Source organism: Suricata suricatta, chromosome 6, assembly GCF_006229205.1.
Source record: "Suricata suricatta isolate VVHF042 chromosome 6, meerkat_22Aug2017_6uvM2_HiC, whole genome shotgun sequence".
NCBI classification, from domain to species: domain Eukaryota; kingdom Metazoa; phylum Chordata; class Mammalia; order Carnivora; family Herpestidae; genus Suricata; species Suricata suricatta.
In genome coordinates this window covers 82,192,036-82,305,755 of record NC_043705.1, presented here as the reverse complement: position 1 = coordinate 82,305,755, position 113,720 = coordinate 82,192,036, and the positions used below count along the sequence as shown (strand labels likewise).

The window sequence follows — 113,720 nt, the reverse complement described above, 5'->3', positions numbered from 1 at the left end:
TGGAGTATTACATGGCAATGAGAAAGAATGAAATATGGCCATTTGTAGGAAAGTGGATGGACCTCGAGGGTGTCATGCTAAGCGAAATAAGTCAGGCAGAGAAAGACAGATACCATATGTTTGCACTCATAGGTCTAACAGGAAAACAGGAGAAACCTAATGGAGGACCAGGGGGAGGGGAAGAGGGAAAGAGAGTTGGGGAGAGAGAGGGACGCAAAGAGAGACTACTGAATACTGAGAACGAACTGAGGGTTGAAGGGGTGGGGGGAAAAGAGGTGGTGGTGATGGAGGAGGGCATTTGTGGGGAAGAGCACTGGGTGTTGTATGGAAACTAATTTGACAGTAAACTACTTAAAACAATCAAAAATAAATAAAAATAAATAAAAAAATAAAAACCTGATTAAGGCAAAAAAAAAAAAAAAGTTAGTTGTGACCACATTGCCAATTTCTCTTCAAAGCTATGTGAACAGATGTGATTGTGCCACGTCCAGCTCTGAGACTTATGATGTCCAGATCTGTTTCCTCCATATTTCATTTTCTCTCACCCTTGCAACAGGTGGAACCTGTGGCAACCCCACTTCAACCATGCAGATGACCACAAGGCTTTGAGGAATGAAGAAGCAACCCAGGAATCTGGGTCACTGAGAAGCAGAGGTACCCACTAACCTGGAATGCTGATCTCGTACTGATATATGAGAGAGAAATAAAGGTCTGTCATTATTGGGTGTCTTTTTTTTATATATAGCCTCTTAGCCTTATGCTAATACACACATACACATGCATACATGTGCACATGCACACACACTCACAAGTTCACCACTCTTTTTAATGAAATTGAATCTACCCAAGTACCAATGTTAAAAATCTTGGGGTTGGCCTAAACTCCTCCTTCTCTCTTACACCCCAAATGCAATAGATCACTAAATCCTGCTTCCTATACTTCATTAGTTTGTCCCTTTCTCTAAACCCAAAGCTACTACCTCAATCCAGGTTCTCATTTTTTCTGCAAATGTGAATTCATTGCTATATTAGTCTGCTCTGGCTACTACAACAAAATACCACATACTGGGTGGCTTAAACAACAGAACTTTATTTTCTCACAGCTTTTGAGGCTTAAAGTCCCACTTGATCCTTCCCCTCAATTCTTGGTCTAAACTTCTGAAGCTAGAGACCACACAAGTTCATTAGAAACTATGATTTTTAAATCAGAACAACTTCATTCCCTTAAGGAGAGTTTTCTGAATACAGAAGCCATTCCCTGGAGGAAATGCTGATGGAAAGATAATTACTGAATCCTAAAGCATTAGGCTTCCTGTCCTGATTACAACAGAGATTTGTGGGCTTTCCATGAGACAGCCACTCCTAGAAATGGTATTGTAATTGGGATACAAAGCAAAAGGAAAAATAATATTCAGATCAATTCCCTTCAGTTCCCTGCCCTCATACTTTAAATCCATCACATGTCCAGACTATAGTATGCTATTCTAAAACTCAATGTTTCCTTGCTTCTCATATACAAATTTGGAGGCTCTGATCTGGCACACAGAAACAAGAGAAAATCCTCTTACCATGCTTTCGATTGGGTGGAATCATCCCACATAAATATTAAGTAATGTAGCTCCCAAGGGATCAACTGACTTCTCTGATCCTGCATTTTCATCTCCACTGATCATGGAGATCATGGTGGTTATCAAATTATAATTATGGAAAATAATAGACATGATGTGTCATTTGGTCATACTGGTCCAACAGTCTCATTAAATTGCTGACCTCTTATATTTTTTTTTATCTATAAAAATAGGAATTTCATAGGCTTTCATAAAAAAATACTAAAGTCTAACAAATCAAGCAACTTCCCCAAAGTCACCCTATTTAGTTGGAGAGTGGCGGGGCTGTCATTAGAATCTAGTATTCACTCCCCAATCCCTATGATGATGCCTTTTAGACTCCACTTCATCTTACCATTAACCAACATTTTAATGAGATTACATAAAGAGATAAAACTTGGTGCTCAGGATAAGTTTGGAATACTGTGTTCCAGCTTAAATATTTAAGTTCAGAGAACCATTAATTCCATACCTATAAAATATGAATGATAAATCTGGATTTATAAGCAGACTGTGTGTGTGAAGCATCTAGCCTAGAGTAGGTACTACATAAATGTGAATTACATTTACAGAAATCAAAGTTATACGTTTCCTATTTTTCCAATGATGTAACGGCCAACTTTTAATCAAATGTTTTCAAAGTAAAAGATAAGAAGCTTCAAACATTTTGACTTTTCCTTTCTACTCTCTCCTTCCCCAAATGAGCACACACACACACACATGCGTAAACACATCTCTTCCCCTGGAAAAATTTACGAAGTAACTCCACAGTCACTTTTCTGATACAGATAAGATTATTCACGCAGAGCCTATGTGTAGGTGAAGAGGGCTGATGCAGGTGTATTCTTTGGCATTCCAGGAGGCAATGCCCCAAATATACCATTAAGTATCCTTCACCCAACATCCTCTACTTCCTCATCCTTTTAAGCCCTTGTTTGGTTACTATGGGGGAGGCAAAGCATGGTATATTGAGATCTCTTGTTAAAACACCCTTACCTACAAGAGGTGTTGCATTTATCCCTGTATTTAGTTTAGTTTATTGCATCAGCAGGCCATCATCTCACTCAGAACGTTGATCCAATTCTACTGGAGTCTTGAGAAAAAATGAGAGATCTACACACAAATAATGACTATAAACAATTAGTGTCTCAAACTTGAGGGACTTCTAGTCAGGAATCTTCATGTGTTAGGTGATGTCATCACCTACTGGCGAAATGTGATATTGCAACTCAGTCCTTGCATTGGGAGGAGACTTCCACAGAGAACCAATGCAGGGTAAGAATGTCTCCTCTCAGAAGGTAATTGTGACTTATGTGAAGGAAAACATGTTGTTGGTCGTTCCTTTTTTTTCCTGGCCCCAAATACATAGATTCAGCCACCCTCCAAGTAGTCTTGGTTCTTTTAAGTAGACGCTAGTACTAGCAACTAAAATCTGATGCTGGGCCTGAATATGAAAGCTGTGGTGAATCAAACTGTGCCTTAATACACAAAAAAATGCTTATAGGGTATTTACAGAGAAAACTTTAAAATAATCCTGTGGATGAAATTAAAATATCAAAGGTTATAGAACCAGAATATGTTATATAGGAGCACCCCCCCAACCACAGATATTTTTTAACTGAATAATATTTTGGGTATTACTATCAGCCTGTCTGAGGGACATTGTGACAAACACTGAGAGCTGCCTTCTCCACATCCATTCACCGCTTCTTCCTCATTAACAGCATTCCAATTTTGTTCTAAGTAAAATTATCTCAAGTTACAAAACTCAGTGTTTAACACTCCACCCCCTCAGTTACGGTTCTCCCCATGACTCAATTCCCATCAATGGTATGTAAGACTCTGCTTGAAATTTCTGGGGGGATATTTTGCTTTCTGATAAACATACAACCTTTCTTCATCTTTCTGCCAGCAAGCTGAGAACATGTGAAGTAGGCATCTTGTGACCACTGAAACAGACCATAAGCTGAGCCTGAGACAGTGGTGACATCATAGAGCTACTATACCAGTCCTGAAATCCTTTCTTCTAGAATCTTATAGGAAAAAAGGAGGGAAGGGGAGAACATAACTCTGGACTGAATTATGTCTCCCTCCCAAATTCATATGTTGAAGCCCTAATCCCCAGTGTGACAGTATTCGGGAATAAGACCTTTAGGAAATTATGAAGATTAAATGAGGCAATAAGAGTGGGACTCTAACCAGGTAGGATTAGAGGAAAAAAATATCTTTCTCTCTGGGTAGGAAATCAAATTTTAATTGAACTTACAGAGAGAAGATATCTCCTTATCCCCTACATGTGAAGACACAGAAAGAAGGCAGCCATCAATAAGCCAGAAAGAGAACTAGTACCAGAAACCTCACCAACCAGCACCTTAACTTCAGACTTCCCAGGCTCCAGAACAATGAGAAAAAATTTCTGTTGTTTAAACCACCCAGTCTGGTATTTTTGTTATGGCAGCCTGAGCCTACCAATACAAACCCCTACCTGATTAAGGGCAATATAGTAAGATTTCTGCTACTTGCATATGCATTCTTCATTGATGCAAAATGCAGGACCTAGCAGTAGAATATTGCACATAAAAGAAAAAAAATGTGCGTTTTCCAGGGAAAGAAGAGTAGAGAGAGAGAGAGACTACTAGGTCCCTCCCATTTCAAGCTGGAAATTTTATGATCTTTTTTATGTGGAGATTAAACATTTGACTTCATGCCCAGACTTTGAGTTCACTCCAGCTCTAGTACTTGAAGAAGTGATAGGAAAATTAAAAGTGTGTGAGTTATGTATTGATGATTTTTGCAAAGTCCTACCTGAGAAAGATTAATTCAGACAAGAGCTGGTTAGTCTGATAGCAAAGAGAGCAGGTCTCTGCCTGCAGCCTGAACCTAAGTTGTCTGAGAAGCCTGTGACCTGAGTCTTCCAGCTTTGAGAGGCATTACAAATACTGCTTTCTTATCAGAACTGAATCCTTCCTTCCAAAGCTAAAGCAGTGGCCTTACCAAAGGCTGGTACTGGCTTCTCAGTTCTTTTTTCATGTTCTCTACTAGGAAAGGAGGTAAACCTTATAGTAAAAAGGGATAAAAGGTGTTTCCTTTCCTCCAAATTTATAATTTCACATTGATAATGGCAATTAATTTAAAAGAAGAGGAAGATATATGGAAAATAAAGACATCACTAGGAACCAATATTTCTAAGGCCTTAATGTTATAACTCAGAAGAGCTCTGGCAGTGGTTGTTCACATGTAAAATTGAATGGAAGAGGCTGAAAGCCTACTAACTTTTAGAGGGAACTGTATTTATATTCCCAAAAAAGTAGCACACACTGTAGGATTGATTAACTTGGGAAGGGGCTGCTGGAAAGTATTCAATGTATAGGATGAAGGGTATACATAAATGTTACAAAGCCAAAGAGATGGAACATGATAGAAACTTCTAGTTTTCCACCCAGTGAGCTTTTATTTCTTACTAAGAGCATACAGTTTTGTTCAAACCAGCTCTGTGCCTGAGAATTGGGAATGCAGTGACTGATCAGTTTCTCCTTTTCACATTAAATCCATAAGGCTTAGAACCAAGCTTGTGGCTCGGCTTGAACAAGGCAGGCTCTGTGGTGTGTAGTATTTTTAGTCTCATGCAGTATCTCCACCCAAGATTTTCGTTGTTCTTTTTCACCTATTTTCATAAATACTATTTTGCTGTGCTTATCCCATTAAATGGCCTTAATACATCTCTAAAATAAACCATGTAGAAGAAGCAGCAAGGAAGTCAAAATAGAGAGGAAAATAGAAGGAAAAAGAGAGTGAAGAAGATAGAGAAAGAAAGAAAGGAAGGAAAGAAGAAGGGACGGAAAGAAGAAGGGGTGAGGGAGGGAGAAAAAGGGATATGAAACACACAATTAGGTGAAGGAAAAGCTTGCAGATCCAAACCTCCGAAGGGACCATAAATGCCATTACCATCAGTGACTCACTAGAAGAATTAGCAATGTGTTTTATAGGGAAAGATTCATAAAAGACGGGAGAAACTATAAAGGGATATAAACATGAAACTAATTGCCTGAGGTGTATGAAAACAGTTCCAACATTTCGAAATGCCTCAATTCCTGATGTCACAAAGGAAATTACCTTGATGCAATGGCTGCCTGTAAGTACTCTATCAGGCAGGCTATTGTAGGGGTAAGTGCCCGTGGCCACGTGCAGCTTGCCAATTATTCTGATGAAGAGCTATGGTCTTTAATCTGGCAGAGAACAGGTAAGGCCAGAATGCATGTCACTAATGGGTGGCTGATTTAAGATCTCATAAATAGGGAGGGTCTTTTCTACAGGTAGTGTAGTATAAATACTTAGTGTCTACGTGTTCCGTCACTTTCTGTGTCTACACATGTATTCTCTGCTTCCTTAATGTGTGTAACATCCCTATTGGGTTACCAACTTACTTACTTCTTAACAAAGGTAACTGGTTTTAATCCGTTTGTTTTCTTTCTCACTCTCTCTGACAAAATTTGTTATCTTTAAATAAAGAGGAAAACTTGCATCTTTGGCTTAACAATGTTCCTTTCTTCAATCTTACATAAGAGAAGGGAAATGTCAAGCTTTGAATGTAGCTTAATGTATACCAGTAAAATAAGTATATAAGATAACTTTAACTCAAGCCAAGCACACGGGCTGTATAAAATATCTATCTATACCTTAAGGCTGCCTCTCAGACACAAGCACCATACTATCATTCTATTTTCAAAAGAGCAATGTTGAATTTCTTTAGTCATTTCCTTGTAAATCTATACCAACTTTATACATAGTATGCTACTCCAACTTTACCAATTGAATATTCTATGAAAGGTACAAAAAGACCTTGGACAAAATATCATATTATGGAACTATTACAACTCAGTAAATTGCAAAGAGTTATTTAAGACTTTCTTCACTGTTTTGAATCATAATACAATTTCTGATTATAACCCTGCTATCAATTCCTGATACCATAAAAAGAAACAATCAAAGAGCCAAGCTATTTCATCTTTAAATAGATACCAGGATATTGCTGCTCCCTCAGAATCTTTTTCCTAAAAATAATTCTGATTCTCTGAGTTACTAGGAATAGGCGGTTGACAGAACACATTCCATTACAAAATGGCACAAAATGGTTTTGTGTCCTAGTTCCACTTATCTTTAGTCAAAATGACTAGATATACTTTTTAGATCAACAGCTCTATGGCTTCCAGCTATGGCTAAGAGATAGACAAATGTTCTGGTCTATGTTTATGGCATAGAAACTAGGTGTGGTTTCAAGAAGAAACAGAAACTTTCTGGTCCATTTTTGTTAGAAGAGCTAAATATTAATGACTGACAATAAAGCCATAATGTAGGGGCGCCTGGGTGGCTCAGTCAGTTAGGTGCCTCACTTCAGCTCAGGTCATGATCTCAGTTCATGGGTTGGAGCCTTGTGTTGGGCTCTGTGCTGACAGCTTGGAGCCTGGAGCCTGCTTGGGATTCTGTGTCTCCCTCTCTCTGCCCTCCACCCACCCCCCCCCCGCCTGTGTGGGTGCTCTCTCTCTCACTCTCTCTCAAAAATAAATAAACATTAAAAAATTTTAAATAAAGCCATAATTTATATTAGATTCTTCTTAGTATTCATATGGGCCATAAAAGCAGAGCCTAACACCTATATAAACACATGCTATGGTTCAGGCAGTAAATAACTCCATAAAACAGGTCAATCAATTTAACAACCTGAAGGCACATTTTACAACTTATTTATCTAAAAGGTAAAGATTTCTGTCCAAAATCAATCACTATACAGATGCTGCCTTAGTCAATTTGGGCTGCTATAACAGAATACCATAGCTGGGTGGCTTTAATGACAGATAATTAATTTTTCTTAGTTCAGGAAGCGGGGAAGCCCAAGATCAAAGTACTAGTAGATCTGGTATTTGCTGAAGGGGCTCTTCCAGTTTGGCAAATGGCTGTCTTCTTTTATCACCACAAGGTAGAGAGCACAGAAAGAGGAAGAGAGCTCTCATGTCTCTTCTAATAAGGGCTCTAATCTCATCGTGAGGGTTCCATCTTCCAGACCTAATTATCTCCCAAAGACTCCACTTGCTAATACCATCACACTGGGGAATCAGGGTTTCAACATATGAACTTGGGGGAACACAACAGTCCATAAGAGGTGCTGTTAAATATGGATTAGTTTTAGTAAAAATTTTTTGTGGTAGTTAAGGTGTCCAGGTAGTGACAGCTGCCTTCAGTTGGCCACATTCCAACCCAAGGTGTTTCCTTTTAATTTCCGTTCAATGAGTGCTTGTCTTCTAGAATGTGTGGTATCCTTATAAACAACTGCTAAGGAAGAAAAAGTCTCCAGACTTGAAAATATGGCAATAAGATTTCATCCCTTTTGAAAGCCATACTAGATCATTGTCTAAGAAGCTACATTGTCAACAAGAATCATCTGATGATATATAAGAGAAGGTGCTTTGGCATACTATTTACTTTTGATTAAGGCCCCCAATTCTGTTAAGTTGTTTACGTGGAGAAGATTGAAAAGTTGCAACTTTTTTTGTCCTGTAGAGATAGAAGTAATTTCTTTTCAGAAGAAAAGATATCCCAACGTATGAAGTTTATTGTTCTGTAAAACATTAACTAGTTTTACATAACTTATTTAGCAGTCTTTCTTTTACTTTTTTAAAATTTCATATTCTCTTTGAACCAGCTTTACTTTCCTATTAGTTCCACTATGATTGAGTGAATAATGTATCTTTCATATGTGCTTATCATATATTTGTATGAGAGCCAGACTTTCAATTTTTTTAATTATATTTTATCATACCCCACTTTCCCACCCTAATACAAATTAAATTAGGTAAAAGATAAAAGTTTAGGAAAGATAGTACACTTAAAGACCACATATTCAGAATATCTACTTTCTTCACTGGAAAATGACTGGAAAACATGGCTTTAGAGCTGGAGTCAAATGGTCTTGCCAGTACTTTTCTCTTGAATTAAACCCACTTGCTCGCCAATTCCTAGCAAAATTGTTGACTCCACCCCTCTCACTGTCTTCACTCTCTAGAGGCAGGCCACTTTTACCATGAGGCAAACTAGACAATGATAGTCTCTCAAGCAGAGAAATGGAAAAAGGAGCTGAGCTGAGCTTGCAAAATCCCTTCTCCTCATCATCTGAGTCGGTCACCCATCCTTCCCTGGACATTAAAAGCAGGAGGAGAAAGGCCAGGAATGAAGACTAAATGTTAGGTCCCTGCTGCCACAGTTCAGCAGATCTGATTATTCTACACCAAGCTGGACATGGAGTGCCCTTCCAGTCTGAAGAAAAGCACAGCGAGGCTTTTGTCATAATAAATGTAACGATTACTACCAATATGTTTAGTATCTTAAGTATATACCAAGCAATACTTTTATACTGGGAATACTTTTATTTTTTTAAGTTTATTTATTTATTTTGAGAGAGAGAGAGAGAGAGAGCGAGAGAGAGAGAGAGAGAGAGCAAGCATGTAGGGGGGGGTGTGAGGAGGAGCAGGGAGAGAGAGGGAGAGAGAATCCCAAGCAGGCTCTGCACTGTCAGCACAGGGCTAGATCTCATGAACCATGAGATCATGACCTCAGCCAAAGTCAAGAGTCAGATGCTTAACAGACTGAGCCACCCATTCCCCTATACTGGGAATACTTTTATACTGGACCCTTACAAGAGGCCTCAATCAATTTATATAACGTCAAAAGAAGTACATTTTATTCAAAGCTCAGAGGCAGCACTCAAATGTGTGTTAAATGAACAAATGACGGAATGAACACAAGAATTAAGCACAGGATGTAATTTAAACATATTAGGGAAGGAACTTGAAGTTCTTATACAAGCAATGTGGAGAGTTTAATCAGACAGCCTAGCACATCTCTGCACCCAAGGAGCTAATGAAGTAGTTTTTTGGAAGAATGGTGGCTCTATCACATTACAACTAAAAAATAACATCTGGAGTATACTGATTTGGCCCTTCCATTTGCCTCTGAATTTCATCCAAATCATCCCAAATCAATCAGAACAAATATCATTAAGGTCTTTCTTTTTTTTTTTTAATGTTTTATTTATTTTTGATACAGAGAGAGACAGAGCATGGGAGGGGGAGGGGCAGAGAGAGAAGGAGACACAGAATCTGAAGCAGGCTCCAGGCTCTGAGCTAGCTGCCAGCACAGAGCCCAACGTGGGGCTCAAACCCATGAATGTGAGCTCTGACCTGAGCTGAAGTCGGAGGCTTAACCAACTGAGCCACCCAGGCGCCCCTCATTAAGGTCTTTCAATAAAGGAGTTGCCACATGTTCCCTTGGAAAAGAATTCAATGAACCTCAAACCTTACAGTTGAAAACTTTTTGAAGTCTGTTTGAAATCCTCTCTGCTCCAGGACAAACTCATTTCTATTTTCTGTTCAGAAAAGAAATAAATCTTTGTTAAAGAAGCCTCTTCTTTGCAAAATACATGCTCTCCTTTCACAATTTTATGTGAAGTCTACTCTAAATAATCTGAATATTTTTAAAAAGGAAATTTAAACAATCCAAAACTAGAAAAAACCAAAATGTCTATAAGTAGAGAAATAAATTGTAGTGGATTCATACATAGAAATACTAAATTGCAATAAAAAGGAGAAACTACTGATATACACAAAACCATGGATGAATCTCAAGACACTATGTTTCATGAAAAAAAACTAGACACAACGTACACACCATATGGTTCTATGTATATGAAATCCAAGAACACGCAACACTATGGTTATAGAAATCAAGACAGTAGTTGTTTTTGAGGTCTGTGTGTGGAAGAGACAGGAACCAACTGGAAAGGAACAAGAGGTAGAGTTCTGGATGACGGAAATGTTCTTGTTTTGTTTAGTAGTTTCATTAATGTATACAATTGCCAAAATTTATTAAACTGAGCACTTAATATCCATACACTTACATATATGTAAATTAAATTCCAAACAGAAAACTTAGAAAAGAAAGGGCTATCAGACATTACCTACAGCCTTGCTAGCTAGCACTTTCCATAAATTAAAGACCCTTAAGTTTCAATTGCCTTCTTGAAAGCTGAAAAGATTGTTGCTTAACAATCAGTTTCTGGCTGGCTACAATTTTTCTCCTCTGGAAGTAGTGAGGTTTACCAGAAGAGTAGGTGAGTCAGGAAGTCAGTTTCCAAATAATTCTATACTCCTAAGTGTGCTAGGCTCTGAAGGAAATCAAAGACAGTACTGAATGAGACATGTCCTCTACTAGCCAGGTTGTTTTTCTTATGTACTTCTCAAACAGATCTAGAAGGCAATTGGATTTGAACTTTTCACAGCTATTCATCTCTAGGCACCAGATCAGTGAGAAGATTCTCCAGTTGATAAGAAAATTAATAGCTCACCATTTTTTTTAATTTACACAAGTACAGATCTTTCCCCAAGGTGGAGAAAAGGAGCTTTTTAGTAACTAATTAAGCCCAGCCAGAACACCCCAGAATTTATGGCACGTACAAAAATACTCCTGCTCAGCATTAATGACACTGTGCCAGTTTCCTTAAGTAGAACTGGCTTTGGAGACAGAAAGGCTGTATACCAGTTACTAAAGAATGGTCTTGACCAAACTTCTTCAAGTGACTCCACTTCTTGGAGTGAGAGTGTCCTGTCAGGCTCCACAAATAAGAGGTTGTTGGAGGCAGACTGCAAAACTAGGATGTGAAGACCTTTCTTTTGATTCTGGCCAGCAGCACCCCCTGAACTTCTTTGATCCAGATAAGTAATTCATTCCATAAGCAATGTTTGGTTCTTGTTTGCAGATTTTCCAGACTAGCCTCATGGCATTCACTCAGAGGCACCAGCACCAGTTGGCCAATGTTGCCAACTGCTGATCTGAGATGTGGTCCTATTTCAGTGTGGGACCTTCTCCAAGTTGCTGACATACAAGTGCCAGCCAGGCAGCACCACTGAGATCTGAATTCCAGATCTATGGGGCAACAGCAGCATAGAGCAAAATGCCTCTGTTCTTTGCTTCTCAGGTTAGTATTTCTTTCATTTTACTTTAATAATTTCTCCTTGGTTTATATTCATTTAAATAAGTAATGATGAAATGTAAAAGTTTAATATGGAGGCCCACAGGAAAAAAGGAAGAAAATGAAGTGAAGGAGAAGGCTTTGCTTCTGGAGTGAGCCACACACCCTGGTAGGCCTAATGGAAGCTCTGGGGTCCTTGCAGTTTTGTAGTGAGGGGTCTGATTTGGTCTGCTCTGGTTGATCCACTTTTCTCTCTCTTTCATTCAACTCAATTACCTGGAGCAGATACTCACGGAGGAGGTACTCAAGCCATCTTGCCAGTCAACATGGGGATTCACAGATGAGTAACAGCCCAGTTCTGTCTATCCCCAGTGACCTGGCAGGACCTGCCTCTTATACACAAGACTGCAGGAGACAGGATGTGTGCAAGGAACCAACTATGCAGTGTTTTTCCAAATCTGTCACGCACTGGCAAATAGAAAGTGCCAAGATACGTACAGCATACTCATGTATAGTGATGGGTCTGCTTAAAGCTGGAGACAGCCTGTGTTGCTCAGTCAGTTAAGCGTTTCACTCCTGATTTTGGCTCAGGTCATGATCTCACAGTTCAGATGATCGTGCTGACAGCACAGAGCCATCTTTGGATTATCTCTCTCCTTCTCTCTCTGCCCCTCCCCATCTCAAATGTGCTCGCTCGCTCTCTCTTTCTCGCTCTCAAAACAAAATAAATACTTAAAAAGCTGGAGGCAACTTGACTGGGGTTATTCCAGATCTCAACTATGGGTCCTGGTACACACCAACTGAAAAGCTATGCATTAGTTTACATGAAAACACATATTGTGAAGTAGGAAAAATGCCATTTCCAAAAAGATAGGCCAGATTATTTCAGACCTATGATCTCTAGGACACAGATTTATTTTCAACCCCATGAGGGTACTTGAGCAGAACACCATATATGAGAATAGGAGTCAACCCCCTCAGACATACAGCAAAGGGAGGTGCCCAAGAGACACGCAATCCCATATGGATGATGACAACAGGCTTTGCTGTGGATGTGGCATTTTCCAAGAGCCCCAGCGAGAAGTGCATTTTTTTAGCAGTATACTTTTTAAACCCCTATTTCTTTTTTTTAATGTTATTTATATTTGAGGGTGGGGGGAGGATAGAGAGAGAGAGAGGGAGACAGAACCCAAAGCAGGCTCCAGGCTCTGAGCTGTCAGCACAGAGCCTGATGTGGGGTTCAAACTCACAAGCGGTGAAATCATGACCTGAGCTATAGTCAGATGCTTAACTGACTGAGCCACCCAGGCACCCCTTAAGCCCCCATTTCAATGCCGAAAAGACTCCAGAGCTTTCATGAGGCCTGCCAGCAGGTGAGGCTTATTCCAGAAGCAAGGCTTTCTCCTTTTATCCTTGGAGACTGGCAGAGAGGGCATCAAGAACACTAAGCAAAAGCATGGGAATGGAAAGTTATGGACACAGTGGGAAATTTCAAGTAAGCAGTGTAAGTGACTAAAGAATAGCATGTGTTCAGGAAAGGTTGAGTATGGCTGGATTGTGGACTGCAAGGAACAGGCACAGTACTGTGTTGTATTCTGGGCTTGCATAGCAGAACAAGGCAGTAGTCCATCCACTGGCAACCCAGGGACTGGAATGTGGACTGAGTGGAGCCAGAAATTAAGATACACTTAGCTCGAGTGGTGAGGGTGTGCAGCCAAAGCGGTGAGGAGCAGCGCCTCTCAGCATGCTGTCTTTTCTCCAGTCTCTTCCCCCTGCTCTCCTGATATCACATCATCACTTTAGATACAGTTCATAGGACAAATGGTCAAAGAGGTTATAGTTAAGAAGATTAGGTATGAAATGATTTAAAGCCACCATCACTCATTCTTGTAAAGGGCAAAACCTTGGCTTGGGAGCAGATTAAAGCCTTGGGAAAAGTTCAAAACGCAAACTTTTGACAGGGCACTAACTCTAACTGGCTATTTAATTTTCCATAGCCAACAACTTTCTAGTCACTAAAAAAGTGCTAAATGATAATGGCTTTTTAAGAAGGCAGTTTGGTTACTGTTTTTGAAGGAGAGAGAGGTTTTTAAATTGCTGTAGTAAGTTTAATGAGAAAAAACATAAAGCACTCATATTCTATGTTATTTACATTTGATTTCTTCAGGATTCATTTAAAAATGTAGAATTAATTATTCCTGGAAAGTGATATGACATGATTTCTCTACTTAAAATATCAATTCCCCATCACTTTTTTAACGAAAAATAAAATTTATAGGAATCTTTATTTTTAAAAGCAAACATTCTTGGGGCACCTGGGTGGCTCAGTCAGTTAAGTTGATTTTGGTTCAGGTCATGACCTCATGGTTTGTGGGCTCTAGCCCCACATCCGCCTCTGTGCTGACAGTGCAGAAGCTGCTTGAGATTCTCTCTCTCTCCCTCTCTCTCTCTCTGCCCCTCCGCTGTTCAAAATAAAGAAACTTTAAAAAAAGGTAAAAATTCTTTTTTCCAAATGTGGTATATTTTCAATGTAGATGATATCTTGAGATAGTTTTAATTCGATATAACCCCCTCAAAACATTCTAAACCTTCCCTAACATCTTCTTTCTGATATTAGGTCACTTAACATTTTTAAATTTTTTTTAACATTTTAATTTATTTTTAAGAGAGAGAGAGAGCGAGAGAGAGAGAGAGACCACCTGAGCAGGAGAGGATCAGAGAGAGAGGGAGACACAGCATCTGAAGACAGGCTCCAAGCTCTGAGCTAGCAGTCAGCGCACAGCCTGACACAGGGCTTGAACCCACAAACCGCGAGATCATGCCCTGAGCCGAAGCCAGATGTTCAACCGACTGAGCCACCCAGGTGCTGCACATTTTTAAATGAGAGAGAGAGAGATGAAACTATCTCTCTTTGCCACCCATTGATTGAAACGTCCTTTGGATCCTTAACTTTCACAAGGTGTTGATACTGACTAATGAGGTGTTGAAAAGAGGGACCCCATCAGCATGTTGCCCACACATCCTGTACTAGATCTGAGTGAGTTTACTTCCTTGTGCTGAATGAGCATGGGACTCTAGCAATCAGCAGAGGGCACTCCGACCCAGCCATGGTTGTGGCGATGCTATCATGGGTATCACGGCATGCATCCAAACTCATCTAGATATGTATATGTGTGCAATTATACTTCTATAAAGCTTTTTTAAAACTCCAATTATCCAAGTAGCTCCTATGCTCATGCTGACTTAATCAGTTGAATGAGGGCCTGAGGAAAGTAGGTCAGGTGAGAACAATGAGACCTCTGGCACCAGATCTTAAGTTGGAGAAAGCCTACAATTTAGGAGGTTATTAAAAGTTAATTTGGGGGGCGCCTGGGTGGCTCAGTCTGTTAAACCTCCGACGTCGGCTCAGGTCAGATCTCACATTTGTGGGTTCGAGCCCCACATCGGGCTCTGTACTGACAGCTAGCTCAGAGTCTGGAGCCTGCTTCCAGTTCTGTGTCTCCTTCTCTCTCTGTGCCTCCCCCTCTCATGCTCTGTCTCTCTCTGTATCAAAAATAAAATAAAACATTAAAAAAAAATTTTTTTAAGTTAATTGGGGGCACCTGGGTGGCTCAGTTGAGCATCCAGCTCTTGATTTCAGCTCAGATCATGATCCCAGGGTCATGGGATCATGCCCCACGCTGGGCTCTGCACTGAGCATGGAGCCTGCCTGGGATTCTTTCTCCTTCTGTCCCTCTCCCTGGCTCTCTCTCATTCTAAACTTTAAAAATATATATATTTTTTAAAAAAGCAAATTTATATTGGAGAGCAGGGTTACATTTATACAGGAGACTTTGTCACAAATATCACCTATGGCCTTGAATCTTACCTTCTAGATTCTTCTCTAAGAGCCATACTGCTACCAATTTAAGAAGTGTTGTATTCGTCACTTAAAGTTACTCAGAGCCAGGTTCACAAAGTAGAAAAAGCTAGACTACTTGGACCATCTTAATTCTTTAACATCCATGCACTTTCCTTTCATACTAAAATATTTGACCATTGTTAAATTATACACAAAAACATGTTATTTTTGTTTAAAACATGTTTAACCCTAACTCAATAATACAATCTCCAGCAAACAATGAATGGTGTAAGAGGTTTTTTTGGTATTATGACCCAGAAGACAATATCCATTGCCAATGTTATAGCAATGTCTGCCGTTTCTTTCCTTCTAACAGCATCCCAGTTTCATGTTTAGATGGTGCCCATTGCTCTTTTCCCACCCTAGGTGTTAAACCATGTTTGGTCTTAAGTTAATCATTCCTCTTTATCAGTGACTAGCCAAATGATAGCAATGTGAGCCAGGTCTGCCCAGTAATACTTGGCTAGTAGTTGGGTTTATTTTCCAGTTAAAAGAACAGGGCCTCAGATGGAGAAGTAATTTTACCTCTTTCCATTTTTTTCCTGCTCTGGAAGGGTTGATGAGGCCTGATGTCTATAGCTGTTGGTGGCCATCTTGAGACCACAAAATGAAGACAGGAGAAGCTTTCTTTCATTTCATAATTGTTATAAAATCTCATAAAAATCAAACAAGAGGGAGTAGGAGGAAAACCCCATGTCCTTTACAACATTATTGAATAACTGAACCAATGTGAATAATTGCCTACCTTTAGACTTCTTGATGTATAAAAAAATAAGGCCCCCATATGTTAAAATCATGCTTAACTGGGATTTTCTGTTACTTAACTTTTTTAATTTTACTTATTTGAGAGAGACAGAGTGACTAAGGGAGGGGCAGAGAGCAAGAGGGAGAGAAAGAATTCCAAGCAGGCTCCTCATTGTCAGCACAGAGCTCAACTTGGCACTCGAACTCACAAACTGTGAGATCATGACCTGAGCCAAAATCAAGAGTTGGATGTGTTACTGACTGAGCCACCCAGGTGCCCCTAAAATCATTTTTAATTGATAGAGGATTTTTTCCTCTTTTAGGGGAGAGGATAAGTGCTTTTATTTGTATGAAGGTTAGTACTGTATTATTGTTGCTGGGAATGTACAGTATAGAATAAGGGTATGTGTTGGACAGCCAAGCAGACTATGGGAAGACCTACTTTTTGACGCCAAATACCTTGTGAACACTGTCTCTATGTTTGGAGAATTTCCCACTTAAAGTCCCTGCATCCCCAAAATAGAACCCAGAACCTCACTCTCTTGGCTGCCTTTGTAACTTCTTCCTTTGTAACAGTCCAGGTGTGACCCTTGGACTGTTCCCTATTGGAGGTACTCTTGTGACTATATGAATTATAAGCCATTGCTATGAAAGAGGTGCTATATGTAATCTGTTCCTGTGAGGGTGATGGCCAAGACCCCCAGCTTTCAGAGGCACCAGGGACACCCAGCATGGAGGGTCAGTGCTGGCCATATAAGGGTTTAGGATGATTTGGACATTGTTCTCAGCCATAAAAGCCACAAAAATTTGGGAAGATACCTAATGCTCTTTAATAAATTTATCTTCTGCTGAAAATAGCTGAAATTGATTCTAAACACTCAGACTGACACATTTCATTTTATTAACAATTTAGACATTCTTGATTTATTTCATTGTTTTAGTCCAAAGTTAGTCATCTATCTAGTACTAACTGAAATCAACAGACAACTGATCCCAACTAATCTGCAACTGAATAGGATCTTACAACCTGAGAGCCACCTTGGCCCTGCTCATCCTCTCAGAGGATCTGAGAGTAATACTGATCCATATTCCAGATCTTGGAACATCAGGTTTTAAGACATTCTCAGGGAGGAGAAATGAGTGTTGCATAATATATAATATATAATTGGTGAAGTTATGTATTTCTTTTACCAATCAATTGGGGCAGTAATTCTTAATTACTCCAAGACTCAATGTAAATAGGACTCATTCACTCTTAAAAATTACTAAGGAATCTACTGTAAGGACACAGGTCCGATTCAGCCTTCCCCTGTACTTAAAGGGGAAGGCGCCGGCTTCTCCGGGAAAGGGCACACATTAAGGAGGGACAACTCCTGTGGCGCCCAATCGGGAGAGGCCAGCCAATACCTTTGACCTTTCTAGAGGTGGGCCTAGTCACGCTCTATGTGGGGGTCCTGGGCCCACTCTGATTGGTCAATACTCCGGATGTTGTGATTGGCTCCCACAACTGCCAGTATTGATGGGGGGGGGATAGGGATTGGATCACTGTACTCCTGTTGTAATTTCCTGTAACTCCCCTTCCCAAACTTATAAAAGCCCTGCCCTGCCTTTGTTCGGGGCTCACTCCACGTGGCCAGCGGGTCAATGGAGTCTGTGAGCCCGAGCTTAAGCTCGTAATAAAGCCCTTTGCTTTTGCAGGCATGACTCGGTCTCCCTAGTAGTCTCTGGTGCTTGTTTTGGGGTGATATTACAAACTTGGGCCCAACACTACCAAGCTTTGGTTTTATAAATTATACCTATGCATATTTCCTGTATTTGAAATACTGAGATCAAAGAATTGAAAACAAGTCAAATAACTTCTTAGCCTTATTATAGAATGGTTTTTCACAATACACTGCTGACCCTCTGAAAGGATTTCAGGAACACCTAAGGAACACTGATGTACTCAGTGAAAACCATGGAATTTGGTATTTATTGAACACTTGTTGTGTGCCCAACATTGAAATGGACTCTGTCACAAATCTGGAGGTTCATTCAAGGGCATAACCAAAGGCAGATCCATGAGAATATGACTGCCATACTGGCAGAAAAGGAGAAAACCAACCAGGGCTGAGCACATTGAAGATGAGGAAAAACAGTGAGAGATACTTCCCTGTATGATCTAAATTTTACCCCAAGTGCCACTAAGCAGTGTTATTTACCCAAGGGTTTTGGTACATGAGAACTATAAGAAAAAGGGGCTTTTGTTTCAAAAAAATTTTTTAAAGGATTGGTATTTTTTTTTTTTTTAAATAATAAAATTGGTTTTGGGGCACCTGGTGGCTCAAGCAGTTAAGTATCTAACTCTTGATTTCTCCTCAGGTCATGCTGTCTGGGTTGTGAGATAGAGCCTGAGTCAGGCTTTTCACTGAGCATAGACCCCTACTTAAGATTCTCCCTCTCCCTCTCTCCCTCTCTCTCTCTCTCTCTCTCTCTCTCTCTCTCTGCCCCTTCTTTGCTCTCTCTCTTCTTCTTTCTCTAATAAATAAATAAATAAATAAATAGTAAATAAATAAAATTGGTTTCAAGTGATACAAGGTGTGGTATATTTGTTGAGTGATTGTCATTTCCAGGCAGGAAACATACAGTAATTTCCTTCTTTGAGCTCTGGTAAAGGGTAAAGAGATAAGCTAATGTGAGAAAATGTTGCTCTTTGACATTTAGTTCATCTGGAATCAAGAGGATTATTTCTGTTTATTGCTAAAGGAAAGTGAAACTCTCCACCCCAATATTCCTCAGGCTTTCTGGGAAACCCCATGCCATTTAGGTGAGGATCTCTTCTGCCAGCAGCTGCACTTCCCACCACTTCCTGGAGGAGCTCCAGGCTGAGCCCAGCACCAAGTGAGTCAGTGCCACTGCCATGGGTTTCCTAACTCCAGCGCGTGTCAGCCAAGTAAGGAGAGAAGACAGAGCCTGGAGACCATCCGCTCCCCTCAAAAAGCCAATGTCAGGGACTCACATCCACGCATCATCAGGTCAAGTGTTACCTGGAGGTTTGTGGGAACGTCAAACCTTGTTCAGGCAGCAAACACAGTTGTAGCTTCCAGGTGTCACTTTCCAGAAGGAAGTGAAATTCTGGCCAACCATATAGGATATATGTACATAACAGTAAGTATGCATGTATGGATGGATGGTAAGATATCTGTAAATTTTATTTGAAAAATTAAACGAAGAGGGAAAAAATAAATAAAATGGAGTAAAAAAAAAAACCTAAAGAGTACTGAAATGCATATATAACAAAGCCCAGGACCAACAGTTCTTAATCAACCTGTTTTGTCTAAATTTTAAATAATACATATGATATAATGTAGAAAAGTTAGTTTCCTTTGTACTGAGATCAAAGGTCACTGGTTTCCATATATTTCCAAAGGTAATGACCAGCATGCATTTAGCCCCGCCCCGATTTTCCACTGCCTTTTTCCTTTCCCTTTGGTCGCTGAATTTCGTCCCTCTCTGCACCACCGCCCGCCTGCCACTCACCTGTCTTTCAGGATCCGTGGCAGCTGTCCTCTTCCCCAGGGAACCTTCCCGCTCCAGAGGGGCAGACGCCGGGGAGTCTCCGCTCCCGCGTGGTTTACTCCTGGAGCTGGGAGCCTTGTCTCATTTGCATTCGTATCTCCCACATCACGTTGAATTCCACACGGAATTACTGGCTGAACCAGGGAGGAAAAGGAACGAGACAATTTGAGAGATAAGCACACAGTCCCAACATACACTATTTTCTCACCTCTCACAGACGCGGCTTGTGCAGTGCCCTTCACCAAACCTCACCGCCCACGGGGGAGATGCCCTGGGATCCATACGCCGGGTGTATGAAGTAGGGCAAGGCCTAGTCCTCATCTTTGTTTCCCTGAATCTGCCCATCTGGTACCAACCAGTTTCCTCCAGAGAACGGAGAGGTGAGGTCTTCCAAAAGAAGGTAGTGTTGTTTTGCTTTTCTCCCTAATTATTTTATCTCTTCGTATGCATTGTCTTTCAAAGTTACAATCAAATCCTTCGTTAGAATGAAAATGGCAGCAGAAAGCAAGCCTGTCACACTGTAGGCCCCGGCGCCATCATGCGAAGCTACACGAGGCCGGCTGTCCGCACCTCACCCGCGCGCGCATGCGCGCCTCCGTGCACGCATGCGTATTCTGCACTTTGAAACCAACTTTCGGCAACCGGTGTTTAGCAGTGTGCTGGCTTGGAAACAGTTTGCTTTTCATCTTTGCTCAAAAAGAGAGCAAAAGCAAAAGGGCAAGCAAAATAATATTAAACAAATGAGCTAAAATTAAGGACAAGAGTCCTTGTATCTTTTGTTTTCTTTAAGCATTTCAGGAGCATAAAACAGCATCTGAGACAGTAGATGCTAAGTATTTGATGAGACAAAATGAATGAATTAAGAAGGAGTACAGCACCTTGCTGGATGGGAAGGCTGTCACCTTTGGTATAACATGCATCTTAGTGTGAAGCCAGGCCCGGCAACCCACTCACCTGCCACTCATTCGCCCACTGGTCTTGCATAATATTTGTGCTAGGGAGCAGGGTGTGACTAGGAGTGAGGAAACATGGGCCTGAGTTGTAAGATAAAATGCCAGATTTGGAAAGTTCAGATAAGTCCAAAGCGCCAAAATAAATGAGTTGTAAAGATTGGAACTGAGTCAGAGATAGTGGATAAACATTAAATGGTAGCAAAAAACCCCAACCCGCCAAACAAAACAACTCTGGAAGCATTCAATGCTGGCCATAATAGCAAATAAATGAAATTCCTAAAAATTATTTGCCTAGTAGTTATACCACCACTTATTTCTTTTTAGTGAATGTTAAATCATTATATCTACATAATTTGTGGTCCAAATAAATTACTTTTTAGAAACGGAGATTAAAACTATTGTATGTACCTCTTTATAGGCATTTAGTAGAATTCAGCTGGATAACTAGAATTGGCAAATCCAGCATATAGTACAGACGCTGAAAAAAAATCCCTGTAAAATGCATTTTATAGCTGATAAAATATCATCCATAAGCCCTCATACCACTGGAGTTGGAGTAGAGGGTGGGGGTACAAAATTACCAAATAAAAAGTATGTCTATCTCTTTCACATTAGCTTAGGCTTTTCTGAATAGTGAAATTTATGCTCAAATTTTCTATGAAGTCTGTTTCTTTCCTTTTAGTGCTCTAATATATGGAGTTATTTCTAGAGAGTGTATTGTAAGTCCTGGAGAGTGAGTGGGGTAATTGCTGAAACGTCAGCAATGTTCTCATCTCCAGGCTGTCAAACGTGATAGCATTATGAGAACAGAGCCCCATGATCCCCCAAAGGACAGTTAAATACAAAATCCCTTGTAAATTCCTGGCACTCCTTGGAGCTGCACGTACTCCCTGCATGTTTTCACATAACCACCAGAAGATCCTTTGTTTTCTCGTTCTATACTTTGATACTCTTTAATACTGATAACTGATAAAAAAATAAATAAAATAAAAGCTGTGTGCAGTTTGCTGCGACTGCTGTTTTTGCTGGCCGAGACAGCCCTGCACATCAGCTTTAAGTGTCTGAGAACTTTTTCTTCAGAGTGCAGCAACAAGTGGCACCCTAACAGGGACCAGAAGAATCGGCCGCCTCCGGGCTGTGTACCTCATCTCTCAGGCCCCAAAATGGGAAAAGGACATCTGCTCATCCAGGTAGGAAACAGGGAACTTGATGCCTGCGATGAGATGAAAAAAATATCCCTAATCTTTCCTGTTCCAATCAGACGTGAAGATTCCCTTGTCTTCTTTATTCTTTTGCTCTCACTGTACCTCCTTCCTAATAAACTCAGGTTATTCTAACTATATTGGGGGCTTCTCTTTCATTTATTACCTGAGTTAATGATTAAGAGTATTGGAGCCAATTGTCTCTGGTTAGTCTACCTCAAGAAGGAGACTTTAAGGAATATTTTTAAACAGCTGCCAAAACTCCTTCCGTTTTGGAGAACTGCCCATTTCCACACAAAACAAAACAAAAAACAAGCCTGCATCTGCTCTGCTCATCTCTCCTAGCTGATGGGCTTTAGGACTAGCAAACCTTTTTCTCTGTCCATGGGGCTTTTATCCATCTCCAGATTCACGGAAGCACCTCACCTCTTCTACCTTCTCCTTCCCCTCCTCCAGTTTCTGCACCACCTCAGGTGCAGCCTACATCTTCCGTGCCTCTGGCATCATTAGCTCCTCCTCCCTTTGCTGTCAAGGAGCAAAGAACACCCCCTTAGACTTACACTGCTCATTTCAAATCTCCCCACCAATGTCCCAGATAAAAATTGACGATGGTAAATAAATAGCTTAATTTTCAAATGGACCTAAATGGAACATATTTGGTATTTAAAATAATTTAGGTTTATTGTTTCAATTAAGATAGACCTGTCTTTAGAATTATCAACATTAAATATAAACTTTTTCTACCTATATTTACTGAAGAGCAAATAAGCTCCTGTTAACTCTGTTGCAATTTGTTAACAAAAAGACAACTTAAAATGATGGCTAATTCTGTCTCAAAGATTTTCATGAATAATTGTTAAGATACCTTTCAGGGTCTTTGATAACCTAAAACTTTAAAGGTTTGGATAATAAAATTAAATTCATTGAACATTTAAGCCTTTTCCAAATAGGATGGAAGCATTAATTATTAAACATAGGCCTGTATTTTTGACTTATTACAGAAAAACTAAGGATATTTAGGGCTACTAAAAAGCATAAAGCATTAAGCTATATGCTTAAATTATTCATAAATTTGCCATTTAAAGAATTCTAAGGTAATAGTTAATAATTGGTTACTACTTAGTTTTCACTGGAAACTAAGATTTCTACGAGTTAAAATTCTGCTAAATGTAATTAAAACTGGTGAAAATAAAGCAACTCTGTATGTAGACAAGTAGGAGATACATCAAAAAGGTATAAGAAAAGAAATACATTTTTGATGAAGGTAAAAGAAAATAACTTTGTCCTAAACAAGACCAGTTGTTTGAAGAAAAATGGTTTGAGACAAAATCTAAATGCAAAGGAAAGTTATAGGAGGTTCGTGAAGGGAAATCTTTAAAAAGGAATTTTATGTATAGTCAAGACGGACTAAGGTTAAAATGAATGGAATTTTAAAATACACTGATACAGGGGTGCCTGGGTGGCTCAGTGGGTTAAGGGTCCGACTTCAGCTCAGGTCACAATCTCAGGGTCCGTGGGTTCGAGCCCTGTGTCAGGCTCTGTGCTGTCAGATTCTGTGCTTCAGATTCTGTGTCTCCTGCTCTCTGCCCCTCCCCTGTGCACTCTTTGTCTCTGTCTCTCAAAATAAAATAAAGACATTAAAAATTTTTTTAATAAAATATACCGACACAAGATTGAAATTCTTCTTTTCTCTCTGTTCAAAAGACAAGGTTTTCTTTTCTTTTTTTTTTCAGGTTCTTTTTTTCAGTGAATAAAATTTATTGTCAAATTGGCTTACATACAATACCCAGTGCTCATCCCAACAGTGTCATCTTCAATGCCCATCACTCATCTTCCCTCTCCCCCACTCCCTCATCCAGCCTTAGTTTGTTCTCTGTATATTTAAGTCTCTGTGGTTTGCCTCCCTCCCACTCTGTAATTATTTTCCCCATGGTCTTGTGTTCAGTTTCTCAAAATCCATATATGAGTGAAAACATATATCTGTCCTCTGACTGACTTATTTCACTCAGCATAATACCTTCCAGTTCCATCCACATTGCTGCAAATGGCATGATTTCATTCTTTCTCATTGCTAAGTAGTATTCCATTGAATATATAAACCACATCTTCTTTATCCATTCATCAGTTGATGGACATTTAGGCTCTTTCCATAATTTGGCTATGGTTGAAAGTGCTGATATAAACATTGGGGTACACATGCCCCTATGCATCAGAATTCCTGTATCTCTTGGATAAATTCCTAATAGTGCTATTTCTGGGTCATAGGGTAGCACTATTTGTAATTTTTTGAGGAACTTCCATATTGTTTTCCAGAGCAGCAGCACCAGTTTGCATTACCACCAACAGTGCAAGATGGTTCCCATTCTCCACATCCTCACCAGCATCTGTAGTTTCCTGAGTTGTTCATTTTAGCCACTCTGACCAGTGCTATCTCAGTGTGGTTTTGATTTGTATTTCCCTGATGATGAGTGACGCTGAGCATCTTTTCATGTCTGCTGGCCATCTAGATGTCCTCTTTAGTGTCTATTCATGTCTTCTCCCCATTTCTTCACTGGATCATCTGTTTTTCAGGTGTGGAGTTTGGTAAGTTCTTTACAGATTTTAGATACTAGCCCTTTATCTGATGTGTCATTTGTAAATATCTTTTCCCCTTCTGTCAGTTACCTTTTAGTTTTGTCGATTGTTTCCTTTGCAGTGCAGCAGCTTTTTTATCTTCATGAGGTCCCAATAGTTCATTTTTGCTTTTAATTTCCTTGCTTTTGGAGATGTGTCAAGTTAAGAAATTGCTGCAGCTGAGGTCAAAGAGGTTGTTGCCTGCTTTCTCCTCTAGGATTTTGATGGTTTCCTATCTCACATTTAGGTCTTTCATCCATTTTGAGTTTATTTTTGTGTGTGGTGTAAGAAAGTGGTCTAGTCTCATTCTTCTGCATGTTACTGTTCAGTTCTCCCAGCACCATTTGTTAAAGAGACTGACATTTTTCCATTGGAAAAAAATCTTTCCTGCCTTGTCAAATATTGGCCATACATTTGTGGGTCCAATTCTGGATTCTCTATTTCATTGGTGTATGTGAAAAGACAAGGTTTTCTTGGATTGTTGATCTGCTCTTTAGATAAAAAAATGTGAACAAAGGTCTTTTCTCTTTTGTCTGCCAGAAAAACCAAAGCTTTATGTTTTGCCTTTACCAGGTCCTTGACTACTTAGTTAAAACTTCTTAACGTTAAACGAACAAAGCAAGATTTAAATTATAAATGAACTCTTTTGACCAATTGGGCCTTTTTATTTGAAATGTCACCTGGAATATATGCCATTCCACTGGAATTCATTATAGCCTACAAGGTCAAGCCAACAGTGGAACGTGTGAATGGCTTTTTAAAATAGCTTTTAAATAGGGCCAGATTAATAAGAGCCCTATTTACAATAAATTATTTACTATTAGACAGAAATTTTTATTCTTTTATGCTCAGACATTTTCAAATGAAAACCCAAAGTATGGTACAGATTGCCCAACTTGGAAGGGTCCAGTACAATTGTTAACCTGGGGGAGAGGTTATGCTGCTGTACTTTCTCCTCAAGGTCCTGTGTGGGTACCTGGCTCGATTAATCAAATCACATCATGAACTGGGATAAGGGACTCAAGAATCCAATACCAGACTTCAAACTGATAACAATGACCCCTCCCAGGGGGAAGTCAAATCCAAAGAAGAGGAAGATTGATCACTTAGCCAAGGAGGCATCTCCTGGGGTGATGTTAAAAAATTAACCTCACAGGCTGAAGAGGTTCTAATCAACATGGCCATGCCCATGACCCTGAGAATATGTTTCTATCCCTCATTTCTTGCCTTCCTGCCAACTCAGCTAAAGTAATATTCCTGCTAATATGTCTGCATTCTTTACTTTTGATTTTGCTCAGTCACATTCTACTTTTACCTACTGGGCTCATCTTTTTTTTTTTTTTTTAATTGTTTTTAGTTAACATTTATTTATTTATTATTGAGAAACAGACAGAGACACAGATGAGCATGTAAGGGGCAGAGAGAGTGGGAGACACAGTATCTGAAGCAGGGTCCAGGCTCTGAGCTGTCAGCATAGAACCCGATGTGGGTGGGGCTTGAACCCACCAGTAGTGAGATCATGACCCGAGCCGAAGTTGGACACTCAACAGACTGAGCCACCCAGGTGCCCCTACTGGGCTCATCTTATTAGCCTTCCTGTGTTTGATCTAATTTCTTGGGAAGATCCCAAAATTCATATCTTGTCTAATGACGCCTCTATTACCAAAGGACATTAGATTCCCATTCATGCCGATGATTCATCTATCCATCACATAGACTCTCAATAAATTAGTCTTTTTCTCACTTGGGCATCCCTCTATGTTTCTATTATAATCCTAACACTCCTAATACTAGCCAAGGCCTCTGTGTCCCTCTTCACAAGCGATGATATATGAATAGCATACTTAAAACACCGGAAGATGGATCTCGGTAAGTACTATCAACTATAGATATTTTGTTCTCACAGTAGTAATAGGAGGAAACTGAGGGAAAACGAGTACTGAAACCTCCCGTGCCAATATGCACCAGACCTTGGCTAAAGATAGGGTCCTATGATGGCTTCTCATGGGCCCTTTGCCATTCTCATAAACTTACCCAAATATCCCTATTTATCAGTACAATTCTTGAAAATTGGGGGCCCCAAGTACGGATGGTGATAAAGAGTAATAGAACTCAGGAAGGATATATCTGGAATTGGTGACTTCCTTTCCATTGCAATACCTGTAACCCCATATGGAATCCCAGATTTGTGGGTCTGATACTTGGACATAAATATTCCACTAATGCCTAGTCCTGTTAAAACTTCCTCTTGTAGGACTGGCCTATCATATGTTCAGTAAAAAATTAGACAATGTCCTGCTACATTTATGTATGCATGGCAAATTTAACTGGTCCTATACCAAAGAAATTAACAGCATTTTTAATTTTTTTTTTTTTAAGATACAGAGAGTGACAGCGCGAGCAGGGGAGGGTCAGAGAGAGAGAGACAGAATCTGAAGCAGGCTTCAGCCTGGTAGCTAGCTGTCAGCAAAGAGCCTGACATGGGGCTTGAACCCATGAACCGTGAGATCATGACCTGATCCAAAGCTGGACGCTTAACCAACTGAGCCACCCATGCACCCCTCAACAGCATTCTTATATGTACTACAAGATCATATATTTCTTACTTATGTCTGCAACTCCAGATTTAATAGGAAACAAAACATGGGTGACCCCATTTCTCTACTACAAACATATCACATTTACCTGTAACCTTTGTTTACATAGCCAAACAAAAGGCACAACTCTGGTTACTGGTCCAATTAAATAGATGTTGGCAAAGGGGGTTCCCATTGCAACAGCTTGTCTCTGCGTTAAAGGAAAGAAAAAGAGCCAAGAAGTTTCTGGGCATATTATTGATGGCTATTATTATTTATAAAAGGGGAAATGCCACCCCTAGGGCCAGATTAATAACGGTCCTATTTACACTAAATTGTTTACAATTAGAAATTTTCATTCTGCTATGCTCAAGTATTTTCAAATGGAAAAAAAAAAAAACCTTCAAAGACCCAGAGTATGGTACAGATTGCCCAATGAGGGGCCACCTTAGAAAGGTCTAATACAATTGTTCTATACTTTGATACAGCACTTGCTACTGCAAGCACACAGCTACAGCAGCAGCCTCCTTACAAATCACACACCAAATAAATCAATATAGACAGAACACTACATAATACTGCTAGTGATCTTGTTTTTCGTTGCAGTTATCAGAATGATGAGGTCTCTTTGCTCCCCTGATAAGTCACCCAAGGTGTTCTTCACCAATACCCAGACGCTCACCACTTCTATGACAACCCTTGGTCCTACTAATAATAAACAAAAGGGGGGAGATATGGACTTATTTCTAGAAAATGTATTTTAAGTCCTGAAGAGTGAATGGGGTAATTGCTGAAATGTCAGCAATGTTCTAGTCTCAAGGCTGTATGATAGCATTATGAGAACAGAGCCTCATTATCCCCCAAAGAACAGTTAGATTTTTGTAACTACAAATCCCTTGTAAATTCCTGGCACTCCTTGGAGCTACATGTACTTGCTGCATGTTTTCACATAACCACCAGAAGATCCTTTTTCTTGTTCTATATGATACTCTTTAATACTGATATCTGATGAAATAAAATAAAGAGGAAAGGCGAGGAGAGGAAAGAAAAAAAGAAAAGAAAAAGAAAAGAAAAAAGAAAAGAAAAACTGCTATGTGCAGTTTGCTGCTGCTGTTTTCGCTGGCTGAGGCAGTCCAGCACATCAGCGCAGCCTGTGTCTGAGAACTTTTTCTTCAGTACAGAGCAACAATCCACTCCCAAATTCTTTCCAAGGTGGCATGTGAGTAGAGGGAAGGCCATCTGTCCTGCAAAATATCGTCCCCTCCTCTTCCCTCCACCCACCATCTTTATCCTACTTATCCTGTGCCCTGAATCTCAGCCACGCTTCCAACTGGGCCCTGAATTAGGATGGTGCTGCCACACTCTCCTATAGGGTTATAGTTCACGCTGCCAGTGGCTCTAGAGACAGCCTGCTGGCACTATGCTCTCAACTCTGTGCCTCAGTTCCCCTGAAGAAGCAATTGCAAATTTCCAGAGTTCTCCAAATGTCACTCGCATGGAAATGTGTGTGTAAGATTTCACTGGCCTCTCCCTCTGCATAAGTATGTCACTATACAGTCCACCCCTTAACTATGGTTCAAAATTTAAGTAGACTCATATTTCAGGATTTGTTTAAAGATAATCTCTAATTAGTTTATGGGGAAAATATGCCAATTCAGACTTGTATTACCTCAAGTTTTAATCACTTATATTCCTAGCACAGAAAAAAGTTCTAGCATATAGTGGGTCCTCAGAAAGTATCTGATGAGTCAGAGGATGAATAGATTATGACTGTACAATTAGCCAATAATGGCAGCAAAAAGGAGTTCTAGAGGAATTGACGGATTTTTCAGAAATCTGTGGATACAGAAGGTAAAGCCAACATTATCCCTGGACTTTGTATTTGATAGTCATGCATTTGAGTTGGGTTTCTGTCACTTGGAACCAAGCAATTAATTAAAAAAAGCATAACCCTAACATAACTTACACCAATAAATTTCAAACTTTAGATTAAAGTCATTATTTGTAAGGAAAATATAATTTACCAATATTGGCTTGTGAAGAGACAGAAAAACAAGTTAGTTCAGTAAACACAGAAAAAATTAAGTGGCAAAAATCTCAACAAAGACTGTGCAAGGGGCACCTGGGTGGCTAAGTTGGTTAAGCGTCCCGCTTTAGCTCAGGTCATGATCTCACAGTTCCCGAGCCTGAGCCCCACATCAGGCTCTGTGCTGACAGGGCAGAGACTGGAGCCTGCTTTGGATTCTCCATCTCTCTCTGCCCTTCCCCCACTCAGATCTGTCTCTCAATAATAAACATTAAAAAAAAAAAAGGACTTTGTGCAAAATTTTCCCCTTTGATTAAGCAAGTTTAAAAAAAAAAAACTCAAGGATAGGGGCACCTGGCTGGCTCAGTCAGTACAACATGCAACTCTTGATCTTGGGGTCATGAGTTTAAGCTCCACAATGGGTGCAGAGATTACTTAAAAAAAAAAAATCAAAGATAACACTTTGAAACAGGAAAAATACACCAGTTTCTTATAAACAGTTCTATTATCCTAAGGATGAAAACTGACTTATTACTAAAAATCTTTGAAGAAAATTCACTAAATGACACCAATGAAAGATAATGATCCTCTAATATATGTAGAAAAATTACTTATTAAATTTTATATTTACTAGTTTAAAATTTTTAAGTAGAAAATTAACAAAGGATATCTACTAGAAATTTAGAGCACAGATTATCCTTAATGGTGAAACATTAAAAGCTTTTTCACTAAAGTCAAAACCAAGGCTATTATTTATTACACACTTCTAGTAACCAACATTCTGTGCCAGATCCTAGCTAAAGCAATCCTAAGAACAATTAAATATGAATATTTTATAGTAAATAGTCTCACCAATTGGAAAAGATGGGATTCTTCTGGATTTTCTAAGTAAGAATGTTGACAAACTTTTAAAGGAGTTCTGCAGCATCATAATAAATTAGAATATAAGAACCAAATTGCTTTTACCATGACATCAATAATCAATTATAAACTATATTAGAAAAAAGGTCTATTTCACTACAGCAGCAAAAATTAAATACCCAGAAATAAATCTGTCAAAAAATACATGTAAAGAAGTCCTCTTAAACCAAGTGCACAAAAGATCTAGTTTAATGAAGACATATATTGTTCATGAAGAGAAGTACTATTATAAATCTCTCCAAATCCTATTAATTTATCACAAAAACATAACTTCAAGATGTGCTCACCAACAGTCATGACATTTTTGGGAAAAAATTAGGAAGATGTTAACCCCATCAAAACTGAAAAAACACCAAGAAACTAGAATCAAGGCAAATATTATTTATCAAACATCTCAATTAAAGAATTTAGCAAATGTAAAACAGCATTTCCAACCAGTGAGAAAAGAGTGAAATTCAATAAATGGTTTTTGAATAAAAGTAGCTTGTACTTCACAAAAATCAATTGCCAAATCAATGAAAAATTGGCAGAATGCATACATGATAAATGTCTTAAAATATACAGAATGTTTTATATTTTGAAATATGCAATAAAAATTATCAACTTGTATACATAAATATAAAACATCTACTAAAAAAAGTCACCATAAGTAAAGTTAAATACAAGTGACCAATGAAGAACGAACATTGGTAACAGACATAAAAGACTAACATCTACACTATATGAAAAACAAATATAGATAAAGACAAATCATTCAACAGAAAAATGAGCCATGTTGGGAAAATGCAATTCACACAATATACAAATGGTCTAAAATAAACATGAAGAGATGCCCATCCTTACTAGTGTCAGTTTTTAATTAAAACAATAACAAGTTTTTACTCATTAAATAAAAAGTTTAAAAGTTTAGTATCCAATGCCCTAGGAAATGGATACTCATTCACTGCTGTGAAGAAACTGCAAACTTCTGATAACAGCCATTTTGGAAGCCAAATGAAGTATCTCTTGAAATATCTCTTTAAAACTGCCGAACTTTGGTCCAACAATTCAAAGCCTAAGCATATACTACAGAGAAATCCTTTTATGCACACAGAGTGATACAGGATGATGTTCCTTTAGCAGTGTTTTGTAATCTGGGGGAAAAAACACCCTCTTAAGTGTCCATCTTAGGCCAAACAGACTATGGAACAATCGTTTTTCTTTTTTTTTTTTTAACAAAAGTAAAGAAATTAGGTGTGCTTATACTGAAATAAGCCAAGTAGAAAAGTTTTAGCATGATATGCATATATTTACGTAAAAATTGAAACTATATACTTTGTTTCCTGTGCTTACATATAACATGTATATACATTCATAGAAAAAGGTCTAGGTAGAAAGTTAACAACTGTACTTACAAGAAGGGTATTAGGATTGAAGGTGATTGCCAAAAACAGACTTATCTCTGATGTTTCTTACAAGTTGAAAGTAGTCATATAATACATTTGTAATATCAAATGTAAAGAAAAAGCAGTATGCACAAACTGATACATTTTAAGAAAAAATATACACATAAATTTATTCTTTGTATTTCTTTCTCCCTTCCTACTTGATGTGAACATACAGGAAAGGTTCTATAAGATTACTTGCCAAAATGATGTTATTACTATCTAAAGATACCTCCAATAGAAATGATAAACTCAACTCCTATATTCTCAATTGAAAGACAGAGGAAAATTCAGTTAAAGATTTATAAAAGCAATACAGTATCAACTTAAGTACTTATTATTTTGTTTGGTTACTTATAACATTCACATGGTACATGATCAGATATTGAAATTTTGCCATATCTTTAGAATATAGTATTTGGGGCATTGGAAATAGTTTTCAGACTTAAGTCATTAGTTTATAAATGTTTTGATATTTAAAGATCACTGATCAACTTCTTGTGAGGAATGTACTTCTTGAGATTATTATGTAAAACCCTTTCCAATGAGAATAATATTGACATTCAAATACAACCAGATGCATTTTATCAATACTACTACTTTTCAATGTATAGACTAAAAATTGTTTTAGGAGGACTGTGCTTTTAGGAATTGCTTTATTTTTAGTAAGCAGATTAAATTTTACAAATATTACATTATCAATATGGCTTCTAATTCTTAAATAAATTGCCTGTAGTAATATAGTTTTTTTCATATCTCTACAAGGACAAAGAGAACATCAAAGCAGTCATAGCACACTGTATCTTGAAGACTCACCAAGTAAGTGGTAACTGTCCTCTTTTTTTTCATGCTTTTTGGGAAAGTATTTGCATTGATGATTGTCAGCATAATCCCGCTATAAAGTCCGCTATCATTTCATATTGATGGGGCTTCAGTTAATGGATACAAAGACTGAAAAGTTCATTCACTAATTTGTGACCTTAGCTTCATCCTTGAAAGACTTTTTTTGGTAGTAGGGAAAGGGGACACAAACAGGAGGCAAAACAGCTTCCCTGATGACTTCCAGCACCTTTCCGGGTAGAGGAATTGCTTCTTGTCAATTCATGTTTCACTGAAGTCTTAAATCATGAAAAGAAAACAATGACAAGAGGAACATCCAAAGCTGGTTTTGAAATGGTTATGAGAGAAAAATATATAGTCAGTAGTTTCTTCCCAAATAAAAAGATCATCAGTAAGGAAAAAACATTTTGGAAGGATACCTTCAATGGAGTCCAGAATTTCCCTCCCTTATCTTAGTCACCTAATTCAACGGTCTCTTATAGCAATTTGTCTTGTGAAAGTGCTTCCCACTTCCTTATAAAAGAACAACTCCTTTAGAGAGGCTCTATTGGAGGGGGCACCGGGCAGTGTTAAAAATGTGGATCTGTCATTGAGATCCCAAGATGACCTTAGCAGCTTCCTCTTCCACAGTACAAGAAGAATGCACTAATGTCTGAGTCAATGATCTAAGCTCTAAGAGTCAATCAATGATCCATGTTGTCATCAAAGGCCACCAAGGAAGGAAACATGCCTTTTTATTTCAAATTGTGAAGGCACTTTTATACTATATTATATATCAGTTTTGTTTTCAATTCAGCAATATTTTACATGAAATACCTAGCATCTCTTATATTAGATATTTAAAAATTAGGAGCTGATAATGACAATTCAAAAAAGTAATATACACAGTAAGTGATGTGAAGAGACTCAGAAGATAAGTCATTTGAGTAGATTCTATAAGTCTTTAAAACAAATGACAGGTAAAATTTTATTTCAATATTTAGCATTTAAGGTGAAGAATCACTAAGTGGCACTGGCATTTCTTTTCATATAGAAAGTAAGATATGAGTTAAACGGAAACCATTTCATATAAAAGTCTTTGATTTATTTAGTAATTTATATTTTTATAACAAAGCACTTTTTATATAATTTAAAATACATAGGCTTTGATTGAAGAGTGACTGTAAATGGATCCAGTTTTCTTCCACTTGTGATGACAACTTTGTCAATTCTTCTAGAAGTACTGGTTCTGAAGGAAGCAATTTAAGATGTAACTGAAAGAAAAATATTGTAACATTTAAGAAAATTAAAATTTTGCTTATTCTAGATTTAACCTTCTTGCCAAGGAACAGTAGAAGATACTATTCTATGTTTTCCTTAGATGCTTGTTTATCACCAATTCCCGTTTCCGTCTTGTATCGAGTTGTTTAGTGATACTGTCTCTTAGTAGAACTGAAGCTGTCATCACTCCTCCACCTAAGGAAAGCCCTGATACGGCTGCAGAGACAAGGTCCTAGTTCTAACACTAACTTCTGTGCTTCTTTAAGGTTTCTCTTTTCATTGGAGCTTACTGGTAATGAATGATTGGTGACACTCTGCTTTATCTTCTAAAGATTCATGGAAATTTATATTCAGAAACTATACTTGGTAATTTTGGGAAAGGATATAGAAAAAATTAGCAGCATTCTAATTTTTTCATCCTATATTCTAAATATCTACTTTTAATTTTACCATCGAAATATCTACTTTTAATTTTACATAATTGGATCAAGTGAAAATTCATTTTAGATATAAACAGGACAGATGAAGTATCATATCTGTAAACACTACGAGTCAGCATCATCTACTTCCTTCACTACAATATCCTACTGCATTTCTCCATTATGTTAGTCATAAAAACAACTGTTCTTGCCAAATCACTTGAAACTCAATCAGGATAGAAGTATTTTGATTTCAGCAGCAGAAAAAACAAAATCAACACAAAATCTAACTTTCTCTTCATGATCATAGAAAAACTGCCAACATATGATGACTTGAAAGAGTTAATATTTCAGCATATTGAATCAAATGGATGACACAGAAAAGTTAGGGGAATGAGTCAAAATTGTGCTAAGTAAAAGTAAAGACTACAAAGCTGTGCTGTCTAGCTGCCCAACAGTATAGACCACTCTTTTAAACTTAAATTAATTAAATCTCTATAAAATAAGAAATCCAGTTTCTGAGTCACATTAGCCACATTTCAAGTGCTCAATCACCAAATGCTCCAAGTGGCTGCCATGCTGAACAGTGCAGATATAAAACACTGTCATCTTTGCAGAAAATTCTATCAGACAATCCTACCCTAGAGGAAGGTAAGCGGAGTGTTGTCTTACATTAGACTTACCTTTAGAAACAAGGCAAGATATGCCTGGGCTAACTCAAAATCACGCTTCCTGTCCAACATCATCCCGATCATTTTTAAGAAGCTCTGCATCACTTCTATAGACCCACCGCAGTCAGGAGACAAGCCACGCAGCTCTGTTTCAATTCCTGATGGGCCTAATTCTTTCAGAAGGTTAACAGCAGCTTCATCTGCATTAAGTTTTAAAGAGAATCCAGTAACTACCTAAAATTACTTCACTTAGGAAACTATATTTTCATTTCATACTCATGCTACATATATGTAAATTGGACAGGAAATTCTTCCTGTGGCTTTATTTTTTCCTGATAAATAGATTGAACTCCAAATTAAGTAATAATTAGTACAAAGGATGAGAGCGATCAATTTAGTACAATAAAAAGTACTAAAAGCACTAAGATTTTTGCATTCTTAGTAAGTTTGTTTTTCTCTGCTGTTCAAGCTGTTAAGATGGTCTTAAATCAATCAGATGGTCACATATCAATCAAAACAAATCCAAATACAAAAAGGCTTTAAAGTACATACCAAATTATTAACAGTAGTTGCACTGAGAATAGGATGAATTTTTATTGTTATAAAAAATTTTAAAACATCATATTATGATGAAACACTAACAAAACAGAAATATATAAAAGGGGAAAGAATCTACACCTCTTTCTCACCCACTTCAAATCAACACCTCTTCTCTAGATTTAAGCAATCTTGTTTCTTGTTGCTGTTTTTTAAAAATGTTTGTTTGTTTATTTTGATACAGAGAGAGAACACGAGCAGGGAAGGGGCAGAGAAAAAGAGAATGTCAAGCAAGCCCTGCGCTGTCAGACATGGGGTTTGAACTCATAAGCCATGAGATCATGACGTGCACTGAAATAAAAAATTAGGCACTTTAACTGACTGAGCCACCTAGGCTCTCAGCACTGTGTTATACGCATCCTATGAATACACAATCTGTATACTTACAACTATTTTTATAACAAGCATTTGATAATACAATGGCAATGACTATGTTTTTAGCTATTAGAAAGGGAATAACACCAATGACAAAAGTTTAAAAAACTTTATCTTCTATCCTTCAGTAGACAGTGGAATAAAAACAAAAGCATTTGGATCCAAAAGACAAGAGGATAAATCAAACAGGAGAGTGATTGTAAATCTGTTTATTGCTCATAGATCCTTTTTATATTGTAGTTTATTGTTTATCATTATTAGCTACAAACTGTAACTTTCAAACGTTAAATCTATTGGCACAATAAATAATTTTTAAAATTACCTTTGTAATGAAAAATTTGGGAAGATCTAAAAATCACCTGAGACAAAAGTCTCTGCTGTATTACAAACTATATTTGTAAATAAAAACAAAAGCAAGAAACAGCAGGATGAAATCCCACTAATTTTCCGTACGAAAAGTGTGGAAAGTTCTCAAAATGTTATTGTAATATTGATATTCATCTGAGTTCAGTTGTTTACACTTGTTTACAAATATAACAATACAAAAGCTAAAGTTACTTCACATGAAAGTGAAAATTTGATCTCTTTAAGTTTTTACTATTTTCTTTCAGCTACTGAAAAATCTGCTAATATTTCATTCAATTTCTCTTCACACAAAGTAAAACACGCTGATGATTCTTGGTAAAAGATTTCACAACTTACATTTATTATTTACCAGTCCTTCTTCAAGTTTCATGCAGAAATCTGATTTTTGAGCCAAAATTCCAAGATTTACCACTTTAGACTTAAACAAAAACAAATACACATTATTCTAAGAATACAAATGCAACAAAAAAAATTATATCTTATAATTAAAAGCTATTATTACTTTGTATCTGTAAAATTAGGTCTCGATAAAGAGCTACCAAGGCACAACACAAAACACACCCTATATACTTAGAATGCTCCCATTTGGTTTTACCTGCTGGGGATCATTATTTTGCTCAGGTGCAGCATATCTGGGTACAAGGCCAGGAATTGTTGGAATAAAAAATGGCGCTGATTTGGGTACTTTGGGTGGTTCCTTTGGTTTATTCTTTTTCTGATTAAAAGAAAAGGATAAAGGGGAAAAGACTATGAAGTAATTATCGTGACAACAGTTTTTATGTTTAATTCCAAACCAATTTTAAAACAAAATGCAAAACGTAAAATAAAAGAAGAAAACATCTTCAAATTTGAATGCCAAAATAAAATCCCAATTGACCAATATTACAGATATCTTTAAACTGGGTCTCTCAAGGCGGACCTCCAGTACCTTTACTGATAAGGCAGAAGAAAAATGACAGGGTTCAGGAGAAGCTCTATGAACTCTCATTTTCCTCCAACATGATATTTACATGAATATTCAGGTGAAGAAATAATGATCAAATAATTTTGAACTTCTACAACCTTTTTCACAAAATGGGCTAGAAAATCAAACATACCTAAATGGTCAACAGTTTCTCAAATTTTTTTTCTCCAGAAGAAATGTGGAGCCAGAGGTAGACTTTGCCATTAGAAATAATTTGGTAAAATTTTCTTGTGAAGAATAGCCCTGATTCTTCCAGTTTGTTGGAATTTCTATCGATTTTTTCTTACTTTGAATCTTTATAAAGCAAGAGAACACTAGTGCTCATTTATAGAATATTACAAGCATTAGTAAAATTCTATCAGGAAAACCTCCACCGGAATTCCCACTGACAGAACTTAGTTTTGGTGACCACATGCCACACATCACTACCTCAGGAGCACCCGATGAAAGAGCCTTTCTGTGGTAAACTGCCCAATAAAGGAGTCTCACAATTTTACTTTACATCATTCCTCCATTTTCTAGGAGCTATGTGACCCTACCGAGATTCATTTTTTGAAAGAAAACCAAGGATGAAAGCAGGACCAGGACTGCTCACTGCCACATACACACAGCCCTTCTTGGGGATGGTGGGGACTCTAGTAAAAGTCAGTTACCCTTCTAACTCGCTGTTCTTGAGTCGGAAGGGAGAGAGTCACTAAGCTGTAAATAGGAACAAAAAGCCTTTGGAAGTGCTCCACAGGGCTCTGAAATCATCTAATCTCGTAAGGAAAACCAAAAGGAGATAAATTACCGATAGGACAAAATTTTAATCTCTTTCATTCAGTAAAAAATAAAAATATTGGAGATGTTAGCATATTTCTCCCATAAAGATTATTCACTTGGTTTCTAAAACAAAACTATATCTAAGCAAGCAGCAGAGTAGTCTAAATCCTTAGTTCAATTAATTGGACATTATTCTGACTGCTCCCCTCACACTAACCTACTTGTCCTTTTTAATGCACTGCTTTTATTTTTTAAAATTTTAAAATTGTGTTTATTTTTGAGACGGAGAGAAATAGAGCATGAGTGGGGAAGGGGCAGAAAAAGAAGGAGACACAGAATCTGAAACAGGCTCTAGGTTCTGAGCCATAAGCACAGACCCTGATCCGGGGCTTGAACCCACGAACCATGAGATCATGACCTGAGCCAAAGTCAGACACTTATCCGACTGAGCCACCCAGGTGCCTCTTTAATGCACTGCTTTTAAAGCATTCCATAAAGTACTGCCTTCATAGCTGACACACTGGACAACATCACAGATTTCACAACAACATTCCTACATAACATACCTTCCAGTCAGAAAAATTAACACATGAAAACTCTTTCTTACTCAAGACACACGTCTTTTCTGATGCTAAGTAATCAGTTAACAAATATTCTTACCATACCTTGTCATAGTTATCTATGCAAGTGCTCTTACACTTTCTAATGCTCATAAGACATAAGACATTCATAAACAACACTCACCCTTATTATCAAATGATAGCCTTTGAAGTTTTCTATTCTAGTCTATTCCTTTTAATTATTATTGCTATCCACAAATGGGGATCATAAAATATGCTTTGAAAAACAAATTTATGCCATAATATCCATTTTTCATATAAAATTATAAACTTCTCAAGGACAAAGGAGCTAGGTCTTTTGTCACTGCTATTCTCTTTGGGACATTACCCAGTACTTAGTTCATATTGATTTATGTGCCTGTACTAACACAGCAAACTATGAGGGTCTTCTTGGAGTTGACAGAATAAGGTATAGAATGGCAAAGGGAAGCTGAAGCTTAATTAAAAGACCAGAGAGAGTCTTCTAGTACTCAAATGCCTGGCTACAGAAATATCACACATCATGGTAGCAACTTTTTTTTTTTTCCATTTTAGAAGTCAAAAAGTCTTTTATTAAGTTAGATTTAAAACATCTAACTTCTTATGGCCTTGTAGATGCAGGCTGTACTTTTGCTATATCAAAAGGTCTGCTCAGTGCTCTGAAAGTCCATTTCAAGAGAGAAGGAATCTTGTGATAATCACCGGACCCAACAGCATTCAACTAAATGGTATGCTCTACTACCTTAGGCATTAAGAGCTCCTCCTGAAACCCTCCAAGTAGAAGAAGCTCTCTCTACTAAAGAAAAGGCTTCTGGAATGTGTCTTTAGGAACCCATATTAAGTGTTCTACAGCATTACCTTAATAACATCAAGATTAAGAAGGTTTTTCCACCGTGATTCAGGGAGGAGTGACAGAGTCACCAACTGCTCATTCAACTGTTCTGGGGAATCATACTCTATCATTTCATCGCTTGGTTCTATGGTTTCTTCTGAAAATTCCACATCTTAAAACAAATTTCAGGTGAAATATTAATGCAGGATGAAATTTTTATCATATAAAAGCAACTTAATTTATTCCAAATCCATCAGTATTTCATAATGTGTTCACTCAATATAGCCTTAAAAACTCTATTTATTTCCTTCTCTTCTCATATTATCCACAATTCCCATCACCAGACCCAAAACACTTCTCCACTGGTATACTATTCAATATCTTATCAATATCATCTTAATTATATTTTTGCATTAACTCATAAAGTCATTAAAAATATTTCCTATTAGTTGGAAAATACTTTGACTAAACTTTGCCTTCGGTAGTAATATCCCCCATGTTAGGTTTATGATATTACATTTCAAAAATTATTTTACTATTTTGTGATTACCTTGGGTTTGACAAGTACCAGGAAGCATCACTACTGAAGGAACATAATCTGTGGGAAGTGGGCGTAATGAAACAACTGAATACAGTGAAACATTGGACCTGAGAAATAAAAATATAAACAATATTTTAAGACTTATAAAAAGCTTTTCCAGAAAAACTTCAATTACTAGTAATAAATAATCTCTGCAATCTTGAATTCAACTTGATTCCAAGCGCTTATAAGTAAAAAAAATTCTCAGATAGTATTAATTTGAAAATGCCTTGATTCAGGTCATAGATGTCATCACAAGAGAGTTGTGCATAAACATTATTTATTAATGGAGTCTTTATTAATTTTTTACAGTTTTTATTTTGAGAGAGAGAGAGAGAGAGAGAGAGAGAGAGAGAGAGAGAACGAACATGAGGGTGGGATAGAGAGACAGAATCCCAAAAAGGCTCCGCACTATCAGCACAGAGGCTGGTGAAGGGCTTGAGCCCACGAACCATGAGATCATGACCTGAGCTGCAATCAGAAGTCAGATACTCAATCTACTGAGCCACCCCATGGAATCTTTATTTTAATATAGTACAAAACGTATCTGAGAGGTAATGAATACTTTCATAAGATAACATAACCTCCAAACATTTAAATTGGCACCCTTCATTTAGGGAAATCATTTTTTTAGAAAGTTTAAAAAAAATTTTTAAATATTTTATTACTTTTGAGAGACAGAAAGGGACAGAACATGAGCAGGGGAGGAGCAGACAGAGAGAAAGGAAGACACAGAATCCAAAGCAGACTCCAGGCTCTATGCTCACATAGGGCTCAAACCTACGGACTGTGAGATCTTGACCGTGAGCCAAAGTTGGACATTCAATCAACCAAGTCACCCAGGCACCCTTATTTAGGGAAATCATAACTAAAGGGAAGATGGATTCAGAGAGTTAAGCAGAGAGCAAACATGCTGAACAGTCATGGTCTTTCCCTTCTGTAGAATGGTCCTCTAAAGTGGTCATGTTTCTGCTACTTGACCCTGCACCATAGTCTTGAATGACTAATCAAGATGTAGATAATTCTCCCAAAGGGCTAATCAGATTATCTTTCCCATACATTATAAATCTGTAATGTAAAATAATAATTGGGAATATCAGGTCTGAGTTATATTAAGGATGGTAATATATACTCCCATAGGTATTCTACTATTCTCTTGTCTTGATTGTTTTGCTTATTAGATTCCAGGAGATATTCCATTTTGCATATTACAGTGGCCAGAACTTCTATTGTATATTGAATTTATTTTCATATCCTAAAAATCTAATTATAAAATTTTATTATTAGAAAAGGAATCATTTTCTTCCTCTTCCTTAATAGTAAGAATTAGAGGAATTAGACAACTAAACTCAGGAAATAGATGAAAATATTCTAGACTCAGATGATGAACTTTTATTTTGACTCTTACATGTTCACCATAGTAGAGTTGGATGACATTCATAAACACCATTTCATGGTTATGAAGAGTTACGTAACTAGAAGGACTCTTGGAAAGCATTTTACCCGTACTTATGCCTTATTTTCTAGATAAAGTAGGCAGAGTTGAGAAGTTGGCCAAAGTCATAAAGTGGTAGTATGGCTGTGGCAGGAAGGCCTTTTAAATTTTAAAATTCACTTATCCTTCCTGTAAATAAGAGCCAAATATAATAACTAAAAATCAGTCTTGGGGCGCCTGGGTGGCTCAGTCGGTTAAGCATCCGGCTTCGGCTCGGGTCAGATCTCACGATTCGTGGGTTCGAGCCCCGCATCGGGCTCTGTGCTGGCGGCTAGCTCAGAGCCTGGAGCCTGCTTCGGATTCTGTGTCTCCCTCTCTCTCTGACCCTCCCCTGCTCCAGCTGTCTCTCTCTGTCTCTCAAAAATAAATAAAAAGCAATAAAAAAAAGTGAAAAAAAATCAGTCTTGTGGTTTAGAATACACACTGAAGTAAAGCTACCTAAATTATCAAGGAGATGTTAAATAGACTTATGGGGAATTAATGGTTTATGGGAAATTTCCATTTTATAAATTAAAAAAACAAACAAACAAACAAAAAGCCTCTAAATAGCAATATTAGCAACTGATTTTCTGGCAGTACCATTATCCTCCTCTTTACTCAGAATAGAACTGTATAAAAGAACTTACCAAAGATAAATTCCAAGGTGGTCTACGTGGGAAGTAGCCAGAAAGTCTCCAGTTGGGGACATAGTAACATTGAGAGGAGCGGAGTCCAACAAAAAGCTGTCTATAAGGCTATAAAATGAATTACAATGTTAAAGTATTTAACTCTACCAAAAAAGCACCTAACTCACAAAATATATTTTTGCTAAATCAACACCAGAAAGCTATCACTAACAAATAAGTTAATATGTGAAAACAGTATCTCTTAATGAGAAAGACCTAGAAGCCTAAATAGACCAATTAACTAGAGAAAAGGTTTCAACAACAGGGAAAATACTAGAGGGAATACTCTATTTTTCTGTAATACCATTTTGGTAGACTGACTTGGGAACAAATTCTGAGGAGGTAACACATTTAAAATAAGTCTAATTACCAGTACTCTCCTATATTTTTGTCATTTCAGTGAAGTTTTAAAAAGGCTTAGGCAACAAAAGCAAGTAATGAAAGGCTGTAAATAAGATTAAGAAATAGAAATGGAAAAAACTTGTGAGCAACTCTATTTTTCTAATAGGTACCATGCTATATGTGAAACATGAAAATTCAGTCTATAGAGCACAACCACAAAACAGCTTACGGAAACTGGTCTCACTACTTCGAAATGCTAGCAGAGTTGAAAAGTTGGGAGGGAGAGGAAGCAATTACACACAGGCAGGAGACACAGTATAGGATTCTCAGAGAATAAAATGATTGCGAGGAGCCTTACAAATGAATAGGATTTCAATGGATACTATTGGTAGAGAAATATTTCCTGGCTGAGGGAAATGGGGAGGACAAAGTTGAGGGAAAATACAATTGGGTGTAAGTGAGAAGGGGTTTGGTAAATTAGTAGGTACATAAGCATAAGGCTGCATATAGCACCTTGAATACCATACATTTGCGTTTGCTTTTATCTTTTAATCAATGGAAAATCACTAAAGACTTTTGAGCAGATAGTGGTATAATCCTCACTTTCATAAGAAAATCTGCCATCAGAATGTAGAAGATATGTGAACAGGAAGTATAGTGAGATTATGATGGTAGTCATCTAACCAAGCAATAAAGATCTGAACGAGAACGGTGGCGGCAGGAAGTGACAGAGGGGATTAAGCTGAAGAACAGATCCTACTACGCTTGATCTTAGCCAAAAGGCCGAGAAGCGATGTGACACAGGGGATTTAAGGAGTAGAAAGAAAGGTCTAACCCATTGGCCTCTTGTAGTGGAGACTTTTTACACTGGCTGAGTTTGAGCACCTTGTTTACTTTAAGAGAAGCATAGTCATGGTTGTTTTAAAAACTAGTTTATTCTCTGAAGCTGATACATTCATTATCCATGAGAAGGCACAGCAAAATAAATGAAGTTTCAAATCCACATTAAATAAAACAAATTAAAAAATAATAGAAATTAACACTTTTTAGTGGTCCAGGTTAGATCATACTCTGAGCCCGTTAGTCTGCTCAATTTAATCCTCACAACCCTCAAAAGGTAGATATGTCCATACCATACAGATCAGAAAAATGAGGCCCAGTAAGACGTTTTAAAAAAAACCTTTTCTTAATGTTTAACTTATTTTTGATAAAGAAGAGACAGAGCATGAGAGAGGGAGGGGCAGAGAGAAAAGGAGACACAGAACCGAAAGCAGGCTCCAGGCTCTGAGCTAGCCGTCAGCACAGAGCCTGACACGGGGCTCGAACCCACAAAGGTGAGGTCTGACCCGAGCCGAAGTCGGAGGCTTAACTGACTGAGCCACCCAGGCGCCCCCCATTAAGATTTAAAAACCTGCTCATGACAGAAAGCAACTGGGTCAAGGATTGTCACCCAAGCAATCTGAACACTTAATCACTATCAACTCCATAAAACCACTATTGAAATTAAAGATACAATAAACAGCTCAATATACAGACCCAGAGGATGCCTACACTGCTGATTCATGGAATACACTCTAAGCAGCTCAAATGTAAATGAAGACTCTCCAGTGTTGACGTAAGTGACTTTTTCCATGATAAAATCTCTTTCTCAGTTTGCTCAGAGTAATTAAAAATGTAAACTTTAAGTAATGAATGCTAGATAGGAAAACAAAACTAAAGTTAGGAGCACTGAAGACAAACACACACTGAAGTGTGCTCAGGACAATGACTACTGTTTAATTCTTAGTTATTGGGGGAAAAGATGAGTAATAACCTACCTGATTTCTGTTCAAACCTACTTTGGAAGCTCACAAGAATGGCTTTTCTTAGATTAAAGGGACGTGGGGGAAAAGGAAATGTTTGCTAAACACTTACTATATACCAGAGACAGTTACATTAATTTATGCTAATTCGCTTACGCCAACAACCAAGAGCAGAAACATTATCTCAGCATGTACAGATAAAGATTAAACCTAAACACAACAGTTTCAGATCTTACCATTTCTTCTGTCTTGATCAATATTTGCCCATTAAAAGTTATATGAGGGGTGAAACTTCCTAATACATTTAGAATCTGTTAAAAAGAGAATCTAATGGTTGAGCAAATTTATGTTACTTGATACTGTAATTATTTTGTCAAATTCATTGTGCAACTTGACTTCCACAGCTGTTGTGCGTGGGTGGACCGGCTCTCTATTATGTAAAAGCATTAAATTAAAGAAAGGTGGTTTCCACACACACACAGTATTTTACACTGCCACCGTAGTTCATAATGCGTAAGTGTACAGGCTTAACCTCAGACCTAGCTATCACACTGCCTTCTGCTAATCCCACAAGATGAGAAGTCCCAGGTAAACTGTAATTTTTTTGAGCAAACATTAATAAAATTCTAAGGATCAGATTTTCAAGCAGAGACTTGTATATACAGGTTAACAGTAAATAATTTCTGATTATATTCTGAGCAAATGCACACAGCATCTAAATGTTCAATCTCAAAAGGGACAGAATTACCTTACAAAAGAATCTTAAAGAAAAGAAACGAAAGGAACGGTTTTGTCTCAGTGAAAAATGCAAAACAATGCTGTATTACAACTATTTTCATGTAATGCTCCACAGAGAGCAGGAGTCAGAGGGTGAGAAAGAACAAAATGTAAAATTCTACTAACTTTTCACTTTTATATTTTTCTTACCCCAAAGGGGTTCAATCTGAATTTCTAATAGGTTAAAAACAACCAGAAATAAGAAATGGATGCCAGATAATTTCAGGGAAAAAAATTTCAACTCTGCTTCTCTGAGAATTCTACAAACACGGGAAAATTTTCAGCACTTTAAAAACAAAAACATTTTACAGAAAACAGTTCAAAACCCATCCAATTTGTTCTAGATAGGCACTGCAGATGGGTACATGTGTGTTACCACACCCACAGGTGTGCTCATAGTTTCACTTTTCCGACTATAAGAAGTCAATTCACTCTGAAATATTTAACATATTATGTAGATGATGAAACTGCTTACTGAAGAACTAGGAATATCCAAAGGTTGCCCTACTAATTATAGACTTAAAAAAAAAAGGGAGAATCAAAAATCCCAACAGTTACCTAGGCTTGTATGATGAAATACTGATCCTTACTTCCTTATCATCTTCTACAAAATCAATTCATCCTCAGAACATTACACAACCAAGCAAAGTTGGCAAAGTTGATATCACAATTGTTGGGAAATCTGTTTCTTTCTCTTGTGCTTATTACAGCAAATTGTCAGTCACAAACTATGCAACCTTGGGTAATTCACTTCCCTCTGAGCCTCCATTTCCTCATTTGTAAAATGGGACTAATAACAGTAGTAGTAACTACAGCTATTAGGATATGAGGGAAGATGAAAATGTAAGCACATATAAAAGTCAGCTTAGTTGCAATCAGGCAGCAGCAGTTGTCTGATATTGTTTTTCAAGCTTTCTCATGCACTCTGCCTCATAGCCAAACCAAATAAATATTTATGTTTTTCTTTATTGAAATATACTTCAGTCTAATCAGTGTAGAAATTATTAGATTTTCTTTTAACAACCTCTACATGACTGACTCATTTTTTTGCCCATTTGTTTGTCCCAGCTTTCCTTTGTATTCACTTAATATTGTCTCAGGGTTCATCTAAAAATAAGGTATCAGAGTTGAAAACTGGTCAGATTTAAATCTGTTCAACGTTTTACTGAAATAAGAAATTTTTAGCAAAAAACTAAAGATTGAGTCAAAGACTGATGGTTCTGAATGCTGGTTTCAGATCTTAATTCTTACATTCCAAACAAAAGTTTACCACTATTTATTTACTTAATGTTTATTTATTTTTGAGAGAGACAGAGACAGAGCATGAGTTAGGGAGGGACAGAGAGGGAGACACAGAATCTGATGCAGGCTCCAAGCTTTGAGCTGTCAGCACAGAGCCCAAAGCGGAGCTCGAATGTTTACTACTTTTTTTTTTAACTCTGAAAGTGAGAGAGAGAGAGAGAGAGAGAGCAAGAGAGAGAGAGAGAGAGAGAGAGAGAGAGAGAGAGAGAGGAGGGGCAGAGAGTGAGGGAGAGAGAATCCCAAATCCCAAGCAGGATCTGCATTGTCAGCATGGAGCCTGGTGTGGGGCTCAAACTCATGAATTGTGAGACCATGACCTGAGCTGGAATCAAGAGCCAGTCGCTTCATGGTGCCCCCTACCACTGTTAAAAAATATTTTACCAATTTAGTACTACTGAACACTAACCCATCTCCCCCGTCAAATGTGAACTGAAACTAAAAAGGTGTATACCTTGTACAGCTTTCCTACTACAAAGCAATTTAATTATAATGTTCATTTTCAGCAGATAGTCTAAAAAGCAACAGACAACCAGTATTTCTAATCTAGTATTTAAAAAAAAGGAGTTTTTAAAAATTACAGAAGTCCAAACTTTAAGTGAACTTTTTTAAGTCAGAAGACACAGCCAACTAATTAGATTTTGTTTTATTACATTTTAGGTGAAAGAGAGACACACCTATTGGAAAAGATTCCTAGTTCTTAAAGCTGGACCTATTAGACACTCTTGCTATGCATATTCCAAATCTGGTATGTACACTGGTATGTGCCTCATTCCTATACCAAACTTAAAGGGAAATGAGTCTATCAGGGTTTTTCCCTTGTAAAGGTCAAACTGCTTTCAAGTAGAAACTTACCAATTCCTGAGAAAAGGGGAAGTACAATTGGACAGAGTATAATTTAGGAATATTTCAAGGTTTAAAAAAGTATCATATTCCTTCTCATTTTTCCCTTATAGTATGTTCCTGTTAAAATACATACTTCACTGGTTCCATCCCTACTCTCATACTCTAAGCAATTGTTAAGTGATACGATTTTAAATTGTATCTATTCCTACATAATTTTTAACAAAAAGGTTGCTCCCTTGCTATCACTCTGTAGGTCTCCAATGTTCAAATTATTTAACAGAAGTAGGTAATTTTTAACTTTAAGTACTGTTTTTGTAACAAGTTTCAATCTATGAAACGGATTTCTGCACACTGCTCGGTTTTACCCAAATTATAAGAAACACATTTTCATTACTTTAAGGTATCTTAAACAAGAAGTGATAAACAGAAAATACATAATATATAAAAGTCAAGTTAAGGTTTTCAACCTTTTAACTAAATATAATATCAACAACAACGAGATACTAAGAATTTGCAGTCCTAAAATCTGAAATCTATTTTGGAGTATCAAAAACTTCAAATAAGCTTTCTTAAAATGTATGCAACTCACTTCTATATTGCAATTTTGCAGGAAAAGAAAACCTAAGAGGGGTTGCACTTTCCTCACTATTATCTTTTATAGCGCTACTCCCTGCTGTTTATGAGATCTAAAACACTCCAAGGATAAAACAGAGTAAGGTTAGAAAAATCCCAAAATATATTCACATTCAAAAGACACACAAACCATTAACTATAGGTACAAGTTACATATAAAGACAATGATTGAGAAATCTTGTGACAGACACTAGGGGTTTAAAAATAAACTCACCACCCAGATGGAAGGTCCCAAGTTCTAACAGTGCAATCCATTGAAGCACTTATTAGCCAACGACCATCAGGACTGAAAGCCTTCAAATTAAAAGAAAAACTTGAATACATATATGATGTGTGTGTTTGTGTGTGTGTGTGTGTGTGTGTGTGTATTTATGTGTGTATACTCATGCCTGTATATTTAAAGGCTTAATGCAAGAAATGAAAACAAGATGCAGGCTTCATGAAAAAATAAGTCTGAATAAAATTTAGACTGCCGTATCTTATAAAAAAATCATTTCTTATATACCACTGTTTGGATTTAAATAAGAATTATGCTTTTATACGTATTATAAAAAGTTTTAAAAATTAACAGTATCATCCAATTTTCATTTTTTACTACATAACCTCCTACATTTAGAGACAATTAACAAACTGACTACAGACATTTTTAGCATAAAACTGCTATTCTGGAACATTCAATCAAATATTTCATTAGCCTAATTTCAGTTATAAAGTTCTGTGAAAGAAACAAAACCTATATTTCACTAAAGAGTCTATATATTAGACTGGCTTTCTAAGAGTCCAAAATGATTTTTAAGACAAGACTGCAAACTCTCTTAAAATATTAAAATTACTGAAGAACTACTACTTCTATTTACTTGTAGCTTCAACTAAAGATCTCCTTTTATAATGTTTTAATTCCAAAATGTAGTAATTCAAAATGTAATTTAAAACCATAATAATTAGAATTTCAAAATAAAAGTAAATAATAAACTACTTATGCCACCTTAATAAAGCTATATATTTTCTATTGCTGTAAATGGATAAATAGCTCTCACTTTCCTGAAGCACGTAACTGTTATAAGGCTTAGATCAGGTTATATGTGAAAGCAGACCTAAAACAAAAACCTTTAATTATTCATCCAGGAGTCTAAACACACCACAGGGATTATGACCATCCATATTAACAGGTGATATTGGAGTAAGTGGCCTCCAATCTGTTCAGTGAGTTGCAGTGACACAGCAGCAACTCAAACCTTAAGGTACAGTGAGCTCAATGTATAGGATCATGCACAATAAGGCCAGGGAAAATGACTCTGATAGGTAAAAGTATTATATGCTCACAGATTGAACTGAACAGGAATAATGTATTACTGAGCTGGAGAAATTCCAGACATACAAATTCAAAATAAGGTTTGAAAAGGAAAGAAATACAAAGGGCAAGCTGGCACCGACTGGTTTTAAAAATGCATCAAAAAATTTCATCAAAATCATTCCACTCCTGCCATTTATACAGATGATGTCACAACAAATTCTGTTGATCTGCCAATCTCCTGTCTGCAGAACAACACAATTTCCTGACTTTTTCCCCCTATATTTTTATGGGAACAGATAAAATGCTGATTTCTGGTACAAGAATGGATAAATATAGATATTATAATCTCCACTAAATAGCCCAGATTTTATTTTAATTTTTTTCCTGTTTTCAAGTGAATCAAAGTGTCTGTAACTGATGAAAAATAACAATGTATAAACTTAATATAGCCTCAATATATATTTTTCAAATTAGAGTACTTTTTATCATATCTTATATCCCACCATAATAGTAAGCTAAAATACATTTTTAAACTACTGATTTTTAAACTAAATGATTAAACTATTCTAGAGTTAAGAAATCTAAACTAGAAATAACACTAAACTGGAATAAACCAGATACCAGATATTCAAGGTCTCCTACTATTCATTTGTTATGCATGCAGAAAATCAGAAATGAGTTTTCTCAGCCTAATTTAATAAAATGATATACTTATGTTTCAATAGATTATTTATTTTCCAAAGGATATTTTAGCCTTGCTTAGAGCTTAAGAGAAAAAGATGAACTCTGAGATTTATACTTTAATCTCACAGCATTAACTCCCTGTGAAATATTACATTTCTTTGTCTTTTTCTTTAAAACTCTATTCTTTGAAAATTAGTTTCCAAATTATTTATTTTGAATATCTCATATGAAAAACTTAATGCTACTTAAGGATAATAGTTTTAATTATTTGAAATATTTTAACCTAAATAGAAACAGAAGTTAGTCAAGTTTTATTTAAATATCAAGTTCATTTTACCAGGTCATTTATTTGGCCTTGGTGTCCAGAAAACTCTCTGACAATCTTCCTAGTTTCAATATCCAGAACACTAATGGAGAAATCATCCAAGGCAAGTCCCAGAATGCCACTAGCAAGATAAATAGACCAGTTTTAATAAACAAACCAACAAACCTTTCACATTAAGATCTCATAGTCTTTTTAATTTTGTTAATAATCAAGTATACCTGTGGAGAAATTAAACAAAAATTTTTTTATGTTAAATGTATGATTTCACCACTTGGTAAATCATTTAAGACTTTTACCAAAAACATCAAAAAGAAAATCCATCATCATTAAAGGAAAAACTTTACCTGTCTCTATGTAGCAGCATCATATTCGGAGATGAATCAAGGCTCATAGAGTGTATTAAAAGTTTGTTTTTAAAGTTCCAGAACTTGAGTAATCCTTCACTACCAGTTGTAATTGTCAACTGGTTTAAGCCATCCACTGCAACACCTCTAACAGATCCTTTATGAGCTTTAAAGCATATGTTAAAAGGAAAAAAAAGTAAGAAATGGCATTGCTTCTCTGAACACTACACAAAGAATGATTCCTTCACTTAAATATCTAAGCTCCCTCTATTTAGCTTCCTTAGAGTCTTAAAATTAATCTAGATTTCAGGAAATAGGAAGAAAATTATTATATTGCTGTAACTGAAATAATATCCATCAGGTTGATGCCAGAAAGCTTAAGATTTTGTTTAACAAAAGGGGAAGAAAACACAAATTTTAATTTGTATAATATCTACTTTCCCCTGATCTATCAGCAACTTCATTCTCTTTAAGTATTTCAACATGGTGTTTCAAGTAGGGATAATGACAGTAACTGCCAGATAGGGTTGATGATAGCCCATCTAGAACCTTAGCAAAATGCCTGGCACTCAAGAATTTGATAAATGCCAAAGACAGTTAGTTATTAGCCTTGTATCTATCTATATTATTATATTTTTAAATAAGAAAAGGAAATAAATTCAATACCTTGATCCTCGCCAAAACTTCCTCGATGAATACCAGACTGCATATTATATACATCTACAGTTCCTGCTGAGAGACCAATTACGGCAAAGTTTCCACAAGAAGTTATATCTACTGCCTTTGGGGAAAAAAATTTAAACACAAGTGATACAAAAAAAAAATATAACTAACATTTTAACTATACTTTATGGTTTCCAAATATCTTTTCACCTACTAATTACCTCATTAAAAAAAAGAAGCAGGCTAAATGAACTGCTTCATTAATTTTCTTAAATACAATGTCATTGTACTTGGGTGTATAAGAAATATCTGCTTTATTCTATATCCATTCTCTAAGAAGTATACAGAAATTATCCAAGAAAAGAAAACCTAACCAAAGTTAATGCAGTTGAAATTTACAAAGTTAGAAGAATTATATTTCAGGTGGCCTTTAATTTTTAATTTATTCACAACACTCCTAAAGTCAAAGTATTCCATTGCCTAATTTCTTTACCTTACTTTATATGATTGCTTCTACAGCAGATATAAACTGAAAACATATCCTTAGGATGTTCATCATTACTATATTAAGCTTCAACTTTATTGTCTATAAAAGAGGCTAACAACAGGCAACATCAGAGGACAGCTGCAAGGATAATATAAAATAATGCCTCTTAGGGGCACCTGGGTGGCTCAGTCATTTAAGTGTCTGACTCTTGATTTTGGCTCAAGTCATGATCTCATTATCGTGAGACTGAGCCCCGTGTCAGGCTCCACACTGTGCATAGAGTCTGCTTAAGATTCTCCCTCCACCCCAACTTTCTCTGTCCCTCTTCCCCTCATGTGTTCACATATGCATATGTGCTTTCTCTCTCTCTCTCAAAAAAATAAATAAATAATGTGTGTTAGGCACAGAGCCCAGAAGAAAGTAAGCACACAAAAAATGTTAGCTATAATTATCGTTACCACTACTATTACAAAAACTACTCAAAACTGTGCAGGTAAACTTATGAAGCTTAAGATAAAATCTCGATGGTTTAGAAAATAGTATAAAAGCTTAAAACTGAATTTTTGTACTATGGAGAATAGAGCATACATATTTTCAAAATGCTGTGTACAAAACAGAATAAACTATGTAATTACACTTTCAATAAGTTAAAAACAGGCATTCACTAAAAAACAGAATAGATAAGTTCAGCAAGGTTAACTGATAAGTTAGTACACAAAAATTAACTGTATTTCAATACACTTGCAATAAACAATCCAAAACAAAATTAAGGAAAGAACTACATTTATAATAGTATTAGAGAGAATAAGATACCAGGAAACCAAAGAAGTATGAGACATGTAAATAGACAACCACAAAATATTGCTGACAGAAATTAAGGATCTACATGAATGGAAAGATATCCCATGTTCATGGATGAGAAGTAATATTAATATGGTAACACTCCTCAAATTGATTTACAGTATCAACAAAACTCCTCCCAAAATCCTAGCTGCTTTCTTTGCAGATACTTACAAGCAGATCCTAAAATTCACATGGAAATGCAAGAGACTAAAATAGCCAAAACAATCTTAAAAAATAGAGAACCTGTAGGATTCAGTTTTTCTAATTTCAAAACTTAATACAATGGAACCATAGTCAAGACAGTGGTTCTGGCATAAAGACAGACATATAAAACAATGGAATAGAATTGACAATCTAGAAATATTCATATTCATGTCAAATTTATTTCTAGCAAGCACACCAATACTATTCAGTAGGGGGAAAACAGTCTTTTGAATAATGATACTGAGACAAGTAGGTATTCATATGTAAAAGAATGAACTTGGAACCCAACATACACCATACACATAAATTAACTCAGAAAGGATTATAGGCTTAAATGTAACAGCTAAAACTACGAAACTCCTTAGCACAAATCACAGGAGTAAATCTTCATAGCCCTGGGTTAGGCAATGATTTTCCAAAAACCAGAGAAAAAAAGCGGGGGGAGGGGGGCTGGACTTAATTAAATTAAAAACTCCTACACTGAAAATGATATCAACAAAAAACTGAAATGACAGCCCACAAAATGGGGGGGGAAATGTTGCACATCACACATCTGATAAGGGATTTAGAGCCAGAATACATAATCAAGTAATACAACTTAATATAAAAAGACAAATAACTTCAAAGAAGACATACAGTCAATAAACACATGAAAATAGGCTGAACATTGAGTCCCTAGAGAAACACAAATTAAAATCACAATGAGACACTATATCATACCAACCAGGATGGCAATAATCAAAAGAGCAGGCAATCACAGTGTTGGTTAAAATGTACAGAGATTGAAACACTTATACATTGCTAGTGGAAGTATAAAAGGGTGCAGCCACTTTGGAAGACAGGTTGGCAGTTCCTCACAAATGTTAAACAGAGTTGCATTATGACCAACCCTTCTAGTCCTAGGTATAAATTCAGAGAAACAAAAACATATGTTCACGTAAAAACTTATGTGTGCTAGGGTCCCCTCTCTAGGGAATGGAAAACAAAACAAAACAAAACAAAACAAAATAAAACCTCAGGGCAAAATGGCTATATGTACATGTGACAACAACATCCCTCATGACCTTGTAACATGAGACCACTTAATCAGACTGCATGTTTGTGTGTTACCATATATAGTAGACAAAGAAATAGAAAACATACAAGAAATTATGCCACATGGCATTCAGGGCTCAGTTCTTCAGAAACAAACCCAACTGAGAGGTGCTGGCACAAATAAAGTTCTTCCTGGAGAGAAAAGCCTTGGTGTCATGACTCCCTTTGTGAAAATTCTGCTACTGCACTAATGTTAGCGTTATTTATGAGAGTCAAGAAGTAGACAACATTAAAGGCATCAACTAATCAATGGCTAAAATGTGGTTTCTATACAAATGTAGATTATTCACAATAAAATGAGTAAAGTATGTTATAAATGGTATAACATGAATAAACTTTAAAAACATTATGCTAAGTGATGGAGAAACCAATCAGAAAGACCATACATTGTATGACTCCATTTACATTAAATGCCCAGAATAGGAAAATCAAAGAAATAAGATTGTGGTTACCTAGGTTAGGGAGATGGGAGAGGGGAAGTACAAGAAAGGGGTTTCTTCTTGAGTTGATAAGAATATTCTAAAATAATACTGATTAGATTTTAGTGATGATTTCCCAATCCTATGAATATACTAAAAAAATCACCAAACATTTTAAAAGAGAATTTTATGGTTTGTAAATTATATTAATAAAACTGTTTCTTGAAAAGTAGAAGCAGGGCACCTGGGTGACTCAGTCAATTAAGCATCCAACTCCTGATTTTGGCTCAGGTCATAATTTCATGGTCCTAGAATTGAGAGCCTGCGTCAGCTCCGCATTGGGCACGGAGCCTGAGTAAGATTCGTTGTCTCCCTCTTCCTTTGCCCCTCCCCCACCCACACAGATGTGTGCTTTCTCTCTCTCTGTCTCTCTCTCTCTCACTAAAACAACAACAACAACAACAACAACAACACTCCAAAAAGCAGAAACAACAATTCTGCAAACCAAATTTGGCATCGCTTCTTTAGATCTGAAAAATCTGAACACAACAGAAGTGGACTAACAAAAGCAAACAAAAACAAAATTTCTTAAAAGGAGTAAACTTTTACATAAACATGGCATTTAAAAGCTGTATTTAAGGGACACCTGGGTGGCTTGATCGGCTAAGTGTCCGATTCTTGGTTTCGGCTCAGATCATGATCTCACAGTTTGTGAGTTTGAGCCTGGCATCAGGCTCTGCGCCAAGAGTGTGGAGCCTGCTTAGGATTCTCTCTCCCCCTCTCTCTCTCAAAAATAAAATAAATTATATATATATGTATAAAATGAAAGTTGTATTTAAGAAAGGCTTAGAACTCAATTAGAATTTCTCTACAATTTCTCTTCTCAAAAGACAAATATAAGACAATAAAGGCTTTAAATAACTTCTATATCTATAAATCATTAAAGAGTTAGCTAAATCTTACTTCTTTATCAAAAGAAATCAAGAAAGAAACCTTAAGAGTCACATTCATTAATAACAGTTCTGTATACTCAACATAATTAAGGTAAGAACATTCACTGATAAATGCTGAATTCATCCTTCAAAGGGTATTCTGAGTAATCCTACATTAATTAGAAAACTAAAGCAACTAATATACTATATATAATTAAGCAAAACTTAATTTAAACCTAAACTAATTCTCTACAGTTGGAAAATTTAACACTATTAGGGAATAATTTCATTCATTTGTTTGTTTGTTTTATAGTTTATTGTCAAGTTGAGATTAGGGAATAATTTCAAATGTTAAACTATCCTTTAAACCAACAGGATTATTAATAAACATGAGAATAACAAGATTGCCACAGGACATTTTTCCAGGAGAAAATGCTCTTATAACAAGCTCAGGCTCACTTACTGTTGCAGTTATGTCATCTGTCTTTAGCTCTTTTGGCTTGAGAAAGTAAGAGCCTATTGTAGATCTCTGGTAGTTCCAGGTTGAACAAGATAGTTTACCTTGATGGCAAGCAATGATACTATCCCAGTCACTTTCACGAGCTTCCTCTAAAATATAATGAAAAGCATAAGTCAATTTATTTTTCATTCCCTCACTCATTCATCTATCTACTACTTATTAAGCATATAATATTCTATGTTATCATTAGGCACTAGGGACAGGTAATTTTGGATAGCAATGAGCTTCCAATCTAACAAGAAATTCTGGGGGCACCTGGGTAGCTCAGTTGGTTGAGCCGGATTTTGGCTTAGGTCACGATCTCACGGTTCATGGGTTCGAGCCCCACATCAGGCTCTGTGCTGACAGAGAGGAGCGTGCTTGGGACTTTCTCTCTCTCTCTCTCTGTCCCTCCCCTGCTCACACATTCTTTCTCTCTCAAAAATAATCTTAAATATTTTTTTAATTCTGATTAGAAGAAATTATAATAAAGAATGATAGTGTCTTATAAAAGCACTCAGAGTTTACTAAGAGACTTAAGGACAGTAATAAATGGCTCCCTGAAAGAAGCAATAAAACAAACAAATTAATTGGGGGCGGGGGCACAAATAGGTTCAAGAGTAACTTGAACAAAAAGAGGCAAGTAAGTGATGCATTTCCTGAGAAGGATGGAAAGCAGGTAAGGCAACTGGGGCCATATCAGAGTCCTGAAAGCCATGTTCATAAGAGGAGATTACATCCTACAGCCAATAAGGGCCTCTGAAAGATTTTTAAGCAGCTGAGTGACATGATTCAGATGTCTTAGATAACTCAGGCTCTAAGGTAAAAAATGGAAAGCAGGGTGGTCAAAATTAAAGTTTTTTTTTTTAAAAAAGGAAAGAAACCATCACCAGGTTGATATAATAACCTTGAAACGGAAATGGTGCATTATTTCTATGGTAGTTTTCACTCAATAATCCAACCACATTATCTACATTTTTCCTAAAGTCAATTCTTTGAAAAAAACACCATAGAATGATGTAGTATATTAAGACCTCAGTGTATTCCCATTTTGATTAAATTAGAACTTTATGTTCTTCAGCTTTAGCTTTTTATATTAATGACTCACATCATACCAGACATATAAGAGAATAAAAGAAAGGGCTACAAAATGAAATTCTAAATACCGTTTATTAATAGCTCTTATAGAGAAGAGCAAAACCTGAAATTAAAAGATAATTTCAAACTATAAATAACTTCTTTTTCATCTTCACATTAGATTAGTATGCACTTGGAGTTACTTCCGAATGCTTATTAATATCTGCAAATGCTTTGAAATGAAGAAAATTTAAAAACAGTCGGAAAAACAGAAAAGCAGAACTTGGAACACAGTGTCAAGTTACCTACCAGCTGCAAATTTTGTGATGGGTGGAAGTCTTACTGACAAGGTGTTCTGAAGTCCTTTACGTTTGACTCTTTTTTTATTTATTAATCCTGGAGTTGAGGTAGAAAACAACATAGCTATGATTCCTTCTTAATGAAAAATGAACATAAAACAGAAGCTATTCCTTATCACGTAACTATAAAGCTCAGGATATTCTTATTTAAGTCAGGAACCAAATAAAGATGATGTTTTTACCACTATTACTTAATCAGTTTTGAAATTCAGTACATATAATTAGGTAAGAAAATAAACTGAGATATAAATAATTGAAAAACAAAGGTAAAAAACACTTTTTATAGATGAAATGATAGTCACATAGTCATGTAAATCAAGAGAAACAACCAAATAATAATTAGAAGTAATAATCATTTCATTAGACCAAATACAGAATCAATAAAAACAGTGAGTCCCTACAATGCAATATTTAAAATTATAATCATTATTTAGTAATTACATGTTATATATTCTTATATATTACTAAATACTAATAATAACACTATTAGTATTATTATACTATTTTTACAATTGTAATTGTATACTATTATAATAATAGTATAATAATACTAATAGTATAATAGTATAATAATAGTATAATAATAGTACTAATACTATAATACTAATAATACTATTGCAAGTAGAGACAAAATGAACAAAGGTTATAGCTATAGCACTATCAAAAAAATTAGGAAATTATATAAAAATACATACGATATCACTGAATAATCTCAAATATACAAGACGAACAGGAGGAAAACTACAACAACAACAACAACAACAACAACAAAACTTCATTAAGGTACTAAGGAAAATAAAAACTTGCATGAGGATATATTATATTCATAGATGTGAAGATTCTTAAAGATATCGAATCTCTCCAATTTAATGTCTAGAAGTATTACTTGGATACTGATTAAAAACTGATCCTTAAAAAAATAAAAAGATCTTGAAACTCATCTGGAAGTATATACAAGCACGAATAGCCAGGATCGTAGCTAAAAAGAGGAGTAATTATGAATAAAACAGAAAACCTTTTTGAATATATAAAATCTTGCAAAGGCTGGAAACTATGGGAAAAGACACAGAATAAAGCAAGTTGATTCTGCAAAAAGATGGGACACTGCTTACTTTGATGCTTTCTCTAAGGTCCCTTCCATGTTTAAAATCCTACACTCTACACTTAGCTCAAGTTAGATCATCCACGTCTTCTGGGTGGCAGCAGTATATTTTTATCACCCAAGATACCTAATTCTTTTCAATAACATTAAAGCAGCACTCAACCACTTCGACAGCAATACTGATGTTAAGAATCTTTCTATTACTCTTCACACAAGGGTTTTTAACTTTCATCCAAGAAAAGGAAATTTATCAATGAAATCTCCTCTTGTTGTCTCACAGTATTTTGAAATGTTTCTTTTGTGTCAAGCAACCTTTTTTTTCATCTTGCAAATGACCTACCATGTCCCAAACTCTTGTTAAATTTTTCATGTATTGTGGAAAATGACTGAAGAGTTCCATCTTGACCTGTTGATATATAAAGAAAATACCTATCAAACTTCATCAAAACAATGGATCATTTGAATCTTATAGATTCTTAAAACTTGAAGTTACAGTTTGGGATACTTTAAAAAGAGAGCTAAATTGCAACTACTTCATTATAATATTCACCTGTGCATAGAATGCCATTTAGTAAGAACAAAGGATAATATGAGGTGCTAATAACTTTCAGCAAATTATTAGACTTGGCAAGAGCTAATGTTTCAGAATCTGACCACCTGTCTATGAGGATCAGTATGTAAAGTAACACTCCAAATGAAGATAATACCTACAGTGCTTCCTGAAGAATTCAAAAAGAATTTCCTCATTTACCCAGATTTCCAAATCACTCAAAGGGTATTTGAATTAGAAAATTTATTAATATCAAACTTAATAATTCCTAAGCACCCTGCTCTCAATACTTTCTGGAATAAACTAACCACAGGAAGCAGAAACTCACTTGCACTAAGAATCTGCTGTCCGTTTTGTCCATAATATCTGATTTTGGTAAGAGGAGCACTATGTCCCATTCTGAATCTCAGAAGCCGGCCTTCACCTGTGGGACCATCAAATATCCATATCTGCCAAGAAATAAAAAGGTAAGATTCTTTCACAAAGTGTTAAGTGATCTGCAAGCAGTCAGATCATCATCTACACATATCAACTGGCACTGGGTAGTGGTTGCCAGTCTCCTGATGCTGGAGAAGGGGATGGGGAGTGATAAACTGTAACTCTCACTTCATTGCAATCATGTAACCTGCTGTGCTTTTTGTTTCATCTATACCATTATCATATCCATTTTCCTTTTATCTTCTAGGTTTCAGGCGAATACATTAAAACAGGCTTACAATACCCCCAGGGTAAAAGCCAGGAAAATGATAACAACAATAATCATAATACCCTCAGAGCATTGTCGGCACCATTTGTGACAAGAAGTGGCTCCCTATGGAGAAATGTCAGTCCGGCAATTGCTGTAGAATGTGCATTTCTCATTTGATTGATTAACTTCTTGTCTTCTAGATCCCAGAGTCCAATATGGCCACAGGGGCTTCCAGCTGCCATTATTGGATGACCATCTGTTATTAAAAATAAACTACATTAAGAAACACATGCACCATAAAACAACCAAACTTCACAATTCTTCTCTCCATCCCTTTAATTTATAAACAAAGTTGGAAAAAACTATACACCAATAATCTATCCATATCCCTATGGCTATTAGTAATGCAGTATTTCACTTATTTCTATTAAATACATCAACTTGCAAGAAAACATCCACTTGGAAAACGTCTGCAAGGTTCAACGTATATATTTTAAACGTTCTTAACTCTTATCAATAAATAAGTTAAAAGTTACCTGTACGAAACGAAATCGAAGTAATAGGTCCCCAGTCTTGACGAAACTTCATTAATGTTTCATCGAATTTAATGTTGTGAATGATGACCTGACCTGACATAAGACCAACAGCAACAACATCCACAGCTGGTGCCTGAAAATTAAATTACTCAACTTTTTATTTTCTTAATCAAAATAGCTTCAATAATCCTTATGTTACACATCATTACTTATGTAATAGAAATTATGGAATATCTTTCTGAGGATGGCAAAACAAACAAAAAAAGAAACCTACTAAGTATTACTGTTCTAGCATAACTTTGACTGCTATTTCATATGAAAATATTTAGGAATGATTTTTCCCAAGTTAACTTCCCAGCTTCAAATCTGGTAGTCACCATCAATCTCCTCATGCCCAAACACAGCTGACTCAGTAAGAAAACAGCTATAAAAGAAAAGGAATCTGATGTATGAAAACACTACAGATCAACGAGTGGAAAGAAAACAAAAAAGAGATACAACTCTTAGCAATCTTAGAAAACATATAAAGGCTTGCCATATGCATGGCAACATAAAAATCCAACTATAAAGGAAGTGGACAATTCTTTATCCAAGGAAACAAAACCCATAAAACAATTAGTCTGTTCCAGCTCTAATATTTATGAATATAATCTTCATTTTATACAATGGTCTAATATATAGGCTCTATAATAAGTTTCTCTATTTTAGGACAGAAGATCAGTGTCCAATACCATTGCAGAATAGAATCAGGCTAAACATTTTATTAATCTACCATTATGTGACCATTATGCATGAGACCCTGGGGATATTAAAACAAGTATGATTCCTTGCCCTCAAGGGACCAAATCATCTGATACATCTGGGGTCTTATAGGTAGGCGAAAGCAGAGCAAGGTTGACGGTTTTAAGAGAAAATGAAAGAATGAATATAAACTGGGCAGGTATAAGCAACAGACATTTAGAAGGACAAGGGTACACTGGCAGGATAGGTGTCGAATGTAAGATTCTATGCAGACCTACGTTCAATCATCATTCATTCATACATGTTCTGCAGACTCATAAAAACATCCAATTAATGAAATATTAGGATTTGGGCCCCAATTATTCCAAGCTACAACACTCAAAATTCTGACAAATTTCTCTGCATGACCTGTAATCTCCCTTGCTGTACTCAACAACTGTTAACTCATCTCCAACATCTGCACTCTGCACAAGGCACTGGACTGCACACTGACAAAATGGTCAGGAAATACTTCCACAGCAACCACAGATTTAAGAGCCTAACTCCAGGCAAAAAGATTTCCATAAATGCTTACAGGCAAAAGCTTTATTCTTTTTTTTAATGACATTTCCAAAACACTACTTGTTAGGGCAATATTAATAAAAATAAACTAGTTTATTGTCTTTAGGTCTAAAAAATATGGTTGACCCCTGAAACTTAAAGATTATACTACTAACTTCATTTCTTCTTTGACTTAACAGAAAAATACCAACCTGCTGAAGAGCTGTTACTCCAATTTTCCATCCCAGAAATGTATACAGAAGCTTACTACAGGAAGAAAAACAGTTCAAAGCTTTTATTTTTTAGGGAAACAAAATCAACTATATATTAAAAAGTGAAATAATAATGGGTGATATTTAAGTTGTTACTCTGCCCCACACTATTTCAAGTATATATATTAACTATTTAATACTCAAAAAAAAACAATTCCATGAGGTACATATCACCATTATCCAGGTAAGAAAGAAACATAATTATGTGAAACAATTAAGCTAAGGTTATATGGCTAATAATTCATAGAGCCCAGACAGACCAATTCCAGATCCTATCTATGCCCCATGCTGCTAGTAGCTACTATACTATGCCAACGCCTTAAGAAATAGAAAAAAACAAAAAACAAAAAAAAACAAGACTAAAAATCATTTTATATTATAGACTGTAACAAAAAACCATCTTAGAATGTAGGTGGATCTTGTTTTTTCACTGCAATCTATTTCTAGAAGAATATTACCAAAAGGGATATAACTATGATACTTATGTTATAAAACTGTTACAGGAAAATAGTGATGCTGTTCTAAATTATAGACTCAAACCACAAATAATAAATAAGTCCAGGAAGAAACAAAGATTCTGAAATTGTTATAATGATATTCAGTAAATATTAAATCACTTAGTAAATTCAACAAATGGGCACAGATTAGTTTGCTCAATGATTATCCAATGAATATTTAATGTACAATAGTGTGTAAACATCATATAAAGAGCCTCAATATATAATGTAGGAGTAGAGATAATACTTCTGTCATTATCCCCAAGCCTATAAGGGTAGGTAGTCAATATCTGTTAAATTGAATGAAAACACTGATTTAGAACTATAAAAGTTAAACCTTTGATAATCTTACTTTCCCTTTCAAATTTATGAGGGCTTTAGAAAGTACAATTTGGATGGTCAAATATTTTTGTCTTTTTCAGGCTATACAAAGACTTAGCTACCACTTTTTTCTCTAGATAAATGTTCAAATAACAGGTAGAAGTACTCAAAACCATTTATCTAGCCCTCCAGCTATACCAATAATATTATAGTAGATGTTCAACAAGTTTGTGGTTGATCATGAAAGTATTTTTACCCGGAAGATGATTCCTAAATGCCAGAACTAAATTAACAATGATTGACTTTACCTTCTTCTACCTTTTCAGTTTATTGAAAACTGGACGCCGTCCAGTGGCTGACACATAATTATTTTCTTACCTTATGTTACTTTACTAGAATCTTCTCTATAGCTATATGGATTCTTTACAGATTAGGGCCTTTAGTATATACTTTTCAATGGGTATTTATGAAGCTGCCTGCCATGTGCCAGGACCACATGCTACCTTTTGTCTATGTCATACAGTGAGTAACAACTCCAAAGGTAGGTGTATTTATAGAAGGCCCAACAGGTAGACATATAAAGCCAGGGAGAACTGGGAGGCTTAAGTATGCATTAGGGAATGATAGATAAGGATAAGATGGGAACCACCTATGTTATATTCTAAATAAAGTGCTTACTTGGATTTTACATTCCACAACTGTAGGCTTCCTTGTTCACTGCCAAGAAGTATTTTATTCAGGTAGGTACTTGGGTGCAAAATTGCAGAAATTTTAAATACTGATTTATCAAAAGACAGTTGTAGGTATTCCTCTACAAAAGTAAAAGTTATAAACAACATGTAATTATTTTTCATATACACATATATCTAGCCCTTAAAGTAAAACTAAAAATTTATGTTCTAATATAAATCAAAGACTTACATACTAACCTTTATACACTCCTTGAGAAATCAAAACAAATGTGATGAGGAGCAACTTGTAAATGTAATTTAGACTGTCAAAGTTTTAAAAAATTCTGATATCAGTACTATTAAAAATTTTACTCATTGCTGAACTGGTTTATAGGAATAAAAAATAAGGCTTAAAAAAAGGGATCAGCTTTCTAGTTTTATCATTTGATCAACAGGTAGAGTGAATATTCCAAGTGAAATACTTATACTGAGCTCTTCCATGGAGTGAAAGGCCAAGTATCTAGGGAGATTGATGGGTCACTCAAAGATGTAAAAATTAAGAGGCAAACCTTGGTGAAACTAAGAACACTGCTTCTCATACATTTCCACTGAACATAGCTGGGTACGACTGTATTTAGACTATCAAAGTTAAAGAACACTGACTCATCTTCTTAAAAAAAGAATGCATCCTTTCTTTTAGATTACAGGATCTTCAAATTTACTACCATAATCTCCTTTATGGAAAGTTGAAATACAAACCAAGAATTACTCAGGTGTAATCATATACCAAAATGCTCTCTACAGAGAAAATAATTAACATGTTACCAAGCTTGGAGAACTGCAATGGAAAATGCATTCGCTGAGATAAATAGATTAAACAGGTTATAAATACTATAGTTAGCTCAGCTAGCTAACTAAAATTATTTATCCATTTTTTTACTCAGAACCTTTTTTCTCATATATATTAAAGAGTCTAAAATTTTTTCTGATTACATGTGAAACTTCTGACATGGAAGTTGTGTTTAATTTTAGCTACATACATACTATCCCCCAAAATAATGCAATAATTGGCTCATTCTTACCTTCTGAATATATATGCCAAATAATAAGAATGCTGTCAGTATCAACAGAGATAATGTGATCTCCAAAGGGTTGCAACAGATGGATTTCTGCTTTATGACCCTTAAAGGTGTGTACTACCTACAATGTTAAAGTTCAAAAGAATTTCATATTATAATTCATTCAACATTTAATATTATTCATATTAACCAAAAACATGCTAATCTTTAAGATGCTCTCATTCAGAAATGTGATTCAACTTCTGATTATCCAAGGTTTGATTAACAAATGGCAAGGAACCAGGCATTTTCACCTGCTCCCTCAGCCAGTCCAATAATAAAGAAGCAACAACTAGAAACATAGCAATGAGACCTCCGACGCTCAGCTTCACGCCTGAGCTTAGGTAGGCCACATACCACACAGCTGGCTGGTTCACCCAACCCAACCAGCACAATTCCATGCATCCTAAAAACATGTTTATTTTTTAGAAGGCTGACTCTACAAGCTCCATCATCAGCTGGCTTCCAGATGAGACTGGGAGGATGGAGCATTCCTGTTCTGACACACAGAGACCCTTATCCTTACAGTAGTTGCATTTCTCAAGAACTGCAGCCTGTTCTCTGTGGTTTTAGTTCTCACCAGATTCCAGAAATGCTATTTCTTCTCCTTGTCCTTTTGACCCTAGAAGTGGTAACACATTCCTACAATTTCTGATGCCTTGCCACCCTTCTCTCTATATATATCTTCCAGGGAAAACTACAAACTGCAGTATTTTGTAAACAACAACAACAACAACAACAACAACAAAAGACTGGACATTTTTCCTGACTCTAAAAATCCAAACATCCCATTAAAGAACTCCACAGGTAAACTGCCTTCCTCTGCCACAGGCAGTGATGATGGAGGACTCTGGGAACAAATGTCAGTGCAAGTCAGATCTTGACAAGTACTCTGATCTGAATGCTTCATTGCCTAGGCAGCCATACTGCCACTTCCCCCTTCATTCTGGATCACCAGAGCCAGGCCATCTCTCAAGGCCGTTTTTCCAGAACAAACTTAGAAACCAAATGAGAGATTAAGAAAAGACCCTCCCTTACCAGTGTAGAAAACAGAGAATCTAGTTTTCTCTCTATAGAGAACAACCACTTGGTTCTTAGAAAAGGAGTCATGGGCTAAGTTGTTCATAATGAAAAAGTCAATCCACATAAAGCAGTGGCAGAAATAAAATGAAAACATGACAGTCCAAAACCTCAGGGATGCAGCAAAGGCAATATAAGAGAGAAGTATATAGCAATCTAGGCCTTCCTAAAGAAGAAAGAATGGTCTCAAACATACAACCTAACCTGTCACCTAAAAGAGTTAAAAGAGAACAGCAAATGAAGCCTAAAACAGCAGAAGAAGGGTAATGATTTTAGAGCAGAAATCAATGACAGCAAAATAAAAAAAAAAAATAGTAGAAAAGATCAGTGAAACCAGGAACTGGTTCTTTTAAAGAATTAACAAAATTGATAAATACCTAGAAGGACTGATCAAAAAGAAAAGGGAAAGGACCCAAATAAATAAAATCACAAATGAAAGAGGAGAGATAACAACCAACATCATAGAAATACAAACAATAAAGAGAGTATTATGAGCAATTATATGCCAGCAAATTGGGCAATCTGGAATAAATGGACAAATTCCTAGAAACATAGAAGCTACCAAAACTAAAACAGGAAGAAACAGAAAATTTGAACAGACCCATAACAAGTAAAGAAATTGAATCAGTAATAAAAAAATCTCCCACAAAATAACAGTCCAGACCGGATGGCTATCCAGGGGAATTCTACCAAACATTAAAGAAGAGTTAACATCTATTGTTTTTAAGCTGTTCCAAAAAATAGAAATGGAAGAAAAACTTCCAAACTCATTCTATGAGGCCAGCATCACCTTGATTCCAAAACCCCCCAAAAAGGAGAACTACAGACCAATTTCCCTGATGAACACAGGTGCAAAAATTCTCAAGACACTAGCAAACCAAATCCAACAATACATTAAAAGAATTATTCACCAGGATCAAGTGGGATTTATTCTTGGAATGCAGGGCTGATTCAATACCCACAAATCAATCAATGTGATATATCACATTAATAAAAGGATAAGAACCACATGATCTTCTCAATATATGCAGAAAAAGCATTTGACATAATACAGCATCCTTTCTTGATAAAAACCTTCAAGAAAGTACAGATAGAAGGAACATACCTCAAGATCATAAGGCCATATATATGAAAGACCCACAGCTAATATCATCCTAAGGGGGAAATTGAGAGCTTTTACCCTATGGAAAGAAACATGACAAAAATGTCCACTCTAACCACTGTTACTCAATACACTGCTGGAAGTCCTAGCTTCAGCAATCAGAGAACAAAAAGAAATCAAAGGCATCCAAACCAGCAAGAAGAAAGTCAAACTTTCACTCTTCACAGACGACATGATACTCTATGTGGAAAACCCAAAAGATTCAACCAAAAAAAATGCTACAGCTGATACATGAATTCAACAAAGTCATAGGATATAAAATCAATGTACAGAAATTGGTTGTATTTCTATACCAATAATGAAGCAGCAGAAAACTAAATCAAGGAATCTATCCTATTTAGAATTACACCAAAAACCATAAGATACTTAGGAATAAATCTAACCAAACAGGCAAAAGATCTGTACTCTGAAAACTATAGAACAGTAAGAAATGGAAAAACATTCCATGCTCATGGATTAGAAGAACAGATATTGTTAAAATGTCTATTCTATCCAAAGCAATCTACATATTCAATGTAAGACCTATCAAGATAAAAGCAGCAATCTTCACAGAGCTAGAACAAACAGTTCTAAAATTTGCATGGAACCAGAAAAGACCCTGAATAACCAAGGTAATATTGAAAAAGAAAATCAAAGCAGGATGCATGATAATTCTGGACTTCAAGGTGTATTACAAGGCTATAATCATCAAGACAGTATACTACTGGCACAAAAACAGACAAATTGATCAGTTGAACAGAATAGAGAACCCAGAAATGGACCCACAAATGTATGGCCAACTAATCTTTGACAAAGCAGGAAAGAATATCTAAGAAAAAAGGCAGTCTCTTCAGTAAATGGTGTTGGGGAAATTAGACAGAGACATGCAGAAGAATGAACCTGGACCACTTTCTTACACCACAGAAAAAATAAACTCAAAATGGATGAAAGAACTAAATGTAAGATAGGAAGCCATCAAAATCCTAGAGGAGAAGACAAGCAACAACCTCTTTAACCTTGGCAGTAGCAACTTCTAACTTGCCATGTCTCTGGAGGCAAGGAAATAAAAGCAAAAATGCTATTGCGACCTCATCAAGATAAAAAGCTTCAGCACAGGGAAGGAAACAATCAGCAAAACTAAAAGGCAACTGATGGAATAAAAGAAGATATCTGCAAGTGACATATCAGATAAAGAGATAGTATCCAAAATCTATGAACAACTTGCTAAACTCAACACCCAAAAAACAAATAATCCAGTGAAGAAATGGGCAAAAAACATGAATAGACACTTTTCCAATGAAAACATGGCTAACAGACACATGAAAAGATGCTCAACATCATTCATCATCAGAGAAATACAAATCAAATCCACAATGAGATACCACCTCACACAGAATGGTTACTAGTAACAACTCAGGCAACAACAGATGCTGGCACAGATGTGGAGAAAGATGAACCCTTTGCACTACTGGTGGGAATGCAAACTGGTGCAGCCACTCTGGAAACACTACGGAGGTTCCTCAAAAAATTAAAAATAGAATTACATTATGAACCACCAATTACACTAGTAAGTATTTATCCAAAGTATACAAAAATTCTGATTTTAAGGGACATATGCACCCCAGTGTTTATAGCAACACTATCGACAATAGCTAATGTATGGAAAGAACCCAAATGTCCACTGACTGACTAACAGATAAAGAAGATATGGTGTATATATACAATGGAATATTACTCGGCTATCAAAAAGAATGATGTGGATGGAATTAGAGTGTATTATGCTAAGCAAAATAAGTCAGAGAAAGACAAATGATTCACTCATGTGAAATTTAAGAAACAGAAAAGATGAACATAGGGAAGCAAAAATAAGATAAAAACACAGAGGGAGACAAACCATAAGGGACTCTTAAATAGAGAATAAACTGAGGGTTGTTGGCAGGGTGGGGCTTGGGGGGATGGGCTAAATGGTAAATGGGTGATGGACATTAAGGAGGGCACTTGTTGGGATGAGCATATGTTAGTATGAGTCACTAAATTCTATTCCTGAAATCATTATTAGATTGTATGTTCACAACTTGGATTTAAAAAGAGAAAAAGAAAAGCATCTCTTGGGAAAGAATTTTCAAAAGCATTTTCTAAATCCAATCCCATGCAGAAATACAAAGTAGAAAGCTCAGGAGATAGAACCCAACTGGGTGGGAAAATTTTGAAGAAGCTGCCCAAATAATTCCAATGTTCAATCCTGATGAAGAAAACTGAAGTACCAGTTTTAACTAATTTTGAAAATTTGATGAAATCAACTTTCTCTTCCTCCAGAAAACCTGATAAATGTTGAAAATAAACAAGTATATGCCAGAGCATCCCAGCTGAAGAATAGCAACATTAAAGTTCCTTCCACTTTCACAGCAATTAACTACTGATTGCAAAAAACACATTAAAATAGGTCAGTGATACAAACCTCTTTATTACGGGCAAAAGCAGAGAAAACATTCCCATAAGCAGCAAAGACTAGCCTCCCATCAGCTGCCATACAGCAGATATCCTGTGGGACAGAGTTACCTAGGCAAAAGGAAATATAAAAGAAATAAGAAATGGAAAGATCTTGGCACAGATAGAAATCTCAAGTATACATATACCATTTTTCATGGCTATAATTTAAAAATATGTGTATATGTATAGATATATGAATAAAAGCTAATGATCAGTATAAATTTGGCTTCAATGTTATTTTATACTTCTAATAATAACTACCAGACTGAGAATATTAAATCACCTTGATCTTCCCTAAGAGAAGTAATGTCTAATATTTATAGACATAAAAATACAGTCCTAAAAAAATGAAAAGTGGAAAAAATTCACACTTCATGTTAAAAACTGGCAGGCAGTCAGTCATCTGCCCTTCATGTAAATGCCTTCAGGAACATCACATTTACTAATAATTCTAGCAAAAATTTTAAAGTAAATCAAGACCTAACCCTATTTAACTCTATACTTTGGAAAAACCTCAGAAATATTCCATATTTCTACACCCTGAACCTTTAAACGAACAATACGGAATCTACTCCGTCTTCTCTAAGGCAAATATACCTATCGTCTCTAGCCACTTCTCACACAATATGATTTCTTCACTCCTCTCTATCATGGTCACATTGGCCTTTTCTTTTTATTTCTTATTTTAGGGGCAGGAGAGTTGGAAGGTAGATGATTATTTTAAATATTTTTCATGCTGCATATTCTACTTTCAGATTTCATTCCCAGGGCATCTGGGTGGCTCAGTCTGTTAAAACGTCTGACTCTTGATCTTGGCTCAGTTTGTCACCTCAGGGTTCGTGAGCTCAAGCCCCACATCGGGCTCTGTGCTGACAGCGCAGAGCCTGCTTGGGATTCTCTCTCTCCCTCTCTCTCTGCCCCTCCCCAGCACACATGTTCACTTGTTCTCTTTGTCAAAATAAATAAAATAAAACTTAAAAAGAATTTCATTCCCCAAATTCTATTTTCATAGGTTTATCATTCATTTTGTATTCAACTTAAGTTATAGTCCCCTTTTATAATCTTTTTAAAAATTTAAGTTAATCAGACATATACACTGGGTTCCTTATAGCTCTCCTCTGATTCTGTTACAAAGATTACATTTCATGGTTATCCAACAATCTCTCAGCCCTGGCAGGCCCCTTATACTGTAAAACAGTTTCCAAAAAAATAAATACTCCTTCCATTGGAAAAAATATCAAAATATAGGAAAAGAGAAAGCTCTTCCTTACGGCAAAAGGAACGATGGAATCCAAAAATCACTATTTGCTAATCATCATTCTAATAACTGGTTAAGGCAAGAACCATCACTAAATGATAAAATGGTGAGTAAAACTTCCAAGGGTAACAGGATATTTGCATAGTTTCACTGTATGTAACCACAAGATATTTATTAATTACAAAAGGTAAAACTTTAAAATGGAACCTCCTGACAAACATCACCTTAAAAAAATGATCAAAGTTGCCACTGTCAGGAATAGAACTAATAGCATGTGTCTGCTAATATAATTTACTGAGAATTCTGCATTATTTGTTATTCTTGCCATAGTGCATAACTTGAATCTAATCATGAGAAAACAGCAGAAAAGGTCAAGTTGAAGGACATTCTAAAAAAGAACTGGCCTATACTCTTCAAAAATGTCAATGCTGTGAAACACAAAGTCTAATGAACTATTCTAAATTAAAAAAGACTAAAGAGACATGACAACTAAATGCAACATCTGATCCTATCTTGAACTCTTATTTTTTAACTATGTAAGTTTATCAGAAATATACAGTGAATTTCTTATATATTCTGTAAGTCTTAAATTAATGTCAAAAACTTAATATTTTTCAAAGTCACTAAACATGAATAAAGTCAAGATCAAGTTTACACTTACTTACTGCCACCAAACTAAGTTTCTGAACCTGTTTTAAGAAAGAAAAACATGATTAAATAGATTATAATTGCTTTTGTTAATGAAAATTTAACACTTGAAAAATAAAATATAATCTCATATACATAAATTTGCTATGCTATCTTTCCCAAAAAATGTATTTACTGACCCTAATTCTTCATTATTAGGGAGGCTTCTATTTTCAACTATTTCATCAGGAGTTGTGATGGAAGGGGAACATGAACATTTTCATAAAGAGTCATACAGTAAATATTTTAGGGCTTTGCAGACTATCTGGTCTTTGCTGAAACTACACAACTGCTAATAAAACTTGAAAGCAACCACATATAACATATAAACAAATGTGTATAGCTCTATTCCAATAATTTTGATTTATGTATACAGAAATTTGATTTTCATGTACTTTTCACATACCATGATATATTATTTTTATTTTTATTTTTCCCCCCAACCATTTAAAAATGTCAAAACCACCTGTCTCTGAAGCACACAGTGGTATAAGTGGAAATTCAAATCCCAGAGATGCTAGAATCCTAAGACTAAAAGGGCCCTTGGAGATCAAAATATATATCCTGTATTTCTTACATGTAAACACATACAGGTCTCCATGCCATGCCAAGATTTAATTATATTGCGTCCTACTACTGTGCAAAATTTACTTGGAGATCATTATATTAGAATAAACTCATACACGGAAAAATAAATAAAAATGTCACAGGTATACAAAAACAAATGGGGGGGGAAGGACTGGCTTGCAGGCTGTAATCAGCTAATCCCAATCTATGGTTACTGATCCAGCACTAGGACCCTGACAAAATTAATCAACCTCCCTGTTTTCAAATTCCTCCTCATCTGTAAAATAAGAATCAAAATAGGTACCGGGCACCTGTGTGGCTCAGTTGGTTAAGCATCTCACTCTTGATTTTAGTTCAGGTCATGATTTCATTGTTCCTTGGATGGAGTCCCATTTCCTCACTGTCAGTGCAGAGCCCACTTAGGATTCTCTCCCCCTCTCTTTGCCCCCCCTGATAGGATAGTATGCCTGTGCACACGTGCTTTCTCTCTCTTTCTCCCTCCCTCTCTCTCTCAAAATAAATAAACTTAAAAAATAAAATAGGCACCTGCTTTGTGGGGTTGTTAAGAGTATTCAATATATAAAATCTGTCAATGGAGGCAGTCAGAATTAATGTTCAATAAATGTTAGCTGCCATCACCAGCATCATCTCCACTTTGGGGATGGCCCTCACTTTCCTTTTCCACTAACTCAACCAGCTACCAACAACCACCTCTTCTTGCTACTAACCCATTTGCTTTACACGACCCTTCGAAGAATACAACTTTACAGCTCTGTTTCCAGAAAAAGTGCTTAATTAACACTGGCTATTATCATCCCGATCATAAAGAAAAGCTCCCTGCTTTCATAGAGCATACATTCATTTGGAAAGATGAAGGAAAAAAGTAAACAGCAACAAAAGACTATGATGAGAAGTTAAAGGAGAAAACCAACACTAACAAGCAGGAAGGCTGGGACAAATAACTTAATTGCTGAGATTGTTACTTATTATATAAGTTACTTTATTATATAAAGGTGCTGCGGGAAAACGGTTAACGATACGTATCTCGCAAAGAAACTGTTGCAAGGCTTAGATTAAGAAGCACGGCATGAGACCCTCAATGTTGATAGAAAGTAGATACTCAGTTGAAGTTTAAGGAAACTAGTGTGCTATCAAATGTGAATAGTCCTCAAAATCATAATTAATCCGACACCCTCCAAATTCTTCCAATGTAGTCAATCTCTAATCCAGCATGTCAGAAATTGAACAATAAAATGTCTTACAAATTTTTCCCATTAAGAGAGGGCAGAGACTGGTCTTGATCACGTTTACCTCTTCCAGAGAAAATGAGCAGATATTTACTGAACAAATACATTGCTATAGAACTGAAACGTTCTCTGATACTTTTCCCTAGATGGACACCCTCCGAAACTCGCCCCAAGCGGAAGGCAAGGGCTACAACAGCACGTGGATGTAAAGCCGTGATAAAACAGGGCAGGTAGAAGTTACGGAAGAGACAGCAGGAAGGGAAGCCCTTGATCAGTGGGGGAGGAGAGGAGGACTGCCCCTGGAGAGAGCTGGGGGCCGAGGAGGGTGGTTCCCGGGAAGCGGGCAAAGGAAGAAGTTACTCACGTCATAGGTGTGGAAGCTCTTGCCCACGCATGTCGTCACATAGAATCGGCGCTTCAGAGCACTGAACCGCACCACGTGTGGAATGTCGTTGCTAAAAAGCCCCAAAGCCCGGAACCCCGCGAACAGCGCGCTGCTGGTTCGACCTCCCGCCCCACCCTCCATGGTACTGGGGTCCAGGCTCCTCTGAGGTCCAGTCCCGATGAAAACCGCGGATCGGCCAGTCACCGCCTCTCGTGGCACAGCTCTCTGCCCGCTCTACAGACTCACAAGCGCTTCCGGTTTCCTCTGCCAATCGGTTGGCAGACACTGCTCTTAGTGCAATTGAAAAAGAACTCCCACCGGAGCTTGCAGGGGACGCGCAAATTTGGTTCCGCGTCGTTGTCTCCAGGGTTCCAGAAATGCTCCCCAAGCCTGGTGGGATTGGAAAAAAAGCTGGAACAGAACGGTGGAGAACCGGGAGCAGCAAGGGAAGAGGAACTAACTACCCTGACAGTGAAGGGAAACCAGACATAGTCTTGACAAGAGTCAAAAGTGCAGTTATAAAATTGTATTAAACCATGACACTATCAAGAAAATCTTAACACTGGATATTTGTTGATATTAAGAAATTATTGTTAATTTTTACATGTGATATTAGTATTGTGATTATGCTTTTAAAGATTTGTATCTTTTGTAGATAGATAGCGATATATTTATGGATGAAGTGATATATCTGGAGATTTGCTTTAAAAATAACTGGGAATGAGGTGCGATAAGATCAACTAATACATCCTCTATGAAAAAGTTCCCACCTCTCACAGTAGCCCTGTGCATATGACATGTATCCTTGCCCACCGTCACAGCTAGTATCCCACCTCAAACATAAGAAATATGTCTGATAAAAGAGTTACTTTGATAGAGTAAATAATAGATGTTTTGTTGAAGGTTAGCGAACTTGGTAAAAAAAAAAAAACTGAAAATCATTAACTTGTTTTGGCTTCTGTAAATTTCTTTGCAAATGTATCTCTCTGTTCACTGTTCTGACTATGTGGTGACCGCTATGTGGCTCTCTGTTAGAATTATCAGAAGGTGCTAACTTCGTCTGTACATTTGCCTACTTTCTAAACAGACAACTTAGATGGTAAATTTCACTCCCCCCCCCCCCATTTGAAGCTGACCAGACAAAGCATACACGTGTGAAGTCACGTATTCACTATCTCATGGAACCTGGAGTGCCTAACTATAATTGGTCACTTCAAGACCCTCTTAAGACAAAGAACTTTAAAACTGATAGGGTCCCGCCAGAACTACTGTCTGTAAAAATGTGACTGGGTGTCCTGAAATGCTGTAAACTTTCATTGGTAACTAAATGATGATGTTTGATGCCTTGCTAAAGTCAATATAGGCTCACTGCTACCTTTGTTCGGGGCCATTCTCTGCCCCTTAAGCCCAGGGAGATTAGGTTTGGCCTGGCCATAAATAAAAATCTTTTTCCAATTCCAGAGGCTGAGTGAGTTTAATCCCACTGTGGTATAACAGTTTAAACCCTGTTATTTCTAGAATTATAGGACTCAAACCTAATCCTAAGAATTCAAAAATCTTCATGCTACCACATTACACCACATTCTACGGTAAGGTCAGCTAAATAAGCTATCGGGCCCATACCCCGAAAATGTTAGTTTATACCCTTCCTGTACTAATTAAACCTCCTATTCTCATTATCATTATATCAACCGTCATCTCTGGAACTATAATTGTACTAACAAACTCCCACTGATTAATAATTTGAATTGGCTTTGAAATAAATATATTAGCCATTATTCCCATCCTCATAAAAAAAAATTCAACCCATGAGCTGTAGAAGCATCCACAAAATATTTCCTAACACAAGCAATTGCATTTAGATGAAACAGAGATGATAATTGTTTAATCTGGGGATTGGGTATTTGAGAGTTCACACTACTACCCCTATGCTTCTGCATAAAATTATAATTTATAGTAATACAAAGATTTTTTGTTTGCTTTTTACTGAGTTTGTTTACAATAAAAAATTGTAATGTTAATGTATTTTAAATCTCTAATGGAAATGTGTACAAATGATTTTAACTACTAGATAAGCATTTTTAAGTTTTGTAAATTGTAATGCAGATGTTGCTTTTATAACAAAAAAAAAACTAAGATTTCTGCATATATTGACAGTTTGGGAAGAAAATTCTTAAAAGTCTTCAGGCTTTACAGTTCACAAAGCCTTAACACCCATTATTTTTTATATAATCCTTAAAGCTTTGAATTTAGGGCAAATATTATATTATTGTTTTATAAATGAGGAAACTGGTTCACGGGGTTAAGTGACTTGTACAAAGTTCTGAGATTATTCAGCATCCAAATCCAGACTAGTCCTAGGTTTAGAAAAGGATGAGAAGAAGGGGGGGGGCAGGGTGTCACTAAAAGGCAGTTGGATGATAGGAGAAGTATGCATCCAGCAGTCATACTTTCAAGACCAAACCTTCGGTCACACGTGTGGATTCACGTTAGAGAAGGAACCCAAAATTCCCAGAGATTACCTAATTTACTAAGGGTCATTTAATTAATAGTAGTGAGCAATTTGAACTTAGGTCTGTCTGACAATCAAATTTATGTTCTTTAACCTCCATCTTGACAGTGAGTGAGCAAAGTTTAAAAATTAGAGCCATCGCGGGAATTCTAGTAATATAGTAGCAATAGATACACATGCCAGCTGTTGTGCTGTAATCTTCTAAGGGGGGGGGGATGTAGGGGCTGAATGTGAATTTTCCAGTTTAATCATTGGCCAAAGTTTCTTTCTCCCCACAAGTTGCCTCCTTGAGTTGCTTCCTATTCAGCTGCCAACAAAGTGTGTAAATGTATGGTGGGAGAAGAGGAACTAGCTATTACTCTTTTTGCTTAGAGATGTCCCCAAGGATACTAGTCACAAAGAATAAAAGAAAATGTAAATGTAGTAGAACATTGACAGATGATCATTTTCAATTTGATTCAACACACTGAGGCTTCACAAGATTCAGGTAAATTAAACATGCAGCTATGTCATGTAATCATTTCTAACTTTTTAAAAAAGGTTAAATATAACTGTTTCAGTGTAGTTTCTATAATACAGACCATTTCTTTTTGTCAGTGACTTCCTGCGTTGTGATCACCAGCCTCCAAGATGGCCCTCAATAATTTTTTCCTCCTAGTATTCATGGCCTTGTGTAGTTCCCTTCTGCACTAAATAGGGACTTGCATAACTAGGCTAAGTCATAAAAGATGTTGAAGATTTTGACTTGCTCCTTTTGGGTCACTTGCTCTGTAGGAAGCCAACTGCCATGTTGGAAGGATACTCATGCAGTCCTATAGAGTGTTTCACATGGCGAGGAACTGAGAGCCTCCTGCCAACACCAGCATTACCTTACTAGATAGAAGAGTAGAAGCACCTTTAAACCAGATGCTTCAGTCCAAGCCAAGCCTTCACCCTTCAGGTGACAGCAGCTGTGCTGACATCTTGACTGCAATGTCATGATATAAGAAGTATATGCAAATATTTCAAAAATAAGAAACTGATTTTCCTAAGAAAACTCTTGTTTTGCCCCTATATATCATTCACACTCTCCTAATACACTTTATATCTGTATTGGTTAGAAATATTTGGGTCAGGGGGCGCCTGGGTGGCTCAGCCAGTTGAGCCTCTGGCTTCAGCTCAGGTCAGATCTCACACTAGTGGGTTTGAGCCCCACGTCGGGCTCTGTGCTGACAGCTAGCTCAGAGCCTGGAGCCTGCTTCCTGTTCTGTGTCTCCTTCTCTCTCTGCCCCTCCCCCTCTCATGCTCTGTCTCTCTCTGTATCAAAAATAAATAAAACATTAAAAAAATTTAAAAAAAGAAATATTTGGGTCAGAAGTGCAGAAAAACAAGCAAACCTTAAAACAAAATTATTTTGCCTTGGGTAGGGTTAGGAGCTGATAATGCATATAGAAATAAAGGAAAAACTAGAGAACCATGCTTTAGAAAGGACAGGAATTGGACCTGATCCTACTAATCTCTTTTTTTACCCTCCTTGCCCCTGAAGCCTTGAGTCTGCTCCTTTTGGGTCAGGAAAAGGAAAATGTTAAGAAAACATTGTATTTCAAGGATACTCTTTGTAGTAATCTCTTGACTGTCAAATGCCCTCTGTCTCATACATCTTGACCAACTCTTGATCTTTCTCAAGATCCGAGTCATGCAGAGTCCATTCTGACCAGTCCCTTCCCTTAGAGTTCTCCCAGTGAGAGGTGAAACTTATTTTTATGCACATTCATAAGAATGACTATGACGCATCTTCAAAGACAAATTTGAGGATCTTCCAAGTACCATCTTGCATTTCATTTAGGTGGGCCTGGTTTGAGCCTACAAAATTCTGCAACTCCGTAGACTGGGAGTCAATCATCAATCTGATTTGCCTGTACATAATCCTAATCTCTATAATTCATCATTTAGCTTTAGAATTGCAGATATTGGACAACTCAGTTTCCCTCTTTTTGGTGAGGATTGGTGTGAAAAAAACACAGCTCTCCCTACATCTACAAATTATTTTCAAAAAATCCTCTAATTCTATCTAGCATCTCTTACTTTAGTTGTAATCTGGTTGCAGTCGCCAGAACAGTTTGTCCATCTCTTAAGCAAGTCCTAAATGAATGACTTGCAAGGTTTCTTTAGACACAGGAAGACAACCAACCTCTTGTTCTTAGCTTTGAGACTTTCTAAGAAGTTTCATTCTGTAGCAGATTGAGTTTCCCAAAATAATCACAATATTGTCTATTCCTTATGCTCTTTTTTAAAGTTTATTTATTTTGAGACAGAGAGCACAAGTGGGGGAGAGGCAGAAAGAGAGGGAGACAGAGAGAGAGAGAAAGAGAGAGAAAGAGAAAGAGATAGAGAATCCCAAGCAGGCCCAAACCCACGAACAAGATCATGGCCTGAGCCAAAGTTGAGCGCTTAACTGATTGAGCCACCCCATGAACCACTTTCTCATGCTTCTAATATAAGGTAATCTTGACACTATGACTATCCAGTCTTGGGATCTTTATCTCCTTCCCTCAGCCTGAATGGCTCTTTTTGACTGTTTCAAATAAAGTATGGTGAGCATGTGACTTTCAAGACTAGATCAGAAAAATCCTGGGCATTCCACCTTGCTGTCTTGCAAAACCCACTTTTGGAGATAGCCTCCATGCAGAGAGAAAGCCCAACGTAGCTCACCTGGAGAGACAGCCATGTGGAGAGGCCACGTGGAGAGGCCGTGTATAGGTATTACAACCTGCAGCCCGCCTGTGGTCTCAGCTCACAGGCATTAACCACCAAGCAGGAGACTGTGTAGATGCCTCCAGAATATTTCAGCCTGTAGGTATCGAGTCACTCCCAGATTTCAGTTCTCTCAACTGACACTCCATTTCTGCTGTACTCCTTCCAAATTTCTGAACCACAGAATCAATAACATAATACAATATTTGTTTTGCAGTGGTTTGTAATGCAGCCACAGTAACTTGAACACATTAAATATCTTGTAACAATAGTTATGCCATTGCTTAATCTCTTTTCTCTGCACAGAGTCCTCATACCTTCCTTCTGGGTAACAGCTCTCTTTTATTCTAAACCCAGTTCAACTTCTACCTCCTGCACAAAAGTCTTCTATGACTTTTTCAACCCACAAGGAGCTCTCCTTTTTCTGAACTCTTACCACTTCACTTAGTGCTTGTTTTCTGTAACAGATATGCTTTCTTTTTATTCTTAATAACAGAATCTCCATTATGTTCACATAGCAGATGGTGTAATAGTTCAGTAGAGGCTAACCCCCTCCTCAGCTCCAGTGAGTAAACATTAATTAATCTAAACTAATTGCAGCAATTAATAGTTTTCATGCCAGAAATTGATTTAGGGAAAGACTAATTCTGTCCAATAAGATTTTAGAGGCTGTCTTTTGGGAGGCTTCTAGAAAAAGTCTGTCCAGGTTTTGTTTTGTTTTGTTTTAAAAGTTGAATGCAGCTATTCTAAAAATAATATGCAGAAACAAAATGTCACGTTAAGAAAAGTAAGAAGAGAAAACCTTTTCCAGAATTCCTGCAGCAGACTTGCTTCAAGTCCTATTGACTAAGGCTTCATTGTATCTTCATGTTTTAGTGGCTAAAGAGACTGGGAAAACAACTTTTCAGCATTTTCAGTATCTCTAGAGGGAGGTGGTCTTCACGACCAGCCACAGCAAAAGACTTCAAGCATAAATAAGACTTTTCCTCTAAAAAATATCCAACTTAGAGATGCCATTCATAATAGGTAATAATGGAAGTAGGACTCTTTAATTTTTTTTTACAGAATAAAAGAACTTAAAACTGTTATAGTTTTGAAGTAACATGACAAACTGTGATACTTTAATGCAATATTAATTAAAAATGCCACTAAACTGTCAATATCTTGTTCTATGAAAAACTGTAATGCACATTTTTAAATTTTCCTTCCTTGTATCTACCTTAATCCCCTGTACCCATTCCGAGACTCTTTTTGGAAAATGGCACCAATAAGAATTACAGGTTACAGAATTGACAATAATTTCTAAAATGTTCAGTCTTGTAAGAGCTTTCCAAACAAAAACCACTTCCCAAATGAGATTTTTAGTAACAAAGAAAAAAATAAATTGATTAAATTTGTGATTATTTACCTAAGTCCATGTATTTCCATATAGGAAAACCAGATTATTCTTGTGAAAATTTATGATACAATGTTTTATCAAATCAGATTCTTTGAAATAGTCAATGACAAAGAAAGATCTCTCCTCTTATGTGGGTGCAGGGGTGAGAGTGCTTCTTCATCTTCATCTAAGCTTCCTTTTGATAATATAAAAAGTATTCTGTATTGTTGCATTTGAAGGCTAGACCCTGAGGTTTCATAAGTTAGCATTAGCAGCCCAGAGATGATCTATAGAGCTCTGCTTAACTTGCAGAAACAAAGAGTGGAATATGATTTATCTTCTCTCTAATAAAAAATGTTATATTAAACTACTTATGGAAAGCTGAAAAGTCCTTTTGCAATAAGCACTCTTTTTCATACCAACCAGTTGGGAACACTACTTTATTTTGGAAGGTGGTGTTGAGTTCTGACTCACAGTACCAACAAACTTCATTACCTACTAAAGCAAAATTATTCATAACTCTAAATTTCACTTGCAATGTTAGTTTTCATTCACTGACACTAATAATCATTTTAATGTACAGATACATTATAGCAGCATAGCATTGTAGCTCAAGTGTGTGCCAGTGGTGTTTTTATAGTGATTCTTTGTGAGGGTAGCTGGGGAGAACTCTATGGACTGACTTTGCCTTGTCCCAAGCTACATAGGAGATTTTGAGAAACACAGGTGTAGCTATAAGAAGATGGACATCTGAGGGGCACCTGGGTGGCTCAGTTGGTTGGGTATCTGACTTTGGCTCAGGTCATGGTCTCACGGTTGGTGAGTTCAAACCCCACATAGGGCTCTGTGCTGACTGTTCAGAGCCTGGAACCTACTTTAGATTCTGTCTCCCTCTCTCTCTGCCTCAACCCCACTCATGCTCTGTCTCTCTCTGTCCTAAAAATAAACCAAACATTAAAAAAATAAAAAGAAGATAGACATTTGAATCAAAGGAGAAAGGCAATGTAGTGTAAAAGAATACTGAACTAGGTGTTTTCTTTTCTATCATTTGACCCACATCACTTAATTTCTCTAAGCCTGGGTTTCCTCTTTAACTAGTGCTCATGGTTTCACATTGTTGAGAATAACTGGCCAGCTAACTTGAACACCTGACTTGTACATTCTTGAACAAGGAAATCTTGATTTATAGTACTTGGCACAAATAGTCATGAACTGTTGGGATAATTATAGAGCAGATGCTAACAAAATGGTAGTTTATTATCAGTTCTAGACATGTTGTACTTCTTGAACTTTCATTTTCACTTGAGATTTCACAATAACAGTGCACATTTCTAGCCATGTTTGAGATGTGCTTTGACAGTGATCAGGATGCCTTAATTCAAAAAGAGAGAAGAGCTGCTTACTATACTATTAACTTATCTAATAGGTTTATTTTATTATAATATTTTAGCAGATAAGTTCAATGAAAGTAGAGATTCTTTTTTTTCTTTGTTTTGTTCATTGATACACAATGAGCAGCCAGAACAGTACCTGGAATGTAAGAGTTACTCAATAAACATTTTCTTCATGAAAAAATCTACATACAAAATGCTAAAAATATGAAATGATTTTTCTTTCCTAGATCAGTCATATCCCCTCTCAGAGGATAAGTATATATTATTTTAGGATTCCCTATATTTATACTCCCTCCCTTTAAGATTTATTACAGCCCTTTCCTGGGTCTTACAGCAAATCCTTTGTAGCAGAATAGGGAGCATTTGACTTGTTTTGTTCACTGCACATGAGTATATGTGATGTACACCATGTCCCAGCAGAAGCTTCAAGAGTGATTGCATGTTTCTGCTCTTTTCCTTTGTCACAAGAAGATATGCCCCACATAGGGGCTGCTTTTTCAGTCTAAATCCTAGAATGAGAAGATATGTGGGTAAAACCTGGAGCTGATCTGCAACATGAGTGACAACTGACTATTGTTGTCACAAGCCAGTGGGATTTGATGATTGTTTATTATCTCACTGTAACCTGGTGAGAGCCTATAGGAATTTCTGGAGAAATGTGTGAAAGGTAGCATATAAAAAGTGATTTTTTAAAAAAAGTAATATGCTTTTCTTTATAAAAGTATTAAGGCTGGGTTACAGAAGGTGAGGGACACAACGTTCACAAATGATAAATACCCTTTTGTATGATTTTAAGATTTTCAAATTATCCATGTTCTCAGCCACGTCCAGAGGGATGACAGAAAATAAAGGCTATGTGGATGTTTGATGCTTGAATGCTTTCTTTTGCATTTTGCAGGGAAAGGAATAGGTAGAGGAGGGTTGTTAAGAAAGAAGCCTGTGGAGATCAGTGGCAGACTGCAACAACATTAATTTTGCAATATGATAATATTTTTGTCTTTTAGATACCTACAGAAGTAATGGGGAGTGGGGGGAAGAAAGCAGATAGGAGACACCAAGCAGATAGTTGCTGCTGACATTTTCATTTCTGACTCGTGCTGGCCTTTAAGGAACAGTTTATTCTTGGTAAACAGGTATTTAACTTTTGATGTTAGTTTACGTCACTTAAGTTACTCAATATTTTCCTGAGAATCCACAATGGGTCAGTTATTATGCCAGGATAAAGTAGGAGCAATACTCATAATATTTCACCGGGTCTTCTCGACTTCCACATCCATGTGATCTAGAACTCATCCCCAACACAATTTGAATTATCTTACCATCTCCCTTCCCATAAAAAGCATAAATAGTGCAAGGGAGAGCAGAAAGGGAGGGAGCAAGGTCATAAAAGCACATTCTAAAAAGCAGAATCTTAGCTATAATCTTTAAGGCAAGAAGAGACTTGGTTAGAGGAAGCAATGTGAAATATGTTAAAGAGTGGCACTCTTGTACATGCTAACTTCTGTGACCCACCCCCAAACAAGGTCACAACTTAGGCTTTGTTCCGCATGTTGTTAAGGCCTGACTTCTTCTTGCCCAACACCCCCTACCCCGCTTCAAATTATTCCTTAAATCAAAGGGAAGGAAACTCCCTCAGGGTAAGGAAAACTGCCTATTCAGTGACACTCGGAGTTTCACTGGGTAAAAGCTGTTTTATTTACTTTTGTATCCCTAGTACTTGGCTGATGGGATTGCACACAGTAGGTGTTCCATAAATGCCTTTTGGGTACATAATGTAAGCTTTCTCTTACCTGTTGGCAGGTAACTTGGATTTAGGGACCCTGTGAGCACTATTCCTCAGAGCAGTGGTCAGGGGAAAGTTTCGACTCAGGAAAAAATCAGTGTGTTTCTATCTGCTTTATTTTGGCCTGGGCTCTATGGCTAGGGTAGCCCCTCCCACTGGTGTTCAGAACTATCTAACTGGGAGGTGAGTGGGAGGGTGCCTGTGGCTCTACCCGTCAGCAGGCATTCAAGAATAGGAGAATGGGTTTGACATTGCTTATTACCTTTGTCTCCACTGTCTCTACCAGTTTGGGGGGAAATTCAGGACCAGAAGCATAGCTTAAGCAAATGGAATCTATGCTGAAAGCCACCTATGCCCAAGCATTCTCTCCATAGGTACGGCCAAGGTGCAAAGCAAGAGGGGGCGTAGCCAAGGGGCTCCAAGGATGAGGGGACATAATGAACTGAAGAAACGAAGATCTTCGAAGTTTTCATCACAAGAAAAAAAAATCTGTAACTATGAATGTTGACAGATACCAGCCAGAGTTATTGTGGTGATCATTTTGCAATATACACAAATACCAAAGCATTATGTTGTACATCTGAGATGAGTATGTCCATTATAATTAACACAAATAAAAAGGCTCATCTGAAAAAAGCTTAAGAAAAGTGATGCCCCTCAGTCTACCAACCACATTAAAAAGACCAATCATAAGAAGCTAATTTGAGAATTGTTTTATTAAGAAACATAGTGTCCATTACAAAAGCGCAACATGTACATTTTAAAAAGTGCTTACAAATAAATTAAAAATATATTCCATAACTTAAAAAAAATACATTTTAGCTTTAATGAAGGTACTTCTTCAGGATCTGCTTGCATATACATCATTTTTGTCAGATAATTTTTAAAACTCGATTGGCAATACTTGCACAATCTTGCTTGAAAAATTCTCTCAGATTGCTTCATTATACGCACAATTTTTTGTGCACACTTTTTGATTTTATTTTTCTTTTGTACATTTTTAGTTTGAGAACACAATAAGTATCAGTACACATTGAAGAAACACCTGCCTTTTAACCAGAGGTTTACATGCTCTTGAGTTCAACCTTTTCCTTTCTCAACCTTCTCTTTTTTCCTTCCGCTACATGTTTAGACTCTTCCCTGAAAGGAAGGCTTATGTAGTTCCAGCAGAGAATTACCACACCAAGCCAGTGGCCCAGGCGTCACTGCTACCACAGTCCCTCCATACGTTTGAGGGGTAGTATATCCCCTGTAGTATAAACCCACATCACATAATAAAAGCTTATAAAAATAAGTTAAGAAACACTTATGTGATTAAAAAAATAACTATTGGTGGTCTTTAAAATGTCACAGTTAGAGTCAACATTACATCTACCTAATAAAGATGATTTACTTTGTTGGGGTGAAATACAGCCTTAGGACAGGTGTATTTTGTTTCTATGAAATGCGACTGAATCGCCGCCACAATTCTATTAAGGGTGAGACTTGTTCCCAGCATTTATTTGTTGTAGCTTCTCTTTTCTTTCTTTTCTTCTTTGCCTGGGTATTATTCATCTGTGGAATAGGAGAATCAATCGTCAAGAAGGTCACTATCTTTAACAACACTGAGTGGTAGGTTCTTCTTTATTGCAAGTCATCTCTCAGTGTGTCCCTCAAACACCTGCTTCTGTGTGCTCCTACGTGCTTTCCCCTAAGGGAATGCCCTCCCTCCTCTCCACCCACCTACTTTGGCTTCAAGGCCAAGCTCCACCTCCCTTACAAGCCCTCTGCTCATTGCTCAGACTTTTCTTTTGGAAACTCTTCTAGTGTTTCTGAGTGTGTTTCACTTAACTTGGCTCTTACTTAAATGCTATTTTTATTATTGCATCATGGGTATTCCCCGTAGTGCTCAGCACAATGTCTTTTACGTAAAATGCTGAATATTTATTGAATGACTAAATAAACAATTAAGTTGGTTTCATGATCTCCCTGACAAGGCCTTAAGTTCCTCAAGAACAGGGCTTATTTATGCCTCTTTATAGATATAATTCAGTAAACCTCTTATTTGGACCCAAAGTACTCCTCCATTCTGTCCCTCCTGCCACCTAAGTGTGCCACGGACTAAAAAGGAGTCTAAACTTAAAAAAAAAAAAAAAAAGATTGTGATAATCTTCCCCTGTGTTCTTTCATCTGAATTACTCTTGAATAGCGATAGACTGGGCCTTATAGAGACACAATATTCAGATCAATAAAATTCGCCAGGTTATTAAGCAAAAATCTTAGTCTAAAATCTGCTGAATCATAAATATTGGTCTCAGCCTCCTCCTTTGGGCTTGGGAGGGGGCCGAAATAAATTACTCAGACATTCTCTTGCTTGTGTGCTGTCTAGAAGTTGATCCAGATTGTCCTCTATGCTCTTCTTATATGGATGAATGTCACTGTGGCCATCTGTAGATTTGCCAGCATCTCCTTGACAGAAGGCATAGAGCCAAACAGGGTTTTCACATGGCTGTGTGGTACTGAGTTATAACTCTAGCCCAATCCACATAGACCATATGGCTCAATCTTCAATCCCTAAAAATGCGATGGCCTTGGCCACACATAGTGTGCAGACTGAGAAAGTTCACCAGTTGATAGGCAGCAATCATACATATCTGCACTTGTCTCTCCTTCGTCTTTTTAAAATTCGTCATCACAAAGAGAAATGCCCCGCTTTATTTGCATTATTTATTGAACACTTTATAAATACTTTATAAAACGTCAATATTTATTGAATACTTGTCCTGTGCCAGGCACTATTCTAAGAACTTTCACATCTATTGGTTCATTTAATCCTCATAAACACTCTCTATGGGACTTGCTAATGTGACCCTCATTTTGCACATGAAACTGACCACACAGAGGCTAGACGTTATTTGAAGGAAAGACTGTCTCCAAACTTCCTGCTCCTAACTCTGCACTACTGTTTCTATTTAAAGTTACACATCCATTCAAATGTATGTAATGCATATGCAAAAATACATTAGGTAAAGAGAGTTATATAAGCAATTAAGCAAACGTGGGATAGAGATTTAATGCATAATTTAACATTTTACGGAAGAAACACACATTATTTAGTGAGAAGCTCAAGCAATGCTGCTCAAATTTAGGATAAGAATCTCATAAGGAGGTCATGCACAGGAATTGTGATTTTTAAGGTCTAGGTTGGGTCCCTGGGGATTGGCATTTTGGATAATTACTCTCCCACGCTCAGGTGTAACCAGGGCATAGGTTCAAGGATCATACCTTGAAGCCCTATCTAAGGTTTAGAACTATAGTTGTGCCAAAAGAATCAGAACCCTAGAAATAGATGGGTTTGGGGACCCAGCTGAGTCTACAGCTTTTACAGGCTCCTTTGCTCTTCAGGAGATAAGACCTGAATAAAAATCGTGATGACTTCTGCAACAGAGTGCCACTTTAAGGTTAATTCCAAGGCATCAGAAAGCTTACCTGCATTCCCGAGTAGCCGGGGCAATGGAGAGTGAGCGCAGCATTAGTCCTCACTGCGAAGACCTCCTGGGCCAGTGACGTGCAGCCGTGGTTGGGATAGAAGGTAATGCGGTTGATTTTAGTGAGGCAATCTGGCTGCTCACGGGCGTCAGGGTTTACGAGAAAAGGGGAAAATGCCAGGAAAAACAGAGAAAAAGAGAGAGTCGATAAAAATGAGTGAGAGATGCAGCAGGGAAGGTGGGGGAGGGGAGCAGGAGACAAAATTGATGCACTTGGAGTGGGAGGAAGAGCTCTCGGCTGAGGAGCCAGAGAGAGAGAAAACCCACGGACGGAGGCGGAACGAGGGGCGTGGCGAGCGTGGCAGCGGCGCAGGAGCAGAAAGAACGCGCGCTGGCGCTCGCTCCGCCCCGGTCTCGCGGCCCCGGCTCCGGCCGGGAGGCGGCGTTCCCCCGCCCGGGAGCTCTGCATCCGGAGACGTGCCCCTGACGTCGCTGCCTGGTCACTATTCCCGATTTGCTTTTCCTGCCCGGGCCCTGGGTTGGGAGGGGTGAGGGGGCTTCTCCCGGAATCCCGCCGGCTCCCGAGAGAGGCTTCCTCTCTCTAAATTGGAGCACAAGTAGCGTCCCAAGCCGGGCGGCAGCCCGGAGGTTTCTGACAGCCTAGGCTCTCGGTCTGCGCTCCCAGCCACCACCTGCTGCTCTACGCCCCGCCGGTGACCCTGCCTCAGGAATGCCAGGTGTGTCTCTGGACGGAGTCAGCGGTGCTGACCACCCACTCACCGGGTCTTCACAGTAGATGTAGTTGTTGAATCCGGTGCTCTTGGTCTGGAAGAAAGAAACAAAAGTGGCAACAAAAGTAAAGCCTTAGTTCACGAGGGAAATCATCCCCCTCCCCCTCCGCCCCGCCCTCATTGCTCCCAGGTTTCAAGGATGCTCTGAGAGCAGTTTCCACTTAGGCACTTGTGTTCTGTGCATCTGGCTGTTCTCATCATGGACAGGGTAGTGAAACACTTGGAATTCAGACAGTACCTGCTAGTGTTTGAAACCGGATATTAAAGGATCCTGGTCCTAGAGAGAGACCCTCCCCACCTCCACACACACACTGCTCCCCTCCATTAAACTGGACATACTTGTACATAAAACGACACAAGTGAGCAATAATGCCATCTTTCGAATACCCACATCTGCCTTGTAACTATCCATGCATTTCACACCTGCATATTCTATCCAGAAGTTAGAATAATCAGGAAAATAATTACTATTGTATATTAAAATTCAGAAGTGCACCTTATTTCCTAATGGCATTCTAAGGTTTCTAGAACACTAGAAAGACCTGCAGTGCACCTTTCCCAGGGCTATCCGCTCTGGTTATGGCTTAGCTCACAAGAATTCCCTCTTTTTTACTCTCCTTTCTCTCTCAAGCCCTCACCCACAGTTTTCTTTTTGCTGCACTGGTAGAGCAGTACTTTAGGGGAGGATGCACACCTTGACACGTTGATAGATATGTGTTATCTATCAATATCTGCTCCTCATCAGCATCTGCACATTTAATGTGTGCCAATTTCTAGGTAATCATTTTAGAGGCTAATATATTTAAGTATCGCTTGTAAAAATTTTTGACAAAATGCTGGGCCATGATTTTTTCCAAATCAGTTTTCTTTCCTTAAAAATTAAATTGTAGTTTGCATGTGTATATGCCCACTCTTTTGATGAAAATATATGGTTTTAAAAAATAATGTTACTTCACTTACCCCATTCATATATTTATCCAGGGCTTGATAAATGACTTCCTGATACTTCTTTCTAATCTTTTCAAAGTCACAGTCAGTGAAATTGTAGGTTAGCACCAGCCCCACCAGTTGTAAGATGAAGATCTTCCTGAAAAAAACTGACAGAACAAATAATAAGGCATCAGGCAATACACTTGGAAACTCAATTCCACCCCAGTTTCCCACTACCGTCTTTCTATCCACACTGAATTGCCTCTAGACCTGCAGGGCCCGCCTGTGGGCACGTGACCAGGCACCAGGCTTTGCCTCTCATTCCCAGTGCACGTGAAGCCCATATTCACCCATGCTGTTGCCTTAAGTTGGAGTCTCCCTGATAACTCCAGAGCTTTCTGGCTCCACATATATAACACCTAAACGCCTACGGGCTCTTTTCTTCTAGACCAATGATTTTCCTTGATGTCATTCTCTTCCTTTATAGAATTCTGAATTGATTACCTGATAGAAAAAAATAGAACTAGCCAAATCTATGGAATTTTCACGTTGGTAAAACCATCAGGAGTTTCCCTCACCTTCCTCCTTTTATCTTTGCCCTAAGCCCTTTATATGTGCCTGAAGGTGATTTAAGAAACAGATATCTACATCTTTCTCCTGCAGGGCCGTGTCCATGACCCTTTCTTGTTTGAAAAAAATATCCCCAAACGGCAGCCACTCTAAGGACTAGGTACCAATCCTCACTCATGCTGTACATTCTGCGTATTTCTTTTGGCCCCTTTCAACTAGTGCTTCCTTTCCCCTGTGGCAACTAAGGAAACTCATGCGCTTACTTAAAGGGATGCTTTGGAGGGTGGGTACAGCCTCAGGCTTCATTTCCATGCGGTGGCATTTGAAGTGCAATAGCGACCAGAACCTTAGGCTCAGGACTGATTCGAAGTTGAAATGAATGGGGAAAGATCTGATGGGGCTGGCCCGAAAACACTTTTCAAAGCTCCCTTATCAATTTCAGCAAAGAAGCGCCTACTCGGGTACTGGGGGGACCTCAGGGGCTGCGTTCTTAAATAGCATGTTCTACAGTCGTCGAGAATTCTTGAAACCACAAAATCCAACTCCCCTCCACCTTCGCAGCCCCACTGTAGAGGCCAGCGTGACGACGCCGGCGCCGGACCAGCGGGACCCGGCTGCGTTGCGCTGTGCGCGCGGTGCGCGAGGGAGGAAGGTGCTGTCCAGCGCGCGGCTCTCCCGGAGGCGCGCACGATTCGTGTGCCCCGTGCGTCCACGCTGCGCAGCCTCGCAACTTCGGGCGCCTGGGGCCTGAACACCCTCAAGGCTTTTAGGAACAAGAGAAAGAACGAGGTGAAGGTGAAGGACGCAGATTTGTCCTTGCAAACCCTTGTTCATCAGGAAAAGGGAGTTTAAGCGCAGCCAAAGGAATCGGGGAGAGCTACCTAGATGATGCCTCGCCGCCTTCTCGGCTGTGGCAACGCCAACCCGGGGTTGAGGGGACGGAAGGCCGACACAAATTGGGTTTCAGGGAGATGAGCCCCGCTCCTCCCGAGCTTGGCTCGCCCCGCCCGGGGCTCTTCAGACACCCTGCTCCCCTCTTCCTCCCTTTACCCCCACCCCTTGCGTGTCAGAGCCTGCAGAGCCCAAGTCCTTGGGAAGTTCCTAGGAATCATCGCCAAAGCCGACAAGGCGGGCGCCCCACGTGAGTCTTAGCAAAGGTCACAGGCCGAGTGGTGCCTGGGAGGAGAGGCAGGGGTGGCGAGGGAAGCGGGAGAAGCACAGACTCAGGGGTGGGGCTGGCTTGGAGACTCAGTCAGAAGCGAACTTTTTTCATAGAAGGCGCCCAACAGCTGTACCAGTACAGCTGGACCCAGTTCATTGGTTAAGGCCTGGGAGTAAAGGATGTGGTGCTGACAGCAGTCCTGGAAAGCCGCTGATTCACCGATGACTTCCAGTGGGCTTTTCTGGAATCCTCCAAATTTAGAGTTTTTCTTTCTTCCTTTTGTTTTCTTTCTTTTCTTTTTTTTCCTTCGGGGCAGCAAACTTTGGGAAAGAAATCTCGCGGCCCCTTTCCCCATTACTAACTTTTCAGAGTGTCTGTGGGATGATGCCAAAGCTTGATTCATCTGCTGTGACATCAGAGGTGTTTCTGGTCAGCAAGCAGGAGCCAGAGACACAGATTTCTTCACTTGGGTTGGGGTATGCTAATGGGATGGGGACAGAAGAAAGAAGCCAGCCCTCTTTGAGGTTGGATTTGCATTTTTCTAGAGGGTAGCCAGTTGCCTCCTTTCCTTTGTTTCTTCTTTTGAAACTTTGTATCTCTGTGGGTCTTTGTAGAGATGATGCAGATAGGGTGCCTCCTTCTCCAGGTATTCTGGAAGTCATCTCTTTGCCTGCTAAACACTTATCCGTGCGGCCCTCAATTTCCTTGTCTATAATTATGTGACCTCTGAGATCACTTTGAGCACATCACTTTCCTGCTCAGAAATTCTTGGTAGGATTCCCAGGGGTTACCTTAATATTTGCAATCATCCCTCCTCACTTGGTTCCAAGTGGTCTTACCAGCCTTATGTCCTTAATTCTGTTAGGCTTCTGCCAAATAGTATCTGATGTTAATATGCTCTCAATGTGCCCTAACCTCCCTTCTTCTCAGCCTCACATCCTCAGGCTTTGACATTCTCCTGTAATTCAATGCTCATTTCACAGGACATTTCCACAAGTGGTCTCCTTACCTGGATGTGACCTCTTCCCCTTTAAGACATATTTATTTTGGGCTTCTTTGTTATGATCTCTGTTCATGATGCAATATTCCAATAATATTTTTCAACTTTATCTTTTTACTACACTGTGAATTCTTTAGAAGCAGGAAATGTTTTATAATAATTTACTTTTTCCAAAATCATTTGAAGTGACTTGCAGTAAATGTGTTGGTATCAGAAGGTGAGAAACACTTAAGGTAAAAGAAAGAAACCAAGAAATTAAAGGAAGTGATGATCAGGTTCAAGAAGCCATAGAAAAACATTCTTTGGAACCAGAGATTTAAGGGTGAAGAGGAGTGAGAGATACAAGCTTCCAGTTAGGGATGAATAGGTCATGAAAATTAAAGATACAACACAGGGGACATAGTCAGTGGTGTTTATTAGCACTGTATGGTGACGGATGGTAGCTACACTTGTGGTGAGCATAGTATAATGAATAGGCTTGTCAAATCACTATGTTGTACACCTGAAACTAATATAACATTGTGTATCACCTACACTCCAACTTAAAAAAAAAAAAGAAAAAGCTGAGGAATTAAGACAAGCTCAAAAGGGTTCTAATTTACCAAGCAACCATTGCAAAGGAAAGAATGGGAAGAGTTGTCTTATGCCTGTGGTCCTCACAATAACCATTACGGGGGTCAGTCTTATGTGCTACCTGTAATAGATATTCAATAAATCTTCAATAGACTAAAGCATATTGACCTTCTTTGGAGATCACTGTTAGGAAGCAAATTATTTCATCTGAAGGAATCTCTGAAGAGACATCTTTGTTTTTTTCCTAGCTCTTTGGTGTCTTCCTGCTGAAATCCACTTAATGGCTTGCCTAGGGCTATCATTCAGGTAAGGGAATCTCTGAAAATTCTTGGTGGGCTGAATACCTTTCTGTTTTTGTTTCCATTTGTTCAAATGATAGGGATGTGAACAGTATCTACATGTCTGCCTGTGTAGTTAGGGAAATATTAAGTTAGGTCAAGAATAGTATCTTTCTTCTTGTGGAAAACAAGAGTGAGATCATTTCTAGCACACTCTGATTACTCAGAGAACTTAGGCAATACTTTCACCCATGAGCTAGGCCAGAAAGTGGCCCATAACACAGCTCTTTTACCTTCACTAGAAATATCTGTCCTTCATTTATTTTCTTAATATTTTCATTATTGTTTTTAATAATCTCTTTCTTTTCTATTCTTATTATTTTTAAAAAATATTTCTTTATTTTGAGAGAAAGCATGTGCAAGTAGGGGCAGGGGCAGACCCGAAGGGAAAGAGAGTTCCAAGCAGGCTCTTAGCAGTCAGTGCAGAGCCCAATGCGGGACTTAAACTCATGAACTGTGAGATTATGACCTGAGCTGAGATCAAGAGTCAGACACTTAACTGAGCCACCCAGGTGCCCCTCTTATTCTTATTCTCTCCCTGCCTCCTTGTAAATTTATTTTCTTTTTCTTCTTTTTGTAACTGTCCTGAGTACTTAAGGTAGCCTAGTCATCATGCAAAATTCAGTTTGTGTTTGAAGACATAGATCCTAGTTGTCAGGAAAAAGAGATGCTTTTTTTAAAATTAAGAGTTTTTATTTTATTAAAGCATAGTGTCATTGGACTTAAAGATGGAAAGGATATCACACAGGTTACTGATGAAAGGTGAGAGATCTGCTATGGAGTGAGAAAAGAGGATGACACCAACCTTTGCTCGGTAATATTTTAGGAAGTGTGAAAGCACTTTCTCTAGCAGCTGTGTGTTCTTTTGGACCTGGAAGTAAAGTGATTACAATAAATTTGCCAGGATTCTGGTCATAGAAGCACTCCACCTCTTGGTTGTCACATACTCATGCAGAAAAGATGGGCCACACTTTGCAGAGGTGAACATTCTTCATATTTGCCTTCATTGTTCATAGTCAGGTAAACATTTATATAATGTGAATTGGTCAGTGTATGGTTTGTTATGATTGTAGCACATGTCCATTTTGCCCATTAATTTTGCAGTACACATTTGTACTTAAGCAGCCTTGCTGTTGGTTTGAACCACTGACTGGTTTTTCCAAATTCCATACTTCCTCTAAGATCCTTTAGGGACATTTCTAGACCAGAAAGTGGAGTGAGGGTATTTCCTATGATGAATGTAAAAAATATCTCTTTTATTTTATTTCTAAGCTGGTAATTCCTACATAAGCAGCATATGGCTGAGAAATGTTCTCAGATGTTTTTGAATTAGAGAGTGGAAGAGGCCAGATGGATGTATGAAAACCTCATGCTTGCATTCATTCATCTATAAAGAAACAGTTTTACCCTCAGGCAATTGTAGGTAAAAGATCTTGCTTACATTGCACTTTTTCTACAGTCTGATAAGGCAATGTACAGGGAGAAGATTGGTCAGGAAAAATGTAGCAGTTGAGCCTTCTTAGAATGCTTCAAAAGAGTTGTAGAAGAGGTCAGAGTTGAAAGATTGTTCCAATTTTAATACCTTTACAAAGATAACTACTGTACTGAATACCTTCTGTTTTCTTCTCCAGATATACTGTCCGCCCTTCCCCACTCTGCTTTGTACTCTAGGGAAAGTGACCCATAAGAACTGCATCAACAGGTTCCCTTGACCTCCAACTTCTGGTTGGGTTCAGCCAATGGGAGATTTTGGCAAGAAATCAGGGAGTAGGGGAACAGTGAAGTTGTGATTTTAATTCACCCACTCCCTCCATGTTGTCTCCTCCTAGACTGGATGCTTTTCTCTCTTGGGGGCTCTAGCTCCTTCTGTTTGTTGACCTTTTCATCTTGCTTCTTTCCAGGTTTTGGTTACCATTCCCTTTCTTTGTGTCCTTAGGTCTAAGGGTAATAATGGCCCCTTATTCTTGCTAGCCGGGGGGGGGGGGGGGGTACAGATCTATTCTGTTACAATATGGGCCAGTCCCAGTCTATACTATTGTCCTGTCATAATTTATTAATAAAATTTGTTTTTACTCTTAAAAGTGGGACAATTTAACAATAAATTATATGATTATTGTTGATTCCCTACTTACACACTTTGAAAATAGTTCTTTCGTTAAACTCTCCTACAGTTACCCAGTTTGATGTGCCCTTGGTTTCCTGTAGGCTCCCTGACTGATAGTTACCTACACTGGTCACCACTGTCTTATCACTCAAGTCATTCAACTTCATCACCCTTTGTGTCTGCCTTATGGCATCATACTAGTTCTATAATTTTTACACAGGAAATGGTGATTCTTGTATAAATAAATTTTAATTTTTAGAAAAAGGTTTCCCTGCTTTTAGTTTAAGTGTGAACGATGAGTTATAAGAAATTCTGCGATTTTCCTTTCTCTTCTCCTTCTCCTTCTCCTTCTTTTTCTTCTTCTTCTTTTTGCAAATGACATCTCTTCCTACTAAGATCGTCAGCTGGAATCTGTTAAAAACCTAAACACCTACTTGACTCTGTTGAGTAACTTGCTTCATAGTTGAGCCCTTAGTGTTTACTTATAAAGGGGTTTTAAGAAAAGTGACCATTATGTGAGTCAGGTGGTAACCATTAGCTTATTTCTCATCTGGTATGTCTGAGGCCCTTCAAGTATTTCCCCTATGGTGAATCCCACTATTATCAATAAGAGTATCTGGCTTAAACAATCATCCTAAGTATTTCCTTTCTTAAATGTAATAAGGCTTTAATAACAATTTTATGGTTATGCCTCATTAAGAACCACTTTCTTGCCATAGAGCCACTCAGAGTTTCTGAGAAAGGGCTGCCTGAGAATTCCAGATTCAGGGTGGGGGTGGAAAGAGGAAGAAATGGAAAAGAGGAGGAAATGGTGGAAAGTTGAGGAAGATAAGTGGACAGCAAAGAAATATGGGGTCTTTGAGTTTGACCTGGGGCCTGTCCTCAGGTGGGACTATCACCTAGAACCGATGCTGGGAATTTAGAGCAGGTCAGCAAACTACAACCTATAGGCCAGATCCTGTTCACCTCCCTGTTTTTGTAAATACTGTTTATTGGAACACAGATGTGCCATTTTTTTACAGCATTGTCTCTGGCTCTTTTTGCATTGCAGAGACAGAGTTGAATAGTTGAAACACAAACCATCTGGCCTACAAAGCTGAAAATATTTAGCATCTGGCCTTTCACAGAAAAAGTTTACAGATCTCTAGTTTAGAGAATCATACCACTTAGCCTTATAATAGGTTTAGTTGTTGACCCTTTATTGTGCTTACAATAAAAAAAAGGTATATCTTTAATGATGTGTAAAGTTTCTGTGGCCCCAAGTCATAATTTCTCCCTGACTATTAGTCTTGACTAATAGTCACACTATAGTCTTGACTATTGAAAAATCAATAGAATTTCCCTCAATTTTTTTCTGACTTCTTATTCTTGTTCATCAAAGTATAAACTCCTAATTCACATTAAGTACCTAGAAATATTGACTAATATACTCCCAAGTTGTGAAATCCTTTCTCAGTTACTTAGAATAGTTTTGAAGATTAAATCTCTTTTAGAGAATGGTCATTTCAAAAATGCATTTGAAAAGAAGAGATGGAATTTAAAAACAAAGATATACAGTAAATACTTCATCCTTTTTTATTTTGCAAAATTAGGAATGAACCTCAAGAGCTCTATGTCTTAGAGAATATAGGATTTTCTCATCTGTTTGAAAGAAGAGATTTGTAGAATTACAGTGTCAGTGTTATTTCTGTTAGAAGAATGTGCCAATTTATAACTTGATTGCAATTTAATTCAATGAAGCATCCTTGCTTTCCCTCTAATCTTCCAAAATTCTCTGATACAGTGAGGTGAATTACTTTTCCCATGTATACCTGAATCTTTGTAAAGTCAGAGGTTTTCTATTGGTGACTTATGTTTTAAGGGATTTATTCTAGAGGACAATAGTTTTTAAAATAATATTGGTAATTTTAAACCTATGCATTTGAATTCAGAATATGGTGCTTAAATCTGCATTCTGTTAGGGCCTAGAACATTGCTTCCTTATAATGTAATTCAGTTCTATTTAGTATTTATTAAGCAACTACTAGTGGCACGAAAGTAAAGCCAAAGATTCCGATAATGTCTTATGCAGAATCTGAAGCAGGCTCCAGGCCTGAGCTGTCAGCACAGGGCCTGATGCGGGGCTCGAACTCAAAAACAGTGAGATCATGATCTGAGCTGAAGTTGGCCACTTAACCAACTGAGCCACCCAGGTGCCCCTGTGGTATTTTATTTTATAAATAAATGATTTTTAAAAAGAAATATGAGAGCTAATAATCAAAATAATTATTAAAATATTATTTAATTATTAATAATTAACTTTTAAATGTAGCAGGTGAATGAGTAGTCAGTACAGGAATCAGGAGATGAGGGCATGTGGTCCTGACTTTGACCCAGTACAATTTGCTTACACATTCTATTTTCTCCTTATGTTTCACTGGGTGATTTAAAGAGGAGTTAGTATATCAAAAGCCCTTGAGTATTTGGGAGAGGCCCTACTGTGTGAGTTAAAATGCAAAACCCTGAGCATACAGGTCTCCTTTCATCTTCAGGTAAACTGCCCACCACTAGGTGTCTCAGTGGGAGTGTGCAGCATTGCAGGCAAGCACAGTGAAAAAAAGTGTTCCAGAGCTATTATGTAATGGGCAGCCGTGGGGCATTTTTATCTCCTTCTGCAAAGGGCTTGTAGTAACAATATTCATGAGTCATTTTTCAGTTGCAGAGTGAGACTAAGTGTGTTTTCCTCTGCTTGGGCTGCTCTAACAGAATACCATAAACTGGATGACTTAAACGGTTGTTAACATTTATTTCTCACAGTTCTAAAGGCCTTGGAGTCAGTGACTAAGATGCCAGCTGCCACAGTTTCTAATTAGAGCTCTCTTCCTGGCTTGTACACAACTGTATTCTCACATGGTAGAGAGAGAGAGAGATCATCTCTCTGGTGTCTCTTCTCAAGACACTTATTAGGAGCCTAATTAAGATTAGGCCACATTAGGGCTTCACATTCATGACCTGAATACCTGTCAAATGGCCCATCCCCAAATATCTTCACGTTGTGTATTAGGGCCTGAACATTTGAATGTAGAGGGGACACAACCATTCATTCCATAGCATACATATCTATCTGACAAGTTGTGGGAAAAAAAGACTTCCTTAATTGGAATTTTTATATATATAAAATATATAATCTTATATGAAAATATATCTAATTGTGTGTAAAGGTTTTATATGTATGTATATATAATTGTTTTATTATTACCTTAAAATTATCTTTTCTTTGTTTCCTTTTTATTTTTCTCTGCCTTCTTGTGAATTAATTCAGTATTTTTTATTTCATTTTATTGTCTTTTTGCTTATTAGCTTTAGTTCTTTTGTGAGTTTGGCTGTTTGGAGTTTGTAGTACATATCTTTAGATTATGCAGTGTACTATCAAGTAATATACCATTTGGTGTGTAGTATATGTGTGTTATTAAAGTATATTTCTATTTCCTACCTCTTGGCTTCCATCCAATTGCTGTCATATATTATTTCTATATATCTTTAAAAATTTTTCACATTAATCATATGTTAAAATAGTAATTGTCTTTCAAAGAGATTTTTAAAATAAGAAAAATTTATCTTCTGTATTTAGCCATGTAGTTATTATTTCTGTGTCCTTCCTCACTTGAGCTTAGCCAAAAGGCCCAGAAGTGATCCCGTGTCCTTTATGTTATATATTCATATTTCCCTCTTTAGTAAGGGACTTTCTTTAATATTTTTTATAGGTCAGATATGCACGTAATGAACTATTTCAGACTTTGTATGTCTGAATTTCCCTCTTTTTTTTCTTTGCCTTCAATTTCCAAAGATATTTTGTTGAAAATACAAAGTTTTCCCTTTCATTATTTTAAAGAGTTCCTCTAATGTCTAATGGCTTACATCATCTCAAAAAAAAATCTGCTGTTATCCTTATGACTTAAAGATGAACATAAGCTGTTTTCTCCCTCTGGCTACTTTTAAGATTTTCTTTTTGTCACTGGTTCTTTTTTCCATATATATACATATGTATATATACATATGTATATATACATATATACACACACATATGTATATATACACACACACACATACATATATATACATACACACACGCACATGCACACACAAATACATGCACACTGTAACTGACGTGATATTGTATACGTTTAAGCTGTACAATGTGTTGATTTGATACTCTTATATATTGCAAAATGATTATCACCATAGTATTAGCTAACACCTGAATCACTTCACATAATTACCATTTCTTTTTTGTGGTGAGAACACTTAAGATTTACTCTCTCAGCAACTTTTAATGTCATTATATAATAATAAAGTGGTCAATTCATCAAGAGGAAACAACAGTTGTATATATGTATGCACTCAACATAGAAGCACCTTAATATATAAAGCAAATATTAACAAACTTATAGGGAGAAATAGCAAGTAGTAATAGTAGGGGACTTCAATACCCACTTTCAATAATGGATAGACCGTCCAAGCAGATAATCAATAATCAATAAGGAAACATTGTTTTTAAATGACATATTAGACCAGATGGACTGAGACATTTTCAGAACATTCCATCCCACAGGAGCAGAGTACAAATTCATCTCAAGCACATAGAAATATTCTTCAGGTTGGATCATATTTTAAGCTATAAACAAGTCTTAATAAATGTAACACGATTGAAATAATGTCAATCATGTCCAGGATCCTTTCTGACCAAATGATATGAAACTAGAAATCAATTACAAGAAGTGAACTACAAAATCCATAAATACCTGCACATGAAACAAAATATTCTTGAATAACCAGTGGGTCAAAGACAAAATAAAAAGGAGAAATAAAAAACCTTTTTCAGCCAGGAGCCCCAAACCAAAAACCTCTTGAGGAAAAACTCTTGAGAAAAATGAAAATGGAAACACAACATACCAACACTTATGGAATGTAGCAGAAGTAGTCTGAGGGACTTTTATAGTGACAAAAGCTTACATTAACATAAAAAGAAAGATCTCAGGTAAAAAAATAATAAATGAAAAATTAAAAAATACCTTAGTATGCACATTAAGGAATGAGAAAAAGAGCAAACCAAGTCCAAAGTTATCAGGAGAGAAAATATAACAAAGATCAAAATGGAAATAAATTAAATAGACATTAAAAAGACAATGGAAAAGATCAATAAAACTAAGAGGTAGTTTATTGAAAATATAAACAAAAAAGACCTTTAACCACATTAACCAAGAAAAAAGAAGACTCAAATAAATGGAATTATAAATGAAACAGTAGATGTTACAGTTGATACCACCCAAATACAAAGGATCATAAAAGACTACTCTGAACAATTATACAGAAGCAAATTGGCCAGCCTAGAAGAAATAGATAAATTCTTAGAAATGTATAGCCTACCAAGACTGAATCATGAAGAAATAGAAAATCTTAACAGACTAATTACTAGTAAGGAGTTTGAATTCATAATTAATAACCTCCCAACAAAGACCAGATGGCTTCACTGGTGAGTTCTACCAAACATTTAAAGAATGAATGTTACTGTTACCAACCCTTCCCCAAATCTTCCAAACAATGGGAAAAAAGGGAGTACTTCCAAGCTCAGTTTACAAGATTGGCATTACCCAATACCAACACCAGACAAAGGCACAGAAAAAAGGGAAAATTGAAGGCCAATAGCCCTGATGAACATGGATATAAAAATCTTCAATAAAATATTAGCAAGCTGAGTTCATCAGTTACATTAAAAGGATCATGTATATTGGGGCACCTGGTTGCTCAGTCAGTTAAGCATCCAACTCTTGATCTCAGCTCAGGTTTTCATCTCAGGGTTGTGAATTCAAACTCCATGTTGGGCCCCATGCTGGGTGTAGAGCCTGCTTAAAAAAAAAAAAAAAGAATTGTACACCATGATCAAGTGGAATTTATTCAAGGGATGCAAGGATGGTTCAACATCTCAAATCAATGTGATGCATAACATTAACAAAATAAAGAGTAAAATAATATGATCATCTCAATAGATGCAGGAAAAGCATTTGACAAAATTTAATATCCTTTCATGATGAAAACTCTCAGTAAAATGGGTATAGGGGGAATGTAGCTCAACATAATAAAGGCCATAGATGACAGGTCCACAGATAACATATTCAGTGTTGAAAACTGAAAGTTTTCCCTCTAAGATCAGGAACAAGACAATGATGCTCATTCTCACCACTTATATTTACCTTAGTACTGAAATTCCTATCCAGCCCAATTAGACAAGAAAAAGACATAAAAGTCACTCAAATCAGAAAAGAGGAAATAAAACCATTTCTATTTGCAGATGACGCAATAGTATATATAAAAAACCCGAATGACCATAAGAAAAAACTATGATGTCTAATAGAACTAATAAATTTACAAAAGTTGCAGGATATAAAGTTAATATATGAAAATCAGTTGCAGTTCTATACACTATGAAGAGAAATTAAGAAAATAATCTGATTTATAATAGCATTGAAAAGAAAAAAATCTTCATCCTTGGTTGTAAGCTATTTGATTATGATGTGCCATAAAGTTTCTTGTGCTTGGAGTTTGTTGAATTTGAATCTGTGTGTTTATAGTTTTCATCAAATTTGGAAAATGGCCATTATTTCTTCAAATATTTTTTCTGCCCCTGCTCCTTCCATGGTAACACCAAGTATATGTATATTGGGTCCCTTGAGGTTGTCCTGCAACTCACTGATTTCCTTAAAAATTTTTCCTAACATTTGCTTTGCACATCATTTATATTTTGTATTGTTTGTATTGTTATATGCTCAAATTAACCATTTTTTTCTCCTGCTGAGTTTAATATGCTATTAATGTCATCCAGTGTGTTTGTAATTTCAGATTTATATTTTTCATGTTTAGAAATTCTATTTGGGATTTCTAAAATATCTTTTTTGTATGTATTATTTGACAAGTTCATTCATTTCTTTATCTTATTAAACATATAGAATGCAGTTATATTAACTATTTAATGTTCTTTCTACTAATTCTTTTATCTGTCATTTGAATTTATTTCTATTGATTGATTTCTTCTTCTCATTATGGGTGACATTTTTTCTTCTTTCTTGCATGCCTACTAATTTTTGATTAGAGGAGTGATATTTTGGATTTGTAGATTTTGCCTTGTTAGGAGTTGACTAGTTTTGTACTTTATTCTGGGACATAGTTAATAGGAAAGTTTCATTCTTTTGATTCCTGCATTTAAACTTTGATAGGTGGAATCAGAGTAGTCTATTGGTAGTATTTCCCCCAGGACAATGGCTGTAACTTTCTGAGTAGTGTACCTGATTACTTATGAATTATGAGCTTTTCCACTTTGGTCACATATTATTCCTGGCCTTGTGTGAGCATGGGATTGTTCTTATTGCCCCTGCTACATGTTTCTTTTCCTGTCATCTGGTGTTACCTTTCTGTGTCTGTGCCAATCAGTATTCAGCTGAAAGTCGAAAGAGACCCACACAGTGCCATATAAAGAGGACATGCTTTGAAGTTATACAACCTCACATTCTAATTCCAGTTCTGCCTGTTACTAGTGTGTGATTTTAGTCAACTCTCATTTCCCATTTGTAAAATGGGAATAATAATAATTTTGTTTAAAAATGGGAATAATCACAGTAATAGTGACTCTGAAGGATGACTAAAAGGACAAATATTGCTTGGACCTAGCACAGTTCCTGGCACAGGGTAAGTTTTAAATCCACTGTAAAAGTAATTGGAGGTAGTAATAATCATAATACAATAAAATTAAAAGGGGACACACTGTTCAAAATTTGGAAACAAAATTTTCAGAAATGGATAATCTATAGTTGATTATATAAATAGATTATAAATGTCCAATTCAGCTTCCTGCTGAAGATGTGCCAAGGAGATAGAAGCAAAAAGACAATCTTTTATTTTTAATATTCACTGAACCTTAATGCGACTTCTCATTTTATCTTGAGTAAATGTAATTTTTCTTAGTGTTTTTTTTAAAGTTCAATATTTAAATATATATAAGGAAAGTTAAATTACTGTTGGCCATAAAGTGTCAATGGAAGAACTAAAACTAGAACTCAAGTATCTTTCTGTATCTCTAGGCAACCTGACTAAACCTATCTAAATAATTTTTCTTAAATTATGCATCTTAATTTTCTAAAAGCATTGGATTGTCTTTATGTTGCCTTGGTCATTGCAACTTTGTTTGGGATTTGAAACCAGAAATTTGATCATATTGCTGTTTAATTGTCTTGTTTTAATTGGTTATAAAAATGTCTTCTCCCAATTCAGTTTGTTTTTTATTCCAGCATTGACTGTTGAGCCACCATTGTTTGTTTTTTCCCCATGTTTCTGTTCTTCTCTTGCTTCTCACTTCACTTCAGTTCAAATGTTAGCTGATGTTTGTTTTTGCTACATGCAAGCACTCCTTCAGTGTTCTATAGACAATGATAGGACAACTTTGTGTTTGAAGAGGATGTGTTGAGTTTGGTTGTTGCTCTGGCTTTCACTTGCTCTTATATATGTGGCTTTATCCCTTACTTCTTCCCTTTTGCCTTATCCACCTTACCTCCCTCCATCTATTGTCACTTTATTACAGTTATCTTATTCCTTGTCTCCATTTCCTGTAGAAGGATTCCAAAGGCTATCTGCTGCCAAAAAATGAGCAGCAGATGGAAAGTGGGTAGTTACAACAAGTTACTGTTAAATTGATGATCTATCCAAAATCTGCCATTTTTTTCTTGAAATGTGCTTTGTCTTCTTGCAACTTTGTTTACTTGAAGATTGATTTGACAATTATTTTGTATTATACAGAGTTACATAGTTTTGAACCGTTTTGCTCTACCATTTGCTTTTTACTATTTCAATTCCACATCTTTCTTCTCTTAGTTTTGCTATCATTTCTTCTCTCTCTCTTTCTCTCTCTCTCTTTCTTTCTCTCTCTCTCTTTCTATTTCTTTCTTTCCTTCCTTCCTTCTTTCCTTCCTTTCTTCCTTCTTTTGCTTTTCTAGAAGCAAACTTTGCTTTGTGGTCCACCTTGGTGTTGGTATTAATTTTATTTTTACTCTTTTTTTTAGTCACAAGGAATTCTACAATGTTATTGGTAAATTATTAAGTGGGTATCTATTGGAATGTTAGCAGCCATTTTATCTTGTATGTAGTAGATAGATTCTGGCTCATATGCACTTGCTTCATATCATTATGAATTTATTAAATACCTTCTGAGGTTTGCATTTTACTGAGTATTCCTGATATTAAGATGTCTTTAAGAAATTTGTGGTCTTTTAGAAGTATGCACAGGACATCAATATGTAATAAAGTACTGGAGAGACTAGTATGAATAAATATTATAGGCTATAAGAAAAAATGAAGATCAGTGTGGGTTGGAATTATTCATTAAAAGACATTTTTGATAATGGTGGTATAGTAGGATTGGAGGATTAGTTTTACTGGATGCAAAGTTTTTATACTGGAATCTGATATAAACTACTTTACAAAAAACTTAGAAGATACTGATCTTAAAAGATACCTATCTTTCAGATGATTTTAAAATTCTTATTATGATTCACTGAGGTATCGTTTTATTTAATCATATTTGTGAATGTAGTGGAGACTTCTAGCTGTTCTCTGAAACCTGTTTTTTTCTTCTTGGCCTTAATAAGATTGTGTCTGAAAAGTGATTGTCCAGCTAGAAACTGAATTTCCTACCTCTCCTTGCACCCTTGCATGTTCTATTTTGTTATATGAGAAAGAAATGAATTCTTTTTAAAAAAAATTTACATGTTTTTATTTTTGAGAGACAGAGACAGATCATGAGCAAGGGAGGGACAGAAAGAGAGGGACACACAGAATTCTAAGCAGGCTCCAGGCTCTGAGCTGTCAGCACAGAGCCTGATGTGGGGCTCAAACCCACAAACTGTGAGATCATGACCTGAGTGAAAGTTGGATGCTCAGCCAAATGAGCCACCCAGGTGCCCCAAGAAATGAATTTTTTAAGTGATGGACCTATGTTCCAGTCTCAGGTCTGCCCAAATTAGCATAGTGGTATTCTACCAAAACAGAGTATAAGTTTAGAATCCATTATCTAGCTCTAAGATGACTAAGACTGCCATATGTTTTGATATAATTTTGTGGGATGTGTTCTACTTGGGGAATTGTTAACCTTAATTTTATCTCTTTGTTCCTTTTTTTCTTTACTTTTCACTTAATGTTTATTAAAATAAAGATTAAACTTACAAAAAAGAATTAACAAAATGCATCCTTTGCATAGTACTTCAAGAAAAAGGAAAGGAAAAGGAAGAGAAGAGAAAGGAAAAGAAGGGAAAGATTACCTATTTCTTTAAACTCTCACTGACTTGAATCATGGATGATATCATCTATGACCCAGTCAATTCCAGATATCCAAGGGAGCCAAGTGTAACTTTCCTTCTCAGCTTTAACTGTTGCTTATTAGTTTTGCATCCTGTTACTTTTCTATAAGCCACCATGTCCATTACAAAATACGTCAGAAGTCGTAATAGTCCTGACTAATGTCTTAAACTGCGCTTGTACTGAACAATTGAGACTCTCTCTTGTATTTTCAACATTGGTTCCAGTCTGGGTTGGTTTTTATGTTTTGTTTTTGTTTGTTCATTTGTTTTGCTTTGTTTTGTTTTAACAGTTGCAGACAGCAGCCAATAAGTATATTTGTTAAGCCTCACCGTTTCAGTCCTGAGGTCCTGAGGCAACCCCAACTAAGAACCACTTCTGAGTCCATGAGTATAGATTCTATGGCCAACTGAAATATGACTGTAGGAGACTTATTCTAAAGGCTGTAGCTGGTTATTCTGCTGTTTCCATAAAGGATGGTTAGTAAACATGGAGAAAACAGAGAACATGAGAACAAAAAATTCTGTCACTTGACAGTAACTGATCAGAAATTTGTTGGGAGAGGAAATTGGCAATGGTAGTTAAGGAGAGATGAGAACTTTAGGGTGAATTCATGGATATCTCCCATCCCTAAGTCATTGAGGTACATTTTTGAAGAGATCTCATTTTTCTATGTAAAATGAAGGAATTTAATAGATTGTCTCTGGGATATCTTCAAGATTTCAGATTTTGCATTTCTGTAGGTTTTTTCTTTTTAAACATCTGTTCGGAAAAACATTAAACTTTTACTGGCTTGTTTGTATTGATTTATAACCAGTTCATTTATTGGTTAGAAATAATTGTTTTATTGGAATTAACCAACTATCAACAAGTAATGTTGGGAATAGTAGCCGAATAGTCAAAGGGAGTAGGTACGTCTCTCTATCTCTGTCTTTCTCCATGTATCTACATAACATTTAGGATGTCCCAGACACTGCTGTAATCAATTTATAAATATTAGCTTATTTAGTATCACAATAATCCTAATGAAGTAGATACTATTATTTATCCATTTTACAGGTAAGAACACTGAGGCATAGGAAGGAAAAGTAACTTTCCGAAAGTCACACAGCTAATACCTGGTGGATTGGAATTTAAACAGTTTGGCCCCCGAGTTAGTGATTTTAAGCACAGTGTTATATTGTTAAAGAAAAAAAAAGAAAAAAAGAAGAAAAAAAGAAAAGGAAAAAATCCATGAAGGCTACAAATAATAAAGGAAAAAGAACAAAAATATCCACTTTCTTCCCATTTTTATGCTTTAAAGTATACATGTGTACACTAACATAATATATCATATGTCGTGTCCCGCCCTGGCCAGCTCCGGCCCGCGGGGCGGTGAATTCTCACAGGTTCTTGATCCTGAGGGAGGGAGAGAAAGGGCAGGAAGGGGCGCACAGAGAGTGAAGACAGACAAGCGATTTCTGATCAAGCCCTTTTTTATTAAGAAAATAATTCCTCTTATAAAAGGTTTGGGGCGGGGAACTGACCCAGGTCGGTTGCCAGGTAACAGAGTCAAATGAAAATTAGAGAAAGGGGAAAACTGAAACTGAAACTCCGGACACAGCATCAAAGAAGTGCCCAGATTAGCGCTGCATGAACCAAAATGCGGTTTGATCTTTTGTACATTTTGGCTTTTTATGTCTGGCTCAGTAGGACAGTCTCCGAAATCCTGGACCAGGAAACTCTCCTAGCCTCCAGATGTAAATCTTGTTTTTCTGATTGCTCCCTGGAGAGCGATATATCCTTGCCTGAGGCTCCCAACAATCATAGAATTTATTGTGTTCTTATTCTACTTTCCTGGAACTGTGTAACGATCATCACATATACCATCCATTTTAATATTCACAACTGCTCTAAGAAGTGAGGGTTAGATTGAACCATATAAGTCACTCAAATTTGGCCACTTCTGACTTATGAGAAAATGACAATATAGGGGCAGCTGGGTGACTCGGTCAGTTGAGTGTCTGAGTTTGGCCCAGGTCATGATCTCAAGCCCCACTGTCAACACAGAGCCTGCTTTGGATCCTCTGTCACCCCTCTCTCTGCCCCTCCCGCTCCTCTCTCTCTCAAAAATAAAATAAAACATTAAAAATTACAATATTATGGGGCACCTGGGTGGCTCAGTCAGTTAATGTCTGACTTCAGTTCAGATCGTGATCTCACAGTTCATGAATTCAAGCCCCGCATCGGGCTCTGTGCTGACAGCTCAGAGTCTGGGGCCTGCTTCGGATTCTGCATACACTTTTGTATGTACTCAGAATGGCACTGTTTGCTGTGGCTTCTTCTTAGCATTAATCTCTCGTTAGGACCTTGCTACTTGAAATGAATTCTGTGGATCAGCAGCATTGGCACTACCTGATGAGGAATCTCAGGCCCCTCCCAGGGCTACTGAATTAGAAATTGCATTTTAACAGAATCTCCATTAATGTACATTAATTGGTAAGCACTGCCAGGGCATTCCAAAAGGCTATCTGAAAGTACAAAACGCTGGCAGATTTCACATTGAGGAAAGGCATTATAACATTCTTTAAATGGAAAAAAATGGGGAAGAAATGTACCCTGCCAAATATAAGTAATTTTTGACCATCCAGATAGGTGGGACTGAGCAGAGGAGTTTTGCAACATGTTCAGGAAGTTCAGATGTTGAGATCTTTACTAAAAGCGAGAAGTGAGGGAATAAGATCTTCTCCAATCGGACAACGCTTTGAGGCTTCTTAATTTTTGGGGGGCTTCATGTTGACCTCCTATTTGCTCTATCCCCGTCTTATGAAACCAAGCTCCATTCCTGAAAAGGCTTTAAGAGTTTCATTTTTCTTTTGTGTGTGTGTGGGGGGGAGGAGGTTTTAAAAAATAATGTGTAAATAAATAACAAATTTAAAACACATTTAAAATAAATGTGTAAATAAAAATTTTATTCTAATCCAAGGGGATTTACACAGCTCTGATTCACATCCTAATACCTTCTGGGGAAGCCTTTACCCAAGCTGATAGAGAACTCACAGGAAGAAGTTTTTTTTTTTTTTTAATTAGGTGGAACATGAATCAGGCCTCGGGAAATCCCAGGAGCTAGAATGGAGAGTCTTGAGAGGACCCAGCTAGGGCTTCGCACTGAGGTAGCAAGTACCAAGGGTAACAAAGATAGCCAAGGTGATGAGGAATATGCCGAAACAATAAATCAGACCTTTCTAATGTGCTGAGGTAATCAGACACTCCCCGCTTCCACTCAATATAATACAACTCTGAATTGCTACTTCACAGGTAACTGGAGGAAAAAGAAACAATGAATATCAATTGATCCACTCTACTTCTTTTTGGATTAGGCAAAGGAAGTTTACGTATTAGAAAAGATTAACCCAATGCATATGTAATTATCATTTTTTAAAATGTTTGTTTTTGAGACAGAGAGAGACAGATCATGAGCAGGGAGGGGCAGAAAGAGGGAGACACGGAATCAGAAGCAGGCTCCAGGCTCTGAGCTGTCAGCACAGAGCCCGATGTGGCGCTCGAACCCACGAACGTGAGATCATGACCTGAGCCAAAGTCGGAGGCTCAACTGATTGAGCCACCCAGATCCCCCTATATAATTATCGTTTTAATCACCTTTGTATATTTTTGCACCTTAATGAAAATTATTTTTGTTTCAAGTAGGAATTACTAACACCTGTTTTCAAATTCCAGTGGTACAAAATGACATTCAGAGATAGTTTCCCACCAACTTCTCAGTTTCTCTCTTAAGGGACTATCAGTATTACTCTTTCCTTGTGATTTTTTACCAAAGAAATTCATTCCAAAATTTTTATACAGTGATACCCGACTTACATGCATTGTTTTCCACTGTAATCTCTCTCTCTCTCTCTGTCTTTTGCTGAACAGTATATCCTATAGATTGTTTCACATCAGTATACTTAAAACTGCCTCTTAATTTTTAATAGCTTTCTAGTGGTCTGTGGATATTTGGATGTTATTGTAATTTACTGAACCAGTCCCCTGTTGATGGACGTTTAGGTTGTTTTTAATCCTTTTACATGTCTGTGTGCTGATAAAGATAGCATGATAAAGGATGAGACTAGAGATGAACTGCCTGGGTTCAAACCCCAGATCTGTCGGTTATTCGTGGGTAATTGACTATATACTCTGTTCCTTCCGACACATGTTAAGCAGTATGCAAGGGTGAGCTATTTTAACTCATGGTAATATTATCGCCAGGATAAATGTCCAAAAATAGAATTGCCATGTCAGTGCCTATGTGCCTACAAAATTGTTATAGATATTGTCAAGGTGCCCTTCACAGGTGTTTGCAGCTTATACAAGGAGTAATTGTATCTTTTTCTCCATATTATTTCCAGCATTAAATATGTTTAGTAGGTTGGGAAAGGAACCTTTAATTTTTTTTCCTGTTTTTTTTTAAATTTTTTAACGTTTTATTTAGTTTTGATACAGAGAGAGACAGAGCATGAGAGGGAGAGGGGCAGAGAGAGAGGGAGACACAGAATCCAAAGCAGTCTCCAGGCTCTGAGCAGTTGTCAGCACAGAGCCCAATGCAGGGCTCAAGCCCATGAATGTGAGATCATGACCTGAGCCGAAGTCGGCTGCTCAACCAACTGAGCCACCCAGGGGCCCCTTTTTTCCTGTTTATTAACCAGTTAAAATGCTTACCATTAGTAAAGTGTAGGGAAGATTGAAGGAGAACCCAAAGCTGAAGAATAAGATTAAAATAAACTCTTCTCCATTTTTTTCTAGGGTATATTTTATCATTGCCAATATTAAATATAATTCAGTTTTTATCAACTGTGAGACTCCAGTAAAGCTTCAAATTCTTCATCTTCTGAGGCAAAAAGACTAACTTGTTCTTCCACAATATTTCTATTTTTCCTTCATTTGCATGGGGCTAGACTGTATTTCCCAGTTGCCTTGCATTTAGTAGAGGCCATGTGGCTAATTTGTGTCAATATGAAGTTGGTGAAAATTGTGCACCCACTGCCAAGCCTAGCCCCTAAAATATTTTTTTTATTATCTTGTGCTTAATCTTTCTTTGCTCATTGGGCAGCCAGATGAAAAGGATTCTGGGAGATTCTCAAAGGCCCTAGGAAACGGTGGAGCCATTGGATGGAAGAAGCCTGAGTTCCTATATGACTATGTGGAGGAGAGCACACTCAGGGCCCCTACTATCAAGCATCAAAATGTGATATCAGTAAGAAAAAAAATTGTTTTGTAAAGCCACTGAGATTTTGTGGTGTTTGTTATAGTAATTTAGACCACTCCAGTGTTTCTCAACATTATTTTTATCACTTCTCAAGGTAGACTTATTAGACTTTCTTCATAATTTCCCCTTCATAAAATTCTAATACCATAAGTACAGTATTTTCTGTTTATGAACTATATATATATATATCTGTGCTTTTTAAATAAGAAAGTAAGGTGTTTTTTTTGCTCCCCACCCCCTTGCCAAGAACCAATTCCACCCCCCACCCCCAAGGGTGCTGTTGATTCCATTGGTAATATATGGCCTGTCCTGACTAATGCACTTTGAAGAACACCTTTAATTTTTTCTTGGGGTAGTTCAAGGCAGTACTACTGGGAAGTAAAGGAGGAAAAAGATTGGCTGAACTTCCAGGAGTTCTTTTCACTCTAAGTTTCTGGACAGCATTTATTATCTTCATAAACGGCATGATTTACATGATAGTCACTGCCAGGAATTCTAACAGAGCACATGCCCTTAAACTCACTGATTGTAATGCATTGATTTGTCTGTTTGTATGTGGGTGAAGGGGGTAGGAGGTGGAGAGGGAGTGGGGAATGGGAAGAATAGCCTGGTCTATTAGGCATTACAGTCATTTTAATATGACTAGATTGAATAATTGTTATCACATACCTCACCCAGTGCCTTATGGGAGTGAGCTAAGGAGGGATGAAAAAGCTCCAGACTACTGAGTGATTAACACAAGCCTGCTTGGATAACTGGCTTATAGTATTTTATATTCGATATAATTTTTTAAGTTTATTTTTTTATTTTTGAGAGAGAGAAACAGAGAGAAGAGCAGAGAAGGAGAGAGAGTCCCAAGCAGGCTCCAAGCTGTCAGCCTGTAGCTGAAGCAATTGCAGGGCTTGATTTCACCAAGCATGAGGTCATGACCTGAGCCAAAGCCAATAGGCAGACGCTTAACCAACTGAGTCCATCAAGTGCCTCTATGGATTTTATATTTGAAAGGACGCTGTCATCTTTACTTTCTCTGTAAAAAAGTGTCTCAGGAACTTCCCAAGGGAGTAGGAAGAAGCAGACAGGCACAGGAACTCTTTTTCTATGCAGCGAGCACTCTGTGTCATGCACACAAGTGATACATGCTTGCTGCCACTTGTTATTTTCTATTTTTCTTTTTTATAGTAGCCATGCTAATGGGTGTAGGTGTTACCTCATTGTGGTTTTGGTTTTTATTTCCTTAATGATTTATGAGTTTGAGCATCTTTTCATATGCTGTTGGTTATTTGTATATTTTCCTTGGAGAAATGTCTATTCAAATCTCTGGCCCATTTCTATTTAAACTCCAAAATCTGATTCTTTGATTTTTATTTTTTCATATATGTCATATAAAATTGTAAGATATTTAAAGTATACATCATGGTGATTTGACATATGTATATATTGTGAAAGGATTCCTAGCATCTATTTAATTAACACATCTTTTACCTCACACATTTACTTTGTTTGTTTAGTGAGAACAGATTCTGTTCTGTTAGTAAATTTCAATTACACGATACAGTGTTAGCAACTAGAGTTACCATGTTGACATTATATCTTCAGATCTTATTCATCTTACAGCCAAAACTTTGTCCCCTTTTAATAGCCTCTTCCTAGTCCCCCTTCCCTAGCCCCTGGCATTTTGCCCTTTTTAATGGGGTTAATTTGGTTTTTTGTTGAGTTAAAGGAGTTTGTTTGTTGTTGAGTTATAGGAGTTCACTACATATTTTAGATAATAACTTTTTATGAGATAGATGATTTTGAAATATTTTCACAAATTCCTTTGGTCGCCTTTTCAGTCTGTTGATTGTGATTGTTGATGCACTGCTACTTCACTTTTAAATTCCAATTTGTCTACTTGTAAGTGAGGTTTTCATGTGTATCATATTTCTTTTTCTGCGAATTGTCTATTTATGTTTTTTGCCTAATTTTTTATTTGGAAAATTGGATTTTTTTATTGAACTAAACTACCCTTTTCTCCTGCTGATACGTTGAAAATATTTTTTTATTTGCCATATATCTTTTCAATTTGTTAATTGAATTTAATCTACAAAGATTGTTTTTAAAAATGTTTTCATTGTCAGATTTAACAATCTTTTATTACATGATTTAGAAAAGCTGGAAATTTTGCTTAGCTAAGATTGTGTGTGTGTGGACACACACACACACACACATTATTTTATAGCACAGTATTTAGTAGTTTCAATTTGAAATATTTTAAGGTTGACATCTGCTTACTTTGTAGTTTGCTGTCCAGCTGACCTTATACTTTTTATTAAGTAATCCAGTTTACTCTCAAAAATTTAAAATGCTACCTCCATTATATATTGATCATATTATTTTCTAGAGTTTCTTATGAACAACATTAAAATTTTTTTAATTATGAAATTTTCTGGATTCTAGATAGCTAGCTACCTGCCTATCTATTTCATTTTCATTTACTAAAATACAGAGTATCTCTGGAAGGACATACAACAAATTAGTAATAGTGGTCACTTTTGCATGGAGAACAGGAAATGGGATTATTGGAGGAAATGGGAAAGAGTCTTTCTCTCCACTCTGTATTCCCATGTATATTTTGAGTTTATTACTAGTTGCAAGTATAAAGCTATTGAAAAATAAATAAATATGTTTAAATGGCATCTAAACCATTTCAAACACCCCCTTTCCTCTCCCCTCATAACCCCCTGCCTTCTTACAATATGTTGTCTTAACGTTTAGTCCCTAGCATTCCCCAGAATTTTGTAGTTCTCTAGTCCTTGGGGCCTGAGGCAATATTCAGTTCCCTAAAATGAAAACTGCAGGGCCACCTTTGGTTTCTACCATCCTGACCCTCCATGTTGAGAAAATGTGGAGTGTGCCTTGGGAAGTGGATGGAGCCCCAGAGAGGGAAGGACAATGAAAGTCATGGGCATGGCTTCCAGGAAAGTTTACACATGCTTCCAGAATGTCAATTTTTAGGAATGCAGGATTCTTGGGTAGAATATCCAGGGAGAGCTTTTGAGACTCATTATTATAACCCATGTCACCCCCAATGGTAAAAGTCTAAACAGCATTTCATAAGTGCATTCTGTGCAATTTTAGTTTCTCAAGGAACTCTTTAATATTTTTCCCCCTTGTGGTCAAAGAAGTTTGAAAAACAAGTAACGCTATCTCCAGTTTGGAGAATGATGATGATATACACTAACATTTTAAATGTATGAGTAATTTTGTAAAACAAACAAAAACAACCTTTTTAATTTGTGTTTGAACTAGATTTTCCAGCTTATTTGACCACAGAATCATTCTGGCCCACACATGTCTTCAGTGTGCTGTGACCTACCTGCTGTGGTAGTGTAAAGTGGGAGCTGTGTAAATTGTAACAACCAACGGAAATAGACAAATGTTGAAGCAGTAGATAAGAAATGCCAATCTAAATTTGTGTAAAGCCACATTGTTAGGCTCTTGTGACATTTTAAAAAATATTGTTTTGCTTTTTTTCTTTTTCTTTTTCTTCCCTTTCCTTTCTTTTTTCTTTTCCTCCTTCCTTCCTTCCTTCCTTCCTTCCTTCCTTCCTTCCTTCCTTCCTTCCTTCCTTCCTTTCTTTCTTTCTTTCTTTCTTTCTTTCTTTCTTTCTTTCTTTCTTTCTTTCTTTCTTTCTCTCCTTTCTTCTCTTTTCTTTCTTTCTTTTTTGTTGTTTGTTTTTTGAGAGAGAAAGAGAGCATGCATGCCAGAAAGGGCCAGACAGAGAAACCTAAACAGGCTCATGGAGCCTGTTGTGTCTGTCTCACAACTGTGAGATCAAAACCTGAGTGGAAACCAAGAATCAGATGCTTAACCAACTGAGCCACCCAGGCACCTCTATTTAGACATTTTTATAGAATAACTAGGGCAGGATTATAAATAATTCAGCAAATGAAAATACTGCTTGTAAATAAGTACTTTTGAAACTTGAAAAACAGTCCTCTTCTACAAGTTAAACAACACTAGTAATTGTTTTTACTCTTCAGATATTTGGCAAATCCTATCATGGCCATAGTGGTCATGAGTTTGGATCCTTTCTGAATTAGCACAAATCTGAAATAGACAAGCCTAAATCCTGACATCTGCCTAAGTATGTAAGTTCTGGAATAGGGATAACAAGCTTCATTTTCTGATAAAGTCTAAAGCAATGATTGAATATAATAGAGTTAAAAGGCAAGCTGAGGGGGTGTGAAAACCAGGGAGGAAAAAGGAAGGAGTGGAGACATGGCTAAAAAATGAAAAGAAAAAAGAAAAATACTTGTCCATGGCAGATTGCTACTGACTTTGTCTCAAGTGGCACTCAGTAGCCTCAAGGTTAAGGATCCTCTGTCCTGGGAACATAAGCCTTTAATGTTCTCAGACCTGGCAATTTTGGATCTAGGTAGAGGTAATGTGGTTATTCAGTTTTGATGAGGCTTTGTATATCTGCTTTGACATTAAGACCTGGTAAGGTCACAAGTCTCTTTTTATGCCCATATAAGGAATACTGTAAGAGGGGAGTCTGGGTAGCTCAGTCGGTTGAGCTTCTGGCTTCTGGCTCAGGTCAT

The 113,720-nt window shown here is 37.1% G+C and overlaps 2 protein-coding genes, 3 long non-coding RNA genes and 1 pseudogene across 6 annotated transcripts in view; 3 read left to right on the top strand and 3 right to left on the bottom strand.

The window, feature by feature from the left end:
- The window catches only part of LOC115294721, a 55,975-nt gene extending 55,255 nt beyond the window's left edge, over window positions 1–720 (top strand). The window contains exon 2 of the long non-coding RNA XR_003910086.1: window positions 557–720. This is a non-coding gene — a long non-coding RNA (uncharacterized LOC115294721). The remainder of the gene's footprint in view (window positions 1–556) is intronic.
- A 10,895-nt stretch (window positions 721–11,615) lies between these two features.
- LOC115294722 lies at window positions 11,616–20,190 on the top strand. Its single transcript, XR_003910087.1, has 3 exons — window positions 11,616–11,631; window positions 19,049–19,150; window positions 20,046–20,190. It is a non-coding gene; the product is annotated as an uncharacterized LOC115294722 (long non-coding RNA).
- A 10,090-nt stretch (window positions 20,191–30,280) lies between these two features.
- Window positions 30,281–73,034, bottom strand: WDR36 (WD repeat domain 36). 2 transcript variants are annotated; one of them, XM_029942688.1, is made up of 23 exons: window positions 72,763–73,034; window positions 70,559–70,586; window positions 68,608–68,708; window positions 63,893–64,010; window positions 62,818–62,950; window positions 61,262–61,316; window positions 59,769–59,901; window positions 59,313–59,488; window positions 58,873–58,993; window positions 58,335–58,400; window positions 56,843–56,929; window positions 55,421–55,566; window positions 50,981–51,095; window positions 50,315–50,480; window positions 49,983–50,091; window positions 47,882–47,961; window positions 41,930–42,037; window positions 39,779–39,876; window positions 39,255–39,400; window positions 36,667–36,786; window positions 36,408–36,489; window positions 34,746–34,933; window positions 30,281–33,636 (listed from the first exon to the last, which is right to left on the bottom strand). In XM_029942688.1, exons 1-23 carry the CDS (start codon window positions 72,922–72,924, stop codon window positions 33,487–33,489), a joined length of 2,688 nt encoding a protein of 895 aa, XP_029798548.1. In that variant the 5' UTR covers window positions 72,925–73,034; the 3' UTR covers window positions 30,281–33,486. The 2 variants fall into 2 exon arrangements, with proteins under 2 accessions (XP_029798548.1, XP_029798549.1); XM_029942689.1 differs by lacking the exon at window positions 72,763–73,034 and adding an exon at window positions 71,463–71,478.
- LOC115294719 lies at window positions 32,316–61,380 on the top strand. The gene is made up of 3 exons (XR_003910085.1): window positions 32,316–32,362; window positions 46,849–46,936; window positions 61,250–61,380. It is a non-coding gene; the product is annotated as an uncharacterized LOC115294719 (long non-coding RNA).
- On the bottom strand, window positions 42,896–43,105 carry LOC115295011 (annotated as a pseudogene).
- A 10,247-nt stretch (window positions 73,035–83,281) lies between the features above and the next one.
- Window positions 83,282–88,528, bottom strand: TSLP (thymic stromal lymphopoietin). Its single transcript, XM_029941237.1, has 5 exons — window positions 88,506–88,528; window positions 87,802–87,973; window positions 86,831–86,875; window positions 86,052–86,186; window positions 83,282–84,137 (listed from the first exon to the last, which is right to left on the bottom strand). The coding sequence occupies exons 1-5, from the start codon at window positions 88,526–88,528 to the stop codon at window positions 84,021–84,023; spliced, it is 492 nt and encodes a 163-aa protein (XP_029797097.1). The 3' UTR covers window positions 83,282–84,020.
- Between the last annotated feature and the right edge of the window lie 25,192 nt (window positions 88,529–113,720).

Excerpts from the sequence above, each read along its gene's own strand:
- WDR36 (XM_029942688.1), bottom strand. The coding sequence starts at position 72,924 with ATGGAGGGTGGGGCGGGAGGTCGAACCAGCAGCGCGCTGTTCGCGGGG. Across the intron at positions 64,011-68,607 it reads CTTTTGCCCGTAATAAAGAG|GTAGTACACACCTTTAAGGG; the intron begins GTTTGTATCACT and ends TTAACATTGTAG. Across the intron at positions 51,096-55,420 it reads CAGATGACATAACTGCAACA|GCAGTAGATATAACTTCTTG; the intron begins GTAAGTGAGCCT and ends TTTTCCCCAAAG.
- TSLP (XM_029941237.1), bottom strand. The coding sequence starts at position 88,528 with ATGTACAGCATGAGTGAGGATTG. Across the intron at positions 86,876-87,801 it reads TGGATAAATATATGAATGGG|ACCAAGAGCACCGGATTCAA; the intron begins GTAAGTGAAGTA and ends TCTTTCTTCCAG. Across the intron at positions 86,187-86,830 it reads ACATCTACTGTGAAGACCCG|CCAGATTGCCTCACTAAAAT; the intron begins GTGAGTGGGTGG and ends GCCCGTGAGCAG.